Below are 131,700 nucleotides of genomic sequence, written 5' to 3' on the forward strand. Positions count from 1 at the left end.
CTTTTTTCTGCATCTTCCAATCTGGTGGGAGTAGTCACAGATCCTTTTTGCCTTCTGTATGCAAAAAGAGTGGGTATTTGTATTGTTATTTAAGACTCCCCTTGGCTCAAAGTATGTTTCCAACAGGCTTGCCAGAGTATTATTGGCTGACCCTTTCCAAACCCGAAAATCTGAAGCTTGCCCCACCCAACTCACCTCAGGTTAGAGAACAAAACATTGCCTCTAGAAGATCCTCATTAACATTTTCTTGTTTTCTGAGCATGAAGGAAGAGGTAGAGTGAGAAGCTGGTAGAGATGTGGGATTTTGCCCATACCCTTCCATTCGCCCGTTACTGATGGCTAGTATTTTAAATCTCATTGTTCCCTCTGAAAGAGACTGGCCATAAAGAACAATAGCCTGTTAACCAAGAGGCAGTTGTCCTAGACCAAAGATAGATGCCTGAGAGGTGGTGTGGAGTTCACCTAAAACAAAATTCACAATATAGGAGGTGGCCCATTTGTCACCCTGCTTATCGGGCTCTAATTCTATTCAACCAGCACTTACTAAGTATCTCCTATGTATAAGTCTGGTAAGAGCTTCCACTCTCACCTACCACTAGTAACTCTTAATTCATAGATCAATCATTATTTGGGAAGAATTATTGAGTTGGATGGGCTTCCCCAGGTGGTGCTAGTGGTAAAGAACCCGCCTGCCAATGCAGGAGACATGAGAAACACGGATTCAATCCCCAGGTCAGGAAGATCCCCCCTGGAGGTGGGCATGGCAACCCACTCCAATATTCTTGCCTGGAGAATCCCATGGACACAGAAGCCTGGTGTGCTACAGTCCATAGGGTGGCAGAGACACGATGGAAGCAACCCACACATGCTACCCCAGCTCTGGGAGATCTAACTTTCCCAGGCTCCTCCTACAGGCCAGGTGTTGACTCACATCTGGCCCTATCCTGACTTTAACCACTAGGTTCCAATCCTGGAGAAGGGAAAGGCTACCCATTCCAGTATCTGGCCTGGAAAATTCCATGGATACAGTCCATGGGGTCACAAAGAGTTGGACACTACTGAGTGACTTTCACTTTCCAGCACTGGGGTTTTCTTTGTTCCCTAATTCCCACCTTCTGGCCCAACCACTGAAACATGAACGTGCCATGTTTTCTTGGGCCTTATACCTTCATCTCTTTAGTCTTTCTGACTGTATCCCGCTCCTGAAACCAAAGTCTTCATGATTGGATCTCGATATCCAGATGTTCCAGATCCTCCCTGCCTGAATCTTTACCTATTAGTATGGTAATCAATTTCCCCTGGCATTTCCAGTAACTCTGCACCTTCTTCCTGTTAATCTTCCCCCAATTCAAACTTCAGTGAGAGACAATCAAGAACTCATGAATACATATATATTTATTTAATTCATAATATAGCATTTTTGGATGGGCTGGGATATTTTAGAGGGATGAGGCTGTGTAATCCGCAGATGCTCAGGTTTTTGTCACTAGGAGAGACACTATTGGTCCAGAGCTCCCAGGGCAAACAAGCCTGGGATAAAATATTTGATAAAAAATAGTCCAACAATAGTCCAATAAATATTCTAGCCAACAACGACATAGCATATGTCTGAAGCTGGCAGATCAGACTGTAGAAGGCAGTTTCACCTGACCTGATGGCAGTCAACCTGGCCAACCTGAAATACACAGCCAAGTACAGCGCAATGGCTATGAGGCTGCAGTTGGCTTCAGGAATTGAAATAAGTGTGGGAGAGGTTCTCATCTGTCAGCCTCACATTCTCCATTCTATAGAAGAAATGGTATCAAATATTTACGCTTAGCAAAAAGTCCATTCGTGGATTGCTCCATCCAGGTAGTCATATATAAATATGTAAACCATGGAAGCTTAGAAAATTCACCTAGTGTATTTTAGCTGAGAAGAACATGGATGTGATTTTGCTGCAATTTGAAAGTCACTGCATCCAGAGTTTACACAATGGAATCACATGATAAAAACACATACAGATGCAGTTACTCTTACATACAAGTAGCCAGAACTCCAATGTGGCATTAAAATTTCTTTCATATCTCAAAACATGTTTAACTTTATTGTTATTTTTGTGCTTTTTTCAATAAGACAATATAAAAAGTAAAAATAAGCATAAATTGCAGACAAAAGAATAATTTGCTAGGAGAAAGGATTGTAGGAGAACAGACTGAGGAGAGCAACAATGAAAACTTATGCAGTCACCTTCCTTGAAGATGTTAAATAAAGGTCTTACTTCCTTTGTCCAACTGGGTTTAGCTAGAGGTAGTCAATGACTTCTCTAAGGTACCTGGAATTGCCAGAATTCTATGAAAGTCCTTAAGTTTACTGAAATATCTGGGATTCACCACATCCCCACCATTTTTTGCAGGGGGAACGTACTTTTCATTATTTGGCTCAGAATCTTCATTGCTTACCCCCAAACCCAGTTTAATTTCCTACTTTATTCAGTAGGCTTAGCTCTGAGTGATTTTTGGCAATAACCAAAACATAAACCCACATTCAAAGAACAGAGTTTGAGGAGACTGAAAAAATTATTGAAAACAATTGTGCCACATGCTCCAAACAATTCCAAACAATTCCCCAAGAGCTTTTGAGGAAGACAATACTCATTTATATGTATGAGTTCTGGGACATCTGCAAAATAATATCAGTACAGCTCAAATGGAGTAGCCAAGCTTTTCTGCCCAGAAAACAACACCAATATGGATATCAGACTACAACAGGGAAACTTTGATTATTCATTCATTCATTCATACATTCACGCAATTAACATTAGCCAGGCAACTACTCTGTTCCAGACACTATGTCAGGTGTTAAGAATACCACCACAACAAAAAAGACACAACCCCTGCCCTCAAGGTATTCACAGTCTAGGAGGGAGGATGATTCTTAAATGTCAAACCTTGGTATGCATCAGAATTACCTGGGAGAGCTTGTTAAAAATGCTAAATTCCACTTATGTGCCCAGACATTTTAATTAAGTAGATCTAGGTTGGAGGTCTACTTTAAAAAGAAAATGCTCAGTAAAAAAAAAAAATGATAATAATAATAAAAATAAACTTTTAACAAACACCAAAAATAATTCTAACAAGTGGTCTGAGGATCACACTATGAAAAACACTGTTATACAATGTGATTATTGCTGAGAAGGGGGCATGGTCAAGGTGCCATGGGAGCTCCCAAGAGGAGAACATAACCCAATCTAGGGGTTCAGGAATTAAATCTATTGTGGGGCAGAAGTAGGGAAAGGTAGTCCAGGCTAGAGTCAAAAGTAGAGTGGAGACAATGAAGCTTTGTCCCGGGGCACTACAATATAAAGGCACAAAAAATGAATGGCATCGGAGACCCGAGGTTAACTGAAAGAAAATTGGAACTGGAAAGGAGGTGGAGTGTTCTGCATTGATAGCATTTTCACACTATTCCCTTAATTTAAGAACAATTCCTGCTGTTTACTCTGGACATCAAAATAGTTACTAATGTCTCTATTCCAGGACCAGGGAACAACTTGTGTAAATAGTTAAGCTTGGCTAGAACAATCAATGTGAGGGGGAAGGTGGCAAAAGATGAAGCTGTGAAAGCAAATAGGGACTTGAAAAGCCAAACTGTAAGTAACTGGGACTTTCTATTGAATGTCAGTGATATGTTTTATGAAGGGGTTGAAATCATCTGTTTTGTTTAAGAATTTGGGCATAGGCCCTAGAGGAGAGAGAGACCCAGAGTTAACTTAGAAATGAAAGACATCCATTTTAAAGCACTGCTACACTATTTGGGCTGAGGCTGAGCAAAGGAGAGTAATATTTGTTGCATACTTAGCAAAATGCCATGCTTCATAGTTAAGTATGCCATACTAATGCCATACTTAACTAAATGCCAGGTGCTGTGCTAAGCAGTTTACATGTGCTATCTTTTTTCATCTTTGCAAACAGCCTTGTGAGGTAGGTATTATTGCACAGAAGAGGAAACAGCGGCTCAAAGAAGTGAAGTACTTGCCCTGGGTCACACAGCTAGTAAATGGCAGAGGAAATAGATTATTTTAATTCAAAGGTTATGATGAACTTTCCCACTCAGCAAACTATTTCCCAGCAGTGCTGAATCTTACTGAGGTTGCTTGTTTCCTGATTAGCAGTAAGTATGTAGGGTTTTTAAAACCCCAAATACTGACGTTGCCACTAGATAGGTAAGTTTGAGCCTGCCATCTGTATCTGAATCAGCCTTGCTTTCCGTGTTAGGTGTACAAACAATACAAAACCGTTATTTAGTTTTGTATAGATAAAGGGATTTTTATAGATATTTTGTCTCTCCTGCAGAATACTAAGTCATTTGACAGCAGGAACTGTGGATTATCAATATGTCAGCTCTAGCGTGGTACCTGGCATCTAGTAACTTGTTGAATGAATGAAGGAATGAACGCCCACCAAGGTGGTGGAAAGGAAGAGGGGGAGAAGTTTTGGCATTGTTTCAAGGTTCCAATCTGGGGGCTTGTTACAACTACCATGTTGTATGACAGTAATATTTTCACAACTCCCAAGAAGTAGACTCTTTGAAGCCGACTTAGCTCCTGAAAGGAGAAAGCTCTGGTGCTGACACTCCCAATTACAGAAGAGGAACTGACAAAAGCGTCAACCATAAAGCTTAATTCCCTTCAATGATTGCAATAAGGACTGGGTTGAAGTTTACATCTGCATTGGCCACGAAGGGTTGGCTAAGCAAATGAATAGTGTAAACAAGATCAGGAGAAGAATGATTATTCTACCTGTTTAAGAAAACAGACTATGCTCAGGCATTCTTAAGTACTTCGGAAGTATTTTATCTGAAAATATAAGTCCATTTATATGGAAATAGTTGTTGCATCTACAACACTCCATTCTTACTGATTAAGTAAAGAAAGCAGGTTCCTAAAGAACCTCCATTATGCAACTCTTGTTTCTTTAAGCCTAATTCTAGCAACTGTATGCTACTTGAGACTGGTAAAACTGTCTTTGAAATATTCTGTGACAGAATTTTTGACAGTTCAGACAAACCTTCTCCATTAGGTAGCACCAATGAAAGTGTGCTACACATAACACAACTACCTGGATCAATTTTCTATCCAGCAAGAGCATCTCTTGTGCAGTCTTGTCTCCCTATGTCTCCTAATCCAATCTAGAGCTCTTCCCACCATCTATGTCACTATTGCATGTGCATGTGTGTGAGCAGAGGGAGGGATGAAGGGATGAATGGAGGGAGGGGAGAAATGATTCTGATGTTCCCTTTAGGGGACAAAAATGGGTGGTATAATTTATTTTCCCTTCCAGTATATTTCTCACTCAAATGAGTAAATTAAAAAGTTCATAATGTATATATAATTATAAAATGAATACATAATATATATTATTTATTCATTTTATATATATATTATATATACACATACATGTTTTCTTTATAATAAATCCTTGATTGTAGGTTTTTATAAAAAGCTACATATAATATGGGATCATTTGACATTTCAAAATTCTACTTGGCCAAATCAGCCAGTACTAGAAAGGCTGACACATCCCTGCTTTCTGGCTGGCTAGCCCCTTGTTCAGAGCATCTTTATACATTATTTACCTAGAATTCCTTCCAATATCATTTATACTTCTAAATCACTGGGAATTTTGAATTCTTCAATGACAAGAGAAGAATTCTCCAAATTTGTTCTCCAATGGCTTGAACCCAGGCTACGCATAATTTGTTCTGAGAAACTCAATACATTAATTCAAATACAAGCTTTAATGCACAAAAATTAAATCTGTTATATCTAGTTCTTTTGGATACTTCAAATGAACTTCATTTTTGTATCGTGTATATTGGACACTAACTGAGGTTTAGGAAGGGAAGCACTGCTGAACTAGAGAGCCAGTGAATTATTACATGCTCTCTTGAAACTTAATGGCAAGCTTTCATCCCAGAAACGTAAGGGGATTCTTGAGGCCTGCAGTTGCATTCCTGCCGCTCAGGGTAATCAATAAAATCTGGGGCAGGCAAGCCAGACAGGATCATTAGGGATTTGTTCCAGATTGTGAATGTTGGACAAACGGGAAGAATGAAGGTCACATCAAAAGTATGAAGATGGAGAGAGTTAGCTGGGTCATAGAAAGACAGCATGTTGTTGTCATAATCCAGAAGGACACCCAGGCGCTTCAACTGTGGAGGCACGTCCACCAGCATTTCCTTGTTGTTATGTCTCACTACGAAGTTACTATTGCATCGTGAGAAGACCCACGAGGAGGCGTTCTTGCCAATCCATTCATTCTTGGGAGCTGATTTGTAGGCAATGCCAACTGCATACCTGTGAGACAATGGAAAGGAGATCACATCTATTCATGATCTGAGTTATGTTAGACACTATTGGGCTTCCCTGTGGCTCAGATGGTAAAGAATCTGCCTGCAATGCAGAAGACCTGGGTTCGATCCCTGGGTTGGGAAGATCCCCTGGAGGAGGAAATGGGAACCTATTCCAGTATTCTTGCCTGGAGAAGCCCATGGACAGAATAGCCTGGCAGGCTACAGTGCATGGGGTCACAAAGAGTTGGACATGACTGAGCAACTAAGCACAACACAGCACAGACATCATACAGGACATCTAAGCAATAGAATACATGTTTCTTCCTTAAATAGTTTACATTTAGATCCATAACAATGATAGCACTAGAGCTTTAAAACAAGTTAGCAATTAGAGTGCTATAATTTTCAACTCCTAGCTCAGTATATTTTCCATGATTTGATTTTTTTAAAATTTTTAACAGTATGATTTTATTTTTTATTATTATTTTTTTTTACTTTAAGATATTGTATTGGTCTTGCCATACATCAACATGAATCTGCTACAGGTGTACATGAGTTCCTAATCCTGAACCCCCCTCCCACCTCCCTCCCCATCCCACCCCTCTGGGTCATCCCAGTGCACCAGCCCCAAGCATCCTGTATCATGCATCAAACCTGGACTGGCAATTAGTGGGATGATTTGGGAGAATGGCATACATGATTTGATTTTTAAGAAACTGGAACATTTTTCTAAGAGTGGTTTCCATCGCTTGCCTCTTAACCTTGACTTACTGGTATTATATTTATACTGTCAAACTGAATCTCCCAGGAACCTAACAACAGGGGGAAAGAAAAGTTGGATCCACTCACCATGTGGAGGACCCCATGACCACCTCCCAGTAGTGGCAACCGCTGTCAATGAATATATTTCCTGCTGCCCCATAGCACCCAGTGCCACTAAACCTCTCTGGGGTATGGCTCTTCTTCAGAGAGCTTTCTTCCTTCTCCATCTGCAATCCATCATTGGAAATCTTCAACTTCTTGTGAGTCATTTTGGGATCCAGTTTAAAGGGTTGGCCTGAAAAATAAAGTAGGAAAAAAAAAAAAAGAAAATGCATGAGAAAGTATGTAAGAATTCTCTCCTGGTTCTGCAGGACTACCACTATCAGAGGAACCTCGACATAATGATCATTCTTGAGTCAGTGAAAGCTGACTGGTGCTTGGATTATATGAAAGAAGCAGGACAGAAGCCACTGTTTTCAACAAAATAAAAATAAGCTGTCCCCCCTTCATAGACTATCAAGTTAAAAGGGGCTCTCAAGGTCTCTTATTCTCAAATAACTTTTGTGCTTTGCTTTATTTCAGTGGATGGTTTGGGATTTGAGCAGATTTTAGGGGAAGGAGTATTTCAGGTAAGGCAAAGTGAGGGGATAGATGAGATAATTGCTGCTTGGTGGCAGAACAAAAAACCTGAGAATAACTCAACTACAGGACAAATTGTTTTACCCTCTAATTCAGTTCAGTTCAGTTCAGTCGCTCAGTCGTGTCCGACTCTTTGCGACCTCATGAATCGCAGCACGCCAGGGCTCCCTGTCCATCACCAACTCCCAGAGTTCACTCAGACTCATGTCCATCGAGTCCGTGATGCCATCCAGCCATCTCATCCTCTATCGTCTCCTTCTCCTCCTGCCCCCAATCCCTCCCAGCATCAGAGTCTTTTCCAATGAGTCAACTCTTCCCATGAGGTGGCCAAAGTACTGGAGTTTCAGCTTTAGCACCATTCCTTCCAGAGAAATCCCAGGGTTGATCTCCTTCAGAATGGACTGGTTGGATCTCCTTGCAGTCCAAGGGACTCTCAAGAGTCTTCTCCAACACCACACTTCAAAAGCATCAATTAATTCTTTGGCGCTCAGCTTTCTTCACAGTCCAACTCTCACATCCATACATGACCACAGGAAAAACCATAGCCTTGACTAGACAGATCTTTGTTGGCAAAGTAATGTCTCTGCTTTTGAATATGCTATCTAGGTTGTTCATAACTTTTCTTCCAAAGAGTAAGCATCTTTATAACATCTAATATGTCACTTTGTTAAGAGTGATTGTTGCATAATCAATAATTAGAGAAAATATCTGTTGTGTAGGATCATTCCCAACAAAGAATTCCTTAAAGTCATATGACAAAGCAGTTAGTTACTAGGAGCCAACAGCTGGGTATGGCAAGAGCTGTATAATACAAAACATGTCTGACAGACACTGTTGGTCAATGTAACACCCACCCACTACTTTTCTTTCTCTTACCTGCTTTTACTATAGAGGCAAGAAAAACTAAATACTCAAGCTCCTATCCTCCCTTGCTGCTAGGGGTGACTAAGAAGATGGAAGCAAAAGTCAGATGGGGTTGGGGAAACTTCTGAGAAAATGTCTACATTCTTGGTAAAAGGGATAGTCATTGAATGTACCAGTGTTTCCCCCCTTCTTTCTATCTTGAAAAGAAATCTGTCATCTGGAGGTTGCAGTGGGCAGGTCGGGAACATGTAGCAATAAGCCAACACACAAAGGGAGGAGGAGCCTTGGTCTTTTATGACATGCACCAGCCCTGAACTGCCTACCTTTGAGCTTCTTGCTATATGAAAGAGAGAAAAAAATACTATTTGTTTCAGCTGCTCACAAATAATATTTGTCAAGCTAAATTAGATGGATTTTTCTGTCAAAAAGCATTCCTAACAGGTTTGGCTTCTCTGAAGGAGAATTTTACCAGATTATTACAAACAGTACTCTTTTACTCAGTTGCACCCCAAGTATGAAGGCAGAATGCAGAGAAAAATTCACTGGACTTTCCTGATGGGCCAGTGAATAAGAATCTGCCTGCCAAGGCAAGGGACATGGGTTTGATCTCTGGTCTGGGAAGATTCCACATACCATGGGGCAACTAACCCGCAAGCCACAACTACTTACTGAGCCTGCATGTTGCAACTAGTGAAGCCACTATGAAGAGAAGCCCGTGCATGGCAACTAGAGAGCAGCCCCAGCTTGCCACAACTAGAGAAAGCCCACATGCAACAATGAAAACCCAGCACAGTCAAAAACAAATAAACAAAAAAATCTCTTTACTAACATCCTCCCAAGCCACCAGCTGCTTTCTGTATATCTCTGTGTCCACATACCTCCCAGGGGCACAAACAATCCCCCTGGCCCAAAGCACAGACTCCAATGACAAAGCTTCTCTACTTGGTGCCTCTGCCCTCTTACACTGCTGTAGGAGGTGCCAGTGTCAGGCTAAGAGTACTCGCTGCTTAGGAGGGCAAAGCTGCTCTCTCCTTTTGCGATCACCACAACGTACTGTTTGTTTTGAGTCGGGTAGGTTCACTGTTCCGGCTGCCTGCTTGGTTTATGGCTTTAACAATGAAGATGTAGCGTGTTCCACTCTGCAGCCCGTGGACTGTGTAATGGTTCTGTTTGATGTTGGGCACGATCATCCAGCTATCCACAGAATTATACAGGCCTGTAATGTAGGGAAAGCAAGGATGTTAATGTAAAAAAGGCAGGATGAGAAACACACTGAGTATTCATCACAAGCCCCCAAAGCAAATTTCATTTTGTTTTGAGTCATGGAAGACATAGGGAGATGAATCCTCTCTGCTTCTTTTCTTCCATGGAGCTAAGCTTATGCCAGGCTCCTTGCCTCTGGTAATTGAATGTAACCACTAGTGAAAAGTTACTTCAATTTTCTGCCAAAGAATACAGGGGAAACTTCTACACAAAATCACGTCTTTCATAGCATCTCTAGATCTTTACCCCAAAGGTTCAGTCCTCTGAGATCTGGGTCTGACCCTCGGATGGGTAGAGCAGAACAGAATAACCAGGAATCTCAGAGCCAAAAGGCCAACTAGACACCGTATTTCCCTCATTTTACAAATAGGAAACTAAGAGAGAAGGAAAGTGACTTGCCCAAGGCCACAGAGAGCTGAGAGTGGCACTGAGAGCAGAACCCTGGTCTCTTTAACCTAGTCCAGTGTTCTCTCCACTGCATTGCTCCACAATTCATGGAGCAAACAATGTTCCTTTGTCATTGCAAGGTAACAAAGCTTTCAAGGCTTATGATTCAGCTCTCCCACACCATCCTCACCCTTGCTTCTAATCTTGGTGGGCTCCAAGGTGTCAAAGGGAAGCCAAGGAGATAACATGATAGTCAAAGTAAAATAGCATCTCCTTACTTGACACTACTTATTTTACCCCTCCCTGTTTCTGATTCCAATACTCATTTGAGGTTGGGCAGTCCAGGAACACATTTGTTGTCTGGAACCTTCTTCCCTCCCAAGTAGGGAAAGGGAACAGAGATCTAGGTTTCTGCTTTTGAAACTCTTTAGACCATAAACATTGACTTAAACAGAGAAAAATATACATAATTAAAAACATATATTTAGCTAAATTTTGATAAAAGAGGGATCGACATTCCAGTCTGTGAATTTACACTTATCTCTTCGGTTATCTGCTTTTCACTTTAACACTTTAAAACCATAATTCTACCAGAGGATGGAAAAGAAAGGGCAGGGAAAATGACTGGTGGATTTAGTTATTTCTATGCAGCTTTAGTAAAGATTAAAAATGAAATAATAATAATCAATTTGAGAAAGATATGATCAGGAAGGTTTTGTAATTAATTTGGGGGGAAGTAGAAGTCTAAATTAAAACTAGAAAAAGAAGCATAATGGGGTACAAACAGATATGCTATAGAAAGAAAATAATTGGTGGCAATGTTCATTGATTCTCATGAAATGACAATAAGGATGGGGGCCAGAAAAAAAATGTTGGAGGGCTTGACTGCCAACGTATCAATGCACAGTATGAGTCATAAACTACATATTAAATTTTAACAGTAGGAGGGAAACATATGATCTTTCAGTTATACTTCTAACAATACAAAACAAAAAATCAAAAGAGAAAACAATCTTCACATTGAAGTATTATGCACCTATGAAAAAAAGAAGGTGGGAGATTTCTATGAACTGATAATGGAATGATTTCCAAGATATACCACTAATTTTAAAAAGAAAATTACAAAAGAGTATAAGTAGTATGCTACCTTTTTCATGCAAGAAAGAAAGACAAATTAGAAAACCTACATTATTTGCTTAGATTTACAAAGCAATAATCACAACAGGAAAGAAAAACCAGAAAATAATGAAGCTGGTTACATACAAGGGATGAGGGTAGGGGAAGAGGATTAAAAGAATAGAAGAGAGAATGACACTTCCCTGAGTATACCTTTTTGTTTCATACCTTTCCCTTTCAGAAATAATGTTTTAGAAATTTAAAACATTTAAATGACACCACTATGAATGGTAAGAGTGGGGTCTAAAACTGAAAGCAAACAAACCAAATGAAGCCACCTGCATTTCAAATGTCAACAATCACAGAAAAGGGCAAGAAGAGAACTGTCAATAGAGGCTCCAGTATTTGTTTTTGTAGTGGTATGGGCAACGCCATTCTGAAACTATTTCAGATATACTATGGGACTGAGCAAATGAGCATATGTGTTGATGCTGTTGGGAGCCAGGGTTCTCACTGTGGAAGCAGGAACATCCAAGTATGAAATGGGGGTGTGGCAAGAGAGAACTGTGGGGATGGGCTGGAGATATTGGTATGAACTCGTTATTTCTAAAATGTGCGTGTGTATGTGCATACATGTGTGCACATATGTTAAGTATGTGGGTGCATATATTATGTGTGAATATGTATATGTGCATGGGTGTATTGTGGGTATATTTTTCTAGTACCCAGGTCTTGGTCTCTAACAACATCCTGCCATGAAAAGTGACCAGGGTTCCTTGGAAAAATGGCTGATTTTAAGGCTGGAGCAGGGTATGGTCTAAAATGAGCCAATAACCTTTTGTTATGTTGCAAAGTAATGAAGTGCTTGAGAAAATGATGGGAGCATATAAGGACTCAGGAGTCAGCTTAAAAAGCTCCAACTGGCTAAATTTGGGCGATCTGAGCACCAAAATAAGTAAGGGCAGTAAAGAATTATGAACAAATGAAAAAATAGAATTCATGAGTCCATACTGAGAAGTAAAAATATTTAAAAAAAATGAAGGATGAGACTTTTGCTTACAGTAGAATGCAGAGTGGCACCTTGTAAATGTGGGATGAGATGCTCACTTGGAATAATCATTATTTTGCCATCATCAGAGTAAAGTTTGGATCAGGTGAGAATTCTTGATTGATGCTAAAAGAGGGATGGAAGTAGGATGGATTTGATGAGGAAGCAGGATATTGTTATGGCCTTAAGTATCACTGCACAGATTATTAGTTGCAAAAGGAAAACTAGTAACTATGCAGAGAAGAAATCAGATAACACCTTTGATCAGGTGATCAAAATCAGCATCACCAGTGAAGGGTATGTACACATTGTCTCCTGATGTGATATCCTAAGGAGAACACATCACTTATGTGATGGAAGCCAAAAAGGCATATCTGAATATAATCAAGAGGAAACATCAGACAAACTCAAGGAACAGCAAAATAAACAAACAAAAGGGCACTTTAGGACTCTGTGGGAGAGGGAAAGGGTGGGATGATTCGGGAGAATGGAATTGAAACATGTATAATATCATATATGAAACGAATCACCAGTCCAGGTTCGATGCATGATACTGGATGTTTGGGGCTGGTGCACTGGGATGACCCAGAGGGATGGTACAGGGAGGGAGGTGGGAGGGGGGTTCAGGATGGGGAACACGTGTACACCCGTGGTGGCTTCATGTTGATGTATGGCAAAACCAATATAATATTGTAAAGTAATTAACCTCCAATTAAAATAAATAAATTTATATTAAGAAAATAATAACAATGTCATTAAAGACAAAGAAAGGCTGAAGAAATGCTCCAAATTAAAGGATGCTACAAATATGACAACTAAGTTCAGTACCTGATTCTAGACTATATAGGACAATATCAGGTTCTATATGTCATAAAATATATTATTGGGTCAATGGTGAAGATGGGAATATGAATGGTGGATTAGTTAAAAGCACTGCATCAATGTCATATCTGTTAAAGTTAATAACTATACTGTGGATACATAAGAGAATTTCTTTATTCTTAGGAAACATATACTGGAGAATTTAGGAGTGAAAAGCCATGATGTATGTAATTTACTCTTAAATGGTTCAGAAAAAAACATAATAGAGAATGTTAGCAAATGATAAAGGAAATGGGACAGAATATTAACAATAGGTGAATCTGGGTGAAGAGTATATGGGTGTTCTTTGCGCTAGTCTTGCACACTTTTCAGTAATTTTGAAATCATTTCTAAATTTTAAAAAGGTAAATATATGATCTTCTGGGTATCACTGAGACTTAGTGAGATGGAATTTATCACTTATTTATGGTAATGGAAGTATACACCTTGCTCAACAGGAAAAGACCACAATATGGAAATCCATGAACCTGAGTGTAAATGGGCATAGAGAGCATTTGCATGAGAACAAGACTGAGGGAAAACAGAAGTTAATCTTTGTGACAGTATGTTACAGATCACCTGGCAGCCAGAAGTTATAGCCAGTTGCTTTTATAATACAAAATGCAAAATTGAAACAGAGGAAAGAAACACAGTAATGGGGAAGACCATTATCCAAACATCTGTTGGAATTTTCATTCAGCCAACAGCAGCATCTGAAACACTATTGGCCTATGACCATTTCAAATCTTACATAAAGTGGGAAGAAAGTTCAAAATAAAGGAGAAAAGCTGAAAAAAATAAAGAGAACTATTTCCCCAGACAAAATTCTAACCAACAAGGAAGAAACTTCTGGTTAAAGAAAATGTGGAGTTTTACTATTTTAAGATTCTTCATATAAGTGGTATCATGTAGTATTTGTCCTTCTGTGTCTGGCTTATTTCACTTAGCACAATGCCCTCCAGGTTCATCCATGGTATTGCATGTGGCAGGATTTCCTTCTTTTTAAAGGCTTAATAATATTCTATTTTATGTATATACCACATTTTCTTTATCCATTCATCTGTTGATGGACAACTTTTTATATGTCAATCACACCTCAATACAGTGGTTTTTAAAAGAGAAAATGTAGGAAAACCTTAAGGGAAAGTAGCTCTCACAGAGTTCAGTCAACAATGGCAGGCCAGACTAGCATGTAGGACTGGAATCTTCATGAATATTTATTCTGAGTAAAATAGTTTTAACTTATCTGCCCATTGCCATCCAAAATTTTGCTTCAGGGTTCTGCCTTTGTCCCTGTCTTATTCCACTTTTCTATCAATGATCAAAGGAGGAAGACATAGAAGGCAGGCTGGGAAGGAAGGTAAATATATCGGGAGGCAGGAACTCCCCCCAAAAAATTTGGTTGGCTGGGTAAGGAGTCAGAACTAATCAGATAAAAATGTCCCTCGGAATAAATTCAAGGTGTTGTATTTCAGTGTAAACACTCAAATGTATAGGAATGCGACTTGAAGTGCCTAGGGATTTCAGCTTACTATATGTTCAGTCAACACAATAGTCAATGTGGCTAATGGAAAAAAGGTATAGGGTAAGGGGATATCAGCTAATACACAAAAGTAATAATTCAGCTATCCTCCATGGACTAGAACTAATTGGTAGCTAGTTTAATTCAAGGGGCATTAAGCTTGAAGTTTGAAAAGCTTGGGTTCAAATCATGATTCCCTCAGTTTGTAGCTCTGTGACCTTGGACAACTCATTCAACTTGAGCCTCGATTTCTATGTCTATAATTTTATCATTATAAAATAATTAATATCATCTATTTCATAAGGCTAAGGAAGAAGTCACGAGGACCAAATGAGATAAAATATATGGGAGTATCTGTAAATGGAAACACATACATATGTAAATTATTATTATTCACTAGGAGGAAGTCTTGGGGCTTTTATAAAGAAGCACTGACAATTATTTATAGCTGCACAACTGAATGGGCTATTTTGCTAGAATTTGGCTATCCATTACTGGAAATGTTTGAGCAGAGACAGAACAACCACCTACAAGGTATCTGGTAGAAGGGAAGATTTGACTAGATGACTTCTTAGGTCCCTTCCAACTCTAAAATGCTATGATCCTATCACTATTAAGAATTATCCTTTAAGCTTTTCTTTACAAAGGACTATCTATCCTTGGCAATAGAGGTAACAGCCTTTTGATCTTTGTCACTTCTTAGACTTTTTCCTCAACTCCCAGGAGACCACTGCTCTCCCCATATCAGGAAAGAAAAGCACAGTTACTGGCTTTAAGACTTTCCAGAGCAGGAGAGGCCACTATAAACACGTGTGTTGGGGAAGCCTTAGCATTTTGCAGCTTCACAACCTGAACAAACACCCAGGAACGCAGCTACCAGGGCCAAGTGGCTTAGATTGGAGCTGCACGAGGCAAGTGTTTCTTTTAGAGTTGGACCCCAAATGTCCTCTCACCTCCCCACCCCGCCATGTGGCCCTAAATTGTCACAAGATGGGAAAAGGAAGCCTTTCAGGAGGGTTTCATCAGAAAAACTCCTCTCACACAGGTCTGTGAAGTCAGACACAGAAGTACAAACACAAGATAAAAAGAAAATACTAATTTGCAGCTATGCAGATGGAACCTTAGTGTGCAAGTTGGTTCCAATAATTTTGCTTTTACTTCCATTTTCTCCAGCAGGTTGAGGGGAACTTGCAGCTTGAGTTAAGGTCCTATGTCTTGTTCCAATTCATCAGAAGATAAAACCATAACATGTGAGCTAAATGACTGCTTTCAGAACATCTTTTATTTGGTGGCTCGCTGATGCATTTTTATATTTGGTATATTTTTTGGAGGAAACGGAGAAGGGATAGAGGGAAGAGTGACAGAGGCAGGAGGCTTGTCACTATTCACTGATACAAATGGGTACAGTAAAGGAAGTGGTAGTCTTTGAATGTAATGTTTTTTACCATGATAATGAAGTGGAAGAACAATCAAGAAGAGAGATGTTCACACACATAGAATCAGCAATGATTGTGACTTAACTACTCAGGAACGAATTCTGAGCTGTGTTCTGATTTCAGAGAGTGGAGTGACATGGATTAACTCAAGAAAGGCTAAGGATTACATAAACAAATGGGAGTGGCCCCAGTGACTGCCCAGCAAGGAAATACACAACTTGCTTGTTACCCATCAGTAAGGTCTTTGCAATGTGCTGGGGGAGCTTGCACTGTCTACACAACACTATACTAAACAACCTAACATGTCTTACAAACACTTGCCTCGTGGCGCCCCGGCCAATCTTGAGCAGCTTACTGCTTCCTTACATTTCCTTATCTCTGGCCACAGGCCCCAACTACACCATGACTTACTGATGAAGTTAGCCTGGCCAGTGAATATGGTGTACTGAAGCTCATAGGAGCTGATGCTGAACTCATCATCTGAGATCCAGTGGACCGTAATGGTGTCATGGGAGGCAGTACAGAGTTCCTCTCGGATAGATGGTGGGTTGGGGGCTGTAACGAAAGGTGGAAAAGAAGGTAAGGAAAACATACTCTCTGTTCTGGCATCTTATAATTGTTACTCTTGCTAACCAACCCAACATCTGGAAAGGAGGTTTTCTTGAAAAGAAGCTTTAGATTGCACGTACCACACAACCTGAAGTCAAGTGCTGAGACCTCAAGTTCCCCTAACCACTTTTGCTTCAATGATATAGGGATTTTAGGCAAAGATCTAAGCCTAAATTACCCAGTAGACCCATTGTCTACTTGGCCTGCACTAACACATACGTAGCTATAAGAGCTACGTAGTCATGTGTTTCCTTATTATATGGCCTTCAATCTATTTTCTTTTTATTTCAAAATAAGTTGTATTATATATTTTGGCAGTATTAATAGGGATTAGTTGTGCAAATTAATATGAGTTTCCTCATCTGCAAAATGGGGATGATAATTACCTCACAGATTCCTTGTAAGGATCATGATGTAAAATTAATATATAGTGTCTGGCTTAAAGGAGATGCTCCATCAATGACACCTATTTTAATATAGTAACAATGATAGCTACAAACACGAAGCTATTATGTGTGTATATTTCCTCATGAAATGATCATTCAAACATCCTGAAGGCAGTCAGTATTTTTAACAGACAGGTTGTTGCCCTCATTTTCTAAAATTCTCTCTGCAAGTCAGATATTTCTTACATTTTTCTTCCTATTCCGCTAATTCTTAAATTTCCTTACAAGCATTTGGGTGGTACCTGTACTCATGTGAGAAATTCTCTAATATTCTTTAATTACTACCCGAGTTCTACCCTTATAACAGGTGACGTTATATTACTGACAGGCTTGTAAGGAGAAAACCACCAGCAACTTCTTGTTTTTTACCTTTAAGTAGGGATGGTGTGTATACCCATTCTGTCCTTGGAAATATTTGACAAATCATTTCTATTTTCTGTTACATGAATTAAAATATATTCTATCTAAAAAGATATATGTATCATTTTAAAGATTATAAAGGCATCTTTATAATATTGTCCTTTTCAGATTATTTTAAAGTAAAAGCCTACCAAAAGAAAAGAACTAAAATGGAAAGGAAAGCACAGTATTTTCACACCTGTTAAATAATCTAGCCCCTCCAGCAGTTTCTTTTCTCTGGAAAAATCTAAAGCAAAGTTTTCAAAGGCATCATTAAAATTGATGTCTGGAATCAGAACTTGAGAAGATGCAGTTGCCATAGCGACCCTGAAAGAGAGAAAAGTGCATCAACATACATCAAAATAGATTTGCAACCTTTATCCAATGTTTGATTTCTGGTTTAACAAGGTGAAGATAAATGACTGGTAGGACTTGATTAAAATGAAAAATATCATATCTGTCCTTTTCCAATGGAAACCATTTAAATTTTAATCATCAGGAACCAATTAAGGGTTATACCATATTTATTCACATATGTTCACTCCTCAAACACACTCCCCCATCCTGTCTTAATTTGGAGAAGTAAATACAGGATTTTTTTCCCTCTGCATCATTTTCCATCTGGCAGGCAGCATCAAAACTAGACCTCTGAAAGCTTGGTGACAGCAGTTTGAGAGATTTTTTTCTCCCCCCCCCCTATTTTTTTTTTAATGTTAATCAACAATCCAGCATGCTAGGGCTTGGTTAAAATCTTCCCCTAAATATTATAGTTTGTTTGATCTTTGATAACATTTACATTTAATTTTATTGCTCTCTAGTTATATAATGCTATGCTAGTTTTAGCTCCCTAACTAATTGTAAGAGTCTCAAAAGCAGGATCTGCATTTTATACCATGGTCCCTAACACAGTGTTGGACACATAGTGAATAAATAATTGTTGAATGACTAACAACACCACCACAAAGGTCACTTTTATCAGGCATTCAGTATGTATAAGACACCAGGCATGCACTTTACACACATTATCTAAGTTACTCCTTTCCATAACCCTGTGTAGCAAATGTTATTTCCATTTTGTAAATGAGACATAGTAAGGTTAAGGAACTTGCTCAAGGTCATACCAGGGTCAGAAAAAAAGAAATATAACTGAACCCATGTTCATTGGATTCTAAACTCTATACCCTTAACCATGTAGACAGTTACTTTAAAAAAAAATTAAAGGTATATTTTTACAATTGTCAAAAATTATTCCACATCAGAATTATCTCTGAGCTTTGATTGAAATATACATATTTAGGCCCTGTGCCTGACTTGAATCAGAGCCAATGAGAATTCTTGAGCATGCAAATAACAGTATGGAAAGAAACATTAACTTGGCAACAATATGCACCTTAGAGTGGAGAGAAGAGGCACTGAATGTAGGACGACCAGAGAGGAAACTTGTATGGTGAACTAGTTATAAGGGGATGAGGAGTTAAACAAATACATCTCCTCTTCACAGATACCCTGTTACACATCTACGACAATAGCTTTTGGCTGTTTCTGAAAATAGAGATGTTGCGGGAATAAATTTCAGGCCAGGACAAACAAGTGAAAGACTAATGTAATGAGAGCCCCTGAAGCGTTTTAGGCAGAGGAGTGATGAGCGCAAATTTGTATTTCAAGAGCAATACTCCAGCTGCAGCGGATGGACTGGAGGGGGTCAAAACTAGAGACAGATCAGCTTTTTCAGGTGTCTGGGAATGAGCAGAAAGCAAAGTGGTGACAGAAGAAGTATAGACAAATAAAACAGAAAGTTAATTCATAAACATGAAAATGAATAGCCAACAAATATATTTAAAATCCCAACTACATGAGAAATCAAAGAAATGTAAAGTAAAACGAGATAGCATTTATGATTATAAATAAAGGTATCATAGCAGCTTTTTATGTCTCTATTAAATGAGCCTACATATTTTTATTAGGACTGAAAATGACTCAGATTTTGGAGGCCAAATTTAGCATTACATGTGAAAATAGGTTCAAATGTAAATATTCTTTGATATTATAGTTCTAATTCATAAAATTTTTTAGTCTATGAGTTTGGTTTTAATTCTTAAGCCTTATGATCACATAATTTACAAAGTTTGTGCTGCTGGTATATCTCCTCTAATTTAATCCTTCTAACTGAGTTGGCTAAAGCACCATTACTAATCACACATATACAGTAGTTCTACAGTTGTATGTTGTTTTTGGATAGCTGTTTAAAAGACAATTCTGAATTATAACTTGGTCTGACTTAGTAAAGCAAAGTTTGCTACTGTATCTTGTCATGCTGAATTTTATAAACAACTGACCTTATAGATTATCTATAAAAATGGATTATCTATACACAGCTTAAATATTCTTTATTTAGCATTATATAGAAACCACACTAAAATGCCTTTCATTAACTAAAGGGCAACATTTTAGATACAGAGAATTTTAATTAAATTGGTATGTACTGTGCTTAGTCACTCAGTCGTGTCCAACTCTTTGCGACCCCATAAACTGTAGCCCGCCAGGTTTCTCTGTTCATGGGATTCTCCAGGCAAGAATACTGGAGAGGTTTGCCATGTCCTCCTCCAGGGGATCTTCCTAGCCCAGGGATAGAACCCAGGTCTCCCACATTGCAAGCAGATTCTTTACCATCTGAGCCACCAGGGAAGCCCAAGAATGCTGGAGTGGGTAGCCTATCCCTTCTCCAGGGGAATCTTCCTGACCTAGGAATCAACCTGGGGTTTCCTGCATTGCAGGCGGATTCTTTACCAACTGAGCTGTCAGTCATTAGTGAGGGGGAAGGAATAACTAAAATTTTAACTGAAGTCCTGGTTCTTAATACATAACAATGATTAATTGTGGGGAAGAATTTCAGACCCTGTGAGAGAGACCAGTGAGAAAGATATTTAGGTTATGTAGATTATTCTCAAGCCATACCAGAGTTAGCTATCTATTCCACCTACCACAGAGGCTATACTTGAGCCCATGAAAAGAAGATTTAGATATAGAGAGCTAGGAATCATCAACAGCTAGATGGTAACCAAAACCCTAGGAACTACAAGTCTGCAACAGGGAGAAAATGCAATAAGAAAAGAAAATAGCTTAAGACAGAAGCTATTTGCGACCCCATAAACTGCAGGGAACAAGCAGGGAAAGGTTTTTAAGACTGCTTTTAGTTTGGTATCAGGATGAGAGAGGCATAATCTCTGGTTGAGTGGATCTGGCAGCAAAGAACAACAGCAAAGAACAACAGCATTAAGGGGATAGGCCAAGGAAGAGTTGCTCACAAAGGTAAATGAAACCAGATATGTAGGGTGGAAAACCAGGAGTGTTCTCAAGCTAAGGGCAGATAAATTTCAAGTAAAAATGGTCAGTAGGGACAAATGCTAAGAGACCAAGCAAGATGAAACAGTAAGATAAAACAAAGAAATGTCTATTATAATTCAGCAACAAGTTATTCATCAGGTGACCCTGAAAAGAATACTTTCAATAGTGTGGTGGTGGCAGAAGACATTTCAGGGAGTTGAAGAGTGAGTGGGCATGATAACATACAGTGGTCTAAATATATGTTTTATCTCTGCTCTCATGAAATTCCACTTAAATGACAGTCAAAGGGGAAAAAAGACATCGTGAACCCACAAAGACGGGAATGGAAAAAGAGATGCAACTAAGATATTGTCAACAAATGTTTGGAAACTAGAAAGGGAATGGATGAGTGGTAACCAACCACAGGGCAGAGAAAGCTGGATCAAGAAGGAACAAGATGAAACTGATTTAACATCACAGACAGTTGAAGGTCTGCGTGAGAAACAGCTACACTGCCAGATCCACTCAACCAGAGAGTATGCCTCTCTCATCCTGATGCCAAACTAAAAGCAGTCTTAAAACCCTTTCCCTGCTTGGCTCCTGGAATAGTCAGACTTGTACCCTTCATTGCTCCCCTCACTCCCAGAAGCAGGAGATTGGTGGGTTCCTTCCAGGGCTAACTAAGCCAAGAGAAAACACCTACAGAACTAACACACACGGGGTCCATTCAATAAAAATCTAACATCCCGCCTTAAAATCCTATAGCAAAGCTCACCAAGCAACAAAATGTTCTCATTCTCTCAGATATTCCAATCACCTTTTAGTGGTTAAATTCAAAAAGGCAGTGAAAAGCTCCCCAAACATTTAGGGAAAGACAGAAACTAACAGAGAAATGGAACATGGAGGAAACCAAGACAATGCAGTTTAGAAGAAGACATTTTTAATGATCATTAATATCATCAGGAAGATAAATACAGTAAGTCCCCTACATACAAACCTTCAAGTTGCGAACTTTCAAAGATGTGAACGTAAGTTCCATCAGCGTCAGGTGTGAGTGAAACTGCAGCTTGCCCTCCATCTCTACTGCTGACAATCCTTCAGCTCTACCATCTCCCACCTCCTCTCCCTCCTCCAGTCAGTAACTCTTCTTGCCTGTTCACTTGATGCCAGCCCCTGTATGCCAGCTGTTGTACTGTTCTACTGTACTTCTCAAGGTACTGTACTGTAAGATTAAAAATGCTTTATTTTTTGTTTGTTTCTATATATTATTTATGTGGAAAGTATCATAAACCTACTACAGTACAGTACTGCGTAGCCAATTATGTTAGTTGGGTACCTAGGCTAACTTTGTTGGATGTACGATTTGGACTTAGGAACATGCTCTCAGATTGGAACTCATTCGTATGTAGGGGACTTACTGAAGTTTGTATACATGAAGCAAGGACAGAATGCAAAAAAGAAGAAAGGATCAAGAAAGAGCTCTTATTAAAAAAATATGAATCCTTAAAATTGTAATAGAAGGATTGAATGAAAAATTAAGGAAACATCTTAGACCTAGAAGATAAAGTCATGGAAAGTAGTGAAGAACAAAAGTTAAAATTTTACATAACCTCCTGCTCATTCTGCCTCTGTAACTCAGCTTGCTCCTTGCAAAGTCTGGATCACTTAGGTCATGTAGTCTCAGAAAGTGGGGATTTACAATACTAGGAACTGGAACTTATCTCACTCACCCTTGTCCTGCTCTTTGCAATTGCTCAGCCCCTGCACACCTGGTTAATCATGCCTGTCTGTGGAAAGGTCAGGCGTCTCCCTCCCCATCTTGACTCCTGTTCCCACACACATGAAACCCCTTAGTTTAAACCAGCCTATTAGCAGCTACTGTTGCTTGCTATAGTCTGTCTATAAAAACTCTAGAACCCCTTTGTTCGGGGCTCAGAGCTTAGAGTGTTAACTCCTCTGGGCCCGCTGGCATAATAAACCTGAATTCTCCAAATCTCCGAGTGTGGTGCTTGGTTTCTCAATTACTGGTTTCTGCAACTGTAGAAGAAAAGATTTCTTAAAATTAGAGGGAAAATCTAGGGTATCTGAAATCCGGCTCATGAGAGTCCCAGAAAGAGAAAAGGGAGAAGAGGGGGAAGCCATTGGCAAATAATAAAAGACAAATTCCTAGAACTAAAAGTCAATAGTCTTCAAATTGGAAAGACTCACTTGCTGCTGCTGCTGCTAAGTCGCTTCAGTCATGTCTGACTCTGTGCGACCCCATAGACAGCAGCCCACCAGGCTCCCCCGTCCTTGGGATTCTCCAGGCAAGAACACTGGAGTGGGTTGCCATTTCCTTCTCCAATGCATCAAAGTGAAAAGTGAAAGTGAATTCGCTCAGTCGTGTCTGACTCCTAGCGACCCCATAGACTGCAGCCCACCAGGCTCCTCCATCCATGGGATTTTCCAGGCAAGAGTGCTGGAGTGGGGTGCCAATGCCTTCTCCAAAGAATCACTTAGTGCCCAACAAAAATGAATAATAAAAGACTCACACCAAGACATATATTGGTGAAATTTCAGGAAAAGTGGCTTAAAGATAAGACCTTGAAAGCTTCAGATGTTAAAATATATGTCACATTCAAAAGATCAGAAATCAAAAAACTAGTGGACTTCTCAACACAACATGGAAGCTAGGAGACAATAGAGCCATGGCTTTCAAAATTATAAGGAAATGTTTTTCCGATCTTTCAATTTAGAAAATAAATTTAAAATAGTCTTTAAAGAATAAATTCTCAAAAATGTATTTCCCTTGTACTCTTTCTTAGGAAGCTAAGGGAAAATTTGTTCCAGAAAAATTAAGGTAATAAAATGGTACATGAAGGGGCAATCAGGTGGTATCTGATGGAGTCCTTAATTAAAAACAGAGCTGAGAAATCAAGGATACTTAGCTGGTTGAAGTTCTCAGGGCATATGACTAGAGAGGACAATGCAGAGAGAATTCTGAGAACTGGAAAGGGCTTTTGCCCCTAGTATTCAACAAAATACTGCTCAACACATGCATGTGGGGGAAAGTGCCCAATGCCAGAGAAAGAGCCATCCAAAAAAATTAGAGGGGACAAATACTAATGCTTACACAGGCCCAGGAATAGTGTATGTTCCCACTGGCCAGACCAGAAAATCTCATGATTCATGGGGCACTTTTTAAAGTACTCAGAAGGGTCTTGCCTCAGTAGTGGGGAAAAACTTCCCCTGACTAAATACTGCTTTGATCACACCTAACAAATTTTCAAAGCAAGACCTGAAAGGAACAAGCTATTTTCAAGTAACTTAACTGTGTCTAAGAACAAAGTTTAGGAATATTTATAAGAATACAAAAATATACAGCATCCAATAAGATAAAATTCACAATGTTTCGCATCCAATAGCAAATAACCAGACATACAATGGACAGAGGATCCTGGTGGGCTACAGTCCATGGGGTCGCAAAGAGTCGGACACAAGAGACTGAGCACAGATACACAAAGAGGCAAGAAAAGAAAACCCATAATGAGGAGGAAAAAGTAAGCAGTTGAAACTCACCCAGATATTAGAATTAGACATTAAAGCAATTACTATAACTGTATTCCATATGTTCAGAAAGCTACAGAACCCTGCTAACTTCCTGCTCATGCTCACCAAATGACTTTGCCTCCTATTTTAGAGAAAGAGGAGTAGATATGAAATGATAAAATCTTTAATTTCTCATACCAAACTGCTGGGCATACCAACATCCACATCCATTACTTGGCTACATACCTTCTTTTTTCCATACCTTCAGTTTTGCCCATCTCTAGCTGACCTCACATCCACTTTTAAACTCATTCATGTCTCTCCTATCTAAAAAAAAAAAATTTACAACCTTCCTTTATCTCATACTCATTCTAGTTATCACTGTATTTTTCTCTTTCCCTTTACAGGAAACTTCCTGAAAGAATTGTCATCTCTTCACCTCTAATTTACTCTTCTTAAACACTTAAAAGTTATATATATTAAGATAATATGTATGTGTGCTCACTCAGTCGTGCCTGACTCCTTGTGACCCTATGGAGGAGCCTGCCAAGCTCCTCTGTCCATGGGCTTTTTCAGGCAAGAATACTGGAGTGGGTTGCCATTTTCTCCTCCAGGGAATCTTCCCAGCTCAGGAATCAAACCCACATCTCCTGCGTCTCTCACATTGTCTAGCTGATTCTTTACCACTGAGCCACCTGGGAAGCCCCAATTAAACAGTCAAATATTGCTAATAGTAATACTGCAAGAAGTGGCAGTCTCCTCTCATCTGCAATTTCTGCTCTCCAATATAAGAATACTGAGTATTTATTTTGTACTGGGAATTATTTTTTAATTAATTATTTTTGGCTGCACTGAGTCTTTGGGGCCACACACAGGCTTTCTCTACTTGTGGTGAGCAGGGGCTACTCTCTAATTGCGGTGGCTTCTCTTGTGGAAGCCCCCTAGTGGCTCAGACGATAAAGAGTCTGCCTGCAATGCAGGAGACCTGGGTTTGATCCCTGGTTCAGGAAGATCCCCTGGAGAAGGAAATGGCAACCCACTCCAGTATTCTTACCTGGAAAATCCCATGGACGAAGGAGCCTGGAGAGTTACAGTCCATGGGGTTGCAAACAGTTGGACACGACTGAGAGACTAATGCTGCTCTTGTGGGGCATGGGCTCTAGGGTGCTCAGTCTTCAGCAGTTGCCCTGAGGCACGTAGAATCTTCCTGGAACAGGAATTGAATCCATGACCCCTCCATTGGCAGGCAGATTCTTAACCACTGGACCACCAGGAAAGTCCACATACTGGGCATTATTCTAAACCTTTATAAATATTAACTCATTTTACCCTCACAAAAACTTTATGAGATAGGCACTATTATTATTTGCAAATAAGAGAATGAGAATGAGACTCAGAGAGGTTGTGTGACTCCCCTATGACCAACCAACTAGTTTAGGTCAGAGGCAAGATTCAAACCCAGGGAGTCTAGTGCTATGGTCTAGACTTAGGTAGGGCATGCACCTATGTATGTGGCCAAAAGTTTCTCTGCCCCTAAACCAACACCAACATAGAAAGCTCCAGGCCTGAGTAGGTAGCATAGAGCTATGGCATCACTAGGGTGCATGGTTGGCTGTGTATTAGAAGAACTGGGAACATACTGTATATATAGCACAGTGAACTGTGCTCAATGTTATGAGGCTGTCTGAATGGAGGGGGGCAGTTTGGGGGAGAAAAGATACATGTATATGCATGGCTGAGTCACTTTGATGTTCACCTGAAACTATCACAACACTGTTAACTGGCTATACTCCAATACAAAATAAAAAGTTTTTTAAAAATCACTTTGGAAAAAACAGAATAAAGCTGGAATTCTTCAACATTTTGAAAAAAAAAAAAAAGGAGGTGGCAGAGACAGAGAAAGGGGCACCAGAAATCCACAGGGCTACCTACCACACTGAGGCTTAGTAAGTAGCCAGCTGGCAAAATCTTCAGGCGGCAGTGGCTACAAACATGCCTGAACTGAATTAAGTGACTTTAAGCTGGTCCCTTTTCCTAAGAGGAGGCATGTTGAAAGACCATAAGGAACTCACCTCTCAGCGATATTTTTTGCAGACTGGAGAAACCGTGCCTGGTCATTTTCTTTCAGGATATGCTCAGCTTGGTTGATGAGGACTGTTGACCGTTCAAGACACTGGCGGCAATTAGCAACCTGCTGTGCCAACTTTCTCAGTTTCATAACCTTAAAGAATTAGCAAAAGGAAAACAAGATAAACACATCCAGTGCTTAATTAAAAATGGTAAAACAACATGAAGGAGATCTGCTGCAGTGATACTAAAAATAAGACCCATGAACATCCCATGGTCCCTGAACTAACCACTCTGCTTCTCCCCCTACCCTCCATGTCTATTTTGCCAACTCCTCCCTCCATCCGCTTACTTACCCTGCAACACACTCAGTCATACACTCTAGGTTACCTACCTCCTCTTTTATTGATCATATTAATTATTTTGATTATAAAAGCAATGCATGGTCATTATAGAAAATAAAAAGTATAAAAAGAAATCCTACCACCTGGAGATCACCTTTGTTGACATTTTATTGTCGATATATTTTCATGTATATGTTTAATAAAAAACACCTCCTTTTCGAGTATCCACATTTATATGTATATATTTCTCTCTCTAGGTATTCATGCATACCTGTGTACTCACAGATCCGTGTTCTCAGAAACTTCAATATCTGTGTTAGTAAGGAACCACCAGCATGGCACAAATAAATGGTTATCACTCCAGGCTCTCAGAGCTTCTCCCATTGTACACATAGCATGAGCTCATCATCACTATACTAACCAGCAGACCAACAAGCATAAAATCAGATAGCTGCATGAAGGCCCACACCTCACCTTCTTGATCACGATTCTTCAGTTCCCATGTTAAAAGCCTGGAAGTCTTCTCTCTCTCTCCTTCATCCTTTTTACATATATAATCGGTTGATGATTCCCGTCATTTCCTTTCTAGCGATGCCTGTTATGTTCTTCCCTTCCATTTGTGCTGCCACTTTCCTGGGTTAGGCCTTCATCAACTTATACCAAGAATCATTCAGTAAGCCTCATAACTTGCTTCCCTGACTTTAGTATCATCATAGTCTGATCTATCCTGAATACTTCTGCTATATTTTTCAGTCTTTTCCCATCATAAGAAACTGAATAGAATGGCTTCCTTATGCCTTTCAGATTAAGCCCTAAGTCCTTACAATGGCAATCATGATCCTTCCATAATTCTGGTCCACAGTTCTTTTTGTATTGACTTAGAGTAAAGCACCAAATCTGAAGTGTACAACTCAATGATATTTGCATATACATATACCCATGTAACTACCAACCAAGTCACAATATGAAATGTTTCCAACACCGCAGACCTGCCATCATCTTTTCTGAATTCAGAGCCATAGGCCAAAGATTGCTTCTTCTTTGCCTCTCTCCCTAAACCCCCATATCTTCTTGCTTTCGTGATCCAAGTTTAAACTGGAATCATTGGAATGAAACTTGGACTTTTGTAAAGTCAACTTGGCCTTGGTCTCACTGAAGTGCTCTGTTTTACCTTTGTCTCTTTGATTTTGACAGCAATCATTTGCTTCCTCTGCTGGATGATCTCTACCAATTCGTCACATTCTTCCATAAGTTTTGCCTCATGCATAGCGGTATTCACCTGCCAAGAAAGTCCAGAGTATTACATAGTGATTTCTGCCCTTGTGCCCTTCAGGTTCTCAAAGGTCTGGACTAACAGCTAAGCATGCATAACTTCTTCCGTACCTCCCTCATAAGATCCACTCCTAGAAGAAGGGTAGAGATGATGGTATTAATGATGCAAGGGCATTGAAGCACCACAGACAGGAAGGTCTCTGGCCTCTGGTAGATCATGATGGTTAACGGAAGGCTGGGCAGAAGGACAGATGAGATGGGGGCATATTATTCCCACTGTGCAATTCCCTTTAATCTAGCACCCTGTCCTCCTGTTGCTCTTTTGGAAAGAGGGTACGAAGAGTTAAGTATATCAGGGAAAGAGGATCCCTCTCCATAGGTACAAGAATACGAAGGTTAAGCTTACAACAACATAATTCAACCATCCTAACAAAAATGTTTTCAGTTTTCCTGTTCCTTGCTAATTTCAAAATATATGAATGTTTAGCTCTATCTTCATATTAAGTATATGATTGTGTAGCTGGATTTTCACACAGTTGTCATCATGTTTTAATAGATATCTCTTACTCTGGGTTGTCCAGTATCGGAATACCTTTCCTACTTGGGGCTACTGACTACATCAAGATATCCTTACTGCAAAGTCAGGGTGGGAGGGTGAAAAAAAAGCCACCATTCTTCATCGTCTTCCCATGTACTCCCTTCTCCTGCCCATCTCTACTACTGTAGACATTAGATGATATGAAGTCCCTAGCTGGGCTAAAATGAGCACAGAGGATCTTTGGGCTGCCTAAATGTAAAGGGAAAGAAAGAGGAACCAAACTTACGTCTTTTAAGCACTCAGTGTATTAAGTAATTTATAGATAAATTATTTCATATAATTATCATAACCACTTTATAATATAAGAGCTATTTTTATTTCCATTTCACAAATGGGAAAACCGAGGCTAAGAGAATTTCAGTGACTTGCTCAAGACTGCCCAGCTGGGAAGTGGTGAGAACAGAATTCAAACAAGATGTGTCAAGGGAAACTCCTGGTCTGGCAAGGTGGGCAGATAAGGTTCAGTTCCATTTCAGCAGCCATCACAGAGGAAAGCTCAATCATTCCAAGAGTCTATTCAAGGATCATTTGAGTAGAGCTCTAAAAAGCTGAGGCATAGACAATGGATTTCTTGAGCAGCAAAACTGAAGTCGTCAGATGTGCTTTATTAGCAAGGTAGGGCTGCATTTTCACCTGCTAGCCCTCTTTGGAGGGCTCCTTTATGTACTCCAAGCCCAGCAAGATACGTGTCACTAGGCCCCACTGTCTCCTCTCTCACCCTCTAAGGTCCCTGCTGGTCAATTTTCTGTTTCCTATTAAACTGAAATTAAATATGCGTGCTGAATTTCAGCCTTCTTTCGGTTTATTTTCACTTGCCAGAGTGAAAATAATGCCACAGTGAGAGCTTCCATTTATTCTGAATGAACAGTCCCACTCTGGCCATCCAATTTTTTTTCTCAGACTGCTCACCTGTCCCTAAATTGGATCTTCCTTTCCAAGGCAGATAATATCACCCTCTCAAAGAATTCCCACTCATGTGGGAATCAGAGATTCATCTAGTGCTCCCTGGATCTGTGCAGAGACTATTTGGAGACAAAGGACAGCTCCTATTTATAGCTGCTGATGGTATAGTACACAGTGGTGTGGTTCCTTATTTCTTTTATTTCAGCTCTTGGAGTAACCTTGACTTAACACTCACTACATGCCAGGCACTGTCCTGAATAGTTTATATACTAGGTCTCTCAAACATCAAAACAACCCTATGGATCTTCTAATTAAAGTACCAGCAGAAGCTTTCTATGGTAGTGCTTCATCTCTTTAAAAGGATCTATTTAAATGGATGCCATATTATTTGAAAGTGAAAATGAAAGTCACTCAGTCATGTCCTAAAGTTTGGGGCTTCCCTGGTGGCTCAGTTGGTAAAGAATCCACCTACAATGCGGGAGACCTGGGTTTGATTCCTGGGTTGGGAAGATCCCCTGGGGAAGATAACAGCTACCCACTCCAGTATTGTGGCCTGGAGAATTCCATGGACAAAGGAGCCTGGCAGGTTACAGTCCATGGGGTTGCAAAGAGGTGGGCACGACTGGGTGACTTTCACTTTCATATTATTTGGGACTGTTTTGATTACTTTTAATAAAACCAATTCTAGCTTCACTTGAAAAAAAAAACAAACTACCCTATGAAGGAGGTACCATTAGCCCCATTTTACAGATAAGGAAACCTGAGCACAGAGAAACTGACTTGCTCAAGGCCCCACCCCTAGTAAGTGGCAGAGATGGAATTTGAGCCCAGAGCATCCATCTCTGAGAATTCACACCTTTAACTATCACACTAAACTGTCTCTCCAGTCTAGTATAGCAGAATCCTGTCTTCAGCTCCTGACAGTCGTTACCTCTTCTGCACTATCCATATTTATTTTGTCATCACATTCTCTTTAGTGTTTTCAGACTATCTATGTTCCCCCAGAAGGCCATGTACATCCATGTCTTGTGCCTTTGCTCAAGACTGTACTTTCACTTAGAAAGTCATTTCACTATTTATTTGTTCAACAAAGTTCTACTTATTGTCCCAAACCCAGGTCAAAGATTGTCACTTCTGAAACTTTCTCTCACCTGCTTGGATACAACTGATTCCCTATTTATATTCCCATAGCACTTTATATGGGCTTCCCTGGTGGCTGGGCAGTAAAGAATCTGCCTGCAATGCAGGAGAGGCAAGAGACACAGGTTCAATTCCTGGGTCAGGAAAATCCCTTGGAGGAGGGCATAGCAACCCACTCCAGCATTCTTTCCCGGAGAATCCCCAGGGACAGAGGAGTCTGGTGGGCTACAGCGCATAGGGTCACAAAGAGGCAGACACGACTGAAGCGGCTGAGCAGGCACACACAACACTTTATATATAATTCTATCATATCATTTACTACCTTATAGGAATTTGTTAATTTGACTTTCCTGAGCAAACATGAGCTCTGGAGGCCAGGGGCTGTGTATTATTTGACTATATCTCCAGCACAGCGACTGGCATATGGTTGATGTTCAGTAAGTATTTGTTGCATTGAATTGAATGGAGAGCAGTATCTTAATGCTTGTCAGACATGTTCACTTAGTTACTCAAGTTATCGTAACTCAGTATGTCTAAAAACAAACTCATCATCTTCCCTCTAAATCCAGCTTCCATCTCTGATTTCCTCTTTTAAGTTAATGCTATCATTATTGTACTTGTTCAGGTTCAGTTATCTAACTCTTCTTCATTCCCACATAAAATCACAGCAGTCCCAAAGTCCTCCCCTCCTTTCTTTTCAATCTCACTAAAGTCCTTCTTATAATACAATGAGGCTCTGAACCAAGGAAATAATAAATTGAAGCCCTCATCACCTTTTTTTGAATATTATTATAAAAGCCTCATTAATTCATCTCCCTACCTGCAGAATCTTTCCTTTGCTTTTTTTTTCATAATCCATCCTATCCCCTGAAACCAGGAAAAATCATCACCATCTTTATCATCAACCATGCATTAATCATCTCTTGTATGCAATGCACTATGCTCAGGACCTGCCCTTAATAAATGTACAATCCAAAAGGGTGATAAGGCTTCAACTTTTTGGCTCCTTGGCCAATTTTATGGGAGAAAAACTCCTAAATATAAAAGAAATCAAGGTAATATAAGTGAAATGTCAATGAGTGATGTAGGCTATAATGTACAGAAATTGAAGGGAAAGATCAGTCTCAGTGGGGAATTGGAGATAAGATGCCTGAATGAAGCAGGACTTGAAAATGGATAGGACTCAGATTTAAAAGGTGAGAAGGGGGAAATTTTGAGCCAAGATAATGAAATTGAACCTTACTTTAGTGAGATTGAACCTTATCAAAAAATATAGTATCTTTGAAAGTTTTGTAGGGGAAGGAAGAGGGTAAGATGGTGGGAGAATAACTATAATAAAATTTCTTAAGAAGATGAACTAGGGTTAATTTAATTGGGGATAATAGCAAGCATGGGCTTCTCAGGTGGAGCTGTGGTAAAGAATCTGTCTGCCAATGCAAGAGGCACAAGAGTCATAGGTTCAATTCCTGGGTCAGGAAGATCCCCTGGCGTAGGAAATGGCAACCCACTCCAGTATTCTTGCCTAGAAAATTCAATGGACAGAGAAGCCTGGTGGGTTACAGTCCCTTAGCACACACACACACATACACACAGCAGCAGCAAGCATGGGGACAATTTCGGAGGCTACTGTGATGTGAACAGGGCCTAGCCAAGGAGGGTAACAGGAACTGAAAGGAAAGGTCACAAACGAGAAGCATCTCTTTGCTTACTAATCTTCAATTAGACAACACGCTCCTTGAGGAACGTTTTTATGCCATTTTGTTTCTCCCGCTGCAATAGGCACAATGCCTAAACACAACAAACACTTAAGAAACATTTACTGATGGATTTAGCAAAGTGAAAAATCAAAATAGGAATGGAAAACATTAAAAATATACTACAGTAAATGCATTTTGTAGAGAAAATGCAGGTTGAAATGAGGGAGTTTGAGTGTGGTTTGGACAGTGACATCAGGCAAGATGAAACAGCTAGATGCAACTAGTAGAGCAGACAGTTGGCTGAAGAGGCAAAATCCCAAACTGAAGGTAAAGCAGTGACATTAACATTTTTCCATGTCAAGAAGCAGCCCAAAAGAGCAGGGTCCTTACGTGTTTTCTGAACAGGAAATACTCCAGGGAAAATCTGTCTTCATGATGTAAATAAAACATCTCAAATTGCTTGGAAGGCACCTGAAACCCCTGGTATTTTCCTTGTCTGCAGTTTTCTTTGAAAATCCAGTGAGGTATTCCACTTGCTTATTAACCCTCAGATGAAAACAACAGGGGTTACTTTTTCCAACTGGGGTTACCTTGATAAGCATTCTTGGTTGGTTCATTGGTCAGTTGGTTGGTGGTTTGTGGAAGACCCCAGATTTTTATTTGAACTTTGTTCTTTGGTTTAGATTAGTGTGTTTGACTAAATGGCTTTATGTGTGTGGAAAAATCTATCCTCCCTGAAAATCCAATTAGGGGTATATTGTCACCCTGCTTATTTAACTTCTATGCAGAGTACATCATGAGAACCACTGGGCTGGATGAAGCACAAGCTGGAATCAAGATTGCCGGGAGAAATATCAATAACCTCAGATATGCAGATGACACCACCCTTATGGCAGAAAGTGAAGAACTAAAGAGCCTCTTGATGAAAATGAAAGAGGAGAGTGAAAAAGTAGGCTTAAAGCTCAACATCCAGAAAACTAAGATCATGGCATCCAGTCCCATCACTTTATGGCAAATAGATGGGAAAACAGTGGAAACAGTAGCTGACTTTATTTTCTTGGGCTCCAAAATCACTGCAGATGGTGATTGCAGCCATGAAATTAAAAGATGCTTACTCCTTGGAAGAAAAGTTATGACCAACCCAGATAACATATTCAAAAGCAGAGACATTACTTTGCCAACAAAGGTCCATCTAGTCAAGGCTATGGTTTTTCCAGTAGTCCTGTATGGATGTGAGAGTTGGACTATAAAGACAGCTGAGTGCCGAAGAACTGATGCTTTTGAACTGTGGTATTGGAGAAGACTCTTGAGAGTCCCTTGGACTGCAAGGAAATCCAACCAATCCAGCCTAAAGGAGATCAGTCCTAGGTGTTCATTGGAAGGACTGATGTTGAAGCTGAAACTCTAAATACTCTGGCCACCTGATGACTCATTTGAAAAGACCCTGATGCTGGGAAAGATTAAGGGCAGGAGGAGAAGGGGACGACAGAGGATGAGATGGTTGGATGGCATCACCAACTCAATGGACATGAGTTTGAGTAAACTCTGGGAGTTGGTGATGTACAGGGAGGCCTGGCGTGCTACAGCCCATGGGGTTTTTGCAAAGAATCAGACACGACTGAGCAACTGAACTGAACTGAACTGGCAACCTACTTGTGTAAAGGAAGGGGAGTTTCTGATGTTTTAGACTGAGTCTCAGTGCCAGTCTTATAAGGCCTAAGTATTAGGACACACAGCCCTTCCTGTTAAGCCTCCAGATCTGTTCTGCTCTGTGTTCTCTTTTTTCTTCCCAAAGGCAGCAAGAATTTGACTGGCAAGCTTCTTTCCCATTGCCCACCCCACTCTATTTCCTGTAGTTCTTTCCTACCTCTTAGTTGAAAGATTAAACCCAGAGTCAGACCTTGTCTTCCCCAATTTCCACCCTTCCCTGATACAAACACAGAGGTTCTCTGAAGGATTTACAAGGAAATCAATATGCAGGGGTTCACAAAAGCCATCAAGGTTTAAGAGGATGCAAAAATTTATTTTGGTTAATTGTTTCTGTTCCCTATTGAAATGTAAATGAACTAACCTTTTTACCCCTCCCTTTTTTTACAGAGCTTGTTTGAGAGTTTTTTTGGGGAGAACTCCCACACACTCATTCTTTTGGTCCTTTATCCCTGAGTTTAAAGTTCATCAGCCTTCCCTCCAACTCACCCCCAGGAGAAACTTCTCCTCTTACACCCTCTCCTTAGCTCAGTTGCATCCATCAGTCCTGCAGAGCACCACAGTGCAGTTCAGGAGGAACTGAGAATTTATGTTCAGGTAGAATAATATGTATGAAGTAGTGGATGAGCCCTCTACCTGCAATGAGCATTTGCAAACTCAAATGCAATGTATTTACACGGTAATAGAACTCCCTGTTGACATCTCCATCTCACTGTACTCTGCTCTAAAAGGTCAATGCCAGCCCCCTTTATTTTCTGAAATCTTCTGCCCAAATAGGTCTTCCCCTTCCACCTCAAAGATTTTGAAATGTCAGCATTAAAGATCACTTGGGGGACTTCCCTGGCTGTCCAGTGGTTAAGAATCCAACTTCCAATGCAGAGGACATGGGTTCAATCCCTAGTTGGGGAACTGAGATCCCACATGTTGTGGGGCAACTAGGCCCATACACCACAACTAGAGAAGCCCGCTTGCCGCAGCGAAGATCCCACATGCCCCAACTAAGACCCAACACAGTCAAATAAATAAATATTTAAAAAATCATTTGGGGAAGTTTTCATTTCAGCACTTACTGAGTGCCTGGGCTTCCCTGGTGGCTCAGATGGTAAAGATCTTTCTGCAATGCAGGAGATCCAGGTTCAATCCCTGGGTTGGGAAGATGCCCTGGAGAAGGGAATGGCTACCCACTATAGTACCTTGGCCTGGAGAATTCCATGGACAGGGAGCCTGACGGGCTACAGTCTATGGGGTCACAAAGAGTCAGACATGACTGAGTGACTAACACTTTCACTTTCCACTTTTATTGAGTGCCTACATCATAGACACGGCACTAGGTGGGTTCTTGAGTAAGACCAAAATGATGAAAAAGACTCAGCTTCTGGCCTTCAAGTCACTTATAGTCTAGTGCAAAATATGACTGTGAGTTAAATTAATTACAGTTTAATAAATAGCAGCAGAAGAAATATAATAGGATACAATCAAAGCTGTAGGAGAGCACAGAGAAGGGAAAGTAATTTGGCCTGTAGAAAAGGACAGTCAGGAGATTACGGAAGGTTTCATGTAGCTGAGCTGGTTTTGAAGGATGAACAAGACATGGGCAGGCAGAAATGAGGTTTAAGGCAAAAGAATTGCAGGCAGAGAGAATAATTGGAAAAGCATAAGCAAAAACAGAGGCAGGAAAGCAGAGAACATGTTTGGGTAAAGCAGATCAGCCTGACAGATGCAAGGGAGGGAAATAAGCCTAGAAATGAAGACTGCAGATGTATTCTAGAAAGCTGCACTGTCATTTGGAGTCTCTAAACATAGTTGGCTAAAATGTCAGGATCTTAACGCCATGTTGTTGTTGTTCAGTCACTTAGTCGTGTCCGAGTCTTCGTGACCCAATGGACTATAGCCCACGAGGCTCCTCTGTCCATGGAATTCTGCAGGCAAGGATACTGGAGTGGGTTGCCATTTCCTTCTCCAGGGGATCTTCCCAAGCCAGGGATTGAGCCCACATCTCCTGCATTGGCAGGTAGATTCTTTACTGCTGAGCCACCAGGGAAGCTTGTGTTTAGGCATACATGTTCACATTTCTGAGGTAAATACACAAGGGTGAGATCTAGAGAGTTTTATATATTCAGAGGGGTTATAAGCAAGCACAGTGCTTCACAAAACAAGCAGTAGAGTGGAGAGAATATTGGATGGGGAGTCAGAAGATCCTGTCATTGATCAGTAAAATGATGTTGGGTAAGCCCTTCTCTCTAGGCCTCATATTTCCATCTTTAAAGTGAGGGGCTAGGAACTGATGATTTCTTCAGTCTTTTGAAGATCCAACAATTCTGTGGTTCTGAAGAGACAGAAAGGAGGTTTTTGCCTCATTTCACATAGGATTTATAGCTCTATATATAGAATCCCAGGTGCAAGCCTAGATTATACCTCTCCCACTTCTTGCATGTTCTTAATCAGCTGCCTTGTGTGGAAAGAGAATATATGGCAGAAAGTAACTAACTCTAAGGCTACCAAGGCTTGGAGGTCTGATCCCTGAGGAGAAAGGATTCTAAACCCAACACAGACACGCAACATGGCACAGGGTCATTCCTAAGACATGTATATGGAACAAATTGCCCTCTCTCTCTCTGTTGCCAAGATTTTTGTTAGTTACTCAGGTGAAATAAACATGGAATACATGTGTCGATACATGTGTGTACACTGTATAAATGCTACATTATATGCATTCGTATAGTATACAATGTTTTTTCCAAATCAGGAAGGAATTACCCAAAATGATTGTAACATTTAACTCTATGGAATGTGATTATCTTGGGAGCCAACTGAGAAGAAAAGAAGTATGTGAGCACGTGCTCTCTCTCTATCACACACACACACACACACACACACACACACACACACAACACACACACACACACACACCCTGGTTAAACCACGGACAAGAGCCAGCCTGCTGGAGTGCAAATCCTGGCTGTGTCATTTACTCGTTACATGTATGACCTTGGGCGAATTATCTAACCTCTATTTCTCAGTTTCTTTTGTAAAATGGCAGTGATAATAATAGTGCCAACTCCATAGGCTAAGTGGGAGAAGTGAATGAGTTAAAATATATGGAGCAATGAGAACAGTACCTAGCACATCATAAGTACCCACAGCCTGACAGGAAACATGTCTTCAGTTGATGTCCATGTCTGTCAGAAGGCCTTCCACATCCTGGTTCCCTGAGTCCAATATACTAGGATTCTTACACTTCTAGATGCCCTGGCTGCCGCCTCCCCATCCACACTACTTTTCTAGCTTCAGCACTCCCATCCCCCGCCTACCTTTATCCACAACCCCTCACCCACACCTCTGCCACAAAATTAAATTTAGGCACTAAAGGCAGTAGATTGCTTAACTCTGCTCCAGGAATTACTTTTTTATCTCCTAAGCTACAGCTACTCCAGTACACGGGACTCAAAATCCTATTAATAGTTTTACATGTCTCCCAGTCCTGAAGGCAGTGACCCCCTCCCTTCAAGTGAACATATAAAATCCATTAAAAAGCCCTGCTTCATTTAATTATTTTTATGTAAAGGTGATGGAATCATCTTTGAAATGTTGCCCTGTTTTGCTTTAGAAAACAAAAAAAAAAAAACAAGGTAGTCTTATCTTCCTTTTCCTTTTATACATTTGAACTTTCCTGATACAAAGGACTGTGGAAGTGGTATGTGTGATGCAGTGCTTTAAAAAAGCAGCCCCCAATCTTTTTGGCACCAGGGACTGGTTTTGTGGAAGCCAATTTTTCCAAGGACCGGGGGTGGGGGAATGGTTTCGGGATAATCCAAGCCCATTACATTTATTATGCTCTTCATTTCTATTATTATTACATCAGCTTCACCTCAGATCATCAGGCATTATATCCCAGAGGCTGGGGACCCCTGCTTTAAAGTGTGATCTAGATTAACACCTTAGCTTAGATGCTGCCACAATAGGTATAACATCTGCATCATAAACATCATGGTTTCTTAATTTTTCCAGCTTTATTGAGATATGATTGACATACAACATGTAAATTTAAGGTGTACAATATGATGATTTGATATGCTAACATATCATGATAGAATTATCACAATAAGGTTAGTTAACACGTACTTCACCTCACATTGTTACCTGTATGTGTGTATCTGTGTGTGTGTGTGTCTGTGAGAACATCTAAGATGCACTCTGTTAGCAACTTTCAAGTATACATACAGTCTTGTTAAGTATAATCAAAAAAATCTCTAAAAAAACCAAACTCATAGAAAGTGACTATTGCCTTTTCTTGACTGCATTGTTATGACAGTAATAAATTCTTTGCTGCTCAGCAAGGTGAGAGGTTTTCATAACAATTTCTTGATAATTAGTCAGATGTCCAATTTACTTCTCTTTCTCATCTCCTTTGCACAAAAAGTGGCTGCCTGTTAAACAAAGCCCTTGGCCTCTTTTCTCTGACATTTTGGAGTCTGAGAAGGTGGGGAAGGGGTCACTTGGGTGCTCCTGGGATAGAATGGGAAGTGAGAAATTTGTTGTGTCCTTTCACTTCTTTGAGTACCCTGCCTGCTTTTTCTCTTCACCTTGTTCTCAACTAAGGTGTTAATTAATGATGGTTAAAGGTGTTAGTACGGCATTAAGGGCTTCCTTGGTGGTTCAGCCAGCGGTAAAGAATCCGCCTGCAGTGGGGTAGACCTGGGTTCGATCCCTGTGGGGAAGATTCCCCTGGAGAAGGAGATGGCAATCCCCTCCAGTAGCCTCACCTGGGAAATCCCATGGACAGAGGAGCCTGGCAGGCTACAGTCCATGGGGTTGCAAAAGACTCAGACATGACTTCTGCTTCATTGACTATGCTAACACCTTTGACTGTGTGGATCACAACAAACTGGAAAATTCTTAAAGAGATGGGAATATCAGAACTTACCTGTCCCCTGAGAAACCTGTTGCAGGTCAAGACAAGAGTTAGAACTGGATGTGAAATAACTGACTAGTTAAAAATTGGGAAAGAAATATGACAAGGGTTTTATATTGTCACTTTGCTTATTTAACTTAAATGCAAAATACTGGGTTGGATGAAGCACAAGCTGGAATCAAGGTTGCCAGGAGAAATATCAATAACCTCAGATACGCAGATGATACCACCCTTATGGCAGAAAGTGAAGAGGAACTAAAGAGCCTCTTGATGAGGATGAAGGGCTTCCTTGGTGGCTTAGTTGGTAAAGAATCCACCTATAATATTAGGGAGACCTGAGTTCAGTCCCTGGGTTGGGAAGATCCCTGGAGAAGGGAAAGGCTACTCACTGCAGTATTCTGGCCTGGAGAATTCCATGGACTGTATAGTCCATGTATAATCCATGGGATTGCAAAGAGTTGGACACGACTGAGTGACTTTCACTTTCACTTCATGAGGGTGAAAGAGATCATGGCATTTGCTCTCATCACTTCATGGCAAATAGAAAGGGGAAAGTGGAAGCAGTGGCAGATTTTATTCTCTTGGGATCTAAAATCACTGCAGACTGACTGCAGCCATGAAATTAAAAGATGCTTGCTCCTTGGAAGAAAAGCTATGACAAGCCTAGACGGCATATTGAAAGACAGAAACATCTCTTTGCCAGCAAAGGTTCATCTAGTCAAAGGTATGGTTTTCCCAGTAGTCATGTATGGATGTGAGAGTTGGACCATACCTAAGGCTGAGCACCAAAGAACTGACTCTTTCAAACTGCGGTGCTGGAGACTCTTTTGTGTGTGTGTGTGGGGGGGCTTTGAGAGTCCCCTGGACAGCAAGGAGATCAAACCAGTCCATCCTAAAGGAAATCAGTCCTGAGTATTCACTGGAAGGACTGATGTTAAAGTTGAAGCTCCAATACTTTGGCCACCTGATGCGAGCAGCTGGCTCATTGGAAAAGACCCTGATGCTGGGAAAGACTGAAGGCAAAAGGAGAAGGGGGTGTCAGAGGATGAGATGGTTAGATATCCATATCCCTCAATGGATATGAATTGAAGCAAACTGGGAATAGTGAAGGACAGGGAAGCCTGGCATGCTGCAGTCTATAGGGTCACAAAGAGTCAGATAGGATTTAATGACTGAATAACAACAACAAATCTGAGCTTTAACTTATTTTAACATTTAAAAGAAAAAAGAAAGAAAATTCTAGAAGTCCCACAATGTTTTAGGCAGGTCTCGTGAACCAATATTTATGTATCTTTCTGAAATTATAGCTAATAAGTCTTTAGAACTTTGCACCCTGGTTTTCTTTTTACCCATAACACATATAACCCCTAGTAAAAATATGCTTGTTTATCATGTCTCTCTCCCAACTAGAATGAAAGCTTATTAAAGAATCTGTTTTGTTCACTGCTATACCTTCAACACCTAGAATAGTGCCTGGCACATTGCAGGTACTCAACAAATATCTGCTGAATTAATGAATGAATGTGAGTATGCTGGCCCTGACATAAAGGTAAAATGCAAAATTATAGACAAGGTTACATTTCTTCATTACATGAGAGAAATTTCCCTTACATTTTCTTTTCACACAATTACTCAAAATGACAATCGTGTTCTGTCATTTATGTATTGTTTGCTGATTATGAAAGAGTTGGGAAAATTTGGAATAACAACCTAGGTGCTAGGTAACCACATATTCTGAAATAGTTTTCCACCCAATGTTAAAAGAAAGGAAAAGTTACCTCTCTTGGGTAATCAGCTATGCTTTACCTACCCTTATGTGTGAGGGCTTCCCTGATAGCTCAGTTGGTAAAGGATCTGCCTGCAATGCAGGAGACCCTGGTTCAATTCCTGGGTTGGGAAGATCCCCTGGAGAAGGGATAGGCTACCTACTCCAGTATTCTTGGGCTTCCGTGGTGGCTCAGCTGGTAAAGAATCCGCCTGCAATGTGGGAGACCTGGGTTCAATCTCTGGGTTGGAAAGATCCCCTGGAGAAGGGAAAGGCTACCCACTCCAGTATTTTGGCCTGCAGAATTCCATGGACTGTATAGACCACGGGGTCACAAAGAGTCAGACAGGACTGATCAGCTTTCACTTTCACTTTCATGATGTGTGAAAGATTACACTTACAACAGCAAGCCACCAGAGGGTACTGTTTATTCAATTATCCTTTCTCGGTATCTATTACGTACCAAGCCATGTGCTGGGTATAAAAAAGTGGAGAGCACACAGTATGCCTTCTCAGAGTTTACAGTCTAGTGGAGAGACAGATCAATACATAGAAGTGCTAAGACTGAAGTATGCATAAAGTGCTTCAGGTACACAGGGGAAGGAGAGAGAGAGTACAGAGCATGTGTGATGGGTTCCTGGAGGAGGGGATGCCTGAGCTGAGTCTTAAGAGACAAGCAGTAGTCAGCCAGGAGAAGAGGGGAGGAGTGGAAGTTCTATGAGGGCAGGGGCCATCTTCACACTGTATTTCCAATGCCTAGCCCAAGGCAGAAATATGCCTAAATATCTGTGGAATATGAATGACAAAAGTACAAAGTGCAGGTAGTAAAGAGCACATGCTAGAGGTAGGTAGGGTCCAGACTATGATGGGTCTTATAAACCTTTATTTTAATCATGATGGGGAACCACTGAATTGTTTGTGGTAGGGGAATGACATATGGGATTTGCATTTTTTTTAAGTTCATTCCCACAACAATGTGGAAAGTAGATTAGAGAAGGGGACAGCATGACTCAGATAGACCAGCTAGGAACTGTGGTTTCCAAAAGGAATGTGTCATGGCCACTGCCTTTAAGAAGCTTATAGTCCACAGAAGGAAATGAGACAGAATCTGGTCATTCTAATACAGCCAAGCAGGCAGTGTACCAGAGGTGATGCACTGGCTGCTCTGCCCAAGGTCTTGCAGCTGGTGGGTGGCAGAGCCAGTAACAGAAACCAGGTTTCCTGATTCCAAGTCTAGGGCTTTTCCCCAAGCTCTCCTTTTAACTGCCTTTCACAACCACAGAATTATGTAAGGGAAAGAAAGTAGCGTGAGCCAATGAAAAAATATGCTTTCTTTAGCCTCAGACTAGACTGTGGGGAGCATTTACCCTCCCCAAGACCTTTGTCTCTGGGTGATGGCTGCAGTATCCCGGTACTTCCTATATACATATGGAGCAAGACAGCCCAGGAAATTCACATTCTGACAGTTAAGGTTAGGGAAACCACCATTCTGAGAAAAGTCATTCTTTATGAGGCAGGGGACTTCAGATGACAAAAGGGAAAAAAAAAAAACTGGTTCCATGTTCAAAAAAGGAAGATGGTCACTAGAAAGAACAGGGGCCCAAGTGGAAGAGTGAAAATAGCTGCTACGTGCGTGCTTAGTTGTGTCTGACTCTCTGCAACATAATAGACTGTAGCTGGCCAGTCTCCTCTGTCCATGGCAAGAATACTGGAGTGGGTTGCCATTTCCTTTTCCAGGGGATCTTCCCAACCCAGGGATTGAACCCATGTCTCCTGCATTGGCAGGCAGATTCTTTACCACTGACCCACTTGGGAAGCCCTGAAAACAGCTGAAGAAGGGGCTATATTGTTTCTAAGCTGTGGAGGGTGGAGGAACTGGGGGGTAGGGAAAGAAGATGGAGAAGCACCAGGAAAGAGCCTCAGCACAAGGACCTGAAGAATTCTGTATAAGAGCATCAGTGAAAAAGGAGACCCCAGAAAAATGTCCAATTACATAAGCAGATAACAAAGATGCCTGGACAACGTATTTTCAGGAGTCCCAACTACCTCATGAGCCAGGAGAGGGATGACAGCTAAGGGGTTTCTATATGGGAAAGTCCAAGGAAATAAAGGGGTCCTGAGAAGAGCCCTTGGTCAGGCTATCTCGGTGGGGATGGGGTTGGGGATGGACAGAGACAGAGAGAGTGAGGGCACAGACATGCACGTGCATCCGTGTGAACACTCTGTGGGAAGGATTCCTGGGTGTCCTGGGGTAAGGGTTTATCTTTACTGAACCAAAAATCAAATCAAAAATAGTTAAAAGAATGGCCTTTGAAGTTAGACAGCCTCAGGTTAGCCTCCCAGCTCTGCTGCTTACCAATGACCTGTCTGGTCTTGGGCAAGCAGCCTAAGTTTCCTCTTTTGCAAATAAGGATGAGACTAGTATCCAGCCTTGTAATGGTTTGTACACGTTTATTAGATTAAGCAACCGAAATAAAGCACCAAATGCATTTTCTGATATATAATGGGTAGTCAGATAGTTGTTTTTTTTTTGTTTGTTTCGATTTTCCTACTACTGCTCTGATGATGATGATGACTGTAACTACTCTTGCTAAAACCACTGTATCTTCTGGGGTTGTCTGCAGAACAAATGAGCAAGCCCTCTTTTATCATCTGGTTTATTTTTATTCAGTTTCTGCATGTTTTTCTTTCTGGAACATCCTGGGTCATGATTACTTTTCTCTGAGAGTACCGTGTCTCTTTTCTTATACTTCTTGCCACACCTAAGCATCAAGATCTCATGCCCGAAGGTAGTTACCTCCGTACTGTGGGACAGGGTTTGTCTTGCCTCTGAACATAACATGGTCTGTCTTCCTACCAGGAGTCAGACCATCACCTTCTCCCTCCATTTAGAGTAGAAGGCTGGTGCCAAAATGGAGATTAAGTGCTGATTTCTGACAAAACACTGATTACATTTCACATCTTTGGCTGGGAAGGAATGTGGCTGGCTCAAGCATGTTATTCTCTGCTTTTCTGCTCTGAGCTCTCCCCGTAATTATCACAATTCCCTAGGCTCAGAGCCCAAAAGATATTAGGCTGAATCTCGAAGAAATAGGTGTGTAAGCAAGAAAGCTAACACATTCCCTTACTTATAAAAATGTAATAGCGTAATTACATTCTGTTGCAGTTTCCTCTGCAATGCTCCCTAATGGAGAGGACCCCATCTGTCCTGTACTCTAAGCTCCAAGCAGCATAAAGCACTATACCTTGGAGGCTCATTAAAATACTTGTTAATGCATTGATGAATATGCACCTTCCCACATCCAATCCCTGCTCTGTAGCTCAGGGATTCACTGGTTCGCCTGCCTGTGGTATTGATGAGGAAAGATGAGAGGCAGTTGTCAAACACATGAACAGAAAGCATGGTATTATACAAGTATTACTGGAATCAGCAATGACCCTAGGTTATATCTAGGACTCTGTCCTGATGGCCATTGCTTTATGGTAATGAGCCCTGAGGCCCACATATATGTGAGTGTTTGCATGTGTGTTTGTGTGTATATAATGCCTGAAATTCATAATCTGTCTCCACCTTCACTAGGACAAAGCAGGTAGGTCTGTGTCCCCCAATCTCACACTTGCTCAGAAAAAATGATACCTTTTGGGAGCTTACTTTCACTTATAAGTCTGCCCTTGATCTTGACCTTAAGCTGATTCATGCTTCTGTGTGTGCTAAGTGGCTTCAGTCTTGTCTGACTCTTTGAGACCCTATGGACTGTAGCCTGCTAGGCTCCTCTGTCCATGGGTTTCTCAGGCAAGAATACCGGAGTGGGTTGTCATGCCCTCCTCCAAGGTGATCTTCCCAACCCAGGGATTGAGCCCACATCTCCTGCGGCTCCTGCATTGCAGGCAGATTCTTTACCGCTGAGCCACCAGGGAAGCCCTAACCTGATTCACCTATACATAAACAGTGGTGGTATAGTGGGGCATAGAATGTGATTTACGTTGGTTCCTTACTTTCTGCCTAGGGCTCAGGGTTCAGTTTCTCACTTTGGGAAGTTCAGTAGCTCCTAGAGAAAACACAAAGCAAAGGAGAAGGTATCTTAACTTGCTGGGAAATTCCAAAGAGCTTAGCATCTTAATACAATATAACTCTAACCAAGGAAATCATTGATTACAGCTGTGTAGTTATAGCTGTGTAGTGGTTATGGTTTAGACTAGAGAGTGCTTTCAGATATATTTGATGTCTACATTTGATCTTTACAACCTTACGAGACTGCTAGGACAGGCATTACTGTCTGTGTTTTATGGATGAGAAAACTGAGATCCATAAGGTAAAATGAGTTATCAAAGTCATATAAACTATGGAGTGGTGGAGTCACAACCCAAATTAGGTTTTCTAATTTCAAAAGCCAGGGCTCCTTCAGATTTCCCATCATTCATTCTAACCATCAAAGTAATCCTGCTCTTTGATCACTCTCTTTGTAGCTATAAATATTTTGGGGGGAGAAAAAGCACTCTTCTTTCCTTTTTTCTTTTTGAGCATTTTCATGTGCTAAGCTGCCATTTCTTCTCAGCATTTTTTCCTCCCAGGAGGCAACAAAGTACACTGGGAAAAGCTCTGGATTTGAAGTCAAGCAGGTCTTATCTACCTTTAATACTTATAAGCTGAGTGACCTCAGACAAGTTACTTAACATCTCTGAGCCCATCTTTCTGCCACGTAAAACAGAAGCACTGCCATCTATCTTGCAGATTGTTTTAAAAACCAAATGAGAAATTAGAAATAACAGCCTTAGCACATAACCTGGAACCTAATAGGAGTTAAATAAATATCGATGACCTAGAGGGTTGAGATACAAGGATGGGAGGGAGGCTTAAGAGTGAGGGAATATGTATTAATTATGGCTGATTTGCATTGTTATACAGCGGAAACCAATACAAGATTGTAAAGCAATTTTCCTCCAAATAAAAAGTAGATTAAAAAAATATTGATGATCTTTCCCACTCCTCTCACACCCCTACTTGCTACTCTAGACTGGAAATACGCAGTACTTCTTTCCCAGAAAGTGAAAATTCAGTGTTTGATATATATCTATACTTATTCATCTTACTATAAAAATAGGATGACTTGCATTTCAACTCTTGATGGTTTATCATTTTCAACTGATATTTCTGTAATCTTTTGTTGGTTAAAGAAGATAGTTTTAGAATTTAAAACGTGTAGGTGTGTATATGTGCACATAAGAATGTGTTTCCAAATCATTTAAAGGCTTCAATTATTACTCAGGAGTTCCTTTCATTCTCTTCTTCTTAATCTCATCTAGAACCTAAAGGGCTGGGTTGGCCTTATTTGAATAATGAGCTAACTTATTCAGTGACTTTGGTATGAACATATTGTAGAAATTCAGCTCTAAGATCTCTTATGAGTTCAAATCTCACATCTTCAGTACCAGATTCCAAATGCATTTTCTAAGGAAGGATACATCTACATATGGCCAATTCTTGTGGGCTGCCTTTAGACAGTAATGTGGTTTAGTTTTTGCACCTGGATCTTTCCCTGTTCTCATATTCACCTCACTGAGGAGCTTCAAACAATGTGACCCCAGATAAAGGAGGGTAAATTGGGCATGGGAGAAAACCGGGCTAGTCCTGAGAGTGGGGATACAGGACTTTGTGACAGAAATGGATTTGGCAGGCAAAAAGGAAGCTAGACTATGATTCTGACTGGAGAGGGGTAGGGAAAATGAAAATGTTTTCCTTACACTGATACACTGCAGCCCTGATTTACTGTTTGCAGTGAATGTACATTACTATTGCCATTTTAAACATTTTTATTATGAAAATTTCTAAGCATATTTAAAACTAGACATCCTCTAGATAAAACTTCATATATCCATCCCCCAGCTTCAAAAGTCATCAACATTTTGCTCTATGTGTTTGATTTATTTCCATCTTTTGCTAGAGTATTTTAAAGCAAATCTCATCTATTATTTTATCCCCTAAATACTTCAGTTTGAATCTCATAAATAACAGGATAATTTATTGCACAATCACAATGATTAAAATAATTCCTTAATAGTATTCATCCAGCACATTTCATATTTAAATTTCGCAAGTATGTAAAAAAAAATGTGCTTTTACAGTTGATTTGTTTGAATCAGATACTTTATGAAGAGAAATTTAATACTGATTTTTCAAAGGACATCTATATTTCTAAGGAATAATTAAATACTACTTTTTGTGGTAAAAAAAAAAAGGAAGACCCATCAGTACTATGCACTCTTCCACTCTAATTATTGACCCTTAAAATTCTACTTTCAGAAATGTATGTCTTTTTTGAAAATATAGATCTCTGTATAGCAGTTTTCATTCATTAAAAAAAGCATTGCGGGGCTTCTTTGGTGGTCCAGTGGTAAGAATCTGCCTGCCAATGCAAGAGACACGGATTCGATCCTGGATCTGGAAATATCCAACAACTAAGCCCATGCGCCACAACTATTGAGCCTGTGCTCTAGAGCCTGGGGGCCATGACAAGAGAAGCCACTGCAATGAGAAGCCTGAGCACCACAACTAGAGGGCAGCCCCTGCTTGCCACAACAGGAGGAAGGCCCACGTGGCAACAAAGACCCAGCACAGCCAAAAATAAAACTAAATCAGTGAAGAAATCAAAGCTTTTAAAAAAGAAAGCATGGTGAATTTCAGTGTCCCAGAAAATAGATTCTGAAAGATACTTGAGAGAAGAAAAAGTCATCGCTAGAAAACAAAGAGTAAGAAAGCCAGGAGATGCAAGGGTGGCAGGAATTTTGAAGAAAACTACTTAAGGACCTACATGGGGATATTTAAGTGCTTACTCAAAACTGCTTCTGATTTCTCTGACCTTGTTCTCTATGGAAATAACCCAAACCATAGAGACTTGGCTGTCTTCCCTGCAACAGGAGTTAGGATGCCCACTGGATGACATCAGTTTTCTAAACTCTAACTCTAACCCAGTGGGAGCTCCTGCTTTTAGCATCCAGGGATATTTCTCTTAGAGAGAAGACCAAAAAGGCTAGGTGTAATCGACTGAATTCAGCAGCATTTTGCAACAGTATGGCAGAGGAAAACACAGGAAAGCCCCATCTGCTCCCTTGTACATTTCTGGTGGGAGTGTAAATTGCCTTGGTGAACAGAGAATGTTGACAATATGTATTAGTAATTTTAAAGATGCGCCATTTCTTTAAGCTATCAGTTGCACTTCTAGGAAACAAATATTCTTAAAAATAGGAGAAATGACAAGGGGAAAAGATATAGTTACAGTGTGAAGCAGACAGATGAAATAGGTAGGTTTCAGACTGAAAAATAAGCAAGGACATACAGGATATGGGGGAAAATATTGATAAAACAATGTAATAGTTACATGTAGAACTTTGCATCCTGTGGAAAATATATATTCTATTTGTGAAACAGACAATTCATCATGTACTTCAGCACAAAGAATGATGAAATACAGATACATTTAAAAAGATATAGCCTACTTTCTCTAATTATAATCCTGTAAAATATGAACCCTTAAATCCTTAAATATTTGGAGATTAAGAAACATATGCCTAAATAAATTTTGGAATCAAAGAGGAAATTAAAATTGAAATCCATAATTTTATAGAAAATAATGAAAAGGCATACCTTATTAACAGCATCTACAGGATAGACTCAAAGTTCTACTCAGGGAAGTACATATGATTAAAAATAAATGAATTAAAATTTCAATTTAAGAAACTGGAAAAGGACAATAAAATAAACTAAAAGGAAATGGAAGGATTTCATTTTTAAAAAACTGAAATTGATGAAATCAAAACAAAACTATCATACAAAGTATAATTAAAATCAAAAGTGGGTTCTTTGAAAATCCTGATTAAGTAAAAAGAGAGAAACAAAGCAAAGCAAACAAGAAAAACACAATGAAAAAGGAGATACACTCATAGATACAGACAATAGTATGCTGGTAAACATTTAACAATCGGCTCTCAAAAAAAGTCTCTATTTGCAGTGCTTACTAATTTTCATGGTGTAAAACTCCTAACATGGTGGATTTTAAGCTACCAGTGTGTAGTCACTAAACCCAGAAATGTACACAACTGGCTAGCCAACTCCAGCATACCACTAGATGGACATAAAAGTAATTACAAGGAAATATTATGTGCAACCTACAGGACACAGTTGAAAATCTATCAACTGTGAAAATGCTACCTAATTTTACCCAAGAAGAAGCAACAAAACCTTGAGAGACTGATAACTTTAGGCCAGACTGGAAAGTTGATTTAAGATGTATAATTTTTTAAAAAAGATGGTTTCAGAACTAGGTTCCATAAACTCTTTAGAGAACAGATCATTCCTATGCTGTTTAAACTATGAAGACCACAGAGAAAGACAAAAATATCCTAACTGCATTTAGTAAATCTAATATAACCATAATACCAGAAACCTAAAAACGGTATCAGAAATAATAAGACTATATAGATTGATTTCACTTCTGAGTACATACAGAAAAATTCTACATCAAATAGAAAATGAAATCCAAAAAGGTAACAACAGAACAGATGGGTGCTAAGTCACTTCAGTTGTGTCCAACTCTGTGTGCTCCTATGAACTTGTAGCCCACCAGGCTCCTCTGTCCATGGGATTCTCCAGGCAAGAATACTGGAGTGGGTTGCCATGCCCTCCTCCAGATCTTCCTGACCCAGGAATCAAACCTGCTTATCTTATGTCCCCTGCACTGGCAGGCAGGTTCTTTACCATTAGTGCCAACAGAATAAAACAGTATAATCAAACAGAGTTTATTCTGGAAATAAAAGAATGATTCAACATTAGAAATACACAGGATTGTATTAATACAGTCTAAAAGATTTTTAAACATAATTCAGCAGGCAATCCAAATAAAAACTCTACATAAAGGACAACTTTTAAATATGATAAAGAAAATAAATAGTAAACATGATAATTCAATGGTGAATATTCTAAGGTCCTTCCCAGAACATGAACAAGGCAGAACTATTATTCAGCAATGTTTTTAATGTTTTAGCTGAGACAAAAGAATATTAGAAAATTAAATAATTGATATAAAAGATAATTATTTGGTAAGATTATTAGAGACAAGAAAATACATAAAATCAAGAGTTTTTTCCACATGCTATTTTAAATGGAAATAGAAAAGCCACTCATAACATGGACAAGACCATAAGATACCTATGGATCAATTTAACGAGAATGGTACTGTACCTATTTGAAGAAAACAATAAAATATTAAAGAGAAGTTCCCCAAAATTAAACTTGAAAAACTGCAGAGACATAGCATGATTCTATTTGGGACAATTCAACATCATTTCTTCCCAATGTAATACAATGACAATCACAATCCAAATTAAGTATATTTGGTAACTAGATAAAATTATTTTAAAGTTCACATGGAGAACAAAATATCCAAGAATAGCAAGAAAATTATGATAAAGAAATATCAGATATTACTAAATATTAAAAGTTACCATAAAACCACTATGATGAAAATAGTAAGGTATTGGCATAAGAATAGAAAGTTAAAGCACTAGAACAGAGTAGAGCCTAGAATAGGTCCAACTACATATGGAAACCCAATATGTGGCAATGGGAAAAGGACTGTTGTGTGAATAAATGGTCTTGGCATAAGAGCTCTTTATCTGGAAGAAAACAAAACTACATATCCTAAAATAAATTTGAAAACCACATATCCTAAAATAAATTCCAGGTATATTAAAGACAAAATACGAAAAAGAACACTACTGAAAACATGAAAAGAACATTTAAGGAGGAGAGACCTTCCTCCCACAAGCCAGGGACACTAAAAGACATATAGGAAAATAAAGATAAATGACAAATCCGGGGGGCGGAGCCAAAGGAAATCACAGCATGGACAGATAAAAGGCTAACATCACTAATATAATAATAAAATATTGGATATCTTCAGTATTAGTGACAGTAACCTTTTTATCTGTTGCATATATATACACCTGCATTCTCTTCACAGTCTCTGGTGGCTCAGTGGTTAAGTATCCACCTGGCAAGCAGGAGATACAGGTTTGATCCCTGGATTAGGAAGATCCCTTGGAGAAGGAAATGGCAACCCACTTCAGTATTCTCGCCTGGGAAATTCCATGGACAAAGGAGCCTGGTGGGCTACTGTCCATGGGGTCGCAAAAGAGTTGGACAAAACTTGGCAACTCAGCAACAACAACATCCTTTTTCTCACCTAACCAATATTTTGATTTTTGTGGTTTTAAGTATGACCTACATGCTAATCACACAAGCATAGATTGATTCTCCTTTACATTCATGGTGTATAGCTTCCAGCAGGCTCTCAATGTTTCCTACTAATCCTGTATTAGCAGAATTCTCTTAACAGCTGTTTCCATCTTTCTTTACAGTAGCTAATTCAAATCTCCACAGTCTTCAAAGCTCCAAGGTCATCACCTCCCTTCTCACTCACAGTAAAAGCACAGCAAATGATTTTACCTCCTTCTTCATGAAGAAAACAGAACCCATGTCACAGAATTCCTTCAAATTCTCAAAACAAACCAATAAACAAACATACTTGCACCTTCAACTATCCTGCCCCCAGCTGGCATTATTTTTTAAAAATGGTGTCGCTCTTCCTCTAGAAAGTTTATCACTCTGCCTGTGCTCTGCACCCCATCCTCTCCCACCCTCTTGGAATCCTCACGTAATCAGTCTTCCTTTCTCTCTCCTTCATTCAACCTCTCCCTCGAAACTGGCTCCTTCCCATCAACATTCAGGCCGTAGCTCAGTGGTTCCTTCAACTACAAACTGATTAAATAATCCTCTCCAGGATGGTTTGAGACCTGCAGGCACTCTCCAGTGGGGGCTTCCCAGGTGACACAGCGGTAAAGAATATGCAGGTTTGACCCTTGGATCAGGAAGAAGATACTCTGGAGAAGGAAATGACAACCCACTCCAGGATTCTTGCCTGGAAAATTCCATGGACAGAGGAGCCTGGAAGGCTACAGTTCATGGGGTCACAAAGAGTTGGACATGACTGAGGAAAAGGAGTACGTCAAGACTGTATCTTGCCACCCTGCTTATTGAACTTATATGCAGAGTACATCATGAGAAATGCTGGACTGGAAGAAACACAAGCTGGAATCAAGATTGCCGGGAGAAATAGCAATAACCTCAGATATGCAGATGACACTACCCTTATGGCAGAAAGTGAAGAGGAACTAAAAAGCCTCTTGATGAAAGTGAAAGAGGAGAGTGAAAAAGTTGGCTTAAAGCTCAATGTTCAGAAAATGAAGATCATGGCATCCGGTCCCATCACTTTATGGAAAATAGATGGCGAAACAGTGGAAACAGTGTCAGACTTTATTTTGGGGGGCTCCAAAATCACTGCAGATGGTGACTGCAGCCATGAAATTAAAAGACACTTACTCCTTGGAAGAAAAGTTATGAGCAACCTAGATAGTATATTCAAAAGCAGAGACATTACTTTGCTGACTAAGGTCCGTCTAGTCAAGGCTATGGTTTTTCCAGTGGTCATGTATGGATGTGAGAGTTGAACTGTGAAGAAGGCTGAGCGCCAAAGAATTGATGCTTTTGAACTGTGGTGTTGGAGAAGACTCTTGAGAGCCCCTTGGACTGCAAGGAGATCCAACCAGTCCATTCTGAAGGAGATCAACCCTGGGATTTCTTTGGAAGGAATGATGCTAAAGCTGAAGCTCCAATACTTTGGCCACCTCATGGGAAGAGTTGACTCATTGGAAAAGACTCTGATGCTGGGAGGAATTGGGGACAGGAGGAGAAGGGGACGACAAAGGATGAGATGGCTGAATGGCATCACTGACTCGATGGACGTGAGTCTGAGTGAACTCTGGGAGTTGGTGATGGACAGGGAAGCCTGGCGTGCTGTGATTCATGGGGTCCCAAAGAGTCGGACATGACTGAGCGACTGAACTGGCGGACTGACTGAGCATGCACAGATGATGATGATCAAGTCTCCCATAGTTTTAAAAAAATCATCTGTTTCCTTCTGGAAATACTCTCTTCCCTTGGTTCCCATGACACTGATTCTCCTAGTTTTCCTTCTGATCACTCCAGCTCCTCTGCCTGAACCATAAATGCCAGTATTCCAAGAATTATATTATCCTCAGTCTTATGCAATCTCATCCATATCTAAGGCCTTAATACCACCTATATGCCAGTGCCCTGCTTATTTTTTTGTAAAAAGAACTTTATACAAGGACTTCCTTGGTGGTCCAGAGGTTAAGACTCAGCACTTCCAATGCAGGGGGTTTGGGTCTGATCCCTGGTCAAGGAATTAAAATTTCATAGGCCTCATGGCACAGCCAGAAAAAAAGAGCTTTATTGAGATATAATTTACATACCCTAAAATTAATCTATTTTAAGTGGGGGATTCAATGACTTTTCAGTTTTATATATATATAAATTTTATATGTTTATATATATATAGATAGATATTTCAGAATATTTTCCATTGTAGGTTATTACAAGATATTGAATACTCTTCCCTGTTATATAGTAATCTTTGTTCTGGTCTATTTTATTTATAGTAGTATGCTTCGCTAATCCCATACTCCTAATTTATTCCTCCATCTCCCCTTTCCCTTTTGATAGCCATAAGTCTGTTTTCTATGTCTGTGAGTCCGTTTCTATTTGGTATAAAGATTTATTTTATTTTTTTTTTTAGATTCCACATGTAAGTGGCATCATGTAATTTGTCTTTCTCTGTCTATCTGACTTATTTCACTTAGCATGATAATCTCTATGTCCATCCATGTTGCTGCAAATGGTATTATTTCATTCTTTTTTATGGACCATTCTTTTTTATATGTACCAAATCTTCTTCTAGCCACAGGACTGGAAAAGGTCTGTTTTCACTTCAATCCCAAAGAAGGACAATGACAAAGAATGTTCAAACTATGGCACAATTGCATTCATCTCACATGCTAGCAAAGTAATGCTCAAAATCCTTCAAGCTAGGCTTCAACAGTATGTGAACTGAGAACCTCCAGATGTACAAGCTGGATTTAGAAAAGGCAGAGGAACCAGATATAAAATTGCCAACATCTATTGGATCATAAAAAAAGCTAGAGAATTCCAGAAAAACATCTACTTCTGCTTCACTGACTACACTAAAGCCTTTGACTGTGTAGAATACAACAAACTGGGAAATTCTTAAAGAGATGGGAATACCAGACCAGCTTACCTGCTTCCTGCGAAACACATATGCAGGTCAAGAAGCAACAGTTAGAACTGGACATGGAACAATGTGAAGTTTCTCAGTCGTGTCTGATTCTTTGTGACCCCATGGACTGAAGCCTATCAGGCTCCTCTAGCCATGGGATTTTCCAGGCAAGTGTACTGGAGTGGGTTGCCATTTCCTTCTCCAGCAGATCTTCCCAACCCAGGGATCGAACTCGGGTCTCCCACATTGCAGGCAGATGCTTTACCATCTGAGCCACCAGGGAAGCCCATGGAACAGTAGACTGGTTCAAAATTGGCAAAAGGCTGTATATTGTCACCCTGCTTATTTAACTTCTATGCAGAGTACATCATGCGAAATTCTGGGCTGGATGAAGCACAAGCTGGAATCAAGATTGCTGGGAGAAATATCAATAATCTCAGATATGCAGATGACACCACCCTTATGGCAGAAAGCAAAAAGGAACTAAGGAGCCTCTTGATGAAGGTGAAAGAAGAGAGTGAAAAAGTTGGCTTAAAACTCAACATTCAAAAAACTAAAATCAAGGCATCCAGTCCCATCACTTCATAGCAAATAGATGGGGGAACAATGGAAACAGTGACAGACTTTATTTTCTTGGGCTTCAAAATCACTGCCGATGGTGACTGCAGCCATCCTTAGAAGAAATGCTATGATAAACCTAGACAGAGTACTTACTAAAAAGCAGAGACTTGACTTTGCCTACAAAGGTCCGTATAATCAAAGCTATGGTTTTTCCAGTAGTCATGTACAGATGTGAGCATTGGACAATAAAAAAGGTTGAGCTCTGAAGAACTGATGCTTTTAAACTGTGGTGTTGGACAAGACTCTTGAGGGTCCCTTGGAAAGCAAGGAGATCCAACCAATCAATCCTAAAAAAAAATCAGTCCTGAATATTCACTGGAAGGACTGATGCTGAAGCTGAAACTCCAATACTTTGATTACCTGATGTGAAGAGCAGACTTATTGGGAAAGACCCCAATGCTGGGAAAGATTAAAGGCAGGAGGAGAAGGGGACAGAAATTATTCCAAAGACAGAGGATGAGATCTTTGGATGGAAGCACTGACTCAATGGACATGAGTTTGAGAAAACTTTGAGAGATAGAGAAGGACAGGGAAGCCTGGCATGCTGCAGTCCATGGGGTCACAAAGAGTCGGACATGACTGAGTGACTGAACAGCAACAACAAAATGTGCCATGTCTTCTTTATCCATTCATCTGTTGATGGACACTTAGGTTGCTTCCATGTCTTGCCTATTGTAAACAGTGCTGTTGGAGACTGCAATAATTTTTTTAAAATTAATTTGTAGAACTGTGCAACCATTACCACAACTGGAATTCCAATTTTAGAATAAATCTACTTATCTCACTTATCTCTCTTTCCATCCTAAATCTCTCTCAAAATTTAGATCCATATGTCTAACTGCTTACTGAACATTTTAATCTGTATAACCACAGGCATCACAAAATCAGTTTCCAAAACTAAACTCATCTCCTTCTCTCACCCTTTTACATTAAATCTGATTCTTCTCTAACACTTCCTAAATGAATACCACTGGGCTCTAGGAAATCCTGGGCATTGTTCTTAACTTCCCTTCATCATCCCCCACATTCAATTAATCATTAAATCCCTAATTTTACCTCCTAAATATAATTCAAATCTATCCCTTTCTATCATTTATTATCATGTCACTAGTTCTGTCCCCTAGATTCTCTTATCTATCCATTCATCCAACAAATAGACACTGAGTGCTTACTATGTATGTACCAGGCACCACAATACAACAGTCATCTAGCTGGTCCCTCTGTCTTTGGTCTTATATCTTCCCAATCCAAACTGTGTCTTAATACAGCAGCCAAGCAGCATAATCTTTTTTAAAAAAACATATTCCTCTCAATGATTAATACGGTTTCATTGTAATTTTCAACTGGCTTCCCTCTGACTTTGGGACAAATTACAAACTTCTTAAGGTCCTTGGGATCAGGTCCCTCCTTGCCTCTTTAAGTCTCATGTCTCATCACTCCCCTGGGATACATTACTTAGTTATCTGAGTTTCTTCCTCTTTGGGGGATAATAATAATGCCTATCTCAGAGGTAGCTTGGGTGGATTAAATGAGATAATATGTGTAAAGCACTTAAAAATACCTGACACATATGAAGTGTCAATAACTGTTAGCTATTGACAAAAGCCCTTAGGAAGCATCACTACAAACAAAGCTAGTGGAGGTTATGGAATTCCAGTTGCACTATTTCAAATCCTTAAAAATGATGATGTGAAAGTGCTGCACTCAATATGCCAGCAAATTTGGAAAACTCAGCAGTGGCCACAGGACTGGAAAAGGTCAGTTTTCATTCCAATCCCAAAGAAAGGCAATGCCAAAGAATGCTCAAACTACCGCACAATTGCACTCATCTCACATGCTAGCGAAGTAATGCTCAAATTTCTCCAAGTCAGGCTTCAACAGTACATGAAACATGAACTTCCAGATGTTCAAGCTGGATTTAGAAAAGGCAGAGGATCCAGAGATCAAATTGCCAACATCTGCTGGATCATCGAAACAGCAAGAGAGTTCCAGAAAAATATGTACTTCTGCTTTATTGACTATGTCAAAGCCTTTGACTGTGTGGATCACAACAAACTGTGGAAAATTCTGAAAAGATGGGAATACCACACCACCTGACCTGCCTCCTGCAAAACGTGTATGCAGATCAAGAAGCAATAGTTAGAACTAGACATGGAACAACAGACTGGTTCCAAATAGGGAAAGTAGTACATCAAGGCTGTATATTGTCACTCGGCTTATTCAACTTATATGCAGAGTACATCATGAGAAATGCCAGGCTAGATGAAGCACAAGCTGGAATCAAGATTTCTGGGAGAAATATCCATAACCTCAGATATGCAGATGACAACACCCTTATGGCAGAAAGCGAAGAACTAAAGAGCCTCTTGATGAGAGTGAAAGAGGAGAGTGGAAAAAGTTGGCTTAAAGCCCAACATTCAGGAAACTAAGATCATGGCATCTGTTCCCATCACTTCATGGCACATAGGTGGGGAAACAGTGGAAACAGTGACAGACTTTATTTTTGGGGCTCCAAAATACGGCAGATGGTGACTGCAGCCATGAAATTAAAAGACACTTACTCCTCGGAAGGAAAGTTATGACCAACCTAGATAGCATATTCAAAAGCAGGGACATTACTTTGCCGACTAAGGTCCGTCTAGTCAAGGCTATGGTTTTTCCTGTGGTCATGTATGGATGTGAGAGTTGGACTGTGAAGAAAACTGAGTGCCGAAGTATTGATGCTTTTGAACTGTGGTGTTGGAGAAGACTCTTGAGAGTCCCTTGGACTGCAAGGAGATCCAACCAGTCCATCCTAAAGGAGATCAGTCCTGGGGTGTTCATTGGAAGGACTGATGCTGAAGCTGAAGCTCCAATACTTTGGCCACCTCATACGAAGAGTTGACTCATTGGAAAAGACCCTGATGCTGGGAGGGATTGGGGGCAAGAGGAGAAGGGGACAACAGAGGATCAGATGGCTGGATGGCATCACCAACTTGATGGACATGAGTTTGGGTGAATGAACTCTGGGAGTTGGTGATGGACAGGGAGGCCTGCCCTGCTGTGATTTATGGGGTTGCAAATAGTCAGACATGACTGAGCGACTGAACTGAACTGACCTGAAACATTCACATAGGGAGAGTGACAAGTTTTACTGACTCTCTATAAGGGTAGTTATTTTTTAAAAGGAGACCGTAAATAGTAAACACCAGTATCCTGGCGATACAATTTGCTTTCACCTCCTGGGCTAATGATGTGTTAGCAGCTGTCTAGCAGGTTAGCATTAAGCATGGGGCTTGGCAGGACTCACTATAGTTCAGTGGGTTTTTTTCAGGTGGTTTGCTGCCAATATCCTGTTTTTGACAGAGTGTGAAAGCATAAAGATGTTTAATTCCACTCCCTGGTCTGCAGACCACTGTGCAATTTGCTTACTCATCTGTAAGAGTAGATTCTTGCTTCTTAAATAAAATGTTCTCTCTGCTACCAATATAATACAAATTCCACTTCTTTCGAAAGCCAATGGAATCCTCCTAAAATAGGTTGCATTTCTTGGCTGAAGACTGGATGGCAGTCAGAATCCAAGAATAGTCCAAGAAGACTAGAAGAGCCTTCAGATCCTAGAACACGTCACAAATTTGGCAAGAATTGTGTTATGTGCACTATATAGTAAACTGGCATCTTGTGATTATTTTCTTCCTTCCTTTTCACATACTTGCTCAAGCACTGTGGTCCTTTCACCCTTCTCTAATCCTCCTCTTGTCCTGTGCTTGCCCCTCCACCTGAGATGTTTCAAAGAAGACATCTTTGTGCACTTACAAGCCTGCTGTTGTGTACCAGCATGTGACTACCCATATATAAACTGGGAGTGGAAAAGCATAAGGCAGAAGTGTGTGGTTCTATGTGACATGGGCTCCCATTGGTACAGTGTAGTCTTTTGGCTAAAGTTCTATTGGTTTAGAAATTATTTCAAAGCCAATGACTGTCTTATGCTTTTGATGTTATTAGAAGAAGGTGGAACAGGCCTGGGATATGGAGGAGAAGAGGGCAGAAAAACTGCTCTGAACACGAGTGACAAGGTTTCCAATCAGAGCAAACAAAAGACTACCTCTTCCAGGTGTTTCTCATTTTTTCCCCTATATGGGGAAAATGCCAAGGGTTTGGAAAGAACCCTTTGAGGGGGGAAAACAAAACAGATGTCAAAGCAGTCCTCACGACCCAGTTTAAATAGTTATTCTCTCATTAGACATATTCTTCTTTTCACATATATTCTCTTTATAATATACCCACCTCCACACACACAAATATACATGAGATGAACACTCAGGCAGCCATGTTTGAAACAGAAAGATGCACAGCATGTGGAAGGTTGCTAAGACGCATGCTCTATAGACAGCTTATCACCACAAAGAAGGGCATGCCCAAACACTGATCAGATACACACCGTGCCCTTCCCACATAGACACACATTCACATAACACACCAAGACTGATTATACTGACAAACGTCTGTCCTTATCCAGACTGTAGACACAATAATAAACGACTTGCAAAGCATTGCACATAGAGCCACTAACTGACCTGGTCACCTCTGCCCTTCACTTTAAATATAGCACAGTGGTTAAAATCATGAATTCTAGAGTCTAACTGGATACAAATCCTCACTCTGCACTTACTCCCTATGTGACTTTGTACAAATTAGCTACCTGCCCTGTGCCTCAGGTTCTCTGTCTGTAAAATGAGAATAATAATAGTACTTATCTCATAGGGTTATGGAGAAAGCGATGACACCCCACTCCAGTACTCTTGCCTGGAAAATCCCATGGACAGAGGAGCATGGTGGGCTGCAGTCCATGGGGTCGCTAAGAGTCAGACAGGACTGAGTGACTTCACTTTCACTTTTCACTTTCATGCACTGGGGAAGGAAATGTCAACCCACTCCAGTGTTCTTGCCTGGAGAATCCCAGGGAAGGGGGAGCCTGGTGGGCTGCTGTTTATGGGGTCACACAGAGTCGGACATGACTGAAGCGACTTAGCAGCAGCAGCATAGGGTTATTGTTAAGATTAAATGAGTGAATTCATATAAAGCTCTTAGGAGTAATAAGAGTTCCCAGAACTGCCTGAGATGGGGTAAACTTAAGATTCTAGATATGATTTAGGTGAGAGGAGAGGGAGTGGGAATGCATTGAGCTGTGGAATTCTCTTTCTGTCCTGAAGCAGTAAATAGTTGATTCCATAGGTGTGCCTGCACTTCTCAATAATCATTCCATCAGAGGACATGGGCCCACCATTAACAGTAATAATGTATCTGGACCACTATGACTGAGCGACTGAACTGAACTAAACTGAACTGAACACCATACATACAAATTAACTCAAAATGGATTAAATCCTTGGATATAAGACCTAAAACAATAAAACTCTCAGAATAAAACATAGTCAATAAGAACGTTGTGGAGAAAAGCCTTGTGTACTTCTAGTGAGAATCTAAATTGGTGTGCCTGATATGGAAAACAGTATGGAGGTTCCTCAAAAAATTAAATGGATAACCACCATATAATTCAGCAGCTCCACTTGCAAGTATTTACACAGAGAAGATGAAAAACTAATTCAAAAATATGTACCTGGGACTTCCCTGGTGGTCCAGGGGTTTAGAGTCCACCCTGCAACATAGAGGTTGCGGGTTCAATCCCTGGTTGCAGAACTAAGATCCCACATGCCTGGGGCAACTAAGCCCACATGCTGCAAGGAAAGATCCCATAGGATGCAATGAGAGCTGCATGCCGATGTTGATGTTTGGCAGAAAGCAGCACAATACTGTAGAGCAATTATCCTTCCATTAAAAATAAATTGATTTAAAAAAAGATCCACATGCCAAAACTAAGATATGAGGCAGCCAAATAAATAAGCAAATATTTTTTAAAATATGTACCCCCTATGTCCCCACAGCATATTGTAAATAATGCTGCATCTATTTAGTAGCATTATTTACAATAGCTAAGACGTGGAAACAATCTAAGAGTTCATCAGTGGATGAACAGATAAGGAAATTGTGATATACCTATATAATGGAATATTACTCAGTCATAAAAATGAATGAAATCTTGCCATTTGTGACAATATGGATGGCCCTTGAGGACATTATGCTAAGTGAAATAAGACAGAAAAGGATAGTACCATATGAACTTTCTTATTTGTGGAATCTAAACAAAAATTTTAATGAAAAAAAATAAGCTCATAGATACAAAAAAAATCCAGAGGTGGGGGGTAGGGGGATGAGGAAAATGGGTGAGCTGTTTCTAGGGGTTTTTTAATTTTTAAAAATAGTAGCAATGTATGTACTTTTTCTGAGGAAATCTATATATTTTCAGTCATTGTGGTATTATATTTTTCAGTTATAGCCTAAGTGTGATAAAATTAAGGACACTTTTTAAGATTCTTTTTTAATTTTTTTTAACACCAAAAACATTTGGTACTGGGGTACAGCTGATTAACAATGTTGTGATAGTTTCAGGTGAACAGTGAAGGGGTGCAGCCGTACACAGACATGTACCATTTTCCCCCCAAACCCCACTCCCATCCAGGCTGGCACATAACATTGAGCGGAGTTCCATGTGCTTTACAGTAGGTTTTTGTTGGTTATCCATTTTAAATATAACAGTATGTACATGACCTTCTCAAAGTCCTTAACTATCTTTCCCCCCTGCCATCCCCGGCGACCATGAGTTCATTTTCTAAGTCTGTGAGTCTCTCCCTATTTTGTAACTTCATTTTTATCATTTCTTTTTAGATTCCACATATAAGGGATGGCATATATCCCTCCTTCTCTGTCTGACTTACTTCACTCAGTATGACACTCTCTAGATCCATCCATGTTGCTGCAAATGGACTTATTTCATTCTTTTTAATGGCTGAGTAATATTCCATTGTGTATATATACCACATCTTTACCCATTCCTCTGATGATGGACATTTTTTCCCATGTCCTGGCTATTGTAAACAGTGTTGCAATGAACATTGGGGTGCATGTATCTTTGGGAAACATGTTTTCCTCTGGGTATATGCCCAGGACGGGGATTACAGAGTCATGTGGTCATTTTTAGTTTTTAGTTTTTTAAGGAGCCTCTATAGTGGCTGTACCAATTTACATTCCCACCAACAGTGCAAGAGGGTTCCCTTCTCTCCTTCTCCAGTATTTGCTGTTTGTGGATTTTTTGATGATAGACATTCTGACTGGTGAGAAGTGATACCTCATTGTAGTTTTGATTTGCATTTTTCTAATAACACCTTGAACATCTTTTCATGTCCCTATTGGCCATTTGTTTATACTCTTTAGGGAAATGTCTAGTCAGGTCTTCTGCCCATTTTTGAGTGGGTTGTTTGTTTTGATGCTATTAAGTGTCATAAGCTGTTTGTAGATTTTGGAGACTAATCCCTTATCAGTCACATCATTTGCAAATATTTTCTCCCAATCTGTGGGTTGTCTTTTTGTTTTATTGTTTCCTTTACTGTGCAAAAGCTTTTGAGTTTAAGTAGGTCCCATTTGTGTATTTTTGCTTTTATTTCCATTATTCTGGGAGATGGATTAAAAAAGATGTTGCTGTGATTTATGTCAGAAAGTGTTCTGCCTATGTTTTCCTCTAAGAGTTTTATAGTGTCCAGTCTAATATTTAGGTCTTTAATCCATTTTGAGCTTATTTTTGTGTATGGAGTTAAGGAATGATCTAATTCTTTTTTTTTTTTTCTTTCAACATGTGGCTGTCTAGTTTTCCCAGCACCATTTGTTGAAGAGACTGTCTTTCCAACATTGTGTAGTCTTGCCTCCTTTTTCATAGATTAATTGGCTATAGGTGCATGAGCTTATTTCTTCTATCCTGTTCCACTGATCTACATTTCTATTTTTGTGCCAGTATCATACTGTTTTGATGACTGTCGCTTTTAGTATAGTCTGAAGTCAGGGGGCCTGACTCCTCCAGTTCCATTTTTCTTTTTCAAGATTGCTTTGGCTGTTCAGGGTCTTTTGTGTCTCCATACAAACTTTGAGATTTTTTTGTTCTAGTTCTGTGAAAAATGCCATTGGTGATTTGATAGGGATTACATTGAATCTGCAGATTGGCTGAGAGTAAATCTTTACTGCTAAACTCTTTTGTAATGGTTAAGAAAACCTGTCTCACATGAAGACAACATTTACCCAGGAGCAGAGCCATGGCCTAGGAGGCCCAACAAGGCAGTCTCAGGGAGGAAGTGTGGGTCCCACAGTAAACTGACTGTATGCCAGGGTCAGTATCAATACCTGGAGCTGACCACCCCTGACCTGGGTCTCACGGCACAAAAATAATCTAAGCAAGTAAGTGCCTTAACAATGGGCATTACTGCTTCCTTCTGCTGGCTCAAGCAGCCATTTTCCCTCTGCTTCCTAACTCCACGAAGGGTTTTTACGGCAGAGAGTTGCTCTGGGCTATCAAATATAGGTACATAAGAGACTTCCCATTGAGTCAGGAATGCCAAGGCCCCAAATAGATCATCTACTCTTCTGGAGTTATTTGATGAAGGGAGGAAAATCAGTGGGCATCCTAAGCTGTCTCCTCTGTTTGCTGTTTAGTGGCTTAAGTCGTCTCTGACTCCTTGTGACCCCATGGACTGTGGCCCATCAGGCTCCTCTGTCCATGGGATTTTCCAGATAAGAATACTAGAGCGGGCTGCCATTTCCTTCTCCAACAGCAATAAATCTGTGGCAGGTAGACAGTGTCTTCAGTCAGCTGCATAGTACAGCAGAAAGAACTTGGACTTCAAAGCCAGGGAGATGCAAGACTGAACCTGAGCTAACTCTATGTTTGACCTTGAATAAGTCATCAAATTTCTCTCACTCTCAGGTTTCTCATTTGTAAAATGGGGATATCGCCAACATTATCACAGGATTGTCACAAACACTGAGATTAGAAACAAGAATGCCTCTAGCACAAAGCCCAGGACATAAGATTCAAATATGATTCTCTCCCACTCCTAGTCTCTGCTGACCCTATCACACAGCTGGACTATTCCAGACAAGCAGAGACAGAAAAGGCATTTCAACAGCTGTGTGCATGTCTGTTATAGTGGTGGATGTTGTTTTCATTTTAGGGTTTTTTGTTTGTTTGTTTTTTATTTATTTGTTTGGTGTTTCAGTTGGGTTGATGGCAAGAAAAATTGGAGACAGAGGTGGAACTGGAAACATTTAAAGGTTATAGGGTAGGCTTGATATGGCTATAACTGGAATTATCAGAATTCCACCAACTTTTCAAGAGCACATTGGAAATGGGAAACTTGGATGGGTTGTGCAAAGAGTGGAGCAAGCAGAAGAATCCAAAATGAGGCAAGTGTTCTGATCATTTAGTGAATAACCTGGAATTTGAACACTGAGAAACCGGAACTGGAGGAAGAAGGCAGCAGAAGGGGAATGGAACTATAAAGTGAACTTCACTGCACTCCCCCCTCCAAAGACACAAAAACAGAACAAGAGTACATGCCTATATGAACTGTTTTGACTATGAAAACACGGCCACACTGGAAAGCTTATATGCCCTATAGATGTGGGGGAGGAGGGGAGGGAAAACAATGTTAATCCTAACTCATTTTATCCTTACAGCCTGTCATGTGTCCGCACCCTCCAAATGTTTCAAATGCAGCCCTTAATGTCCTCAAAATTTTTATTTCACTGGAATATATCAAGAATTGTCACAAAAGAATGAAACACATTAGGTGCCTGAGAAATTATAAAGCATTTTCTTTTCTAGTCTAAAAATAAGCTAAGCCCACACTTCAGATTGCACAGTTGATTTAGGTTTTTCATCTCTATTCACTATCAATTGCCATATATTTATTGACTATAATCCTCTGAATTAGTTATTTCACTAGTATAAATGAATAGACTGACTAGGTCATTCTGTAATTATTTCCCATTGTTCATGAAAACCATTTTCTTCACCTATTATTCCACATTGGCTTCAAAATAGCTATTTCATTATCATGAGGCACTGGGAGGCCAAATCCTCCTCAGGAGCTTAACATTAAGTCTGTTCCTCTTGCTCTTCCATCTTCTGCAAAAATACTCACAGAACATTCTGGCTAATAAACATTTTAAAATCCTCAATAAATATTAAATCACTGTGCTGTGCATCTGGAACTAACAAAGAGTTGTGTGTCAATTACACTTCAATTTTAAAAAATCCCCCAAAGTCACTGTTTTAAAAACCACTAGAGATGAAAGCATCTGTCCCTCCCCAAAACATTTCTTTGCGTTTGCTTAGGGGCAGTAATCAAGGGGAATTTGGGCAGGATAATAGGCAAGTTTACTTAAGTATCAACTTAAAGAATCCCCTAGATATTCATGCAGAAGGGCAGGGAACTTTTCCATAGTAAATAATATTAGTTTAATTCAGTAACTGAAAACCGGCAGCTTATTGAGCATAATAACCCTTTTCGGTGTACCACCTTTGCACAGTTGTGGGTGGGTGATCAAATAGGGCCATGTGGCTGAGATTTCCAACAATTTTAGTGCTGCAATTTCATCACCACTCCTCTTCCCCAAGGCAAGTTCTAGTTCATGTGTTAAATTTGAGACTGATTGTGATTGCTGGGGACTGACTGTCTTCCCCACCCTCAGAAATATTGATGATCCTCTAGAAGTTCTGAAGTTGGGACTAGGAATCTCTGGCAAAGGTGAGGTGCCCAGAAATACTGCTAGTACTATTAATACCAGGCTTCCCAGGTGGTGCTACTGATGAAAAACCCACCTGCCAATGCAAGAGCCATAGAAGATGGGGGTTCGATCTCTGAGTTGGGAAGATCCCCAGGAGGAAGGCATGGCAACCAACTCGTGGAGAATCCCATGGACAGAGGAGCCTGGCAGGCTACTGTCCATAGGGTTGCACAAGAGTTGGACACAACCAAAAGCAACTTAGCATGCATATGAACTATTAATACTAGTACTATGAATACTAACAACTGCTCCTATTATCACTCCTGCTGCTGCTGCTGCCACTGGTACCACCATTTATTGAGCCTTGACTATCTGCTTGTTACAGTAGCAAGTGTTTTCCATATATTACCTTTCCCTTAAAAATATGATTAGTCTAAGTTTCATAGATAATGAAACTGAAGCTCAGAGAAGTTATGTGTGTGTCCAGGATTACACAGCACACCCAACTCCAAAGCTACCATATCACATTGCATCCCAGAAACCACACACTTTCTATGAGGAATAAGTTGTAGACACTGAGGAGTGAGCTGTAGAAACTTAGAGCTGGGCAGGAGGGCCCAGGATTGCAAAGGGGGCTGGAAGCCAAATCAGGATGGGAAATGAAGCATGTCCGTGGATCTAGTGACTCTTATTGTGAGCTACCACATAATAAACAACTAGAATACTGTACAGAGTGCGAGTCTGATCATTTGGCATTTCAAAAGGATAATAACTATCACTCTATTTATCTTTTCACTTTCATGATCAAACTTCTCACAACATGCATTTCCTTACAACTTACTTTCTCTTGGACCTCTCTGACTCTATCCTCACCTTTCCACTGAACCTTCTCTCAAAGTTCACTAATGATATCTTCCTGTATAATGGCGCTGCTCCAATGGACTCTATCAAGACTCCCACACCTTGAAGGCCTCTCTTCCTTTGCCATTCTGAGCCTCATTTTGTCAGTTTTCCTCCTCCACTCTGCACCTTCTGTTTCTTTTGCTTCCCTTCAGAATTCACACCCATAGATCATTCCCCTTACTCACTACAAGTCATCCTCATGATGGTCAGGGACCACTGGTGATGAACAAGGGACATCCAAGTGATGTATGCCTTGGCCTTGCAAAAGGAAGTATAATAACGGGGTGCTCAGGGGTGTAGGCTCTGGAGCTAAAGTGTCTGGACTCAAATCCACACTCTGTTACCTACTAGCAGCATGACCTTGGCAAATCACTTCAATCTCTCTGTATCTCAATGTCTCTATCTGTAAAGCAAGAATAAGAATAGTGTTTACCTTATAGTGTTGTTGTTAGGATTAAATGAGTTAACACATATAAAGTGCTTACCTGTAATACAGGAAATCTTCATTGCCACTTATTATTACAGTCTTTACAGAGGTAATATCTAAAATGCTGATTATGCCCACAATTGAAAATTTTCCTTCTGCTATTTAATTTTTGAAACACACGCCATCCCTCAGTAACTCTGTAGAAAGCTCCAGTCTTTTCATTTATTTTTGGAAAGTCGGCTTGTTGTTGTATTCTCAGTGACAAACAATTGATTTTGGTGTCCTAGGCTTTCTTCTCATTGTACACATTCTCTATGGCTTTCAGTGCTACTTAGTTGGCCCCCCAGTATTTATCCCTTTCCCTGACCTCTCTCCTGACCTCCAGCCCCAGACAGCTGTCCACTAGGCGTTTCCTACTTGACTCTCTGACCCATGGCATAACAAACCTCACTTATCTAAAAAAGAATTCCATTTATTTCCTAACCTAGTTAAAAGCAACACATTCATTTAGTTCCCCAAGACAGAAACCTATAGATCATCCTACTACTTTCTCATCTCTTTACCCACTGCATCTAACTACTCTCCAAGAAATATTGATTCTACCTCCTACAAATCTGTTTTGAATTTATCTCTTGCTGCCTAACTGTACTGCCACTGCCTTAGGTTGGCCTTCATCTCTCCACGGATCAGTAAAAGCCACCTCACTGGTCTCTTCGCCTTCAGTTTTGACCCTTGACACTTGCTCCATCCTGCATACTACAGCCAGAGCAATCCCGAAATGAAGACCGTATCCAGTTATTCACTCACTCTAAATCCTTCCATGGGTCCCCAGGGTCTACAGGATAAAGTCCAAACACCTGTGCATGGTATACAAGGCCCTTCTTCGCGACCCAGGCCCTAGCTACTTCTCCATACTCACCTCTCACAATGATTCTCCCATCTCACATTCTGGCTGTACTAAACTTCTGGTGCTCCCCTGAACACCTCTATGCTGTTTACACTCCTGTGTTCTTGTGTGGTGTTCCCTTCACTCTCTTTTCTCATTTTGGAGGGCAAAATTCTACTCTTATTTAAGACAATTTGATTTTTGGTCCCGCTCTACAGTCCTTCTTAAGTCCCTCAGACAGACAGGTATTTCTTTCTCTAGGCTAGCTTGTCATCCTGCACTTACCTTCATTATAATAATTACCACTTCACACTGTATTTAACATTTTACCTGTTAAACAAGTTCCTTGAGGTCAGGGACTATTTGCTGTTTGTCTCCGTATAGCCAGTGTGTGGCATACCATTTTGCCCATACAATGTGCTCATTTCCACCTCTTTTAATAGCTCTGCTCCCTGTCTCAGCAGAAGGGGGAATTTATTTTTCCTCATTCAACATTTGTCTAAAGTGCATTTTCTCCACTAAATTTTCTGTAATTATGCTTATATCTCTCTAATGACTCTGTTTTATCATATCCTCAGTGCTTGCAGAAGAATCTTCCAACAAACATATCTGTGCTTTAATGATTTAAGATTCTATTATTTCTTCTAGTTCAACCACTTGAAAACATTTCAGGATCATCTGCTGGAATCACTCAGCACAATGTTTTTTTTAACTAATTTCTGTTAAGATACCTATTTTTATGCTTGGAGAAGCAGACATTGATTGTTGCTATTTCCAAGCCAAATACCATTTCAGTGAGCAACAGGAGTAGAAAGGGGAGAACACCAAGTCACCTACAGTTTGAACTCTAAGACTTCTGAAAGTTATTGGAGCAAAGACTTGGTGGCAAGATGAAAAGCTGAAATTCTGCAAATTAAGGGAAGCCAGCTCATCTTTCTTTTTTCTTTCTGTTAATGCTAAAGAGCCATGCCACCCAGGTCCTCAAACAGTTTGAAAGGAGCCAGCAAGAAATCAATCTACCCATGGAGCTTCTGGGATGGACAGACCCATTGTCCGGCACCATTTCTGAAGTAGAAGAAACCAGATGGCACACAGAATAGCCAGGAAAGTGCTTTAATCCACTCCATGCCCTAACATTTAACAATAAGATGAAATAAGTAAACCTGGGAGGGCCATACTACATTTATCTGTGCTCCCTATACTGCATGCTGCTTTACAAATAATCCTCTTTCTCACTAGGTACTGGGTTATTCCTCGCTAGAATAAAAGTTCCTGGAGGTCATCAACAACTTACGTTTTTTTTTCATAGCCCCCAAATGACCTACCACATGGAGTACATCATGTTTGCTCAAGAAATGTGGTTGCCTGACTGATTAGTAAGTATTTTACCATTTTTCGTCCTCTCAGTATTTTCAGGAATGCTTATTTATTCACAAAACCATGCAGACTTGGAAGCCAAGAGGAAATATTCATCTGTTGGTATACATTTTCCCTTGGCTATGCATTAAACAGAGATTTCCTCTGGAAATGTAAATAAAAGATGCCTGATGAGATGGGACAAAGAACTATATATAGAGATCAAGTGGCCAGAGTAGCAAGGTCAGAGCATGCCCTTCCTTATCCAGATTAAAGGAGTCTTGGGCCTGCCTTTCCCTCCTTCCCATGTTCTCCAGCCCCAACAGAAAATATTTTCCAACTGCCTGCCCACGGAATTCTGAAAAGCTGGGCAGTGACTCTAAGAGTCTTGCACTACCAAAGAATTCAGCTGACAAATCTGTGGTGATCCTAATCTCTGTTTCTGTAATAATAGGAAGACTGCAGCTTTGTTTACTTTCTGAGGAGAATAGAGAATGGGGAGAAAGAACCAGGAGGGGGAGGCAGTATTTATGGCTCTTTTATGAAAAGTCAATCTGTGACAAAAATATTTGCAGACAATCAGGAAGGGGAACAGGTCTGGCAGGAAAATAGCCTATTCCAGTTTTCTCAGAAGTGCCTTAGCTGGGATCCTCCACTCCCACCTGAAGTGAAATGCCTGCTTTACACTGTGAATACAGTCATTCCTGACAGACAAATTTGCATTAGATAAAATGAAAAAAAAATTCAAATAACCCCTCATTTTCTTGCTCCCATGACAGACAGTCTCCTCCTATTTATTTCATTTTATAAAGTATTTATAAGCATTTATGAAGTCTCAAATCCGTTCTTTGACTTTCTAATCCTGGGGCTTGTCCTGAAGCCTTCTGGACACACAGGCTCTGTGCCGAATGAACATAATAAGGACCCTGGATTCACCCTATTATTATGGGGAAGTTAGGGCACATCCCTAACCTTTCAGAAGGGGTGATGTCATAGAGCACAGCCATGGGCGTCCAGAAGCCAGCCTGTAGGGCCCCCACCAAAGACAGAATCTTAAACTGAAAAGATGGTGGACTTAACTCCCAAGATACACTCTCACTCTTGATATTTAATGCACTATCTCAAGATTCTTTCCCAATTCTCAGTTAATACTTTAACTCCATCTGTATTGCTTGCACATGTCTATCTGCATTAGGGTGGATTTGTATAACATGTAAGCCCTCAGAAGATAAATACTGTGTCTCTTCCATCTTCTTTGCACCTGGTACAATGCTATGCATAGTTAGTGTTGGTCGCTCAGTCATTTCTGACTCTTTGAAACCCCATGGACTGTAGCCTGCAAGGCTCCTCTGTCCATGGGACTCTCCAGGCAAGAATACTGGAGTGGGTGGCCATGCCCTCCTCTAGGGGATCTTCCCAACCCAGGGACTGAACCTGCATTTTCTGCATCTGCAGGCAGATTCTTCATCGTCTCAGCCATCCAGGGAAGCCCAGTGCTATGCATAAGTAAGTATCAATAAAAGGTGGCCTTTTGTGTGTGAAAGCAGACAGTGGCCAAGGATTTTATCCGCATCCCTAAGGGAGCCTCTGAAACACCTCCTTTGCTGGTTGCCATGGGGCCGCTCTTCCCAGCTACTCTGCTTACATTTGGCACTAGCGTCATCTCCTGAAGGCTCAAGCAGGAATACTAGCTTCAGAAAGGCGCTGTGAAAACATTGCCTATAACCTAGAGGGCCAGAATGAGTCCTTCTCCATTAATACAATGATGTATTATTTTATGAGGCTAGCTCCTTAATGCTTGAAAACAGTAGGGCACTGAATTATACAGGTTTGATTGGTGTAATGGGCTGGGAAAGGTTAGAATTAGGGCTATGTTTGGGTGAGGCTGGCCAGAGCGATAAGCTTCGGGAGGTGGGGGGAGGGGTGTGTAATAAGATGTTAGAGCAGTGCTAAAGTGAATAAGCAATGAAAAGAAACTGCTTACTTTGCTAATCTGACTACAACTTGCTCTCTACTTACATAACTTTTTGATGAGAATGAGGAAGCAATTATTCTAATTTCTAACCATGTTTTATTCACTATGAACTGTAACCCCACCCTCAATCACGCAAATTCTAAACCAAAGGGATTCCTTTTCTTATCTCCTGCTCACAATACTTCCTTGTCTCTTCACCAGTGTGGATTTCTTATACAGTAATCTAACAGCATAATCAGAACCTTTGATAGAGTGGAACATAAAGGGATTCTGATTAGCTGAAAACCATTCTAAAATGCCTTCTGTTTTGCTTCTCCCCTCTTGGAAAGGATGAGACTGAAGAGAAAAAGAAAAGAATAAAGTAACTATTCACAGAATCATGCCTTTGGAACAGACAGTGAAGGTCATGTATTCAGTTCAATCCCTCATTTTATAGGGAAGGACACTGAAGTTGAAAGGCTAGATGACTTACCCAAGATCATACTACCAGTTAATGACAGAGTCACGTTTAGAACCCAATTTTCCAACTTACATTCCAGTATTTTTTTCTTTCCATTTATTATACTTCTTCCTAAATTCCCCACCCCATTCCACAATTTTGCACCTGAGTTTAACCAGTATCCTACGTACCCTACATTCAGCAGCCCTCTCTTCCATGAATGGAGCACCCAGCAGTGATTAAATTGCTATGGTATGCTCATCCTACAAGAACAACCTACTTTAAGAAACCCAGTACTTTAAGATATCCAAACAATCAGAAAGTGAAGAGAAGTTGCTCAGTCATGTCCGACTCTTTGTGACCCCATGGACTTTAGCCTGCCAGGCTCCTCTGTCCATGGGATTTTCCAGGCAAGAATACTGGAGTGGGTTGCTATTTCCTTCTCCAGTGGATCTTCCCAACCCAGGGATCGAACCCAGGTCTCCCGCATTGTAGGCAGATGCTTTTACTGTCTGAGCCACCAGGGAAGTCTCCAGGAACAATCAGGAGTGGTTACTCATATAAGATTATTTGCCTTTCATAAGAAGGCAAAGAAATTTGCCTTTCTGATTCTTTCATAAGATTCTTCACATTCTTTTAAATAGGAATCCCCAGTGGGGATTAAGAGATGAGATATTAATAAAGTTATTGTATTGCTTAAAATAAACTTGAACCATCACATTTTCTGTGATATAAGTAAGACTAGAACTAGAGTGGCGATAGTGGTTTTAGTCGCTAAGTTGTGTCCGACTCTTCCCGACCCATGGACTGTAGCCTGCCAGGCTCCTCTGTGCATGGGATTCTCCAGGCAAGAATACTGGAGTGGGTTGCCATTTCCTTCTCCAGGAGATCTTCCCAACTCAGGGACTGAACCCGGGTCTCCTGCATTGCAGACAGATTCTTTACCATCTGAGCTACAAGGAAAGCCCTAGAACTAGAGTATCAGGTTATAAATGGAAACATTTTTACCCAACCACTGCCCACAAGGAGTCCTAGAATACTTTACCCAACCCTGTCTACACTTTAAGCTCTACTGGCAGCTCGTCAAGAAAATCAACACAAAACCAAATGCTATGGCTGAAGTTTCTGGCTCTTGAGAAAAAGAGAGAAAAAGCGTCTTTCTTCTATCACGTCCATTTATGAAGAGGTCAACTCCTCTCATAAGCTTTGTTCTGAAATTTTATGTAGATAACACATTTGGAAAATCTTATATTGTGTAATACATGAACATTCACAGATAACTTTAACATAGATACCATTTGTTAATGACAAGAAGAAGTGGAAAGGTGATGAGTGAGGACCAGGTAAGGTGCATGAAAAAGAAGGGAGAATAGGCCAGGAAGAAGAGAAGCAAATTTGATCATATTTTTTACAGAAATAATATTGCATTAAACAAACCTCACTTTACCCTCAAGGACCTCGGGTTCCCAACTTTTCTGACTCTCTAGCAATCTCTTTAAGGACCTATGATGTCCAGTCTGATGAAGAAATAAACACACTTCATGTTGGATTCTCATACCACCCGCTACTGCAAGAGGAGACAGCATTTGCCCCTTGGGCTGATGTCTTCCCCTCCACTCACCACTACCACTTATTATTATCTTTTAAACAATAGCTATCTGCCCCTTTTCTTAGAACATGCATCTTGAAGAAATTAGATTTCTTAGAATTCTCATTCTCGGCCTTTTGGCTAAAAGGCAATGGCACCCCCACTCCAGTTCCCTTGCCTGGAAAATCCCATGGACTGAGGAGCCTGGTGGGCTGCAGTCCATGGGGTCGCTAAGAGTTGGACATGACTGAGTGACTTCACTTTCACTTTCCACTTTCATGCATTGGAGAAGGAAATGTCAACCCACTCCAGTGTTCTTGCCTGGAGAATCCCAGGGACAGGGAAGCCTGGTGGGCTGCCATCTATGGGGTCACACAAGAGTCGGACACGACTGAAGCGACTTAGCAGCAGCAGCAGCAGCAGCAGAATTCTCATTAAGCCTTTCACTCCAAATGACTGAGCCATACTCTGGCAAGACAAATCCCCCCAAAAGGATCACTGGATCCTGGTTCTTTGAAAGAATGACAAATGTTTCTGTTACGTACCTCAACCTGCTGGCAGATCTGTATTAGCTTGGCCATTTGATTTTCTAGTTCACTGTTGCGCTTAACCAGGTTGGTGAGGTTCATCTCCAGAGTTTGCTGCCATTGCCAAATACGAAGCCAGAGGGAAGCAGGGAAAAGCGGGGAGAAAGAAGAAATGTTTGATGAGTTTGAGACCCAGTACCATGTGGCTATCAGTCAGTCAACAATTATTTCAAAGATTCATTGCCTATGGGCCAAACACTGTTCTAGGTGCTGATTAATAATGCTGTACCTTTGTTCCAGATTGCCATTTTGGGGGAAAAAATGACATCCATGACTTTGAGGATGTAGGAATTTAATGACTTTAAAGCAACTGTATGTTCTCTATAATATTTTTAAACTTCTAAAACTATCTCAGAGTCAATATCTCATTTTGCACTCATAGTAATTCTGTGACATAGGGAAAACAGGTTTTATTCTCTTTTTTACAGGTGAGCTGACTAAGAACACTATAACTTATTGAACAGTTACTACTTGCCAGACACTACTCGAGGCAATTTCATACATGCCATTTAATAATCATGTGAGCATCTGACAGATGAGAGAAATGAGCTGCAGAGTGGGGTTACAGTGCTTTGCCCAGTCACAAAACTAGCATGTGGCAAAGCGAAGACTGAAAGCCAGGTCTCTAGTCATCAATATTGCCTCAGTATTCCATGGTATTTTTTTTGTCTTTGGTGATAACACTTTATATTTATCAGTAGGTTCTTTCAGAAAAAAAAAATGGTATTTCAAGTGTGAAATTCATCAGAATCTAGCTTTCTATCTCACAGCTTCCCTCTTTTGGCACTAAGCAAGCCTACAGAAATGCCAGACTTCGAACTGCAAAGCCTGGCTCTATCAAGACAGGACATCTACTGCTTACTATCATTTATTGGGACATAGATTCTTTGCAAATCTGTTTATTACAACATGGTTACAGCAGTCCTAAGACCTCCTAGCATATTGTCAGTTGAGCATGCTACTCTCTTCCATTCCTCCTGTGGGAAAACAAAAACAGAATGTTATTCACTCTAGATTAATAATAGGATTTTTTAAAATTATTCCTCATTTTCAAGTCTTCAGCTCTGGCAGCGGCTTCTCTTCCAGTACCTGCCCCAATAACCATTCCTCTCTCACTCGCCATCCCAACAAAGTTTGTTCCCAATGTAATCCCCCAACTTCTGGGCCTTTATTCTGCTAGCATAGCATGCCTTCCCTTGGTCGTGCCCATTGCTTCATTGCTGTCTTCATCGTTCCTACAGTTCATAGTTGTTCAAAGTTCATGTTTTGGGCAGGGGCAGGGAAAAGGGGGCAAGGAAGAGTGGGGAAAAGGTGAGAGGACTCATGTACTTGGCCCCTTTCTTTTCTGCTAGGTAGCTGTGTTTCCGTAGTATCCTTGACACTGTCTCACGAATCTATCCCAGGTGAGTGTTCTCATGGATATATGCATTGCTAGGACAGGTAATCTGATCTCACTTGTCCTCAGTCTGGATTACGAGAAACAGCTTAATCCCTGCTTCTTGCCAGATCTCTCTCGGGTTCTCTGGCTTTATTCCCATGGGAGTGAGTTTTCACCACTTGTTCCATTTTTCTTGGCTTGGGCACTGTGTCTCTCCTGGCCTTCCTTAACTCCACCACCATCTCAATCTGTGGTCTTCCCCTTAGCAAGGAAAAAGGAAGAGAGAAAAAGGAAAACACGAAGGCCCACAGTTGTTGATTTGGACGTGAGTTCTAAGCAAAGAAGATGTCAGGACAAAGGAAAGAAATGGCAGTTCAGAGACTTAATACAAAAGGTATTTCATTTATATTTAATACAGAAGGTATTGAGCACCCACTCTATTCAAGGTGCTTTGACTTCAGAGATAAACAGGAGATGAAATTAAGATGGGTCTTAGAGAAGGAGAAACATTATATGATATCCTTACACATGAAATCTAAAAAAAAAAAAAATACAAATGAACTCATTTACAAAACAGAGACTCACAGACTTAGAGAATGAACTTATGCTTCCCAAGGGGAAAGGGTAGAGGGAAGGGATAGTTAGAGAGTTTGGGATACATAGGTACACACTTCTATATATTAAATGGATAACCAACAAGGACCTACTGTATAGCACAGGGAACTCTGCTCGATGTCATATGGCAGCCTGGATGGAAGGGGAATTTGGGGGAGAATGGATACATGTATATGTATGGCTGAGCCACTCTGCTGGACATCTGAAACTATCACAACATTGTTAATTGGCTGTACTCTAATATGAAAAAAAAAGTTGTTTTCTTTTTAAGATGATTTATTTCACCAAGTACTTTAGAGTGTTTTTATAGAACGGCAATGTTTTCCATGTAAAAAGCATTCTTATGGCCCATATTGGGGGCCTGTTGATTTCCTCTATCAGTATTGAAGTCTAGGCCCCTAACATCAGAACATAGATCCCCCATAACTGTCCACCCTGAGACTCTTACCCAGACTTGTGGACTCAAATTATTTTCAACTGGATGGTGATGGATTTACTTATTCACGGTACTTATCATAATTTATACTTAGATAGCTGTTGGTGCTTGTTTATTATCCATCTTCTGCTCTAAAGTGTAATTTCATCTCCCTGAAGGGTAGTTATGTCTGATTTGGTCTTAGTTGCAACCCCTCTGCCTGAGGGGCATATAGTCCACATATACTGCATGAAGGAATTGAAAGAATGAATCAATGGACATCCATGACAACTAAGTTTTAAATATGGGCCCTAGGACTTACTTTTGAAGAAGGCAATGGCACCCCACTCCAGCACTCTTGCCTGGAAAATCCCACGGACAGAGGAGCCTGGTGGGCTGCAGTCCATGGGGTCGCTAAAAGTCGGATATGACTGAGCGACTTCCCTTTCACTTTTCACTTTCATGCACTGGAGAGGGAAATGGCAACCCACTCCAGTGTTCTTGCCTGGAGAATCCCAGGGACGGGGGAGCCTGGTGGGCTGCCGTCTGTGGGATCGCACAGAGTCGGACACGACTGAAGCGACTTAGCAGCAGCAGGACTTACTTTGAGGTAGTTAATATTTTTAAAAACCTTATAATGGATATTACTAAGTTAAATTTTGGGGGGTTGATATTTTTTATATATTTATTTTTATTTGTTTATTTGGCTGCACCAGATCTTGCTGCAGCACGCGAACTCTTTGCTGCAGGCATGTGGGATCTTAGTTCCCCAACCAGGGACTGAACTCTAGCCTCCTGCATTGGGCTCATGGAGTCTCAGCCACTGCACCACCATGGAAGTCCCTGATATTTCTTTAATTGGAGGATAATTGCTTTATAATATGTGCTGGTACTAAGTTAAAACTGATATGTATTTTATTAGTACTATGAAGGCTATCATATTAGCTATCATAGGATATTCATTAATGTACATGTTGACTTCTTTGGGTGTCATGCATATATATAGAGGATATATAATATGTGAATAGAAAAAACATTAAGATGGGTCTTGAAGGATAAGCAGGATTTTAATAGAGATGAAGGAGGGCAGGGCATTCCAGGCACAAGGAACAGCATGAGCAAATAAAAAGGAATAAAGTATAGGACATATCCAAGGAACAGAGTTGAGTTTGGCTAGAACAGAGGGTACAAAAAAATAGTGGGGCACAAGGCTGGAAATGGAGATTGAGGCCGTTATGAAGGTCTTAAATGTCTAGGTGAGGAGTATGTACTTGTTTTTCAAAGCAGTAGGGGTTTATCAAAGGCTTTTGAGCAAGACAATGACATAATCAGGGCTGCATTTATGAGATCAACCTATGTGGGGCAGACTAAAACAAGAAGACCTGGGAGCAGGGGCACTGATCAGGAGGAGACTTGCAATATGCAAAGCAGTTGGAAATGCAGATATGGACCAAGCTAAGAGGATAATCAAGAGAAACGTGTTTCAGGAAAGGATTTGTCACTCTCGAATATGCAGAGGGCAAGAAATATGGGGCCTGATAAAAGGCAGCTGGATTTGGTAATTAGAGGTCACTGGTGACCTTTGAAAAAGGAGTTTCAGCAGAGTTTTGGAAGCAAGTGCCAAACTGTGCAGAGTTAGTATGTCAATAGTGATGACGTAGAGGATACAAGTCTGGACTCCTCTTCAAAAATTGAGCCATAAGGTGAATATGATGGAGCTGTAGTCTGATGAAAAGGTCCAGCTCAAGTCAGAGAGTAGGCATGGGTAACGGATACAATCAGTTTGTGATTTCCTGAGGCAGAGTGGTCCAGATTCCTAGATCAGTGGACATCCCATGTATCACAAATGACTCTATCTACATATTAGGTAAATATAGTGTAGATTGATGAACTCAGAGCAGATATAATGTTAGAAATCTGTATTTTAACTGTACTGTGTTTTCTTTCAAACATGGGATTCCATGGGGAGAATGTTTCCTAACAAATGCATGCAACCTGTTGCAACACTTGTCATGAAACTGATATCTTATAAATAATTCATAGTGTAGAGCAGTACTAATCCCTGCCGTGTGTTCCTCATTTATGGCTCACAACTGAGACTCACAGCTTCTATAAAGCCAGTGAAAACAAAACTTAGGGCTGAACATACAATGTGGGGTCTGATTAGACTACAGACCTTGGGTTACCATCACATTATAGCAAATGGTTATTTCACTCTGCCCACCCCCTAGCAATTAGCCGAATGCCAGCATATTTTATCAACCCAGAACTAGAACTGACAAGATGACTCTAATTTCAACCTTACTTCATTAATATGAAAGTGCTTGGAAAAATAAATCTTTGGCTAATGAAAACACCATCTGTTGATGGCTTTTTGCCACTGTTTTCTTACATTATGAGACATAATTCGAGGGAAATACCGAACATTTACTTACTCACTTCCTATTCATTTACTGGGAATTAGAGCCTCCTCTCAAACTGGAATTGATTCTCAATAACGAACATATGCAAAGGGAAGCAGAGAACTGAAGCAATTATGCAGTCCATGTCCTCACCCTTCCTTATCATGCTTAGCCCTAACGAATCATTGGCAACTAGAAACTCTGTGCCACTCTAGTTTGGGTGATTTCATTGATTTGGCCAAGTAATTATCACGGCTATACACTAAGTAAACTAAAAAGATGTGTGTGTGTGTGTGTGTGTGTGTCTGTGTGTCTGTGTGCACATGTGGGTGTGTGCAAAATCTTATGTAAAACATGTCTCTTTGTTGTTGTGTTGCTCTTGTCCTTTTCTCATGCAGTCCACTTAGCGACTGGGCCAGGCTCCTTCTGCCTAAGCCTAGTTAGTGCAGGTTTCTCTGCACACTTGATCTATGATAATGAGTGAGCCCAAGTGGCAGGGGAGATTGGAATGGAGATATCTGCTGGAGGAAACAGGACAGGAGGTTGGCAGGGAGAGCAGGATGAAGCTCCCATTTCCTGCTGCAGGAGGTTACCTCTGGCCCCTTCTGTGCTTCCCTGAGGCTTAGAGAAGCCATTTAGCTATGAAACTGTGACACAACCTGCCCCCTCCATACTTCCAGGTGACTACATAGTTAGAGCTCTCTCAAAACTGTACATGTGTCTAAAGGGCACAAAGTGAGGGGAAGACTTGGCTGATTTGCATAACTGAGATTTTAAAAGGCCCAAGTTAGCTTAATTGGCAGTCTACACTGATTACATTTTTACCCAAGTTCCACCTCATTTGTGTCATATAGAATTGGCCTGTTTGTGTTTTGTTATACCCTTCCCAAAGAGGAAAATGCTTTGCTATTTCTGAGAAAGCCAGGCACGGGCTATTCTTCTTCCAGACAGCTTCCCATAAAAAGAAATGGCTTCACTAACCCTCTCAAATAATTGCTGTGTTTTTTTTTTTTTTTTACTTCTTTAGACACAGGTTATTTCAGATAACTTTATCACTGCTTCACGCAAGAAATCTAGCTACACATTCAAACACCAGCTCTTCATTAAAACCAGAGTCCCCTCATGGCACACACTTGACCGTGATCATCTGTCATGCTCTGGGAAGGCACATGTATTCACACATATATGAGCACACCTATATACACCTACCTGACACAGCAAGTCTTGAAGCCTAGAAATGGGCAAAGCCTTTCTCTTTGTTCTATTGGAACATGTTTTCTTGCCACTGAATGCCACAGAATTCTCTCTTGCTTTCTACAAGGTACAAGGCGAACATTATCTAAACCTAGACAAGATCCCCACTGTTTTGATGTGGGAACTGAACCTTGGAGGTTGCAGGGAGAAGTGAATGGAAGAAAGGCCAACCCACCCCAAACCTCAGCCTTCCCAATTGACAGCAGACAACTTCATCTTTAAAAATACTTGGAGCCAGTGACCCCATTGCTATTCTTTGACAAGCTCTTTTTTGACATCCTGTCTATTTACTGATGTTCCCAGCTCTTCCAAAAGCCAGTAGCCAAAATCTTAGCACACTTTAGGGGTCACATTCTGCCTTCTTTTTTTAACTGCTTGTCTTAAAATACTTACTTTGCTTTTGCTTCAGTCTGTCACTTTATGTATCAATTACATATGGCCTTTCAACAGCAGAACACACCATCTGGTCTACAAACTGAAGCCCACACCCTTATGCCTGAATTTATTCCTTCCCCAAACATTTATTTGCTGTTGTATAGACACAGGCTTTGTCCCAGAAAGAGAGGCAGGTAACATACCGGGGGTATGAGATCTGCCCTCCCTGAGGGTTTCTTGGGCACCAGCAGACTGGTCTTCAAGCCGGTGAAACAGGTGGCCAGCCCTCCTCTTCTCAGAAGGTCCTGAAACCATCCAGCAAAGATGCACCCTCTCTGTCTCCTTAGTAGAAATTCTACACAAACGATTTACAAGCTATACACTCTTTTCTTTTTCCTCTCTTCAGGGGTGTATCCTGGTTAAGTCTCTAGCTTAAATGTGTAAATTATGATTTGGACCTTCTAAAAGAAAACCTGTACTAAAAGCCTAAATCTAGTGTTTACTTTGATAATACTAACCAAAGGAACTCTACTTTCCCGGAGGCCTCACTACTCTCTTCCACTTGCATGCTTCTTTTCTGGCTCCTGCCTCTTCATACACATCCTCCCCTTTCTCCTTCATGTGTTGCCCTCCTCTGTTGTCTTCCTTCTAGACCAGGAGGGTGATTCAGGGCTTGCTCCTCAGCTCTCATTCAGCCCACTACTGCCTGCTTCTCCCTCCATGCTAAAGACCCTCAAACCTATGTCTCTGGCCCCGATCTTTCAGCCACCACAAAGGCCCGAATGTCAACTCCTTCTAGAACATTTGCCCTTTCAGTTCTGAAAGTGCTCCATGCTCAACCTCCACCAGATATTTGAACAAACTATTTTCTCTGGACTACAACACTCCTTGCCCCTAACCCAACCTTGCCCCCCAACTGGGGGTCCAAAATGCCACCCGAAGTCGCTTTTGTTGCCCCTCCTATGTAGTCTCACACCCACCCCATCGCCCCTCAGCACCTCCACTATCACTCACCACAGTCTTGTCACTGTGTCCTCACTTGTCTGCCTCCCCACACTAAGCTGAGCACTCCACCAGCATTGGGGCTGTGTTGTGTTTATCACTGGAACCCCAACACCTCTTCTAGTGCTTGGCACCTAGTAGGTGCTTGGTAAATGTTTGATGAGTGAGTGAATATTAAGTGATCCACAATCAATCACATAAACTCAAATCTGAAGTCAAGTCAACCCCCAAAACCACTAGCCCCTTCCTAATTTCTCGATTTCTATGTCCAATACCACCATTCTTCAAGACATCTCCTCCTGAAAAATCGCTTTTTAATTCTTTCTCTCCATCATCTATAAGCACTGTAATCGTTCTCCAAGTCCTGTCAATGCTTTCTTCAGTTTCTCTCCAATTGGCCCTCTTCTCCAACAAAATCATTTGATTCCTGCTTTTAGCTTAGTGACTGCCTTTCATCGACCTTTCCTCTCTGTCATGGCACTCACCATACTGAGTTCAGACATGTCCTTATCTATCTCCCTTACTGAGCTCAAAGTTCCTCAGGGCAGGTACTGTGCCTTATTTTCCATGTCTCCAGATCCTACTGCAATGACCTAAAGACCCAGGGATCAAACCCAGGTTTCTTGCTCAGACATATTCTTTACTGTCTGAGTCACCAGGGAAGCCCCATCTCGTTTATTAAGTGAAGTCTTTCAGTCGTGTCCAAGACTCTTTCCAACCTCATGGACTGGCTTCCCTGGTGGCTCAGATCATAAAGCATCTGCCTACAATTCAGGAGACCCAGGTTCAATCTTTGGGTTGGGAAGATCCCCTGGAGAAGGAAATGGCAACCCACTCCAGTATTCTTGCCTGGAGCATCCCATAGACAGAGGAGCCTGGTGGGCTCCAGTCCATGGGGTCGCAAAGAGTCAGACAAGACTGAGCGACTAACACTTTCATTTTAAATAAACAAAATGCATGCTCACTAATTGCTTTTTAAATGAATGAATGAGCCCCAGAGCTAAATCCCTGGGGCTACAGTCTAAGTTCTTGTCTGATCCATCTTCAGGGGAGATAAAGAACAAGACATTACCTCATATATCAACACTTCATGAACTTGAATGTCATTATTACATTTTCCCCTTTAAACCTCACTTCTCTGGGTTTAATAATCCTTGTCTCTTTAATCTTTCCTTGTGTATATTATATTTCTGTAATATGTTCTTTTGCCCAATAATAACAGACAGGAGTTTCATCCACCCAAGAACAATCTTGGAGTCAATGTTTTGTAAGCTGTTTTCAGACTGATGATTGTTAGCTCTTTCAGATGTTGATGAAGAGGAGACTTGGGACAAAAGAAAGAAAAGAAAAACAAAGATAAGAGCACAGATTGCGCTTCCCTTGTGGCTCAGCTGGTAAAGAATCCACCCGCAATCCAAGAGACCTGGGTTTGATCCCTGGGTTGGGAAGATCCCCTGGAGAAGGGAAAGGCTACCCACTCCAGTATTCTGGCCTGGAGAATTCCATGGACTGTATAGTCTATGGGGTCGCAAAGAATTGGACACTAGTGAGCGACTTTCACTCACTCACTCAAGAGCACAGATAGTTGGAATATCCACTTGCTAAACTTGCTTTCAAATCTGAGAAACAACAGAAAACATCTTCCAACACAGGGGCCTGTTACCACTGCTAATAGAGTCAGAGAATCAATATAATTATTGGAGGGAGAGAAAGGTGATTCAAATGAGTCTTAGCACACAGTTCAAGTAGAAATGAAATAAAATGCATTTTTTACCCTCCCACACACATACAGAACATGTACAGATTTACACATATTCTAAGTAGTCAGGGGCAAGTCTTGAACAATTAACAGACTACAGATCTACAAGCAAGAATGATTTTAAGTTTGTGAGATGAAGGCTGGTTTAGCTGGAAAACCCCATGACAGATATTACAGCTCAGACAGTAAAGAATCTGCCTGCAATGCGGGAGACCTGGGTTTGATCTCCGTGTTGGGAAGGTCCCCTGAAAAAGAAAGGCAACCCACTCCAGTATTCTGGCCTGGAAAATCCCATGGACAGAGGAGCCTGGTGGGATACAGTCCATAGAGTCACAAACAGTTGGACATGATCGAGTGACTAATACTTTCATACACACACGTCTACCACCGTACCTTAGAGAGTGCAAATCTAGACACAAATGTTCTGCTCTTATAATACCAATATTTAGCTAGTGTGATTCAGTACCTAAGTGGGTGAAAGTGAAAAACAATTCTTTCTGTTCCTTCAGCTATGGTGACCCCTGTCCTCCTAAAGATTTGTCTTATCATGAAGCTCATTTATTGGCGATCCCTTGTCTCAGGATAGGGTCTACTGAAGCCCTAATTCTCCTTAGGGTGACTACAGAAGACCTGCCCTACACTCACGACCCCTTCATACCCCAGTTATCCACAGATTAACCCCCAGGAGAGGAACACAGGCACTCTCTCCTCTTCACACAGAGTGACACACATTTATAGATCCACAGACACACACACAGATTAAATTCTCAGCCACCCATCCATTCAGAGATACACATACTTGTGTATAGTGACATATACAGATATATGCAAATATGCCCTCTCTCAACCCAGTCTCTCATAAAGACATTTCTCCTTATTTCTCTGATATTTATACTGGTTCAGAAACAAACATCCATTCGTAGATAAGCTGAGAGGGTATCTGTTTTGGCAGACAGAAGTGGGTGTCAAGTGGGTGAGTAGACAACCAACTGGGAGAAGGTGGTGGCTGAGAGAATGGGTGGGTAGATGACAGAGTGACTGAGTAGGAAGAAGGACAAGTAACCCACTATGATAAGCTTCTAGAATATCATATTTTCCAACCTTTTAACTCTCACTGTGGTTTTCTTTTGAACATTCTCCAAGTCTCTTATCTCCCTTCTCTTTGTCTGGCAATCTTGAGCTCTCTCTGTCTCAGTCTTTGTTTGTATGTGTGTGTGTGTGTTGAAGGGGGAGTGCGGGGGAGGAACTTTTACTTTCTATAGCAAAAATCTTACTCTAGTGCCAGGTAATATTTTATAACAACAAGATCCCTGATAGGTAAATGTAACTGCATTTAAGAATTATTTGTAGTAATGAATTTGTGGAAATGTAACAAGAAAAAGAAAATGTACTTGTTTATTCCCTTCAGGAAATTCCTCTATTCCCCCTGGTTTTCATCAGCTATATTTTTGGCAGGCTGTGGGCATGGAAATGTGAAGACATCACTCTCAAAGAGAATTATAATAATCACATCTGATTTATACAGATGTCACCTTAGGGTTAGGCAGTTAGAAAATCCAGCAGTTAAAATGGATAGGTACCGAAAATTAAGGACATGTCACACTTTTGCTAACACTCTGGTTTTTATCATTATCAGTAGTTCACAGGAGATTTTTTCCCCTAGACTTATTAACTGTTAAAGATGGCAAGACAGCTTTATATCTTATGAGTATGGAAACAAGCTATAGATTCTGGTACACTTGCTGCAAATCCATTACAAAGATTTAATTCATTTGGATTTCTTGAGCCTATACTATGTGTGCTAGACACAAAGAGAAATAAAAAACATTGTGCATGCATGCTCAGGCACTTTAGTCGTGTCCAACTCCTATGGACTGTAGCCTGCCAGGCTCTTCTGTCCTTGGGATTCTCCAGGCAAGAATGCTGGAGTGGGTTGTCATTGTGTGCTGCAAAAAGACATTGTGCCTGGCCTCAAAGAATTTATGGTATCATTGGGGTGTGTTGGAGTGGCCTTACAGGATTTCAATAGAGCACTAAACAGTAGGTGGGACGCCTAAGCAGGCCAAAAAAACAGTATGAGTGAGTGTTAAGAGTCAGAAAAGAGAGTGGCATGTTTAGCAGATAGTCAGGAGGTTTTACTGGACGGTGAAGGTAACATGCTTGAGAGTGGCAGGAGGGAAAGACAGGTGAGCAAGCATGAGAACCAAGTTGTACAGGACTTGGAATATCCAGTTGAGATCTGTCTCCAGCAGAGGGTCACCCAAATTTGACCTCTTTTATAAAGCCAACATTTATTAATGCAATATCAATTTTTCTAAGGGGAAGAACTCATGTGACAATGAAAACTCTAAAATATGAAACATTTTTATAGAAATACAACATATAACATATATATATATGGAATAGTAGATGAAAAGAGAATAGAGAAAATAGTTACTCTGATAGGCCTTAAACTGTAATGACTGTCATGAAAACAATTACTCTGTCAAATCAAAGAATTAATTAAACCACTGGTAGCGTTCTGAAGGATATTTAGATAGCCTGGACAATTAGATAAAGATAATAAACAATACTAAGTATCCCAAATCCTCTAACCCATTTTGAGTACATGTTAAGAAGACAGGCTAGCTTCTGGTTCTTCTGACCTTTCATCTAAAATGTCATGATCTGTTTATTCTTTATTGAACAAATAAATATTTGAGACCACTAATCCTAATCAGGGAGGTTAGTGCAAAAAGAGTAGTTAGAAATGCCACCAATGAATCTCCAGAAAAAAAGTACAAATAAACACTGACCAGTAAGTAAAACCTTTTCCCTCCTCGGGTAGGACTCCTGTGCTCCTCTGAGGGCCAGGGGAGTCCACTCAAGGCCATCTACCCTGTAGCTTCTGACAGCTACCTTTCTCCTTTCTCCTTCAGGAAGAATCAAGCAGATTAAGGGGATAATCCTAAATGCTTTTCTAAATTAAAATTAACTCAAAGAAGTGAGCACATGTGACCCTAAACATCAGACTTCCTCTCTGTTTAATGTGGAGAATTAATATCCTTTTATTCTTGGCACCAAACCCAAGTGACCCCTACCCCACCCATCCCCCTCTCACACAAGCAGGACTTCTCTCTCCCTCCTCAAAGTCCAAGTTGTTCCAGACAACATAACAAACCACACAGTTGGGAATGATTCATATGTTTCCACTCTCTGTCCAAAAATGAGCAAAAAAGTTTCCACTTAATTTATAATCTGAATTTTCTGCACATTTCCTAAAAATTTAAAGGGGAACAATTCAAAATGTGGTCTTTCCTAACTCTCCAAATTACTGATTAGTTACAGAGTAAAGTATCTTTTTGCAAAATACTTTTATTTTACACCTATCCCTGGAGACAAGGACTATAGCTGCATGATGCCAAATATCTAATCAATCATCCAATGTTTTCATGTTTTCGGATGTTTTCAAAAAGCTGGTGTTCTGTAGATACAGGCTTAGTCTATCCAGTCTTTTGTTATCTCAATGGTACATATGGATACAGATTTTTCTGTTTGGAATATTTCTCAAGGCCAATGCCTTATTATAGTTCCAACACCTGCAAATATTTGGCAGAGATTGTTCTCTCCTCTCCATATCCCCTGGTATTCCTGCAACCCCGCTTCCATCTCTTGCTATTAAAAAGCTGTAAGTTTATACAACATGCCTTTTCCTCAATGCTATTAACTGTTTATCTGTGACCCATGAAATGTACAGTTGCTGGAGCATAAATTTAAGTTTCAAATCACATTTCACAGGAAAAATTTAGGTCCAAAACAAAGTGACAGCAGACTATAATAGAAAGGATATTTAACTCAACTTAGCTCTAGAAGCTGAGTTCCAGTTCCAGTTCTGCGACTTTGACCAAATGGCTTAACCGCACAAAGCCTCCATTTATACCAATTTAAAACACAGGGCTTCAACTGGACCAAGTCCAAGGCCAACCATCTTAGGATTCTAAGAATTGAAGCCAATGAGATTATTGCCCTCTGCAGTCTTGATATGAATGAGAATACCAACTTGAATGAAATCAACAGATAAACATTAAACTTCATACAAATTTATAAATATTAAATGTAAATAAAAATCAAAAGGCACAAACTGGACTTCCTTGGTGGCTCAGTGGTAAAGAATCTGCCTGCCAATGCAGGGAATACGGGTTCGATCCCTGATCCAGGAAGATTCCACGTGCCACGGAGTGACTAAGCCCAGGTACCACTACTGAGCCTGTGCTCTAGAGCCAGGGAGCTGCAGTTCCGAACCCACATGCTGCGATTACTGGAGCCCTCTTGCCCTAGAGCCCATCCTATGCAACAACAGAAGCCACCACAATGAGAAGCCCACACAGTGCAACAAAGAGTAGCCCCCGCTTGCTGCAACTAGAGAAAAGCTTACACAGCAAGGAAGACCTGGCACAGCCAAAACAAATTTCTTTCAAAAAAAGCTAATTTCAACAAATTCCAAAAATTTGAAAAAAAAATTAAAAAGGCACAAACCATGGTCAGTGTGACTCTCAATATTGTTTTCAATAAATCACAGAATGGAAAGTGTATCCTATTCCGAGTATTACTACCCTCACCAACATCATAATTTTTACATAAGCTACAACGACTTTTCCATAGCATGGCAAGAGGGAAATCTCCACTCCCTTATCGCCCTTCTTCCACACTGTCTGGGTGTTCCTTCTAGCTTCACTTATATATCCAGGTCCTATTTTGGGATGGTAATCTTATTATTTGTGTAAACATTTTATTTTTCCGGAATTTCTGTTAAGCAGTTTCTTAAGAGAAATTGAGCCCCATAGCAGACAGGCAATGGTAATAAAATAATTTGCTGGATCTGACATTTGTTAACATCAACGTGAGGTAGGAGTGCTCTAAAATAGACAGGCACTTAGACTTGCACAAAAATATTATATGGCACAACAACTTCAGAAAACTCTGTCCACTGAACAGGAACTTCCCAGGAAGGGACTGCAAACAAGCACTTTGGTCTGTACCCCACAAAAATGAATACTGGCACAAAATGTGATCCTGGACTAAATATTTTTTGCCTTCAGTTTAAATGTTTACTTCAGTATCTGATGCTCCCTCCTGACTTCACAGTACACCAAAGTCCCGTTTTTGTCTATTTGCTTTGTTTTTTAAGGCAGATTTAGAATTAGCCGCCTTGTTAAGGGCTTGGTAGCAATTTGTAGTGGTCAGTGCCAAAGCTTTATTTCTCTAGTGTATAACACATAGAGTACTGTCCTCCATGAAAACCTGTCACCTATGTAGATAAACACCTCCACCCACATCTACATGGAGACACACCCAACCTTCCCATTGCTATATGCACAATTATGCAAATCAGCACGTATGCTAATTGTAGTATACCTACACAGGTGCTCACATACTTAAAAGAAGACATGGAAAGATCATGGCAGAGATATACAGGGTATAATATGTCACTGTCAGAGGAGAGAGGGTGCTGTTTCCCTGGGCAGACTATTAGTGTGGGCCATGGGCTAAATCCCCCAGAACTGGCCAAAGGTGAATGAATGCAAGCAGGTATGTGCAAAAGATGAAACAGGCTACAGTGAGAGCTTGCAGGTTATAAGGCTATTTCTTATGAGAAGAACTTGGAGTTAATTCATTTTTGTCATATAGGAAAAGTGACCGATTTTATTAGGGAACTTGCTGACTGTATATAAAGACTATGTGTAAAGAGATACAGTTGTGTAAAGTGTGTCTTCCAGATCCCTTACCTTGAGCTTCTCAAACCGATCATTCAGGGATGCGACCTGATGGTCTCGGTGACGCCCCACCAGTTTGCATAAGGCACAGATCAATTGGTCATCAGATACACAGTACATATTCACTTTCTCATTTTCATGGTCCAGGCAGGTGATCCCTCGAAGATGCGTGTCCGGCACTGGTTCCACCAGGCGGTGGCTGGTGAAAGGTTTCTTGTTGGGATGTGTAGCCCGCAGGCAACGGTCACAGTAGGATACCTCACAAGTGATGCACGTTTTTACTGCATCCCTTGGCGGGTCCTGCTCACAGAACTGGCACGCAATTCGCTCACTAGACATGGCGCTGCTGGGCCTGTAAGTCCTCTCTCGGCGGCTCTCACTTGGGGAATTGGGTCCACTGACGGAAGCCTTCTGGAAGCGGTCAATAATGTTCTGCAGAGTCACATTTCTCTTGAGGCCGTCCAGGCCCCGGTGGTTCAGTGAGATAACATACCTGCACGTAGGACACTGGAAAGCAGTAATGGGTTCAATGGATTCACCGGAGCTGCAGCTCGAGACCAAGATGCGATGGGCACAGCTGAAGCAGAGGCTGTGAGCACAAGGGAGCAGAAGGGGGTCTTCAAACAACTCTAGGCAGATTGGACAGGTCAATTCAGACTCCAGTGTTTCCATCTTTAGTGAAAATAATCCTGCTGAGGCATTAAGAACCGCAGAGGCTGGGCTTTCACCTGCAAGAACACAAAGAAGTCGTTAAGCATTTCCAAAGGAAATGTGGATGTAACATAATTACACACTAACCCATGGAGGCTTTACAGGCTGGATTCCCCAGGGATGCTGGTGCACTAGGAAAGCGAGTTGGGAATTAATCAGAAAGCTATTCTCCCCCCTTGAAACCTTGTTTTTGACAAATGCCTGGGCTTATTTTCCTGCACTAATAAATAGAAGCTAGTGCCACCTCTGAATCTTGGTTTACTAACTCACATTCCTATTCACAGACCCTCTCCACTGACATCTCTTGTCCTGGACTATGATGCTTCTGAGGCCCTGCCAAATTCTCAATCTCCATTCTCCAGTAGTGTTCTCTATTTTACTTCCAAGCTGCTCCTATTTCACATCTAGTGGAAGGAAAACAAGGCCATATTTCAACCTAACTCACTGGTTCTTGAAATGATACCATTCTAAGAGGCTGCATAAAAAAAAAGAAGAGCTTTCGAAAAATGTAGTTCTCAGTACAGGATAATTATTTCTTCAGATAGGTGACCTTGAATTATTTCCTATTACCACACATGGAAATTTCTATTCCATACCATTTTTAGCAAACTGAGTTACTAGAGACAAAGAGGAAAAATATTAAAGTATAAAAATTATGGAATTTTGTTGGCTTAAAGTGGGAATCCGATTTATGAAAAGAGAAAGGCATTTTTGGTTCTGAATAACTTTGTTCATCATCTCACTATTACCGGAGAGTCTCATCAGGGCTTGAAGGTTTGATTCTGCCATTGGTATTTGTTTAGATTTTGTCATCTGTCAGAGATATCTGCATAGCCCTCTCATAGGACACTTAACTATTGAGTACAATTATATGTTGTCCCCAAGTACAATAGATGTATCCCTAAAAGCTATTTCTAAATCAAATGTTTTAAGTGCACTGAACTAACCAGCTATTTAATGGAAATCTATGGAAAACTGGACTGTAAAAGTGAAGAATCTTATTGTAAAACATTCTCAGTTGGTTTAGTAAGTTTAGATGTTTGCATAACCACCTTTTTAAAAAGAGACGTGTGCTATTCTTATTTTACAACTCACAACTGCTTAAAAGTTGTTGGCTAGTATTTTGTAGCTTATAACATCTATCCACATTCACCGAGAGAGATGAAAAAGTAAAACAATTAAAATGTATATATATCACAGAATTTTAGAATTGGAAGAGACTTTAGAGATGATAGATCCCAACTTTCACTCAAGGCAGGAATATTGCCTTTGGTAGTTCCATTGCTCAAATTCAACATGTCCATAAATGAACTTGATATTCTCCCCAGCCACAAAACACCTGCTCTTCTTCCAATTTTTCCTATCTGCTGAATATCATCATCCAAGCCTAGAAACCCAGGAGTTCTCTCATTTACATGTTTATCACTCTGTTTTATTTAATACATGTATCTGTATCTCCAGCTAACTCTCCTTGCAGGCATCAACTATGTCATATTTTTATTCATAGCACAGTGCCTCGCACACACTGGTTATTCAAAAATTGTTAAATGAAAGATTCCTTAAAGTAGAGGAAGTTAAAGAAGAGACCTAGTGTTTACTAAGCACTTCCTGTATTCTAAGTACCTTGTTAGGAACTTTACACACAGTATTTCATTAAATTCTATCAAGAAGGCTGTACAGAAGGTACTAATGCTATACACACATTATGGTTAGGAAATTGGGGCTCAGCGTTTTTGAGTAAATGAACCAGGAACCTACATACCCAGATCACTGGGGCAGTCTAATGCCAATGTCTGTGCTCTTTCCCCTACACCTTTAATTTAATCATCTCATCTCCTTTACTGGATAAATATCTTGACTATTTACAAGAGGGTTTCTAGATAGCATGTTTCCACTTCTATTTGAGTCTATGTCCCTGTGAGTTTCTCTGAATCTGCCTCTCACTCCTAGTCTCTTTCAGAATCTCATCTCTTCCTTCTAGGCCCATCTCCACCTCTTTCTGAATTTCTATTGTGTTCTCTTCCAGAACTGCAGGTCTGCAGTCCTCAGTCTGTGCTGGAAGCTACTTGAGAGAATGGAGTAAGGCCTCCCACCAAAATGATAGGTGGTCAAGAGCATTGCTGATAGGCCTGTCTCTGTGTTGAAACCTTTATAAAAACGACTGGTGTACCACAACTTTTCTAAATCTTAGGAACGTGTCCTATAAATTCCTGAGTGCAGAGGAAAAACCCTGAATTTTCCTGCAACCCAAAAAGTTGTTCCTGACTAAATGTGACACTTGGAATGTCACTATGAAATTAAGCTTAGGAAAGCATACTATGGAATCAGGATTGCCTTGAATAAAGTCAAAATAGGATTTCTGACCAGGGATTTCTGAACCTTCTAGAAATGTTTAAAGAATGCTGTGTGTATATCACATATCCACTTTCATGGGGAGCAGATTATCCACAGCATTTGAACTGTTCTCAAAAGAGTCTCTGACAAAAGGGACTTCCCTGGTAGTCCAGGGGTTAAGACCCTGCACTTCTAATATAGGGGTGCGGCACAGGTTTGATCCCCGGTTGGGGAACTAAGCTCCCACCTGTGGCATGCTGCAGCCAAAAAAAAAAAAAAAAGTCCTTGACAAAAAAGCCAAACATCAGTGCTCTAAAATAACTACATGAACTGATTGCAGGTCTATACAGAATAATATAAAATGGTTACAGTCTGTTGCTTATGGTAAGTAACTTTTTCTATTAAACTGTTTCTACTCTGTTTTATTACAATTTGGGAGAATTGAATATATTTTCAACTTTTTCAAATATCTGTTCATCTCATCTCTCATTTATGAGAGACCTTGTTCTGGTCTTTCCTAGTATTTCAGCATCCTTTCAACCTATCTCCCATTTTCCCTACCTACCTGACTACCCAAGCACCTTTCCCCTTAAAAGCCATTATGTATTTGCCACGTGTGAGGCAGTAAATAATACCCTTTATAGGCATTATCTCATTTAATTTTCACAACAGCCCTCTAAAAGGTAGGTATTATTATTAAAACAACAAAAAAGGTAACTTGTCCAGGGTCACATTTGTTTGCAAGTAACAAGGTGGAGATTCAAACCCAGAATAAAACTGAGAGTCCAGAAATAAACTCATATATTTATGGTCAACTGACTTTTGATAAGAGTTCCAAAACCATTCAACAGGGAAACAATTTTTTTTCAAGCAAGTGGCTTTGGGAAAACCAGTTGCCCACAAGCCAAAGGAAGAAGTTAGAGATCTACCTCACACTATACACAAAAATTTACTCAAAATAGATCAACGATCTAAATGTAAGCACAAAGACTATAAAACTCTCGGAAGGAAACATAAGCATAAATCTTCATGAACATAGGTTAAGCAAGGGATTCTTAAATGACAACAAATATGCAACTGAAGAACAAAACAGATAAATTGGACTTCATCAAAATTTAAAACTTTCTATACTACAAATGACATCACCAAAAAAGTGACAACTCACAGAATGGGAAAATATTTGCAGATCAAATATGTGATAAAGGTCTAGTATCTAGAAATATACAGAATGGCAAAGGATCTAAATAGACATTTCACCAAAGAAGATATGCAAATGATCATTCAGTATATGAAAAGGTACTCAACATCATTAGCCATTCAGTTCAGTTCAGTCGCTCATTCATGTCCGACTCTTTGTGACCCCACGAACCGCAGCACGCCAGGCCTCCCTGTCCATCATCAACTCCCAGAGTCCACCCAAACCCATGTCCATTGTGTTGGTGATGCCATCCAACCATCTCATCCTCTGTCATCCCCTTCTCCTCCTGCCTTCAATCTTTCCCAGAATCAGGGTCTTTTCCAATGAGTCAGTTCATCACATCAGGTGGCCAAAGTATCGGAGCTTCAGCTTCAACATCAATCCCTCCAACGAACACCCAGAACTGATCTCCTTTAGGATGGACTGGTTGGATCTCCTTGCAGTCCAAGGGACTCTCAAGAGTCTTCTCCAACACCACAGTTCAAAAGCATCAATTCTTCGGCACTCAGCCCTCTTTATAGTCCAACTCTCACATCCATACATGACCACTGGAAAAACCATAGCCTTGACTAGATGGACCTCTGTTGGCAAAGTAATGTCTCTGCTTTTCAATATGCTATCTAGGTTGGTCATAACTTTCCTTCCAAGGAACAGGCATCTTTTAATTTTATGGCTGCAATCACCATCTGCAGTGATTTTGGAGCCCAGAAAAAGAAAGTCAGCCACTGTTTCCCCATCTATTTGCCATGAAATGATGGGACCAGATGCTATGATCTTAGTTTTCTGAATGTTGAGTTTTAAGCCAACTCTTTTACTCTCTTCTTTCACTTTTATCAAGAGGCTCTTTAGTTCTTCACTTTCTGCCATAAGGGTGGTGTCATCTGCATATCTCAGGTTATTGACATTTATCCTGGCAATCTTGATTCCAGCTTGTGCTTCCTCCAGCCCAGCATTTCTCATGATGTACTCTGCATATAAGTTAAATAAGCAGGATGACAATATACAGCCTTGATGTACTCCTTTTCCTATTTGGAACCAGTCTGTTGTTCCATGTCCAGTTCTAACTGTTGCTTCCTGACCTGTACATAGGTTTCTCAAGAGGCAGGGAAATACAAATCAAAACCACACTGAGATACCACCTCACACTCACTAGAATAGCTATATTACTTCATACACACTAAAATGGCCAGAATTTAAAAAAAAAAATAGCAAATGTCAGCCAGGACATGAAGAAACTGGGACCCTCATACATTGCTAGTGGGAATGTAAATTATGCAGCAAAAATAGTTTGACAGTTTTCCAAAATGCTAAATGAATTACTATACGATCCAGGAGAACTGAAGACATGCCCACCTAAAAACTTGTACACAAATGTTCATAGCAGTATTAATCACAATAATGGTGGGAACAACCCAAATGTCCCTCAAATAATGAACAGATAAACAAAAGTGGTATATCCATACAATGGAATATAATTCAGCAAGACAAGGAATGAAGTACTGATACATGTGGGGCTTCACTTGTAGCTCAGTCAGTGAAGAACCTGCCTGCAATGCAGGAGACCAGGGTTTGATTCCTGGGTTGGGAAGATCCCCTGGAGGAGGGCATGGCAACCCACTCCAGTATTCTTGCCTGGAGAATCCCATGGACAGAGGAGCCTGGTGGGCAACAGCCCATGGGGTTGCAAGAGTCACACACAACTTAGCAACTAAACCACCACCACTGATACATGCTACAACATGGATGATCTTTGAAAACATTATGCTAAGTGAAAGAAGTTAGTTAGAGAAGGTCACAGATTATATGATTCCCTTTATAGGAAATGCCCAGAACAGGCAAACTCATAAGAATAGAAAGCAAATTAGTATTTCTCAAGGGTCTGGGTGGGAGATGGAGGAAATGGAATGTGACTGTTAATGGGTTTTCCTTTGGGGATGATGAAAATGTTTAGAAATTAGTGGTGACGATTGCACAGCTTTGTGAATATACTAAAAACCACTGAATTGTACACTTCAAAGTAGTGAAACTAAGGTATGTGAATGTTATCTTAATTTTTAAAAAAGATTCAGACCCACAATCCAGAGTGTGAACCACAGTTAACCACTATTCCACACTGCCAACTGTGTAATTCAGTAGTGTTTCTAAATTCTACTAAAGTGCTTACTCCTCTCAATTGCTTTTCTAGGTTGGTGATTGCCTGTCTAGGTTTTACAATACCTGGGATATCTCTAATGATCAATGGGTATCAGGAGATGATTAGCTCCCAATTTTTTATTCATTTAAAAATTGTAAGATTCCTAAAAACTGTTTGACTCCTAGGTCACAAAATACCTTTAAGAAATACATGAGGAAGTGGTACAACAAAAATAAATCAATGGCAGTGTTGCAACTTCAAAAAGTTTGTGAAATGCTAATCTATCGAGAATTAGAGAATACAGTAAAGATAAAGATAGGATGTAAACCTGATAGAGTGTCACTGAATGACAGGTAATCAAAGTTGTTGTTGTTGTTGTTGTTGTTGTTGTTTGCCAGAAAACACAATAGTGTTAAGTTGCTCAGTCATGCCCGACTCTTTGCAACCCCATGGACTGCAGCCCACCATGCTCCTCTGTCCATAAGATTTTCCAGGCTAGAATACTGGAGTGGGTTGCCATTTCCTTCTCCAGGGGATCTTCCCAACCCAGGGATCGAACCCATATCTCCTGCACTGCAGGCAGATTCTTTACTGACTGAGCTACAAGGGAAGCCCACAATAGTTTGTCATAAAAATGCACTGATGAAATGCCTGGGCAGGCAGGTCAATTGCCAGGTTAAGATACAAATGCCCACATCCACATCCACTGATTTGTTCCCTTCCATATCATTTAGTTACTGCCGTGTAGTCAAATAAGAATGTTTATGGATTTGCCCTTGTTCTAGTATAAAATTGTTTCTGTATGGCTGACTGTCAGCCTGCACTCCCCCTTCAGGCTGAGACTCCTAAAAAAAAAAGTTGATGAGAATAAACTATAAGAAGGTATCATAAGGCTGTGTGAGTAGGCATGAATACAAAGGAGGAGTTTCAATGCAGGCAATTAGGATAAAAATAATACATTCTACAGTTAGAAAATGAAAGATTGACTTCAGCATTGCCCTTCAAATCCAGCATTCAGTTAACCCTGATCAGAGAAGCCATGATCGGCACTTGGCAGAATGCTATTATTTCAAATGTTATTTGAACATAATTAAATGTCCATTTATTTCAACAGTTTATATTCCATCTAGTTTTCATCTTCCAGGTCTGTGGAGCATGGCTATGGGCTCTCATTACCTCCCTGAGGAACCACAGTCTCCTTTTCTTCACAGAAAAACCAGGAGTGTAAAACCCAGCCTGACCCCTGGGCTGTAGAATGAGGATTGAGCCGAGTAGTAGGCTTTATATTCTGCAGGATATTAACATTAATATCCCATGAGCTGAGCTCGTCCTTAAAACACTAGAAACTGTCTCTCTGCCTTAGAGGATCAGCAAATGAGCCCTGGCTTAGTCTGATGTTCCCTTAACTGTAAAATGTCGTTCAAGTTGCACTAGAATCACCAGACGATCTCTTTAAGATGCTTTCCAGCTCTGACATCCTATTATAACAGAGTTCTTACTGTATGTTACCACATAGGAAAGACAGCTGGGATTAATGAAAAACAGCTCCTCAAAACACAAATCTTATTTATTAGTGTGACTTGAAAGGCTGACAAGCGATGGGCATCATCATGAAAGAAACTGGAAATAAATAAACAAAATGCATTACTTACCCTTGGCTAAGCCAAGGTGCTCAAGGACAGTGGCTGGTTTTGCCTGTTGTGCCTCCAAGAAGACATAATGGGTGTTCTGGGGGACAACTGAAGGGGGAGGGGCATCCCATGGGAGTACAAACTAATGAAAACACCTTTTGATCCCTCTACAGCACAAAAATGATTATTTGGGAGTGTAAAAGGCACCCAATGCACAGAATTCTCATCCTAAAAAAATGGAAGACAGAAACCCAGAAAAAAGAGACTATGTGGTCAGCAAGCATAATTAACAGTCATTTTACATTTGTGTACCAATTTTATACTTTTCAAATGGCTCATCTCATTTGATCCTCTCAGCAAAGCCTGATTGAGACGGATTTGCCAAGTCCTGGCTCTAAGCTTAATTTGCTGAGTGATCCCAGGTAAGATATTTAAATCTTTTGGGCCACAGCCTCCTCATCTGTCAAATGAAAAATACCTGTGTTACCCAATCTCACAGGCTTTTGTGAGGATCAGATGAGAATAACATTATTAACTTGCTTTATAAATACGGATATTGTCAACACACATTCACAGATGACAGATACAGAGCAGGTTATTAAGGAAATAGTGCATGTTTGGAAATATACCCAAAATGCATAATGGTTGACATAATAGAGGACAATTACACTCCCCCACAAGTTTTCTGGAGGACATGCATCTGACTGTGGTATTTAACATGCCCAAATGTATCCCCTGTTAGACTGGAGTTCCCCCAAAGGGAAAAAGTTATCTCTCTTCTTTTTTCGTAAGCTTTTCTCATGTACAGGGAGAGCTCAGGACTGGAGGCTGATTACTGCCTGACAGCACCAGAGCCAGTTCCTGTCTAATAGGTTATTAAAGCCTACTTAATATTTTATAGTACATAGATTTAATGATCTTTACAATAATTAGCTCCTAAATCCAACCATTGGCTATTTGACACAATATAGTCATCATAAACATTAAAATGAATATCACAATAGCAGAACTAGAAGTCCTAGATATGCTACAAGCACAAAAGATTAATCTAAGTAACCAAGAAACGGATTTGCCAAGGCAACACCTGATAATTGTCAGAAATCATAAGTACAATTCATAACACCTTTATCTTAATGCCAATTACACCAGCAGTTTGGGGGTTGGAGAACAAACAATTTACCTACTGATAAGAGGATAGCTTGCCATCTATTCTAGGACTGCTTTTCCCGATCTCTGCTACCCAATGAAATATTTGTAAATTTTTAGATGTTCAGGGGCACACCTGGATGGACAGCCATCTCTAACCTCTACAGAATAAAACTGGCAATATATGTATGTAGGGCATGCTGTGGTGTTAGGCTGAGAGGACCCCAAGTTCAGGTCAGAAACAAGGGGCAGAGAACAGAAGTATATTTGAAATGAAGCTTCTACTCCCCTGGGAGCCACATGGATCCTAGCAACACTGAACAAAGGGCTATAGACAAAAGCGATCAAGGATTCTGGACCATAAACCATTTTTCTACCTCTGGGCTGTATACATTCAGACACGTCACAGTCCTGCATTAGCATTGTCTCCCATGCCCACGCGTTATATCCCTAACTGGTCAAACTGCAACTACTGGGATTTTCTGTTTCAAGAGGATTTTAGGTTATATAATGAATTTGTTATCAGATCTTTTGGTTTCTGTAAGGGGAACATCCAGAGACTGGGGCTACTGTTCATCAACTAGAGGAGTCTGACCTGCAGGGAAGAGGCTGAGAGAAAGCCCAAGGTCAGGCAGTCGGAGCTCTGCACGGAGAAGAGATCCCAAGTAGGATAAGTCTTACTAAGGATACTTTGCTAACCCACTTAGGCAGAACCAATATCCTTATTATGAATTCAAGTGAACCCCACACAAAGAAGGGAGTGGTGGGATGTTAGCACATTGCTCAAAATCCCTCTGTCACCCATATTAACCATCTAGTAGTTTGAGCAGCTTACACAGATTTCTAAGGGCAATGCAGGAGCAGGGGGATTGTCAAAAAGAGCGTGTCTGTGGTTATGGAGGAGGGGAAGATGGAAAAAGAAAAACTGTAGAAAAAGCCACAAACCTCCAGTGCCCACAGAAGACTCTTAACAGTTTTAATTCATGAAAATGGAGAAACATATATTGATCCCTGGAAGAGAGGGGAAATAAAAAGAGGACTAGCAGCCTGCAGAGGGGGATCATTGGAGTTGGAATTTCTTGTTGCAACACCACCCATCTGGTCTCACTTGTTAGAATGATCCAACACACTGGTTGAGAAACACTTTTCCAGTCTATTTTTTCCACTGCTCAGCAATGAACACAAGGTTTGTTGAGAGACCTGAGATATAGACATTATTAGCACACCACCACGTTGGTACCCAAATTTCACTCATCAAAAAGTGAACAATTGTGAACTGTCGTATATCCATTATCAACATATTACACATACTATTTTGATGATGCAATGCTCTAAGTCAAGATACTCGGCCTAAGTAAGGAGGTGCTTCGCACAGTGCCAATTTCCCACTTTTGCATGGAAGAAAAGAAAAAAACGTAATGCTAACTGGAAATGGAACACCCCACTGGCCTCCACTAGCAGCTGAGGCCAATGGCCTAACAGCTAGGGAGTTACCAAGATCCACAAAGATTGAATGATACACATGAGCAGACACCTCTGAGAACAGTCATTCTATGCCTTTGCCCTATCTCCCCTTCCTTTTAGAGATTTCTGTCCCTGTTGGGGAAAGAGAGAACCTGAGAGACAGAGTGAAGGGAGGACATTCTCTCCTCTTCATCAAGTAGCAAAGGCATATTCCTTGGGCAGTTTCCTTCTCAACTGTCATGGTGTCAGCAGATTTTATGGGAGGAGGGATGAGGGAATGGACAGGTTCACTAAGAGCAATTTTTGGATGCAATTATGAGGCTCCTTTGGCACTGTTTTAGGATCTACAAGTTGGAGCAAGTTGCCCTGCACTTAGAGGAGGGAGTAACTAAACTAATTTCACCTAAATCAATTTGCACTGTTCAGATGATATGTTCATAAAGCAACCAAGCCATTCTGATTTGCAGCAGTACTTCCCAGGGATGGCCTTGCAAGGTACAACATGCTAGATTAGGAGTCTAGCAGTCATGAAAGTAAATGGGAGGGAAATACTCGCTCCTTCAAGTCTCTAGGCTTTACCCCTGCCCTGCACAGCCCCTCCCAGTCCTAATCCGAGAACTGCAAGTGCAGAGGTATGCCTTAAACAAACAGGAGGCCAAAATGTAAGGCCAAAGCTGGGGCCTTAGCCCAGTCAGCAGAGGACTCTGCACATTGCAGGTGCTTTTAAGAAACATGGTTGATTCACCACTGCAAGATACTAATCCTGCTTAGATACCCATGCCTAAAAGTATTTAAGCCACTTTTCAGTAGAAAGTAACTACCCACCCCTATATGGGCTAAAAATGAGTGAGGTTATGTTTTCAAATGCATCTGATTCAGATTGTTAGGTTGGAGTACATTAGATATGATTCAAGCCTTAGTTTAAAATAATCATCATTACTCTTTATGTCTTGTTTTATGTACGTTTTCATTCAGTTGCATGTGCACTAAGGGAAAAAAAAAAGAAACAGACCTAGGACCACAGTAGGGTAATAGATTTGGCTCCCAAAAGGGTTAATAATGGCAAGTTTGGGTTCCCAGTAAAGCAGGGTTCCTACTTACACCCAAACTATTACCTCAATAAAAGGTAAATGAAGTACTTTCTTTGAAAAGTATAATGCTGAGGGTTTATAGAATCCTTTCATCTTCAAAGGACCAAGCCAAGACTCACAATAGCCAGTACACAATATGATGTCTTTCATACAAGTGCATCAACTATGAAAGAAAGGTCACAGGAATGTCCTAAAGCCACAAAGCCAATGAAACATCAGATTTGAAATGAACTCTCTGATCTCCTTGGCTCCTAGACTTGTATTTCAACCACATAAATCAAGCTGTGTGGAACCATCAGGGGAAATCTAATTCACATTGTATATCTGCATTAATTGATTGGGCAGGAAAATATTAAAGTAGCAAAGACTCTTTCCCTCTCAAGGCAGTGATGAGTGGAGTGAAAAGGGGGATGTGAGCATTAGGGGTAACCAGCTGGGGTAAAATGAGAAGTAGGGGAGGGACTCTCCCTATTCAGGGGTCCCCTTCCATTGGCACATTGCCAGAGAACTGACTGGAGTATTGGAAGGGGACAGAATGGAGGTAAAGGCAGCCCTTATGGCCCACCTTAAGAATCAGAAGAATCAACCCACACTTGTACTTGTCTATTTACATAGCCTCTAATACACTTCAGACACAAACAACCATAACCATCCACCCTCCCCACACTCAGAAATCCTCAAAATGGCAAAGCTGGTTCAGAAGCCAGAGGCTGCTTGACAGGGAGCCTGGGAGTGCACAGGACCCAGGAGACGTGTGGTTCTGGTTGGGAGATTACCGTGGGCAAGTAGGTGTGTGATTACCACGTAGGAAGAAGGCGAGTGAGTGTGAAGGCGGGTAGGGGGGTATGGAAGAGAAAAAGTGAAGAACACAACGACCCCAGGATCCCAATGTCCTGCTCTGAGAAGAAACGCCTCCAAGAAATGTGCTGCACGCGTTATGCTAAGTAACCGAAACCTTATCATCACCAAAAATGTTTCTGTCAATCTACTCCGCTTATTTACTTAATTCTTACGAGCCAGGAATGGAAAAACCCCACCTTTCCCGGGTTCTATCGCAGTCTGTCCGGGGGACCTATAAGTTTTCCCTCTCCCCCACTGAGCTGGTTTCACAGCTAGGCCAAAAATAAGGAACCACCCAGACAGAGACTCCAGGATCATTCCGTGGCAGCAAAGGGATTAAGTTTCGCCCGGCCTCCCCGCGGGCAGGGTGTCCGCAGCATCTCTGGCTGCCGCAGCCACCACAGCCAGGCGGCCGAGGGGCGCCGCCCGGGCCAAGGAGGTGGCCGGCCGCGGGAGCGTGGGAAGGCGGCGGTGCCCTTTCCCAGACTAGCGCCCAGGCTCTCGGAGAGCCGCTCCGGGAGGGGCCCGCGCCCGACCCGGCTGGACTGCGCGGGAGGCCTAGGACCCGCCCCCGCCCCGGACCCCCGAGTGCAAACTCCGTCCCTGGAGGGCAGCGACGGGTGCCCGGGCCCCAGCGGCGCATCGGGGAGCCAGGGCCGGGCCGGGGCGCCCTCCGCCGCCGCCGCCACCTCGAGCCTCGGGGGCCCCGTCACCCCGCCCCGCCGAGCCCCGGAGCAGCCCTCGGCCCCCGCCGGGCCCCGGCCGCACCTGAGACGCGCGGCCCGAGCCCGGGGCCGAGCCCGGCGCGGGTGGTGGCGGTCGGCCCCCGGGGCCGCGGCGAGGGGGCGCGTTTTACCCAGAGCCTTCCCGGCTGCCGGCCATGTCCTCGGCGCGCCCGAGGGCGCCGGGTGCTCGCCTGCCTCCCGCGCGAGCTGGCTCAGGCTCCGGCGCGAGCTCCCCGGCTGCCACCGCTGCCGCCGTTGCCGCCGCCGCTCTAGGCCGCCGCCCGCCTTCGCAGCCGCCGCCGCCGCGCAGCAGCCAGGATCCGCCCGCCCGCGCGCCCCGCTGGGGACAGCTCGGCGGCCGCCACGCTACCGCGGCTGGGTCTCCCGAGCCAAACTTAAGAGTTTTCGCTCCTCAGTCCAGGGGCAGCACCATGACACCGCGGCAGCACCACACTGTCATTTCCGCCGTCGCAGGGCGTGGGGGGCGGGGGGGGGGTAGAGAAGGCAATCCCGACGAAAAGGGGGATGGGGTGGGGGCGAAGCGGGCTGGGGCTGCTGCCCCGAGGGAGCGCTGGGAAGGGCCCGGCAGCCGGGGCGCTCGGCCACCTTCCCCGGCTCACCTTCTGCCGCCCCCGCCGCTCCCAGCTCCCCCTGCCCCTCCTCTGGAGGCGCGTTTACATGTTTTCTCCCCTGGCAGGAGTGACCGGAGAAACCTGAGCGAGCAAAGGCAGCGGGTGGGTGGGGTTCGGGTTACTACTGTACCTACCAGCTGATTCCAGCAGCCTTTTCTCCAGCGCCCTGTCATCTTGAAGGAAGACATACGGAGAGGGGCCGGAGCGGGTGTGTGTGTGCGTGTGTGCGTGTGTGTGTGTGTGTGTGTGTGTGTGTGTGTAAGAGAGCGAGAGCGCCAGCAGAATGTGTGTGAAATGCAGAAGGAAGACTCTGGCCAAACTCTTCTCCCAGCCGCCAAGCCCCTGGCCCCCACAAACCCCTAGGTTAGAACAACGAAAGGGCCGTTGCCACCAGCAATGAGAAGAGAGTGCCTAGGTCCAGCGCACAGGTCCTCGGACGAAGCTGCTCAATGTAAAGTTAACTACAGAGTAAAACAAAAATAGTGGAGGAGACAGAAAAGGGCAGACAATTGAAGGAAACCCAACCCCTCTTTCTTTTTACAAAGGGAGAATGGCTGTGTTTTATTGGCCTTGGGCAGAAGTTGTGGAGATGGATTAAAGCCACCAAAATTAAAAAACAAAATCAAAAAAGTGGGGGAGGGGGGGAGTGTAGGGCCTCATTTACACATTCAAATCCGTGATGGGCCAAACCAGAGGGTCTTTAATAAGAGGACAATGGGACGGATGTTAGCTATATACAGGTATTCAATGTCCCTAATAAGCTAATTGGTCCAGCTGGAACCCAGGAGCGTTCATTGGTCTGGAGTCCGCCCGTGGGACCTGTCATTGGCTCAGAGACCACCGACCCACTCCTCGAGGAGGGTGGGAGAGGGAGGGAGGAGGAGGCCCCAGAGGAGATTCTGTACCTCACATAGGGAAATGAAGGGGATTTTTAAAAAAAGGCAAGATGAAGGGGAAAGGAGTGAGAAAATGGGAGGAAAGAACCCCCTCTCCCATAGCTCTCTCATTACCTTCGGTGGGAATGAGTCCAGAAAAATTAAGGTAATTCTGGGTGTATCCCATCAGGGAACCAATAGTAATTAGCCAACACCCCTGTTAAACAATGTTCAAGAGAGCACTGAGGTGGAAAGGAAGGCAAAAATCACAACCAAGCTATCCTGATGAAAGTCTGGCCCTAAGAAAAGTAAAAGTTAATGAGTCACACCAAAAACACAAGCAAAAATAAAGCTAAACTAGACAAGAGGGACTACATTGAACTTAAAAACTTCTGTGCAGCAGAAGAATCAACAGTGAAAAGGCAAAAATAGAGAGAAAATATTTGCAAACCACGTATCTGGTAAGAGGTTAATAGGTAAAGAACTCCTACAAACCAATAACAAAGTAAATATCACGATTAAAAAATGGGCAAAGGACTGAAATAGACGTTTCTCCAAAGAAGATAAACAAATGGCCAATAAGCATATGAAAAGATGCTCAGCATCGCTAATCATCAGGGAAATGGAAACCAAAACCACAATAAGATATTATCTCACACTCATTAGGCTGACAAGTATTTAAAATAAAACAGAAAATAGTAAGTGTTGGTAAGGATGTGGAGAAATTGGAACACTGTTTGCAGTTGGTAGGAATGTAAAGTGGTGCAACTGCTATGGAAAACAGTGAGGAGGTTCCTCAAGAAATTAAAAATAGAACTACCATGTGATTCAGCAATTCCACTTCTGAAATGTATCTGAAAGAATTGAAAGCAGACTCTCAGAGAGATATCTGCACCCCCATGTTTATTACAGTATTATTCACCATAGCAAGAAGTGAAAGCAACCTAAATATCCATGGAGAGATGAATGGATAAAGCAAATGTGGCATATACACTCAGGGTATGTGTACTGAATATGGCATATACAAAAAAAGAGGGAAATCAGCCTTCAAAAAGAGAGGGATCCTGCCATAGACTATGACATGGATGAACCTTGAAGATAATATGCTAGCTAAGTGAAATAAGCCAGTCACAAAAGGAGAAACACTGTATGATGCCACTTACGGGAGGTACCTAAAGTAGTCAGACTCATAGAAACAAAAAGTAGAATCATGCACTCCAGGGGCTAGGGGGAAGGGAAGAGAATTGTTTTGTGGATGTGGAATTTCAATCAAGCAGGACTGAGGTCAGGGTTTCTGGGGAATCTGTTGCGTGAAGCTGTGCATGTGGTTGTATTGTACACTTAGAAATTGCTGAGAGGGTGAATTGTATGTTACAGGCTTTTTGTCACAATAAAAAATTAATTTTTAAAAAATTGAGTCAGAATTAAAATAGTCCTAGCATAGCAGAAGAGTGTATATGTAAGAATTGTGTGCATATATATGTATTATATATATTTACATATTGTAGATATTAAGTGAAAAGAGCAAGCTGTTTATGGTTTGTCCATCCATGTATGCTTATAGGAGTTTTCCTGGTGGCTCAGATGGTAAAGAAGCTGCCGGCAATGCAGGAGACATGGGGTTTGATCCCTGGGTCAGGAAGATCCCCTGGAGAAGGAAATGGCATCCCATTCCAGCCTGGAGGAGCCCATGGGCAGAGGAGCCTGGCAGGCCTATAGTCCATGGGGTAACAAAGAGTCGGACACGTCTGATTGACTAACATTTTCGCTTTCATTTATGCTTACATGTGTATAGACTTCGGTAAAGATACTTAAGAAACTGATTGCCTAGCTCCCTGGGAGTCAAGCATTTATGATTATGTAACACTGTGAATGTACTTAATACCACCGAATTATACACTCAAAACCACAATGAGGTACCACTTCACACCAGTCAGAATGGCTGCGATCCAAAAATCTGCAAGCAATAAATGCTGGAGAGGGTGTGGAGAAAAGGGAACCCTCCTACACTGTTGGTGGGAATGCAAACTAGTACAGCCACTATGGAGAACGGTGTGGAGATTCCTTAAAAAATTGCAAATAGAACTACCTTATGACCCAGCAATCCCACTTCTGGGCATACACACCGAGGAAACCAGAATTGAAAGAGACACATGTACCCCAATGTTCATCGCAGCACTGTTTATAATAGCCAGAACATGGAAACAACCTAGATGTCCATCAGCAGATGAATGGATAAGAAAGCTGTGGTACATATACACAATGGAGTATTACTCAGCCGTTAAAAAGAATTCATTTGAATCAGTTCTGATGAGATGGATGAAACTGGAGCCGATTATACAGAGTGAAGTAAGCCAGAAAGAAAAACACCAATACAGTATACTAACACATATATATGGAATTTAGGAAGATGGCAATGACGACCCTGTATGCAAGACAGGGAAAGAGACACAGATGTGTATAACGGACTTTTGGACTCAGAGGGAGAGGGAGAGGGTGGGATGATTTGGGAGAATGACATTCTAACATGTATACTATCATGTGAATTGAATCGCCAGTCTATGTCTGACGCAGGATGCAGCATGTTTGGGGCTGGTGCATGGGGATGACCCAGAAAGTTGTTATGGGGAGGGAGGTGGGAGGGGGGTTCATGTTTGGGAATGCATGTAAGAATTAAAGATTTTAAAATTTAAAAAATAAAAAACTAAAATTAAAAAAAAAAGAAAAAGAGAAAAAAAATGATAACAAAGGTAATTTTTACATTATGTTTATTTTAATACAATAAACAAATATAAAAATTAAAAGAATGAAAAGGTATATATAACAGGTAGAGATTATTGAATTTGTGTAAGAAAGTAGATGTATGCATATGCCAGTAAAGGCATAGAATGTAACAGGGAAGCACAGTATAAAATAGCAAGAGCTGAGAATTGTGGTGGATGTTGAGGGGATTGTTCAGGTTTGAGTCTATATATTTTACAACTGTTTGAATATTCTACAATGAGAATTTCTCTTGTAGTAAAACAAAATTTAAGGTATGTCTTCAAAAACCCAAAGTTGAGTCAGAAGTCAATTTGTCCCTGAGAATTTTTTAACGTCACTTGATATCATCCCTACTGAGAGGTGAAGAATTTTCTGAAACGTGAAGAAGCAATCACTTTTATCACAGACACACCAGAACCAAGCTAACTGCTCTTGGCTGAACTGTCGCTTAAAGGAAACTTGCTTTTAATGGCTTTTATCATCCTTCAGAAATCACCTTTCCTTCACTTTTTAAAAATTAATTTTTATTGGCGTATAGCTGAGTTTCTTTATAGTCCAACTCTCATTGGAGAAGACTCTTGAGAGTCCCTTGGACTGCAAGGAGATCCAACCAGTCCATTCTAAAGAAGATCAGTCCTGGGTGTTCATTGGAAGGACTGACGTTGAAGCTGAAACTCCAATACTTTGGCCACCTGATGCAAAGAGCTGACTCATTTGAAAAGACCCTGATGCTGGGAAAGATTGAGGGCAGGATGAGAAGGAGACAACAGAGGAGGAGATAGCTGGATGGCATCACCGACTCAATGGATGTGGGTTTGGGTGGACTCTGGGAGTTGGTGATGGACAGGGAGGCCTGGCGTGCTGCAATTCATGGGGTCGCAAAGAGTCTGACACGACTGAGCGACTGAACTGAACTGATAGCTGATTTAAAATGTTGTGTTAGTTTTAGGTGTACTGCAAAGTGAATCAGTTATACATACACACATATATATGCACTCTTTTTCAGATTTTATTCCCATATGGGCCATTACAGAGTACTGAGTAGAGTTCCCTGTGCTAAACAGCGATCCCAAGGACTATACAGTCCATGGAATTCTCCAGGCCAGAATACTGGAGTGGGTAGCCTTTCCCTTCTCCAGGGGATCTTCCCAACCCAGGTCTCCTGCTTCGCAGGCAGATTCATTACCAGCTGAGCCACAAGGGATGGCCAAGAATACTGGAGCGGGTAGCCTATCTCTTCTTCAGCAGATCTTTCTGACCCAGGGATTGAACCAGGGTCTCCTGCATTGCAGGCAGATTCTTTACCGACTGACCTATCAGGGAAGCCCAAACAGCAGGTCCTTCTTAGTTATCTATTTTATACATGTGTGCGTGCTAAATCACTTCAGCTGTGTCTGACTCTTCGTGACCCGCCAAAATCCTCTACCCATGGGATTCTCCAGGCAAGAATGCTGGAGTGGTTTGCAATGCCCTCCCTCCTCTAGCAGTTCTTCCAGACCTAGGGATCTGACCTGCGTCTCTTATGTCTCCTGCATTGCCAGGTAGATTCTTTACCACTTGCGCCACCTGGGAAGCCCTATTTTACACATGAAAAGTGAAAGTAAAGTCACTCAGTGTCCGACTCTTTGTGACCCCATGGACTGTAGCCCATCAGGCTCCTCCATTCATGGAATTGTCTAGGCAAGAGTACTGGAATGGGTTGCCATTTCCTTCTCCAGGGGATCTCCTCGACCCAGGGATCAAACCTGGGTCTCCTGCATTGCAGGCAGACGATTTACAGTCTGAGCCACCAGGGAAGTTATTTTATACATAGTGGTTGGTATATCCCTTCCCACTTCTTCCCTTTGTATCCATATGTTTGTTCTCTACATATGTGTCTCTGTTTCTGCTTTGCAAAAAGTTCATCTGTACTAATTTTCTAGATTCCAAACATAAGTGATATTATATGGTATTTGTTTGTCTCTCTCTGACTTACGTCATTGTGTATGACTTTAATAGTCTTACCCAAGCGTCCAGTGCTTTCAAACTGGTCTCTGGCTTATCAGAGCTCTATACAGAGTGCCCCAACCCCATCAGATGGTCAATACTGAAATCAGATTGAGTATATTATTTGCAACCAAAGATGGAGAAGCTCTATACAGTCAGCAAAAACAAGACAGGGAGCTGACTGTGGCTCAGATCATGAACTCCTTATTGCCAAATTCAGACTGGAATTGAAGAAAGTAGGGAAAACCACTAGACCATTCAGTTATGACCTAAATCAAATCCCTTATGATGATACAGTGGAAGTGACAAGTAGATTCAAGGGATTAGATCTGATAGACAGAGTGCCTGAAGAACTATGGATGGAGCTTCGTGACATTGTACACAAAGCATTGATCAAGACTATCCCCCCAGGAAAAAAAAATGCAAAAAAGGTAAAATGGTTGTCTGAGGAGGCCTTACAAATAGCTGAGGAAAGAAGAGAACTGAAAGGCAAAGGAGAAAAGGAAAGATATACCCATTTGAATGCAGAGTTCCAAAGAATAGCAAGGAAAGATAAGAAAGCCTTCCTCAGTGATCAATGCAAAGAAATAGAGGAAAACAATAGAATAGGAAAGACTAGAGATCTCTTCAAGAAAATTAGAGATACAAGGGAATATTTCATGCAAAGATGGGCACAATAAAGGACAGAAATGGTATGGACCTAACAGAAGCAGAAGATATTGAGAAGTGTTAAGAATACACAGATGCATGCATGCTAAGTCGCTTCAGTCAATCGTGTCCAACTCTGTGCAACCCCATAGACGGCAGCCCACCAGACTCCTCTGTCCACAGGATTCTCTAGGCAAGAATACTGGAGTGGGTTGCCATTTCCTTCTCCTAGAATACACAGAAGAGCTATACAAAAAACATCTTCATGACCCAGGTAACCACAATGGTGTGATCACTCACCTAGAGCCAGACATCCTGGAATGCAAAGGCTTAGGAAGCATCACTACGAACAAAGCTAGTGGAGGTGATGGAATTCCAGTTGAGCTATTTCAAATACTAAAAGATGATGCTGTGAAAGTGCTGCATTCAATATGCCAGCAAATTTGGAAAACTCAGCAGTGGCCACAGGACTGGAAAAAGTCAGTTTTCATTCCAATCTCAAAGTAAGGCAATGCCAAAGAATGCTCGAACTACAGCACAATTGCACTCATCTCACATGCTAGCAAAATAATGCTCAAAATCCTCCAAGCCAGGCTTCAACAGTATGTGAACTATGAACTCCCAGATGTTCAAGCTGGTTTTAGAAAAGGCAGAGGAACCAGAGATCAAATTGCCAACATCTGCTGGATCATTGAAAAAGTAAAAGAGTTCCAGAAAAACATCTACTTTCTGCTTTATTGACTACGCCAAAGCCTTTAACTGAGTGACTCACAACAAACTGTGGAAAATTCTTAAGGAGATGGGAATGCCAGACCACCTGACCTGCCTCCTGAGAAATCTGCATGCAGGTCAAGAAGCAACAGTTAGAACTGGACATGGAACAACCGACTGGTTCCAAATCAGGAAAGGAGTACTTCAAGGCAGTATATTGTCACCCTGCTTATTTAACTTCTATGCAGAGTACATCATGCAAAATACCAGGCTGGAAGAAGCACAAGCTGGAATCAAGATTGCTGGGAAAAATATCAATAACCTCAGATGTGCAGATGACACCACGCTTATGGCAAAAAGTGAAGAACTAAAGAGCCTCTTGAGAGTGAAAGAGGAGAGTGAAAAAGTTGGCTTAAAACTCAACATTCAGAAAACTAGATCACGGCATCCAGTCCCATCACTTCATGGCAAATAGGTGGGGAAACAATGGAAACAATGAGAGACTTTATTTTGGGGGCTTTTAAATCACTGCAGATGGTGACTGCAGCCATGAAATTAAAAGACACTGTTCCTTTGACGAAAACTATGACCAACCTAGACAGCATATTAAAAAGCAGGGACTTTACTTTGCCAACAAAGGTCCATATAGTCAAAGCTATGGTTTTTCTGGTAGTCATGTATGGATGTGAGAGTTGGACTACAAAGAAAGCTGAGTGCCGAAAAATTGATGCTTTTGAACTGTGGTGTTGGAGAAGACTCTTGAGAGTCCCTTGGACTGCAAGGAAATCCAACCAGTCCATCCTAAGGGAAATCAGTCCTAAATATTCTTTGGGAGGACTGATGCTGAAGCTGAAACTCCAATACTTTGGCCACCTGATGCGAAGAACTGACTCAGTGGAAAAGACCCTGATGCTGGGAAAGATTGAAGGCGGGAGGAGAAGGGGATGACAGAGGATGAGATGGTTGGATGGCATCACTGACTTGATGGACATGAGTAAGCTCTGGGAGTAGGTGATGGACAGGGAGGCCTGGTGTGCTGCAGTCCATGGGGTCACAAAGAGTTCGACACGACTTAGTGACTCAACTGAAATGACTTACTTCATTGTGTATGACTTTAGTAGTCTTACCTAAGCCTCCAGCTCTTTCAAACTGGTTTCTGGTTTACCAAAGCTCTATACAGAGTGCCCCAACCTCTTCCCTCCCCAATCAGCAGCCCATATTCTGAATCTTTCCTATTTCCTCCTCAAAACTTAAAACTGCTTCTGGGTTCCTTTCACAAAGGACCTTACTGATAAAGGATTTCAGTCAACTAATTTGAGCTAAATGTTAATAACTTCATTTGTCTCTCTGTTAGTAATGTTTTAATTTTAACAGAGGCCTTCCATGTATTAAAGCAATGACTAATAGTGTGGGTGGGTGTGAATGGGGGTGTGAAGATTTCACTAATCACATCCCATAAGCAACCAGTTTGAAAATATCCCCACTTTCAGTGGTTTTATGCAAATTATCCCTGTAAATGTATTAGAGTAAATGTTTTGTGTCTGGCAGGAGATGCAAAATCGGCTGGGAGTATGTGATGGAATTATTTGTCTGTAATTATTTAATGGTTACCTTTGTATATAGCATGTGTTGATCCTATTAGCAAAAGAAATCGGGCCCATGGGAAAAAAAGGACATCTGACAAATTCTGCTTGAGGTGTTTAATTGAATTAAGCTGAGGCAGACTCAGGACACCACAGTCCTAGAGGATGAATGGGACAGCTCATGGGCTCTTTTTTTCCTAACTACAAATAGGGGGGCAGGGTAGGCGGAGGAATGCTCAAGATACTTTCCACAGAGAGAAGCACAGAGCTCAGTCTGTTTCAGAAGGAAAAAATCACAGAAGGGAGATTTTGTTGCACAAGAGCATTGTTGCTTCTGCAGAAGGGAACCTTCATACTGCTCTCAAAAGAAGTGGCTAGTTGTCTGAAATCCAGAAGTTGACTGAAGGCTTTTCTAACCAGTGAGCTCTTAACAAGATGGTGAGAAGAAAAGTACTTTGGCATGGGCTCATCTATAGGACATTGTTCTAAAACCAGTTGTGAACATGCCACGTTCAAATAAATACGTTCCCAGTATGGAGAAATGGCATGCTCCTAGCCCTTCTTATTCACCTTTGAACTCTATCCTGGTATTGCTTTCATTAACTTTGTAATTTATTTGAATTATTCTGTTTGTTACAATAAACATATCTGTTTGAAATCTATGGTACATTGGTAAATGCTTTCCTAGAGTTTTAATTAGCCTTTAGGACCAAGCCTAAAACTTGAGGTTCACCATGCTTTCCTAACCAGCTCACCAGGTCACTTACAATCTAGTAGTGTCTATGACTCCATGTCCTCCAAGTTTTGTTCCCATTTCCAATGGGCTCTGTTGCTTCCTCCTGCTGCTCTTCAACCTCTGAAGGTTGGTGTGACCCAAGCCTTGGTCCCTGGCTCTCTTCTACACCTACATTCACTTCCTAGGTGACCTCTTCTAGTCCTATGTTTTAAGTACAATCCCCACTTTAGCTCTCCAGCTCAGACCTCTCCCCTGAGTTTAGACTTGCTTATCCACCTGACTATTTCATATCTTCACCTGGTTGCCTCATGGACAGCACGAACCTTTTTTCTTCTGGGCTGCGCTGAGTCTTGGTTGCTGCTCTGGTCTTTCTACTCTCTAGCTTCAGTGCACAGGCTTCTCATTGTGGTGGCTTCTCTTGTTGTGGAGCACTGGCTCTGGGGTGCACAGGCTTCAGTAGTTGCAGCTCCCTGGCTCTACAGCACAGGCTCAGAAGTTGTGGCACATGGGCTTAGCATGTGGGATCCTCCCAGGCCATGGATCGAACCCATGTACCCTGCATTGCGATGTGGATTCTTTACCACAGAGCCAACAGGGAAACCCAGCACTAACTTAATGTTACCAAAAGAAACCCCTTGGTTTTCATTACTCCGCAGCTCAGTCAATGACACCACCCAATTGCTTAAACCAGACCCTGCGATGTTATCTTTGATGCTCTCCTCGCCCCAACACTCAATGTTCAATCCATCATCAAGTCTTACTTTGGTCTCCCCTCCTCTACTTTTGGGAAGCCCTGGTGGCTCAGCGGTAGAGAATCTGCCTGCAGTACAGGTGACACAGGAGACTTGGTTTTGATCCCTGGGTCAGGAAGATCCCCTGGAGAAGGAAATGACAATACCACTACAGTATTCTTGCCGGGGAAATCCCACAGACAGAAGAGCCTGCTGGTCTATAGTCCATAGGGTCACAAAAGAGTGGGACACAACTTAGTGACTAAACAACTTCTTTTGCCCTCTTACAATCACTTAAAATTGCTCTTTTAAAAGTTATCAGATTTTACTTTCTTCTCTCTGGCCATTTCTTGACATAGTCTCTAAGACTTGGCATTTGCTGGCCCTTATCTACCTCTCCCACTTCATCCTGTTACACTCTTGCCCTTACAATCCAAACACACTAGCCTTCTGACACCCCTTGAACCACAAGCTCTTGGCCACCCCAAAAACTTTGCATGTACTCTCCCTCTGCTGGAGTGCTCTCCCTTCCAGTCTTCACATGGCTGTTCTAGTTCCTTCTTCTATGTTATGCATCACCTACTCCAAGAAGCCTTCCCCGATTACCCCATCTAAAGTAACCTCTTCACATTTTTCTCTAATATAACACCCTCCAGGACACTTACTGCTAGCTAAATTTACCATATGTGTTTATTATATTTCCCCCACCATGCACATGCACGTGCGCATGCACACACACACACACACACACACACAGCACACACAAGCATATATATTCCATGAGAACAAGAACTTTGTCTCTATCACTGATGCCTCTCCAACAACTAGAACAGTACCTAGCTCATAGTAGGTGCTCATATTTGATGGATGGATTGCAAAGAACAGGAAAGAGTGCAGTCCAGAGATGACTTTCATCACACTGATTCAGATTTATTCCAATCTTCCATCTGCAATGAGAATATCACATGGAAAGGATCTCTTGGCAGAAATTTATAGCAGATTCATGCAGAGGCCAGACACATTTCTCTGTGCCTCAACTGCTTAAATGCCAGCAATTTTCAAACTGACCCAAGAAACGCTAGTGTCCCTCAGGGTATTAACTGGTGTTCCGAGAAAAATGAATTCGATCAAGTAAGTTTAGGAAACGTTGCACATCAAATCTCTCTCTCTCAGAGACTCTGCATACATTAGCATATTAAGGCTTTAAGAAGTCTTTCCAGAAATAAAACCTATTTTAGCTTTGCTTAGCATTTTCCAGATATATTTGACCCTGGAACTTTCATGTTTTACTCACTAATTGATATCCCACAGGATACTAGCATCTCTCAAAATACAGTTTTGGAAATACTGTCACAGATATAGACATAGATAAATATGTATAGATAGACATAGAGATAGGCTTCCCTTGTCTATAAATAAATATCTATAAATGTTTATAAATATATATACTGGATATTAATCAGAGTTTACTTCAGGAACCAGAGATCAAATTGCCAACATCTATTGGATCATAGAAAAAAGCAAGAAAGTGCCAGAAAAAACATCTACTTCTGTTTTATTGACTACACCAAAGCCTTTGACTGTGTGGATCACAACAAACTGTGGAAAATTCTTAAAGAAATGGGACTACCAGACCACCTGACCTGCCTCCTGAGAAATCTGCATGCAGGTCAAGAAGCAACAGTTAGAACTGGACATGGAACAACAGACTGATTCCAAATAGGAAAAGGGGTATGTCAAGGCTGTATATTGTCACCCTGCTTATTTAAATTATACGCAGAGTACCTCATGCAAAATGCTGGGCTGAATGAAGCACAAGCTGGAATCAAGATTGCTGGGAAAAATATCAATAACCTCAGATATGCAAATGACACCACCGTTATGGTGGAAAGCAAAGAACTAAAGAGCCTCTTGATGAAAGTGAAAGAGGAGACTGAAAAAGTTGGCTTAAAACTCAACATTCAGAAAACTAAGATCATGGCATCTGGTCCCATCACTTCATGGGAAATAGATGGGGAAACAGTGGAAACAGAGACTTTATTTTGGGGGTCTTTTAAATCACTGCAGATGGTGACTGCAGCCATGAAATTAAAAGATGCTTGTCCCTCGGAAGAAAAGCTATGACCAACCTAGATAGCATATTAAAAAGCAGAGATATTACCTTGCCAACAAAGGTCTGTCTAGTCAAAGCTATTGTTTTTCTGGTACTCATGTATGGATGTGAGAGCTGGACTATAAAGAAAGCTGAGCACCAAAGAATTGATGCTTTTGAACTGTGGTGTTGGAGAAGATTCTTGAGAGTCCCTTGGACTGCAAGGAGATCCATCCAGTCCATCCTAAAGGAAATCAGTCCTGAATATTCATTGGAAGGACTGATGCTGAAGCTGAAACTCCAACACTTTGGCCACCTGATGCGAAGAACTGACTCATTGGAAAAGACCCTGATGCTGGGAAAGATTGAAGGTGGGAGAAGGGTATGACAGGGGATGAGATGGTTGGATGGCATCACCGACTTGATGGACATGAGTTTGAGTAAGCTCTGGGAGTTGGTAATGGACAGGGAAGCCTGGCGTGCTGCAGCCCATGAGGTTGCAAAGAATTGGACATGACTGAGTGACTGAACTGAACTGAACTGACTTCAGGTCCATGACCATAAATTCCAAGTCAACAATACCCGTGAAATGAAGTTGAATGGGATTCAAGTTTAAAATAAAGCAGCAGTTGGAGATAGTGCTTTCTGTTACTATCAACTGGCCTGCAATGGGTTAACAGTGCTGCTTTAAATAAGTTCAAATCTTCTAGCCTGGATGAATTACTCCCTAGGCAATGAGAATGTACAAGTACAATCAAAGAACCACTGTCAATGATCATTGGGAAATCATACACAAGGGAGAAGTATCAGTATCAGATCCTCAAAGATTGGAGATGAGGGGCTTTCAAAGGAGGAAAGGTGGTAGATTCTAAAAGCTACAGACCAGTGTGGACTTAATGTGGATCCAGGATAAGATTCATTATCATTCATTCCTCTAACCCATTTCAGTACTTTTTTCTGTTCCTTGTGGCTCAGCTGGTAAAGAATCCGCCTGCAATGCGGGAGATCTGGGTTCGATCCCTGGGTTGGGAAGAGCCCTGGAGAAGGGAAAGGCTACCTACTCCAATACTCTGGCCTGGAGAATTCCATGGACTATATAGCTCACAGGGTTGCAAAGAGTCAGACACAACTGGGCAACTTTCATTTTTCTGTTCCTTGAACCCTCCAAGCTCAGCCCTGAGTAGGGCCTTTGTGTTTGCTATTCCTTTTGCTTAGAGCAGGGGTGGACAAACTTCTTCTCTAATGAGCCAAATAGTAAATATTTTTGGCTTTTGGGCCATATGGTCTCTGTCGCAACTACTCAGCTCTGAGCAAAACCAGCCACAGATGATGCGTAAAGAATCAAACTTTATTTAAAAAAACAGGCTGGAAAAAAAAAAAAACAGGCTGGGGTCCAGATTGTGCCCAAGGGTCATCTTTGGTCTACCTTGAGTGTCCTTTGCTGGGATTGTTATAATACATACCTTTTTGTTCAAATTCAATTCAAACATCCTTGTCTCAGTGTACACCATCCAAAGCAGCTATGCATTTACTTGCTTCCAAATCATTCAATTTTAATTATTTCCATTGCAACCATCACTAACTTGTATTTTTTTGTTTATTGGCTTGTCCCCATGTGCCCACACACAACAGAATAACTAACACTTATTGAGCTCTTTTGATGTACCAGACACTGTTCAAAGCATTTTACATGTATTAGCTCTTTTAATCTTAATAATAATCTCAGAGCAATAATCCTTATTTTCCCCCGTTTTATAGATGAAGAAACCAGGGCTGAGAGATTAAGTAATTTATCCATAGTCACATAGTTTAGCAGGTAGTGTTTCCAGGATTTAGACCCAGGCTTATAAGCATTATGCTACTGTGATATTGTGATTTATAATAAGAAATATATATTTGGCTGTCCTCCTTGTTCCTGGCACAGAGCTCCTAAAACTTTCAGAATTTCTTAAGTGATGAGAGTGAAAAAAATGTGTTTTTCTCATGTTAATGAGGTGAATTTTGGATCACACCCAAGGTAGGATGCTGGTTGCCAGGGGACCTCCAGGGAGGGGAGGGGCTGGAGGTTGATTTAGCCAATGGCCAGTGATTTAAATCAATGATTCCTATGTAATGAAGCTTCCATAAAGATCCAAAAGACAAGATTTGGAGAGCTTCCAGATTGATGAACGTATTTTTTTTAGAGTATAATTGCTTTACAACGTTATGTTAGTTTCTGCTGTACAATGAAATGAATCACTATATGTATACGTATGTCCCCTCCCTCTTGAACCTCCCCCCTCCAGCCATCTAGGTGGAGAACACATATTGATGCTGGGAGATTGGGCACACAGAAAGGGCTTGGAAACTTGGTGTCCCTTACCAAATACCTTGTGCTATGCATCTCTATCATTTAGCTGTTTCTAAGATTATATCTTTTAATAATAAACTGGTCATCTTGTAAGTAAAATGATTCTCTGAGTTCTAGGAGCCATACTAGTAAATTAACCAAACTCAAGGAGGGGGTCATTGGAACCTCAAATCTCCAGCCTGTACTTGCAGAAGTACAGGTAACCACCTAGTATTGTCATTGGCATCTAAAGGGCAAGGGGCATCTTAGAGGGCTGAGCCATTAACCTATGGGATCTGACACTTATGTCCAGGTGGATAGTGCCAGAATTGTGTTGAATTGTAGCACACCCAGCTGGTGTGGGAAAATTGCTTGGTGGTATGGGGAAAACTCTGCATATAAGTTAAATAAGCAGGGTGACAATATACAGCCTTGACATACTCCTTTTCCTATTTGGAACCAGTCTGTTGTTCCATGTCCAGTTCTAACTGTTGCTTCCTGACCTGCATACAGATTTCTCAAGAGGAAGGTCAGGTGGTCTGGTATTCCCATCTCTTTCAGAATTTTCCAGAGTTTATTGTGATCCACACAGTCAAAGGCTTTGGCATAGTCAATCAAGCAGAAATAGATGCTTTTCTGGAACTCTCTTGCTTTTCCATGATCCAGCGGATGTTGGCAATTTGATCTCTGGTTCCTCTGCCTTTTCTAAAACCAGCTTGAACATCAGGAAGTTCATGGTTCACGTATTGCTGAAGCCTGGCTTGGAGAATTTTGAGCATTACTTTACTAGCGTGTGAGATGAGTGCAATTGTGTGGTAGTTTGAGCATTCTTTGGCATTGCCTTTCTTTGGGGTTGGAATGAAAACTGACCTTTTCCAGTCCTGTGGCCACTGCTGAGTTTTCCAAATTTGCTGGCATATTGAGTGCAGCACTTTCACAGCATCATCTTTCAGGATTTGAAATAGCTCCACTGGAATTCCATCACCTCTAATAGCTTTGTTCGTAGTGATGCTTTCTAAGGCCCACTTGACTTCACATTCCAAGATGTCTGGCTCTAGATGAGTGATCACACCATCGTGATTATCTGGGTCGTGAAGATCTTTTTTGTACAGTTCTTCTGTGTATTCTTGCCACCTCTTCTTAATATCTTCTGCTTCTGTTAGGTCCAGACCATTTCTGTCCTTTATCGAGCCCATCTTTGCATGATATGTTCTCTTGGTATCTCTAATTTTCTGGAAGAGATCTCTAGTCTTTCCCATTCTATTGTTTTCCTCTATTTCTTTGCATTGATCGCTAAAGAAGGCTTTCTTATCTCTTCTTGCTATTCTTTGGAACTCTGCATTCAGATGCTTATATCTTTCCTCTTCTCCTTTGGTTTTCGCCTCTCTTCTTTTCATAGCTATTTGTAAGGCCTCCCCAGACAGCCATTTTGCTTTTTTGCATTTCTTTTCCATGGGGATGGTCTTGATCCCTGTCTCCTATACAATGTCATGAACCTCATTCAATAGTTCATCAGGCACTCTATCAGATCTAGGCCCTTAAATCTATTTCTCACTTCCGCTGTATAATCATAAGGGGTTTGATTTAGGTCATACCTGAATGGTCTAGCGGTTTTCCCTAGTTTCTTTAATTTAAATCTGAATTTGGCAATAAGGAGTTCATGATCTGAGCCACAGTCAGCTCCTGGTCTTGTTTTGTTGACTGTATCGAGCCTCTCCATCTTTGGCTGCAAAGAATATAATCAATCTGATTTCGGTGTTGACCATCTGGTGATGTCCATGTGTAGAGTCTTCTCTTGTGTTGTTGGAAGAGGGTGTTTGCTATGACCAGTGTGTTCTCTTGGCAAAACTCTATTAGTCTTTGCCCTACCTTATTCCGCATTCCAAGGCCAAATTTGCCTGTTACCCCAGGTGTTTCTTGACTTCCTACTTTCGTATTCCAGTCCCCTAGAATGAAAAGGACATCTTTTTTGGGTGTTAGTTCTAAAAGGTCTTGTAGGTCTTCATAGAACCGTTCAACTTCAGCTTCTTCAGCATTACTGGTTGGGGCATAGACTTGGATTACTGTGATATTGAATGGTTTGCCTTGGAGACAAACAGAGATCATTCTGTCGTTTTTGAGATTGCATCCAAGTACTGCATTTCGGACTGTTTTGTTGACCATGATGGCTACTCCATTTCTTCTGAGGGATTCCTCCCCACAGTAGTAGATATAATGGTCATCTGAGTTAAATTCACCCATTCCAGTCCATTCAGTTCCTGATTCCTAGAATGTCGACGTTCACCCTTGCCATCTCTTGTTTGACCACTTCCAATTTCCCTTGATTCATGGACCTGACATTCCAGGTTTGCTTCTATCACCAGTCACATCCACAGCTGGGTATTGTTTTTGCTTTGGCTCCATCCCTTCATTCTTTCTGGAGTTATTTCTCCACTGATCTCCAGTAGCATGTTGGGTACCTACTGACCTTGGGAGTTCCTCTTTCAGTATCCTATAATTTTGCCTTTTCATACTGTTCATCGGGTTCTCAGGGCAAGAATACTGAAGTGGTTTGCCATTCCCTTCTCCAGTGGACTACATTCTATTATGAGAAATGCTGAACTGGAAGAAACACAAGCTGGAATCAAGATTGCTGGGAGAAATATCAATAACCTCAGATATGCAGATGAAACCAGCCTTATGGCAGAAAGTGAAGAGGAACTAAAAAGCCTCTTGATGAAAGTAAAAGTGGAGAGTGAAAAAGTTGGCTTAAAGCTCAACATTCAGAAAACAAAGATCATGGCATCCAGTCCCATCACTTCATGGGAAATAGATGGGGAAACAGTGTCAGACTTTATTTTGGGGGGCTCCAAAATCACTGCAGATGGTGACTGCAGCCATGAAATTAAAAGACACTTACTCCTTGGAAGAAAAGTTATGACCAACCTAGATAGCATATTCAAAAGCAGAGACATTACTTTGCCGACTAAGGTCCGTCTAGTCAAGGCTATGGTTTTTCCAGTAGTCATGTGTTGGACTCTGAAGAAGGCTGAGCGCCGAAGAATTGATGCTTTTGAACTGTGATGTTGGAGAAGACTCCTGAGAGTCCCTTGGACTACAAGGAGATCCAACCAGTCCATTCTGAAGGAGATCAACCCTGGGATTTCTTTGGAAGGAATGATGCTAAAGCTGAAGCTCCAGTACTTTGGCCACCTCATGCGAAGAGTTGACTCATTGGAAAAGACCCTGATGCTGGGAGGGATTGGGGGCAGGAGGAGAAGGGGACGACAGAGGATGAGATGCTTGGATGGCATCACTAACTCGATGGACATGAGTCTGAGTGAACTCTGGGAGTTGGTGATGAACAGGGAGGCCTGGTGTGCTGTGATTCATGGGGTCACAAAGAGTCGGACACGACTGAGAGACTGAACTGAACTGATGGGGAAAACCCCTGACACTCATCGGAATTGGAGTCAGTATCGTACTACAGTGTATCTCAATTACAAGCTCCATGAGAGCAGGTTTTTTTCTTTTTCTTCTGTCTGGTTTACTGATGATGAGCCTAGAACAGAGCCTAGTGGAATGCTTGGTGTTAAGTGCTCAACAGACATTTGTCCATTTAATAAAAATTCTAGAATGCTCAGATTATTAAAGTGAGATGTTTTTACTAAGAATAAGTCCAATTAACCTGATTTTCTCCTTTGGTGAAGCTAATCATTAGGGAGCATAAGCAAATGGAATTTTTGGATTTTTTTGGATTTTAACAAAGAATTACATAAGTTCTTTTCAGGAACCCTTATTTTACTAAACCTTTCAGTGTCATTGAACACTGTTGCTCATTTCTTTCTTCTTTGTGGCTTCCATGACACCACACTTTCCTTGCTCCCTTCACACCTCTATGACTATTCTTACTTGTTCTTTCATGTGAGCCTCCTCCTCCATCAACATGTAGGTGTGTTGACCAGGATTTCATCCTTGGTCCTTGGTTCTTTTCACTTTCTGAATTGTCCCAGATGGTCCCATCCATTTTCATTGTTTTCATTCTTACCTTTGTTCTGATGACACTCATATCTGTATTTCCAGGCCAGAACTTTCTTTCAAGTCTGAAAATCCTGCAGGTACCTCAATTTGAACATGTCCAGAACCAAACTCAGTATCCCCCACGTCCATTCTTTTTCTTATAATCCCTGTCTTATTGGATGGCATCAGAAACCTGAAAGTCATTTTTGCCTCCTCACTCCCACTCACCTCCCCCATAGCTAAACCCTGACTGAATCATGACAATTTTCCTTCTCAAATATTTCTCAGCTCATCACACACCTGGTAGTTGTCTCCCCAATTCCAGTTTTGACCCTATCCAGCTCTCCACATAGCCACCCGACTTAGCTTTTTAAATTGCAAATAAGATCACGTAACAGGCTTCCCACATGGCACAGTGGTAAAGAATCTGTCTGCCAATGCAGGAGACACAAGAGACCCTAGTTTGATCCCTGGGTTGGGAAGTTCCCCTAGAGTAGGAAATCACAACCCACTCTATAGGATTCTTGTCTGGAGGAGACTGGTAGGCTACAGTCCATGGGGGTCACAAAGACTGCGTGCACACACACAAGATCATGTAATACCTCATGACCTATGAGATGGAGTCTAAGCTATGTTGCTGTTCAGTCATGCAGTCAGGTCCAACTCTTTGCGACCCCATGGACTGCAGCACACCAGACCTTTCTGTCCCTCACCATCTCCCATAGTTTGCCCAAGTTCATGTCCATTTTCACTGTTGATGCCATCCAGCCATCTCATCCTCTGATGCCCTCTTCTGCCCTCAGTCTTTCCCAACATCAGGGACTTTTCCAATGAGTCAGCTGTTCACATCAGATGACAAAATACTGGAGTTTCAGCTCTAGCATCAGTCCTTCCAATGAACAGTTGGGGTTGATTTCCTTTAAGATTGACTGATTTGACCTCCTTGCAGTCCAAGGGACTCTCAGCAGTCTTCTCCAGCACCACAGCTCAAAGGCACCAATTCTTGGCCCCTATGTCAGGGATATGCAAATCTCCTCAAACTTGCCAGCATCATCTCCCACACTACTGCCTCTTTCACAGCTAATGTCTCAACAATACCAAACTGCTGGCAACCTTGCAATTCTCCAAACACTTCTCTGAATTTGCTCATGCTGCAGCCTCTGCTTTGATGCCCATCACTTCTGCTTCGCACTCCCTCTCTCCCTGGCAGACTTCTTGTCATCCTCTCAAACAGCCTGGGCATCATCTCCTCAAAGAAGGCTTCTTTAACATGCCCCATCCTACGCTGGGTTAGAGTTTCCTCTTCTGTGCTTCCAAAGCATCCTGCTTCTATGTCCAGCTGTATTTTTCTTGTCTGCTCACATGTCTGTATCCCTCATTAGACTGTGAGCTTCCTGTGGGCAAAGAGTATGCTTTATTCAAAATTGTACCCATCACACCATGTACAGTGCCTGGCACATAGTAAGGATTCAGCTGATGTTTGATGAATCCACTATTTTATGGCCATAACATCCTCTTGGTTCATGGGGTTGACTTAAAACATTCTTACTTCTTTCACACAAATAGCTGTTACATAGTGTAATGTGCAAAAGAACAGTGTAATGTGCAAAAGATCAGTGCAATGTGCAAAAGAACAGAAGAGGAACAGCCAGCTCAGCCTGAGATGAGGGGAGGTAGAAGATATGGTGGGGGCTTTCCAGGTGGCTCAGTGGTAAAGAATCCATCTGCCAAGCAGGAAACTCGAGTTTGATCCCTCGATCAGGAAGATCCCCTAAAGAAGGAAATGGCAATCCACTCCAGTATTCTTGCCTGGAGAATCCCACTGATAGAGGAGCCTGGTGAGTTACAGTCCATGGGGTCACATGGACATGAATGAGCGAGTAAACAGCAGGAGCAGCAGCAGAGGAAATGCTACATCAAACCTAAGCTGCAGTGATAGAACTAGAGTATGTGGAAGCAGAAAGGGGATAGTGTAGGTCTATTCATGTGGTCAAACGCCACCTGAACAACATTTCAATCAGTGGGCTCAGTTGAATTATTCCATAAATGGCAGTGATTTAGGGGAAAATAGAGCCAAAGCTCAGGAATGATTGAAGGAACAGAGGAGGTTTAACTGAGACAAAAGAAGGCCATATGGAATTTGATGATTTTCTTAATATTTGAAGGGCTGTACTCTGAGTTGAATTGTGTCCCTCCTAAAAGATATGCTGAAGTTCTAAACTCTGGAATGTCAGAATGTGACTTGATTTTTAAAATAATTTTGTGTATTTCTTTTTGGCTGTGCTGGGTCTTCATTGCCACATGAGCTTTTCTCCAGGTGCAGTAAGGGGGGACTCCTCTCGAGTTGTGGTGTGCTGGTGTGTGGGCTCTTCATTGCAGTGGCTTCTCCTCTTGTGGTTCCCAGGCTCTAGGGTGCGCAGGCTTCAGTAGCTGTTTAATGTGGGCTCAGTTGTTGCAGCTCCTGGACTCTAGAGCACAGGCTCCGGAGTTATGGCACATGGGCTTAGTTGCTCCGAGGCATGTGGGATGTTCCTGGAGCAGGGATCGAACACGTGTGCCCTGCATTGGCAGGTGGATTCTTTACCACTGAGCCACTAGGGAAGCCACTGAGTTTTGAATGCAGTCTTCACAGATGCAGCTCATTCAGATGAGGCATATTGGCGTAGGTTTGGCGCTTAATCCAATATGACTGGTGTCCTTGTGAGAAGGAAATTTGGTCACAGACACAAAGAGAAGGTGATCATGTAAAGAAGGAGGCACAGACTGGAATCGTGCTGTCACAGCCAAAAAACAGGAGCCCTCAGAAGCTGGAAGGGGCAATAAAGGTTTCTTCCCAGAGCCTTCAAATGAAACATTGCCCTGTCAACACCTTGATTTCAGACTTCTAGTCTGGAGAACTGTGAGACAATAAATTTCTTTTGTTTTAATCCACCTGGTTTGTGGCACTTTGTTATAGCGGCCACAGGAAACTAATACAGGCTGTCATGGAGCAAAGGGAGTAGATTTGTTCTATGTAAGACTCAATGAATGGAAGGTACAGGGAGACAGCAATCCTTCTTTCTGTTGAATGGAAACACTATTGAAAAATAAAATGAACTGCTGTGAGAGCTGATAAGCTCCTCATCACTGGAAGTCAAGGCTGGAGATCTGTGTGATAGAAATGATAATGGTGACGATGATAATAGTAATATAACTTCCTTTTTTACCCTTATTTGGACAAGCCAACTTAAAAAACTGTTTTTGACATAATTTGCGATGTTTGAATGCTGATTGGCATTCAATTGATCATAATAAGATTTTTGTGTTAAACTTTTAGGTGAAAATAATGGCATTAATTAATGGTTATAATGAGAAAGAGAGAGAGAGGAAGATAGGGGTAGGGTGGGGATCAGCCTTAAGTCTTTTACAGATACACACTGAAGTGTTTACTGAGCAAATGATATAGGTGTCTAGGATTTACTTTATGAGCTGGTGTACAGATGAAACATGTTTGGCCATGTGGTGATAAGTGTTGAACCTGAGTGATGGATACATAGAGATTCACTTATACTGGCCTTTATACAGTGTGTGTGTTTGAAATTTTCCATAATCAAATAAAATTTTAAAAGCTACCAGTTACCATGTTCTAAGCACTTAAGATGTCCAGGAACCATGCTAAGTGTTTTTAAAGCATTATCTCATTTAATTTAATCATGGCACATAGAGGCAAATAAAAAGTGACATTTCTGTATAGGAAGGCACAATACTATAAAGATATTCTCTTCAAATGTGTCTGCATAATCAAGATGAAGAGAAAGTTCAATTTGTTTGGATTGCTTGAACTGTCAAAAGAATATATCTGTGTCAATTTGTATTCTTAAAAAAAATCTCCGCAACAGCCCAATGAGGCATTATCATATTGATTTTATAAATGAGGAAACTGAGGATCAGAAAAGAGAAGTAAACTGCCCAAGGTTGCATAACTACTAAGTTAGAAGAAGTAGGATTTTAACCCAGGTTTCTCTGACTCCACTCTTGTGTGATTTTAATGTCCTTGCTATTCAAAGCATGGCCCACTGTAACATAGGAGAGTTTTCCAGAAATACAGAACCTCAGGCTGCCTATCCAGACCTACCAAGTGAAATTCCACTTTAAAGTTTGAGAATGCTATAATCAGGCTGTTCAAGCACTGACATGATGATTACACTCGATCAAACATTCTAATCCCTGGTTACTCATCTGAACAGATATTGGTCTCAGATTACACTGTATTGTACCTCTGTATTGTACTGAGCCACAGAATTTGCCTGCCAATGCAAGAGACTTGGGTTTAATCCCTGGGTTGAGAAGATCAAAAGGCAACCCTCTCCAGTATTCTCGCCCAGGAAATCCCATGGTCAGACGAGCCTGGTGGGCTGCCTCCATGGAATCACAAAGAGTCAGATATAACTTAGTGACTAAACAACCAACACCTCTGGAGTGGGGCATGAGAATCTGTATATTTACAGGCTCCCTCAGATGAGCTATTAGGGTTGAGAAGCACTCGAAAAGGGGACCTATAAAGATCTTTTTCAACTCTTAGATTCTCTAACTCTTGATAAGTTTGCGGGAGAAAATAAAGAATTCAGTTATGTGTGACTGTGGAAAATTATCTACCTGTTCACTGAACATAATCATTTAGAAGGGACTTGAAGTTTTACTCTAAGGAAATATAAGCTTCAAGGAGTGAAAATAGAGTCCAAATATATGGCATGAGAAAATTAGTAAACATATCAAAATACATGACAAGTAATATATAAATATATAAATCTTATATTTTATTTCAAGGATTTATTGATGCATACATATACAATGAAACAAGAAGCCTATGACTACAAAGCAATTTGATTGGTTCTTATTGGTGCCTTATGTAAATCAAACTCATTGTATTAGAGTTAATTTTTTCAGTGTGTGCTAAGTCCCTCTCCTCAAGGAGTCCCCAGTTTAGTAGGGAAAAGATAAGTGAACAGACAGTTACAATAAAGTGTGGTAAAGCACTGAGATATGATAAATACAAGCTGCTATGCAGCATGGAGAATGGGATCCTGCTAACGAGTGGAACTGGGAAAGATGAGTCTTGAAAACAGAAAAGGTGTTGTTCAGGGAAAGAAGGGCATTTCAGAAAGATGGCACAGCATGCACAGCGGCACAGAGGCCAAAGGGAACATGGTAATTCGATAAATGAATAATATTGCAGGTACATGGTTGAGTGTGGAGGAGAATGAAGAGGCTGATAGTCTGAAGACAGATCATGAAGAACTCTATATGACATTCCAAGGAGTATGGACGTTTTCCAGAAGCTATGAGCAATCTTTGAATGGTTTTAAATAGGGCAATGCCATGATGAAATCTGCATATTAGAAAAATTATTCAGGTAGCTGAAGTAATTCAAAAGGGTAGAGATTATTGCATAAGAGCTGTTGGAAAATCATTGCAATATGTTAAGCAACAGATACTTGGTGCTACTGGTAAAGAATCCACCTGACAATCCAGGAGACGGAAGAGACATGGGCTCAATCCTTTGGTCGGGAAGATCTCCTGGAGGAGGAAATGGCACCCCCCTTCCAGTATTCTTGCCTAGAGAATCCCACGGACAGAGGAGCCTGGTGGGCTACAGTCCATGGGATCGCAAAGAATTGGACACGACTAGCTATTTCAAATCCTGAAAGATGATGCTGTGAAAGTGCTGCACTCAATATGCCAGCACATTTGGAAAAGTCAGCAGTGGCCACAGGACTGGAAAAGGTCAGTTTTCATTCCAATCCCAAAGAAAGGCAATGGCAGAGAATGCTCAAACTACTGCACAATTGCACTCATCTCACATGCTAGTAAAGTAATGCTCAAAATTCTCCAAGCCAGGCTTCAGCAATACGTGAACCGCAAACTCCCTGATGTTCAAGCTGGTTTTAGAGAAGGCAGAGGAACCAGAGATCAAATTGCCAACATCCACTGGATCATGGAAAAAGCACGAGAGTTCCAGAAAAACATCTATTTCTGCTTTATTGACTATGCCAAAGCCTTTGACTGTGTGGATCACAATAAACTGTGGAAAATTCTGAGAGAGATGGGAATACCAGACCACCTGACCTGCCTATTGAGAAATCTGTATGCAGGTCAGGAAGCAACAGTTAGAACTGGACATGCAACAACAGACTGGTAACAAATCGGAAAAGGAGTACGTCAAGGCTGTCTATTGTCACTCTGCTTATTTAACTTCTATACAGAGTACATCATGAGAAATGGGGGACTGGAAGAAACACATGCTGGAATCAAGATTGCTGGGAGAAATATCAACAACCTCAGATATGCAGATGACACCACCCTTTAGGAGAAAGTGAAGAGGAACTAAAAAGCCTCTTGACGAAAGTGAAAGGGGAGAGCGAAAAAGTTGGCTTAAAGCTCAACATTCAGAAAACGAAGATCATGGCATCCAGTCCCATCACTTCATGGAAAATAGATGGCGAAACAGTGGAAACAGTGTCAGACTTTATTTTGGGGGGCTCCAAAATCACTGCAGATGGTGACTGCAGCCATGAAATTAAAAGACGCTTACTCCTTGGAAGAAAAGTTATGACCAACCTAGATAGCATATTCAAAAGCAGAGACATTACTTTGCCGACTAAGGTCCATCTAGTCAAGGCTATGGTTTTTCCAGTAGTCATGTATGGATGTGAGAGTTGGACTGTGAAGAAGGCCGAAGAATTGATGCTTTTGAAGTGTGGTGTTGGAGAAGACTCTTGAGAGTCCCTTGGACTGCAAGGAGATCCTACCAGTCCATTCTCAAGGAGATCAGCCCTGGGATTTTTTTGGAAGGAATGATGCTAAAGCTGAAACTCCAGTACACTGGCCACCTCATGAGAAGAGTTGACTCATTGGAAAAGACTCTGATGCTGGGAGGGATGAGGGTAGGAGGAGAAGGGGATGACAGAGGATGAGATGGCTGGATGGCATCACTGACTCGATGGACGTGAGTCTGAGTGAACGCTGGGAGTTGGTGATGGACAGGGAGGCCTGGCGTGCTGAGATTCATGGGGTTGCAGAGTTGGACATGACTGAGTGACTGAACTGAACTGAACTGAGCATCTCAACCAAAGCCAAATAAGGAGAGCACATAAATGAAAGAGATTTAGAACTTTGTGACAAAATAAGTGAAGGAAAAGAAAGAGTCAGATTTCTGGTTAGGTACTTGGAGCCAGTGGTGTCACTAACTGGGACAGGGAATGCAAACAAACAGGCAGACATAGGGGAGAAACGGAGATGAAGAAATGTGGGGGAGGGATAATGAGATCACCTTGGGACGTGTTGAGCATGAGGAGTCTAGGGAATAACTAGACTTAAATGGACATGTGGATGAGGAGCTCAGAAGAGGGGTAAGGACTGAGCACACACGCGTGGAAATCATGAGTGTGCACATTGGAATTATGAGAGCAAATGAGTTCACCTAGGAAGGGAAGAGGCAGGAGCAGGGCGAGGAGGACAAGAAGAAGGAAGAGGAGATGAGAAAGTGGAGGAAAGGGAAGAGGAGAAAGAAGCAAGTGTGGGAAAATGTTAGCATTTGGGGAATCTGAGTGAAGGACAAAATGGGATATTTAACAACTCTTAAGGCAAGTTTTTTGTAAGTCTGAAATTAAAATCTAAAATAAAAAAATAAATGTTGTCATTGTTCAGTTGCTAAGTCATGTTCAACTCTTTGCAACCCCATGGACCCCAGGCTTCCCTGTCCCTCACCAACTCCCAGAGTTTGCCCCAATTCATGTCCATTGAGTTGGTGATGCCATCCAACCATCTCATCCTCTGTTGCCCTCTTCTCCTTCTGCCTTCAATCTTTCCCAGCATCAAGTTCTTTTCTAATGAGTCAGCTCTTTGCATCAAGTGGCCAAAGTATTGGAGCTTCAGTTCCAATTTTATTTTAAATAAAATGCTTAAAAATAAAATAAATATAAATATATTTATATTTTATTATAAATAAAATAAATATAAAAATAAAAATAAAATAAATAAAAAATAAAAATAAAAAGCTAAATTAGAAAAAAAGAAGTGACTCTGAGAGGAGGAAGTGGATACAGCAACTTCTCAACTAGTTTTGCTTTACTGTCAATTTCTTTCAGCAAGTTTGCCTGTGGCGGCAAGTCCCAAGGGAGGACAGTGGTGGGAGGGGTTGCAGCTGCTGCTGTTGTACAGGTGGGAGAGATTCATGCCATACAACCTCGGGGGAAACATCAAGTGGAAATAGAGTAAAGATACAGGAGAGATGGGATGTTGCTGGCATGGGACACATTGGTGGAGTTCCGCATTGATGGAGCATTAGCCTTAGACAGGAGAGTGGATCGATTCCCACTTAAGAAGGAAGAAAACATGGGACTGTGCATATGTAATTTGTATGTAAGGAGTTGATGAGAGAGATTTTCGTCCTGATAGACCGTTTGCTTTGTGAGTAGGAAGCAAAGTCATCTACACAGTGTTAAGCTTATATAGTATTCAGTCAAAATAGTTGTTCTGAGGAATCGGAGAGGAAGCTAATTGGGGAACTGTTGACTTGCCTAGTATTGTTGAGGGCCCAGCTGAGGTTCTAGGGAGTTAAAATCCAAACACAAAAACTGACTTCTTTGCAAAAGAGCAAACACAGTGATTGACTCATAGTCTATAGATGACTTTACCTCCTACGCCACAAAGTTGGTGCTTCAGCATTCACATGGATGTACCACTGGATTCTCAGTTCCTTGATCTGTTCATTTCCCATGATCTTTTCCTCCATCTCAATTCAGCCATCTACTCCCATGGTTACACCTTGGACCTTATCATCACAAAAATTCTATCACCTCTGCCATTTTTAGTTGAAACATCCCATTCCTCTGCCTTCCCCCACCCTCACTGCTAACACACACACACATTTCCTTTCTAAAACTTCTGATCCGCTGGTGATCACTCTTCTCAGTATCTATCAGCCTCCATCCTGACTTCATTTCATTTCTTAACCAGTCCTGAATCTGTGTTGAACAGTGAAAGTGTTAGTCACTCAGTTGTGTCCAACTCTTTGTGACCACATGGGCTGTAGCCCGCCAGGCTCCCCACTCTATGGGATTCTCCAGGCAAGAGTACTGGAGAGGGTTGCCACTCCCTTCTCCAGGGGATCTTCCTGACCCAAGGATCGAACTCACGTCTCCCTCATTGCGGGCAGATTCTTTACTGTCTGAGCCACCAGGGAAATCTGAATAGGCTCTTATCTGTTCTCATTTTACTCCCACTCTTAGCAGCATTCAGCACTATTGACCACTTCTTCCAGTTTGAAATACACATCTCTCTTGCCTTTCTTGACATCATACTCCTGTGGTTTTCCCTCTTAACTGCTTAGCCATTATTCACTCTGCTTAGTTATTTGCTCTTCCTTTAGTTTATTTTTTAATATTGGCATTCTTCAGTTATCTGTCTTATACACTCTTCTGTTTTTACTCTATGTTTTCTCATTGCATGATCTCAGCTATTCCTATAGATTTAAATATTTTATTTTATTTTGATGACCCTCAAATTTAAATCTGCCAATCAGAGATCTCTGAATTCTAGCTGTCCACTTGACACCTATATAAAGATATCTTACAAATATATAACACTTGATATATTCAAAACTAAATTCTGGATTCCTCTAATCATCCCCTTACTTTCAGTAGTAAGCACCACCATCAATCCTATTGCCTAAGTTGGATATTGTTGTATTATCTTTGAGTTTTCCATTTCCCTTTTCTCTTATCCTGTCTTCACTCCTCAGTAGGCTGTATCTTCAATACACATCTTCAAGCTACTCACACTTCTCCATCTTCATTGTCATCACTCTAACTGGACTACTTTCAACTCAAGTCTGGATGGCAGTAAGACCTAATTTCTCCACTTGCATTCTTGACCCATCTAATCTATTCTCTCACAGTGGCAGAAGTGACACTTTTAAACTGAAAGATGATGTCACTACACTGCTTAGAACCCTTTAGTTCACCTAGGGAAAAGATACAGATTCTTCATCAACTGGCTGGACCTTGTATAATCTAATCTCTGTCTGTTTCCCTGGAACCATCTCCCTTGTTTTAGAGCCCCTAGTCTTCTTTAAAAAGTGCTTGAAACACCTAACCTCTCTTTTGAGACAGGGCCTTTATGCTTGCTTTTCCCTCTGCCCAGTATACTCTTATTTCCTTTATATCCTTCTTGTCTGAACTCAAATGCTAATTCCTTAGATATGCCTTCCCTGGTCAATCCTTCTAAGTAAACTGAAAAGTGAAAGTCAGTCATGTCAGACTCTTTGTGACCCTGTGGGCTATACAGTCCATGGAATTCTCTAGCCCAGAATATTGGAGTAGGTAGCCTTTCCCTTCTCCAGGGGATCTTCCCAACCCAAGGATTGAACCCAGGTATCCTGCATTGCAGGTGGATTCTTTACCAGCTGAGCCACCAGGGAAGCCCAAGAATAATGGAGTGGGTAGTCTATCACTTCTCCAGTGGATATTTGCTACCCAGGAATCGAACTGGGGTCTACTGCATTGTAGGCGGATTCTTTACCAACTGAGCTATCAGGGAAGTGCTTCTAAATAAACTAGGCCCCTTGTATTATTCTCCTTCTTAACCTCTTGTTTGTTTCTTTGGTAGAACTTACTATAATTTATAATTATCCCATTTATTTACCTTTTTGTTGGTCTCCTCTTTGGGCAGAATTCTGTGGGACTGGCTCGTCTCTACTCCACATGATGTTGGATGGAGCTGCTTGACTAATTCTGGAGGATCCAATATGGCCCCACTAACAAG

The 131,700-nt window shown here is 41.2% G+C and overlaps 1 protein-coding gene across 6 annotated transcripts; it reads right to left on the reverse strand.

Annotated features, from left to right (window-relative positions):
- Positions 1–1,377: 1,377 nt before the first annotated feature.
- MID2 (midline 2) lies at positions 1,378–102,642 on the reverse strand. Of its 6 annotated transcripts, none has more exons than XM_012107586.5 (10): positions 102,579–102,642; positions 88,551–89,266; positions 73,544–73,639; positions 28,120–28,227; positions 26,610–26,758; positions 17,885–18,012; positions 16,643–16,786; positions 9,653–9,814; positions 7,183–7,390; positions 1,378–6,337 (listed from the first exon to the last, which is right to left on the reverse strand). In XM_012107586.5, exons 2-10 carry the CDS (start codon positions 89,208–89,210, stop codon positions 5,935–5,937), a joined length of 2,058 nt encoding a protein of 685 aa, XP_011962976.1. In that variant the 5' UTR covers positions 89,211–89,266; positions 102,579–102,642; the 3' UTR covers positions 1,378–5,934. The 6 variants fall into 6 exon arrangements, with proteins under 6 accessions (XP_011962976.1, XP_004022484.1, XP_042098399.1 ...); XM_004022435.6 differs by having other exon boundaries at positions 16,553–16,786; XM_042242465.2 differs by lacking the exon at positions 102,579–102,642 and adding an exon at positions 102,433–102,513 and having other exon boundaries at positions 16,553–16,786.
- Between the last annotated feature and the right edge of the window lie 29,058 nt (positions 102,643–131,700).

Source organism: Ovis aries, chromosome X (genome assembly GCF_016772045.2).
Source record: "Ovis aries strain OAR_USU_Benz2616 breed Rambouillet chromosome X, ARS-UI_Ramb_v3.0, whole genome shotgun sequence".
NCBI lineage: Eukaryota > Metazoa > Chordata > Mammalia > Artiodactyla > Bovidae > Ovis > Ovis aries.

Bases quoted from the DNA above. Each gene is read 5' to 3' on its own strand.
- MID2 (XM_004022435.6), bottom strand. From the start codon at position 89,210: ATGGAAACACTGGAGTCTGAATTGACCTGTCCAATCTGCCTAGAGTTG. The intron at 73,640-88,550 runs GTAAGGGATCTG...TGGCAATGGCAG, and splicing joins ATCGGTTTGAGAAGCTCAAG to CAAACTCTGGAGATGAACCT. The intron at 7,391-9,652 runs GTACGTTGTGGT...TTTATTTTTCAG, and splicing joins TACCCGACTCAAAACAAACA to GCCAACCCTTTAAACTGGAT.